Here is a 118,185-nt window from a genome sequence, read left to right as displayed (position 1 = left end):
GGGCAAGAAAAGGCATGTCCATCAGTCCTACGTGTGTACCCAATGAGGCAGTTGCAGCAACAGGGAGCCCCCACCGCCACCCCCAACCTTCTGCTTATGTATCTCCACCACCCAAAGCTGCGGGCAAGCAGCCGAAAACTACACCTGCATGTAACCTGTTTCTGCTCCTCCCTCTTCAATCCTCTTCTGGTCCTGGGAGACAGGGGAGCAGGAGAGGTGGGGGGAGGTGTGGAAACCCTTGACTCCACACCAGTCTGACTTACCGTATTTTTCGCCCTATAGGACGCACTTTTTCCCCTCCAAAAATGAAGGGGAAATGTGTGTGCGTCCTATGGGGTGAATGCAGGCTTCAGGAAGCTATCCGCAAGCCTTGGGAGCCCGGTGCGACTTCCCTCCAGGCTCCCAAGGCTTGTGGACAGCAGCCTGCAGCCCGAAACCCGGGGAGCGCAGCGGAGCGCGCCCTGGGCTTCGGGCAGATATCCGCAAGCCTGGGGAGCCCGGCAGGAGTTCCCACCGGGCTCCTCAGGCTTGCGGATAGCAGCCTGTTCTGGGGGCTGGGGTCAGGGGAAGCTTGGGCTTCCCCCACCCCAGCCCCGCACCTGGGGGGGAAATAATTTTTTTTCTTTATTCCCCCCAAAAAACTAGGTGCGCCCTATGGGCCGATGTGCCCTATAGGGCAAAAAATATGGTATCTCTTCCTCCTCCTGCCCTTGTTCTTCACTATTCAGTCCTGCAGCAGCTTCTGCTGCTTGACTCTCATCTCCTGGCTGTTACAGGCTCCCCCAGTTCACTGATCCCTGCTTCAAAGTCTGTCTCCAACCCCCCCTTCTCCCAATGCCCATTCATCACAATCCAGCCACCAGCCCTCAGTGTCCAGTCAGTCCCTGACAACCACGCCAGGAAGAAAGACTGGGATGGAAATTTAACTAATATATAATGTTAGTAAAAAAACAACAACAGGTAAAGGTAAAGGACCCCTGACAGATTACTCTGGGGTTGCGGTGCTCATCTTGCTTTACAGGCTGAGGGAGCCAGTGTTTTCTGCAGACAGTTTTTCCGGGTCATGTGGTCAGCACAATGGAACACCGAAACCAGAGCAGCGCACGGAAACGCTGTTTACCTTCCTGCCGGAGCAGTACCTATATATCTACTTGCACTTTTTTGGCGTGCTTTCAAACTGCTAGGTTGGCAGGAGCTGGGACCGAGCAACAGGAGCTCACCCTGTCGCAGAGATTCGAACCACCAACCTTCTGATCAGCAAGCCCAAGAGGCTTAGTGATTTAGACCACAGCGCCACCCACGTCAGCTTACTGCAAAGTTGTTGTTACTGCTTCTCTGTGAGAGAGTTTGTGCCCATTGCCCAGCACCAGGATAAGTGGGGTTGGCCTCTTTCGTCACAGGGCTAAGTGTCATTTCACATACAGTGGTACCTCGGGTTACATACGCTTCAGGTTACATACGCTTCAGCTTACAGACTCCGCTAACCCAGGAATAATACCTCAGGTTAAGAACTTTGCTTCAGGATGAGAACAGAAATCGTGCAGCAGTGGTGTGGCAGGAGGCCCCATTAGCTAAAGTGGTGCTTCAAGTTAAGAACAGTTTCAGGTTAAGAACGGACCTCCGGAACGAATTAAGTATGTAACCAGAGGTACTATACATCTTAGTGGGGAGAATTTCACCTGTCGCGCATTCCTTTCTCATGATGATGAGAGAAGTCATGCATGGTTTCCCTTGCTAAGTAACTCTCTAATTTACAGAAGCTACCTGAGGGTCAGGACCCAACAATCTTACAAGCTTCAGTGTCCCTCTCTGCATCTGTTTGGGAGTCTGGGTGCAATGGTTTAATCCACCATGCCTCTGAAGAGTCCATGCTCAGAATACGGAACCAGGAATCAACTTCAGCCACGTTCTGGACCAAGGCATTTTGCTGCCCCTGCCCCTAATCAAGGGCCATAGTACCCAAGGCCAGTACAGAAGTTACTTTTGCACCTAAAGTGAAAATAAAAAAATCTGTAGCCTTTTATGACACCACAAACCAGCTGCCTAAAGCAGATGCCTCCCTCTGCCTAATGATAGGGCCGGTCAAGTGAAGAGGGATGGTTCAGCCCTGAAGTTTTGTCCCTGCACATTCAGTTCATCTTTTCTATTGTGCTTTGGATCTAACCCATTAGTTCCAACCAGAGGCTGCAGAAAGGCCAATTTTCTTCATCTTGTTTGTTTGTTCCTCAGTCTCTGTCTGGCTCTGTTCCTCCTAGTTAGGCTTGACTTGGCCTTTGTTTTCTCTGTTCTCTTCCCCCCACCCCCCACCCCCCACTGCATGAGCTTCTGTCTTCCCCACACCGCCTTTTAAATAGTGTTTGCTGGAATTCAGCTCACTGGGGGCCACGAAGGGGGGTGTTAACTGGCTGTCTACTGGAGCAGGAATAATCCATGCCTAGGCTGCTGGCTTTGCCACCCTCCCTCACCCAGACTGTTCTGCTTCTCCCACACAGACTAGGGCATAGCAACAGCAACCAGCAACAAACTACAGAACCGAATTAATAATTTGGGGGTGTTAAAAATATTTGGCATCTGCTCCTGCATCAGGTAAGCTGTGAGGCTGTTGTCTTTGAGCTGGAATGTCACAAGGTGGGGCAGGTGGGATTGCCAACTTATCCGCTGGCCACTGTAGCTGTCTCTCTGGAAAACAGCTTAGTATCCAGATAGTCAGTGGTGATGTTTATCTCTTTGCTGTGAAAAGCTTCACCTTCTGATTTCTTCATATCAAGCTGTTGTTAACATCACAAGAGCAGGCCAGGCTGTTTTGTGTTTACTTGTGAGTTGGCAACCAATGGGTTGGTCAAATGGCAATCATTGGAAAACCAGAATTTTGCGCGAAACAATGATTTTCTGCCTTTTGAAGAGATGGCGATTGCCAGCAGCTCTCCAGGGTTTCAGACAGGGGACATTACCAGCCTTTTCTGGGGATGCTGGGAATTGAATCTGGAACTTTCTGCATACAAAGCAGAGGCTCTATCACTAAACTACAGCCCTTCCACCACACATTGCTAGAGGCTCTTTGCTCACTATGCAATATTAAATCATATTGACAGCCGACAACTCACCTTGTACTGACTTCTGAAAGTGGACATCTTAGTACATGGATAATAAGTTTTACTTTTTATTTTCAATGTATGCCTCACTTTTTCATCCTTGAGAGGTTTAAACTGGTGTTTACTATGCAAGAAAGAAAAGAAAAGGAAAAGGAAAAGAAAGGAAGAAAGAAAGAAAGAAATTTATTCTGGTTGCGCTAATTACAGAATAGTGGCAACTCAGAAACATAATCAGCACCATTACTTATCTGAATAGACAGTTATGGGATGGGATGGTGGAGAAGCAGTTCATTCAGACAGCATTTTGAAAAGCACCCAAATAGGAACTATGATTTAACAAGCAGGAAATAGGGGGCATTGGAGGACATGCATTTTTGTTGAGATGTTGCAGGTATTTAAAAGATTCTTATGTGGGAGAAAAGCTGAGTGAGGCTAAAGTGAAGCCCATCATCACAAGAGTGGGTGACCAAACAGCGGTCCAGACAGCCAGGGGAAAGAGGAGACAGGCAGGCCTGACTGCAGAAACAACTCAGGTAGAAGCAGCTCCATTGTATGCCACATAGCAGCCAACTCCTAGGGGCCATGGGGGCTTTGACCCCTGCAATAAAATATTTCAGGGGTCTGGGCCCCCACAAAGGTGATGGGCATTGTCATTCAAATGGTGTGTGTGCTCCATGTCATGTGATCGCTTATGCAGGGCGGGGCTTACCTAGGCCCCCACAATACGTTATTCTAGTTGGCGCCCCCGGTATGCCATATCTTCAGTGTAGCCACTGAAGCATCAGCATGCCATTTGAGAGTTGTGCTCCAGCACTTTCTGCAATGGATTGAGGGAGGTGCAGCCTTCAAATTAATGGAAATGCAGCAAAGCATTTCACCCTGGGATTTCTCCATCACCCATTTTCTTAAATGAGGAGGCTTGACCCAACAGTCATTATCTGGAACACACCCACCCACCCACCCCCAAGGCAGGAATATATTCTAAAGGTCTAAGAAGCATGAGCAGAATGAGGAAACTAGATGATGCATTCATTTACTATAATGCAAAAGGATTAAACTAACGCAGTAATGTTTAAATGGCAAAAAATATTCCCCCCACATTCACAATTGATCATTGTAATGTAGTGCTCTGCACTGTGAGTAACAAAGGCCAATTCATAGCTGTAGATGCAATTGCCAGGTTGTTGGCTGATAGGGTTGTCTTCAAGGATAGAGACTGCATCCCTATGGAACCAAGATACTATCTGATGTTTGATGATTCATACTCCTGAGCTATTGCATAATTGTTTTTTTAAAAAATACTGCTAGCAGGAGTTGTAGTAACAGTAATTGCTTAAGAAATATAGTTGGGTTAATTCGGGCCTTGAAGCAGAGGTGGGAAACCTGTGGCCCTTTGGATGGTCTTGCACTCCATTTCCCATTAGCTCCAGGCAGCAATTGAGACCTACGAGATATGTTAATACTCTGTGTTTTATCAACACTCACCTAGAGAAGATGAAGGAAGGGAGCTGGTTAGCTGAGTTAGTCTGAGAGGGTGCCCTGAAGAAATATCTAAACTGGCTAAACTGTCCAAGCAGCCAGAGGTACAACTGGAGAAGATTTGGTACAGAGATATATTGCCCCTAGCAGCCGGACTGAGTTGTGGGAATATTTGGCTGAGGTAGTGGCAGAGGGTAGTGGCAGCAACCGTGCCTCTTGAGTCTTCAGAAACAGTCAACACTTTTAAGACCCCAATGTGAGTATCAGTAGTCCCTCGTGTACACACTGTCCCTTTAATGAGCCAAAAATCTTAGTTCAAATTTTATCCTGTCTCTAGTGTGGGTGTCCTAAGATTACTAGGTAAAGGTAAAGGTACCCCTGCCCGTACGGGCCAGTCTTGACAGACTCTGGGGTTGTGCGCCCATCTCACTTAAGAGGCCAGGGGCCAGCGCTGTCCAGAGACACTTCCGGGTCACGTGGCCAGCGTGACATCGCTGCTCTGGCCAGAGCCAGAGCCAGAGCCAGAGCCAGAGCCAGAGCCGCACACGGAAACGCCGTTTACCTTCCCGCTGGTAAGCGGTCCCTATTTATCTACTTGCACCCGGAGGTGCTTTCGAACTGCTAGGTTGGCAGGCGCTGGGACCGAGCAGCGGGAGCGCATCCCGCCGCAGGGATTCGAACCGCCGACCTTTCGATCGGCAAGCCCTAGGCGCTGAGGCTTTAACCCACAGCGCCACCTGCGTCCCAAGCCTAAGATTACTACACATGCTCTAATTCCTTTATCCTTCCAAGGCACTGCAAAAGATGATAGTCCACAGGCCAGGGCCACGGTCGACATCATAAATGGTTTCTCTTCTCCATACACTGTTTGTTTTCCCTCAAGCGATAAAAGTAATAAAAGTAGGAAATTGCTTGTTAATATTTGAATAAGCTGCTGAGGATCAGCTAGGTAATGGGGAACAGACTTTCTTCCCATCTGAAACCACTGGTATTCTCCTAAATAAGACCACTCCAGCATCTTCCCCTCACCCACAAGTATCCTAGATCCTGGCCTTCCTGTCAGTAACCTTGTCAGTAACCAGATGTGGCAAACCTTCAGCCATCCAGATGTTGCTGAACTACAACTCCCATCAGCCCCAGCAAGCAGGGCCAATGGCCAAGGATGATGGGAGTTGTACTTCAGCACCATCTAGAGGGCCAAAGGTTTCAGTCATAGGATTGCCATATCTTGAAGAGCAAAAAAATCGGACAGCCCATGCCCGAGCCACTGCCCTCCCCCCAAAAAAAACAAAAGAACAAAAATTCCAGACATTCCCTTTTAAAATGTAATAATCCCCCCAGATGGGCATGTTGGCCTCCCCAAAAGAGGATGCGTCCTGGATTTCCCAGAGGTATGGCAAGCCTATTCAGTCACCTGTCCTATAAGATTCTTCCTCTTTGCCCTGCATGGAATCGTGTTCTTACAAATGATGCCTAGATGATGTTTTTGTCTGCGCTAGGCTGATGCAACAGTTCAATAAGCTGGAGTGGTGCCAGGGGTAGAATGTGGGGCTGACCGTGGAGTAAGATATGGGTTGAAATCTGCAGTTGACAACAAGCTCAATGGAAACAAATAAGCAGCCAGTGAAGCACCTTCCAAATGGGCAAGATATGTTCCTTAGGACAGGAGCCAGTTAGCAACATGGCTGCTTTATTTAAACTAACTGAAGTTCCTTAAAATGTATTCAAAGGCATCCCCATATATAACACATTGTGGTAATCAAGGCTGCTGGTTACCAGAGTGTGCTTTTCTGAATGTGCCTCTGCTGTCCGGTGGTGCTGGTGATTTATTTTCAGTGGCTGCTTTGAAGACTGGGACTTTGTGCTCTGGGAGAGGCTGTTTCCTCCTCCCACCCTCTATCTATTAGCACTGCAGATGCACGAATCTCATCTGCTCCTCTCTTTCCCATGCCCCTCCCACTCATAGCAACTTGGGAGGTGAGGGAGGTGGGGAAATTTACACCGAGGAAAGAGTTACATGCCCTGTCCTGGAGCAACAGGATAACAGGCACCACACCCTTGTCCTTGATCTTCAGAACCACTCAGTGGGGTTGCCAGTTAGCAAAACAGTAGCCATGGGAGAGCCTAATTGTAGATTTCCCTTTCAGGGCTGGTTTGGACCGGAGGGGGATGAAATTCTTTTAAGTTACAATGCTGTTCTGAGCATTGCTTAAGAGAGCCCTGATCGTTTCCACCAGTCGATCGCTTATTGCTTGGCATTTCCTTATAAGCAAATACAGAGTCTTGGGCTGGGGTGCTGTTTGGTTCTTTTGATGGTGGGTTATTGTTATTGGTGCTCTTGGGTGTTGTTGGTTTTTTTGTATCTTTATTTTAGATCTTGAGATTTATTTATGACTACTTTTGTTATGGGATGTGTGTGGTTCTGTGGGTAAAACCGCAGAGCCTAGGGCTTGCCTATCAGAAGGTTGGTGGTTCGAATCCCCGCGACAGGGTGAGCTCCCATTGCTTGGTCCCTGCTCCTGCCAACCTAGCATTTTGAAAGCACATCAAAGTGCAAGTAGATAAATAGGTAGTGCTCTGGCGGGAAGGTAAACAGCATTTTCATGCCTCTCTGGATCGCCAGAAGCGGCTTAGCCATGCTGGCCACATGACCCGGAAGCTGTACGCCAGCTCCCTCAGCCAATAAAGTGAGATGAGCACTGCAACCCCAGAGTCGTCCGCGACTGGACCTAATGGTCAGGGCTCCCTTTACCTTTTACTTTTGTTATGTTGTAGTTAACCTTTCTTTTCCATGTCGTAAGCTGCCTTGATCGTGGCTTGAACTGTGGATTGAAAATTGTTAAAACTCCTTCCCTTCTAGTACATTGTCAATTAGGGAGATAGGAATGAGCGGTTGACAGCAGGAGTTGTATTGGAGAGAGATTTATTTCTGCTAGCTCAACAGCAAAGATAAGATAAATCGAGCGTTTCCCCAGAACCATAAAAAGATCACTGCCAGAGTAAGAGAAGGCCTTTGGCCCTTCAAGGGGTCACTGACAGCTGTTAATCGCATGGTTAGAGCGTAGGATGACTGAGGGAGACTTTCGGAGCTAGGTGTGGCTACAAAGGAAGATATTGCTTCTGCCAGGAGTAGAAGGGCACTTCCAGATGGGCTGCTGTGTAATGTGTACAAAGCTGGGGAGCCCATTCCGTGTTTTGTGTGTGTTCCAGTTCACCAGGGTCAGGAGGAGTTAGCCATGTCATACAATCTCCCACGCAAGGATGAATGTTCACCAAACAGGTGGTCTGGAAGTTCCCTAAGTTTTATAAGAGAACTCATCCACACAGAATATCCAATCACATGCCTTCTGATTGGAGATGAAACATGATTAACGAAAATAAATTTAATTATGACTCTTCAGAATGTATATGAATTATAAATGCATCTTAATGTGCAACATTAACTGGCTGAAGGACAATTTAATTTGAAAATTTAAGATGAGCATGCCATACCCTACAGGTTTTTTTATGACTGTGTGCAAGGATCACCCTATGCTCCCCTGCAGAATGGACAGTTGGTGCTGACTGATGTTGAGGGTAAAAGATAGAATGTGTTTAGAAGAAGGGTGCAGTTCAAAAAGTCAACGGATTGCTAGCTCACTGTTGATAATACTTTCCCACTATTCCCCTACCCCCGTCCCCCACATCTAAAAGCCTGGTGCATTGATTGTGATATATTTCCACCTGCATCTTAATTTGTTGCCAAAACTTGCTGTCATTTTTAAGAATCAAAACTGCAAAGGTTTGCCCAGTTCTTTCTTCCAATGTTTCTATTTTTCGACTCTCTTTCCTTGGAGGGTTTTAAGCAGAGGTTAGGTGGTCATCGATGCTTTCGTTGAGATTCCTGCATTGTAGGAGGTTGGGCTAGGGTTGCTATATTTCAAAAAGTGAAAGTGAGCTTTTTAAATGAACTTCGCTGAAATGTACTAAACCGACATGGACTGCCATGCATCTGGACATTTCAGCAATTTCTGCTCAGGTGTGTGCACACATGGGGAGTGAGATGAGGCTCGTGTGCCAATGCTCGTGTGTCAAAGGACCTTGGGCTCACTCTGCCATTCTTCCGTTCTTAGACACGATTGCCCTTATATGGCGAAGGCAGGTGGCGATGGCATTCCGTGCCGAGGGAAGGAGGGTCCAAAGGTCACCCCGCTGCTTGCTCTGTTCAGGCACAGTCCGTCTCCAAGGTGCTGTGTGCCCACCAAACAGACACCGCAGCAAAGGTAAGGAGGTGGTTCTGGGGAGATCCAGGGCCTGCTTTGGACTCCCATCTGTCCTTGCTCTAGCCCTCAGCTTCATGCCAGCATTGTCTTGCCCAAAGCAGCCTTCCCCAGGCTGGTGCCTTCTAGATCTTTGGGGGGTAGTAGAATGTGCAGGCAAAAGTGGATGGCAGCTGTAGTCTAAAAGACGAGGAGAGCACCAGCTTGAAGAAAGCTGTCCTAGGAGAAGATAGCAAGCAGCCTCCTTCCCCCCTCTGCTTAGTCTGGGCGGCTTTTCTTGTCAAATGATTTCAGGTTTCTGAGGGGCGAGAAGAGGTTCTGAGCCTTTATAGTGAAGCTAGGGTCCAGGACCCCAATTTCAAGGTTTCTCCTGAGGCAAAAATGATGCTTATGCCTCCTGCTTGGACTGAACTCATTTTCTATGGACTCTACACTGCGTGAGGTTAGAGGTGTGAAGACCAGGGGGGAAAGTGGAAACATTTATGGGGAAATTAAATTTGGTTCTTCACATTTCTGCAGCAATTTGTGCTTTAAAAAAAAATCCTCATGGAAATTATTCAGCATTTTTGTGTAAATTTCTCCTAAGAAACACATTTTTACATGCAGTTTTCACCAATGTGCACATTGTTTTTGCAACTAATTTCCCCTAACGTAATGCCTTCTTGTATCTTATTTCCACTAATAGATTCATTTTTATGCTCATTTCCCCCTAGCACACATGTTTGGGTAAACGTTGGAGAACAAAATTTGGGAAAGTGCGGATTTTGAAGGGTGGCGGTGTTTCCGTTCTCATATTATTTCAGAAAGTGTGATTCTTATCAATTCAGTTTTAAATGCAAATTGAATTGATTTTCTCCCCTGTTCCTGGTAGAGAGGACCTCTCCTGGTTTTTAAAAGTGTTAATAGGAACCAGGGGGCATTGTAGATCCAGAGCAAATTGCTGCAGAAATGTGAAGAACTGCATGAGAGTGCCCGTTGTTGAGCAGCAAAATGGGAACATAAGACGTTGATCCTAGAAAGGCAGCAATGGCTGCCTGTGAGCTACTGGGCCCAATTCAAGGCTTTGTATTAGCTTGCAAAGCTTTAAATGGATCAAGGCCCAAGTACCCACAGGAGTGCCTCTATATCAGCAGATCTAGTCTTTAAGATAGGCAAGAGAAGCTCTCACTCATGCTCCTTGCTAGGATTAATCTCTGATATGCTTTCCCTTGCCTATCTTAAAGACGCATGGCAGAGCCTTCTTCGCTGTGGCACCCTGACTATGGCACTCCCTCCCCTTAGAGCTGTGGTTCTCCTCCTTGTTTAACATTTAAACATTAGTTAAAGATGCATCTGTTTACTTAAGCCTTAGCAGAATGAAGGCATGCTAATTGTGTCTGGCTGTTAACCAGAAGGTTGGTGGTTCAAGCCCACCCAGGGACTGCTATGGATTCCTGCATTGCGGGGGGTTGGACTAGATGACCCTTGGGGTCCCTTCCAATTCTACAGTTTTATGATCCTAATGCTGGTTTTGTGATTGTGCTATGGTTTTTTAAATGTTGAGGTACTTGTGTTAGTATTTCAATTATTTTGACTGGATTCTGTTGTTTTTAAACTTTTATTATATATCCCTCTCAGCTCCTTTTAATGGAACAGGGATAAAAAATGCAATCAATTAATTGATAAAAACACAAATCTGCCTTATACCTGATCAAACTATTGGCCCATCTAGTCCTGTATTTGCTGTTCCAGCATTGGAAACTTGTGGTCCTTCAGATGTTGCACCTCCCATCACCCTTGGTCATTGGCCGTGCTGACTGGTGCTGATGGGAACTGCAGCTCATCATCATCTACTGTAGAGAGCATAAGGATTCCTGGTCTTTGCAAGTCTTTCTAAGTTTGCTCTTTGAGACTCCAACTGGAGGCTGCCAGGCATTTGGTTCGCAAGCCATGTGTGCTGCCATTGAGCTATGGCCCCTTCCTGCAAACCTGAAATCACGTTTCATGTTCATTGCCCAATTTAACATATTCATCTTAAAACCCATTGCCTGGAAGTGAAATCTGTGGCAGTGATGTAGAGTGAAGGGATAAATGAAAATCCCTTTTCCAAGCCTTCTCAAGTTCTCAAATCCAGAGCTGTCTGCATGCATAGCACTTAAAAAAATAAAAAGGGTTTGAACCAAGATATCCCAAATTCTGATGAAAGCTGAATTATGCAAAATGTTGGGTTTTGTTTTGTTTTACATAATTTATTTTGCTTTTGCTAATCATGAAGAGGAGCAAGGAACCCACACAGAAGTCCTCTTCCGCAATGACCCTTAAAAATCTAATTCAGTCGATTTTCTAACTTCTAATCTTCATAGCATTTTTTCCAACATACTTCCAAGCATAGCTCTGCAATCTTAAGGTTTTGAAAGCTGCTTTCCCCTTAAGCAAATCTTAAGATTCTTTCAGAAGCTGACTTCTGTGACCAATGATATGTCCAATGGCTTTTCTGCATTTCTGCCTGTGTGCGTACAGGCCTGCCTATAAATTGCCAATAAGCATTCAGATTTTAGCACCAGGCAGAAAAATTACAGGTGTGCATCACCTCTATGGACTTTATGATTTACGTGCCTGAGCTAGACTGCACTGCACTCCCTAATATCCTGAGCTGGTCTGTGGAAAGCGACTGCTGCCTTTTTCACCCCTTAAAAGCCAAACTTAGCTGACTAGGGAAACACCTGGAGCTCAAGTGAAGAGGAGCTGGAGAGCTGGGCATGTATTTTGTTATGAGAGGCAGGTTTAGGTTTGAATCGCAGCAAATTGTTTTCCCAGGGCACCAATTTCCCTAAGATTTGCATAGGTTAATTCATGTGCATAGATTCAAATTTAGAAACCATTACTACAATTTAAATTGAAATAAAGTACATCTCACCATATTGGAGAAGACTTTGATCAGGTGACCTGTGTGTGCCTGCTCAGTCTGTCGGTCGTCCAGGTGCTCACTTTGGATGGGCAGCTTCAAGGTCCAATTCTGCTGTCCCTTCTGGAGATTATTTCTCTTTAAACTGGGCTTGGACCAGCCTGTCCTCAGATGATAACTCTTTACTGTGTAAAGTAGGACACGTGGCTCCATCCTACTCACTGTGGGGATGAAGGGGGCTGGGGCCCATGTCCTCTCTCCTTCAACCGTTCTCTCACATACTCTTCGGCTCAGTTTCCACCATCTCCATGTCGCTCAGAGAGCTGCTTCTGGTCAGTGTTGACAATACTGAGCTAGATGGACCAAATATCTTACTCAGTAACTTCCAGTGTTTCTGTTCCTACACCTACACACTTGCTCTCTCACTCTGTCTTCTGGAAATAGGAAATAAACTTAAAGGAAATCAGCTGTGACATCCTTGGCAATGTTGAAAGCATGTGTGTACATACATAATTACTCATTCAGGAGACACAGGTTTAAGGCTGATTTCCCACCAGCTGTAAAAATCTTTACCTTTCATTTGAGTGAACCCAAACAATGTTTTTGGTAATAATAACGTTGTAATAACAAGTCTTTTGGCAAGAGCTGAATTAGTTTGATTTAAGCAAAGCCCTTGGGCTTTTGACACAGACATCACAAGATCTCAGTTCATCTGCATGGTAGTTAAAATGTCTAGTTTCCTTTAAACTAGCTACCAACTGGTTAGTTCTGCTCTAAATTCTTGCAAGGAGAAATTAGATCTAGGAGTTATCTAGCAGCTCAGGTTGAGCAAAGTCCTAAAGCACAGCAGTGTGAACCATTTAGCAAACTTTTAGGAATGCGATCTGAATGAATGCAAGGAGTAATAGTCTGGTTTTCTTAACAACATTAATGTGGAGGTGGGGAGTAGCGATGTGAAGTTTGGGGTCCGAGCATAGACCATTCTTCTGCAATATTTAAACGTTGGTTGGTTGTAACCTGGCTACATTGCTAATGAACTTTCCCATTCCTAAGGGCAGATCCCCCCACAAAACATTGACCATCACCATGTCAGCAGAACTTAGTGCCAAAGTGACCAGGACTCTGAACAAAACCACACCCGGACTCCAGATATGGAGAATTGAGGTGAGTGTTTGTTTAAGTATGTGGTAGTATAAAAGTGAGAAAGAGACCAGCATTTGGAGGCATGTCTCTGTATGTGTTTCTTCTCTTCCCACGATTCCACCTTCTCCTGGGATCTCCTGCCTTTTAAAGGAGAAAGAGGAGAAGCTGAAACACAATTCACTCTAGATCAGGAGTGGGGGGCGGTGTCAGGCCTGGGGGGCCAAATGTAGCCCCCATGGCTTCTCTACCTGGCCTCAGAACTCTCCATGAGCCACACTACTCAGTGGTTCTGCTCTCCACTCTGAGTGTTTTTGCCTGGCTGGAATGTGTTCTTGAACTCGAATAATGCTGCTTCCTTGCCTGTGTGGAGGATACAAAGGGGTGTATGGGTATGTGGTTCTATATGGAGCCTTCAGTCCCTGTCGTGGTGGGGAGGAAAGGCGAGGTGTGTGTCTGTGTGAATGTGTAGAAACTAGCAAAGGAAAAAACAAATTTGTTGCTCCACCTGGTTTTTGTCTCTGGCCCTGCCCACAACTGGCAACAGCTGTGGCCCTCAGGCTGCAAAAGGTTTCCTAGCCCTGCTCTAGACTCCCAGCTCAGTGGTGCAGAGTCCTTGTATTGAATCTCTTATTCTGAGGGCCAAACTAGATTGATATTAATTATATAAATGCAATTGATGTGCACGAAGTAGCAGCTATGGGAGAGGCTGGTCAGCATTAGGATCACATAAGGGGAAAGGGGGTTAATCCTTTCACTTACAGCCATGGTCCCAAACCCAAATACTCCCCGATCCAGAAGCTGCTGTAAGCACTGGGAAGCCTCCACCAGCTGAGCTGGGGCAAAAGAAGGTGTTACAGCTGGCTATCAATGAGGGGATTTCCTCCCAATGCAAATAGCAGCTTTGGATGATGGATTTTCATCAAGACCGCAACAGGGGAGGATAGGGTTAATTCCCCCCCTTCCCCTCCTGTTCTTTGATCCTGATAATTATTGTTTCTCTTCATCTGTGGTTCTACCCTGAGCTATGGCCTTTCCTCAGAAGACTGAGGTGATGGGATTTGGCAAAACTAAAAAAAATTAAGGTGATGGGACTTGGTAAAAAATAGGCTATTGAAGGAAGGAAGGCAGGACAAATGTTTTAAAATGAAGATAAAGGCAGGAAGAATGCTCTTTACACAACACAAGGGTGTGTGATGATCTTTAGTACTGTATATAATTCCAGCTAATTCCACCCCCCTTCCCTTCCAGAATATGGAGATGGTGCCTATTCCACCGAAAACATATGGGAACTTCTACGAAGGAGATGCTTATATAATTCTCTCGGTAAGAGGAATTAAGAATGGTGGAGGCCTTTGTGTCACTACGCTTGATGGGACAAAACAGCTGGAGAAAAGGACGAGGCTCAGCCCAAGAAAAAAGCAGGAACTTGCCTCATGTAAAGTATGGGAGGTGCACCATGGAGCATGATGAGGCCAAAGAAGGATACTTCAAGGGAAGGTTCTATGTGGCTAGGAGTAAATGTACTCCAGTCCTGTCAAACTTACGTATACAGTAGGCTACCACCCTAAAGGCCACACTAAGTTGCTATTACTTAGATTTTAACAACAGCAGCAACAACATTAATATGTAATTTTTGAAGTCAGGAGCGGTTCCCAGAGATGGGCTATCTTCAGCATTAAGACCGCATTATGTGCCTTCAGACCAGGGCTGGCCCTACCATTGGGCAAAGTGACCATCTCAGGCAGCAGATGCTGGGGAACAGCAGCAGCAACCCCCTCTGCCCCCCCACTAACCATTCTCTTCTGTAAGAGGATAGCAATGATTCCTTTCCTGGCCTCCTCTAAACTACCAGTAGTCTGCTGCCTTAGGTGCATTAGAGGACATAGGAAGCTGCTTTATATTGAGTCAGACCAATGGTCCATCTAGCTAAATATTGTTGATGTTGACTGGCAGTGGCTCTCCAGGGTTTCAAGCAAGGGATCTTTCCCATCCCTGCTTGAAGATGGCAGGGATTGAACCTGTGACCTTTTGCAGGCAAAGCAGGTGCTTTATCCCTATGGCCATTCCCCTAACACTCTCCCATGACCAGCGTTAAAGTCATATTCAGTTGCCAGTCCAATTAGGACCTTTACCTAGAATGGGGAGGGGGTGCCTTAGGTACCAAAGGTCTTGAGCTGGCCTTGATTCACGCCACTTTGTGCATCCAAAAATGTCTGGGTTTGCTGTATTCATTTGTTCAGCATCTGTTGCAATGGCTTTGCTTACCTCTCAAATATCACCTATTAGCATAAGCAAGGCAAGTTTGGGGTTTTAAAACAATTACCCACTTTATTGATTTAATAAACAGGACCAGTTATTACCCTAGTTGGAGAGTCAAGTGATTTAGATACCTTTTGAGAGCTGATGTCACATGGTAGGTAAGAGAAGACATGGAGCTCTGAATGAAAACGTTGCCAGTTCAATTCTGCCATGATCTTATAATAAGGTGGGCTTGAGCATCACTCCTTCTCAGCTCAGGGATAACAAGATAAAGTACACTTCATTCTCAAGTGATACATAAAATTCTAAGTATTTTTTATTTTGTTGCTGATCTATTTTAAAGCTTGCTTCATTTCAGAGCTGTTTTTATATTAGCTGCTTTAACACAGTCACTTAATTTCATGTTTTTTTAATTGCTGTTCTTGCATTTCTGTGTATTGGAAGCTGCCTTGAAAGCTGGCTTTGGTCAAAAGGTAGGGTCAATATAAAACAATAAATAATACAGTATTTCACATCCTACCCTTCCATTCCCAACCCTTCTCTGTTCTCATGCTCTGCCTGTTTGTGAACACCTGTATCGTCGTACTGCACGTATTCTGGATAACTGGATAATGGCATACGGTTTGGATATGAGGATAAGGCATGGGTAGATGAATGAGCTGAGTAGGTAGATCAAAGCAGAACTCCTTGCAAGAACCCTGCTCTGTGTGATATATGTTATAGAAGGAGGATAATCATTGCAAGGTTTCTAAGAGAACAGAACAGCTCCATCCTCAAAGATGTCTGCTTGCTTTCTGGCCTTGAAATGTCACAGTGTGACTTTTCTTAATGTTTTTGCTTTTGTTTTAGAATTAGCTACTTTCCCCATTGCTTTTACATTCAGCAAAGATCTGGGGCTAGGATAGTGATACTGATTTGCCCATGCATGAGGAAACCCTTTTGTGTTTGAGAGTAGAGATCTGAGTCAATGTCCCTTACTAGTAGGTGGACTTGGAGAGCTGAGTGTGTGAATCAAAATGCCCATCATTGTGGCATTGACTGAGCACCGTGGGACAGAGAAGTCTCTGCAATTTTGGTGGGCCTGCTAACCAGCTTCAATTTTCCAACTAGACGCATAAGACTGGGAACAACTTCACCTATGATGTCCACTTCTGGCTGGGCAGTTCATCATCTCAGGATGAGCAGGGCTCAGCTGCCATCTACACCACCCAGATGGATGACTACCTGGGAGGAGTAGCCGTACAGCATCGTGAGGTCCAGGGCTACGAAAGTGACGCCTTCCGGAGCTACTTCAAACAGGGGCTAATGTACGTAATGCTCCTTATTGCCTTCTGGTGGCTGATCCAGGCAATTACAGCTTCTTATTCCTTGAGCCACTTTACATTTTTATGTGTTGTGCCTGTGTTAAGAGAAACATGCTAGGTAGTCTCAATTGGCAATAGTTCCTCCGGTACATGTTCACTTTGTGTTTAGAAACACACATCAGCCCTTCCGGTGTTTCCTATAGGTACTTGACAACTCTTAAAAAAAATAAAAAATCTGGATATCTGGGTGGGGACTAGTGGGATGGGGCCATATGGGGTGAGAGGACAGGTAGGGGAAAGGTAAAGGGACCCCTGACCATTAGGTCCAGTCGTGACCGACTCTTGGGTTACAGTGCTCATCTCGCTTTATTGGCCAAGGGAGCCGGTGTACAGCTTCTGGGTCATGTGGCCAGCATGACTAAGCTGCTTCTGGTGAACCAGAGCGGAAATGCCGTTTACCTTCCCGCCGGAGCGGTACCTAATTATCTACTTGCGCTTTGCTGTGCTTTCGAACTGCTAGGTTGGCAAGAGCAGGGACCGAGCAACGGGAGCTCACCCTGCTGAAGGGATTCGTACCGCCGACCTTCTGATTGGCAAGTCCTAGGCTCTGTGGTCTAACCCACAGTGTCACCCACGTCCCGAGAGGACAGGACTTAGAGCCAGTTCAGTGATAGTGCTGGGGAATGAAGCCCAGCAGATTTTGATGAATCCCTGTGGGCAGCCTAACACAAAGCAATCTATTTCCCTAAAGTGAGCAGCTGGAGGAAAAGGGGCAGCTGGGAGGAACTGGAAATAACTGGTCAAAAGCAAAAATCGACAGGGACAGAAACAGTGCTGTCCTTACTACAAAGTAGTTGTTTCAAAGTGGCAGATTCCAGAGAGGGTTCCATTGCACTACCTTTCTTCTCTTTCAGAAGACATGACACTAACCATGGTTTAGCAATCCTGCCTGTTCTTCCTCTGTAAATTGTATGTGACTGTCTACTTGAAAGTGTGGGTGTGATTGCCTGCATGTGTGACCTCCATCTGCTGAGTAAATTTGCCTGCCTGCCTTCCTGAATATATGTGTGTCTCTGTGTCTCTTCCCCTCTGCCAGGCATGTGAGTGCATGTCCCTGCTTGCATGGTGGGTCTCTGTGTGTGTATGTGTGGTAAGTGTGCTTTGACCACACTTCTCACTGGCACATGTCACTGGAGGGGTGGACAACTTCAGACTTCAGCTGAAAGAGATTTGCCGCTCCTTGTTTAGCATTAAAAAAGAACCACAGTGAGACTTGGCCTTGTATGTTGTCCTCTGCTCCTTGTATATAAGAAGTTAATGAAAGCTTCCTTTTTTGGTTTTGAATAAGCCATAGTTTCATGTTATTCTAAACTTGGAAAACTGTTGTTTATTCTAACTGCTAGGGAGCTCAAATGAGGATCTAACTGTAGTTTCTGATCTAGGTTTGTTTGAACTAACCACAGTGCAAATAAACCATCATGTCCCAACTCAGACATAAACTGTGGTTTGTTCAAAACCAACAATTGAAGCTTTCAATCTTTTCCCCCTTGTATATGAAGGAGAGCCAGGGTGGGTGGGGGAGAGGAATGGGACCCTGAATATATGCGAGGCTCGTCATCTTATGTTTGAACCAGGACTACATATAATAAAATTAAAAAATGGGTTCCAAAGCAAAGGGCATCATTTTCACTTTTGCTTTGGGTACAAAAAATGTCTAAAATTGACACCTTATAGGAGCGGTAGGAAACTTGGAAGCCTGTGGTCCAATTTTATGAGGTCCTTGGTCCTAGTTTCATGAGGGGTTAAATGTGTTTGGGGGGGGTTGTCCAAACCCACATTTGGCTTCAGCTATGCCCACTGCTGATATGCAGCCCCCAACAGATTACACTTGGGGGAATGTAACGCTCAGCAGAAGGTTGCCCTCCACCCCACTATATAGAACACAGGTCTGTCCATTTAAGGGCCTGAAATGTGTGTTGTAGCTAACATAATGTTCTTAACATCAGAGGCTCTGGAAAACCTAAAGCAGAGTGGCTGTGGAAGGCAGCAGGTCTTCCCCCACTCCTTTCTGCCCCATGCTTCTATGAGGCATACTGGGTAGAGGTCAACCCTTTCTTCTATGGGAGGTCTGCATACACACTCTATATTTAAAGCACATGGCTTCCCCCTAAGAATCCTGGGAGCTGTAATTTACCCTTCACAGAGCTGCAATGCCCAGCACCCATAACGATCTACACTTCCCAGGATTCCTTGGGGGATGTTGTGTGCTTTATATGTGCCTTAGATGCATGGTTGTGTATGCAGCTGAAGACTTAGCTGTTTGGGAATGTTGGTGCTCTCCTCCACAGTCCAGACCCTGACCCTGCCTCTCCTCTGCAGCTATAAGAAGGGTGGAGTGGCATCTGGCATGAAGCACGTGGAGACCAACACGTACAACGTACGACGCCTGCTGCACGTCAAGGGCAAGAAGAATGTGATGGCAGGAGAGGTGGGTCAAAGATGGGCTGGCAATGTTGGGAAAGGACTGGCCAGGGCTGGTAGCTTAGCTCCTGGTAAAACTGTCAGATCTAGACACTGTGGGTGATCATGAAAACAAGATTCATCACAGTTCTGCAGCTCATGAAGGCACACTCAGATCTTACAAAAATCAAATATTTTGCAGTGCTTTTGTCCTCTTGTTGGAGCAGTACAGTAGATGCACTTTTAATGATGTGCTTGTGGAGGTCATCAGTGGCTACTGAAGCCACAATGGCTATGTTTCTACTTCCACTGTCGGAGGCAGTGTGCTGCTGGCAGGGGCGGCCCATCCTGTTTTTACACCTGTATTACTATAAAAAGGTAAAGGGCCCCTGATCATTAGGTCCAGTCATGACCGATTCTGGGGTTGCGGTGCTCATCTCGCTTTATTGGCCGCGGGAGCCAGCGTACAGCTTCCAGGTCATGTGGCCAGCATGACTAAGCTGCTTCTGGTGAACCAGAGCAGCACACGGAAACGCTGTTTACCTTCCCACCGGAGCGGTACCTATTTATCTACTTGCACTTTGATGTGCTTTCAAACTGCTAGGTTGGCAGGAGCAGAGACCGAGCAACGGGAGCTTACCCCGTCGTGGGGATTTGACCTTCTGATCAGCAAGTCCTAGGCTCTGTGGTTTAACCCACAGCGCCACCCATGCCCCATATGTATTACTATAGGTGTTCTTTTAATAGAAAGGACTTTTATATTTACAAACCAGCAAACTGCAAGCCAACAATCTATCTATGAAATAAATATGTATTTTTTTTAATTTACAGGTCCTTTGCAATCTGAGGCCCTGATCTGTAGCTTCCTTAGCTTGTGCATATATCTTGCACTGCTCCCAGATTTTCCACGGGCATCTGGTTGGCCATAATGAGAACTAGATGTGGTTTTTGGCCTGATCCAACAGGGATCATCTTGTGTGAGGTCCCCAGACTGATAGAATCCAAGTATGACTGTCTTTCAGTAAACTCACATAGGCTTTCCCACCAGCTGTTTTTTTCCCCTCTTGCAAAGGTGGAGCTGAGTTGGAGCAGTTTCAACTTGGGCGATGTGTTTCTGCTAGACCTGGGGAAGCTCATCATCCAATGGAATGGTCCAGAGAGCAACCGCCTGGAGCGACTGAAGGTGCAAAGTCTGCCATGGGTGGTGGAAGTGGGGAAGCAGGGGAGACGGGAGTTGTGCAAGGAAGGAGGATTTTGGTGCCTGCCCTTTCTTGGGTGGGACATCTGACATTTGAAATCCAAATGTAAGAAAAGGAGGGTTGTTTTGCTGACCAAAAAAAATATGGATTGGGAGGAAATGGGAGAATCAGGATCAAGTGAAGCCACCAACTTATCACATAACAACCCAGCGGTGGGACATGCTAAAGACACTGAATGGCCTTCCTAATAGCCTTGGGATTACGGTATATTACATTGATGGATTCACTCTGTGATGATCAACTCATAGTTCCATGTAGTTCAGTAGCCATTCATAAATTCAATGTATTAAAATGGCCACTGGGCATCATTCTTTTTAGTATATCTCCCCTTCCTAGGAAGGGTGGTAGGAATAATTCATGACTACAAGGTGCTTCAAGGTGTTAAGTTCTGTGTCTGAGTTGGCTAAGACAAAAAGGGAAATAAATGAACTGGGTGATAGCTGAAGTGAGACTAGAATGCTGGACTAGAAAAGCCTTAGGCCTGATCCTGCATGGGGTTTCTTGTTCACACCCACCATGCTCCTATTTGTGGGTTTTCTCATTCTTCTAATGCCATTCAGGCTTCCTCCTGCCACCCCTTGACCTTGGCCTGTGGTTGTGACCTGTTTCCTGCAGGGGATGACCCTAGCCAAGGACATTCGTGACCGGGAGCGTGGGGGTCGAGCGCAGGTAGGTGTGGTGGATGGGGAGGATGAAGCTGCATCTCCTATTCTCATGAAGATCATGGAGTATGTGCTGGGGGAGAAGAGGAACATTCAGCCTGCCATCCCAGATGCCGTGGTGGACCAGAAGCTGAAATCTTCTCTCAAGCTCTACCAGTGAGTGACATTGGGTGTGTGGTAGTGGGGACTACGGTGAGGCAAAGAGGTTGTGTGGAAAGATGCACAGCTGCGGGAGAGAGGAGCAAACATCTCTTTGATGGATGCAGGAACAGGGGAATGTGGGAAAGAAAGCCTCTGATGGAAGTACACACGCTGGTCAAGAAAGCAAATGTTCCATTTATTCTGTTCATGGGATCAATACTGCTCCTGAGAGCACTTGTGTGACCTTCCTTAATGAGTACAATTCTGTTTGCCATGTTTGGGTTTTTTCTTGTGGATTCAAAGTGATTTGGAAAGAACTGCGTCAGCAAAAGGCATCCAGAAGGGATGTATGAGGGAGGACAATGGGGAGATCAGGAATAGGGCAGGAGCCTGGAACTATGAAGGAAAGAAAATAAACTAGAGATAAATCTCAAAAGGGAAGGAGACCCTACAGTTGGGCACCTTGGCTTTTGGGCTGTTTTGGCCAACACTGCCCCCATTTTCAAATATTTCATTGTAACCATGAAGGTAAGAAAATATCCTCCTAGTTTCCTGGCTCTTCCTCCCCTTTTTAAAATTAGTGTGTGAATGCGCCAAGGCAATTTGGGGTTCAGTGATGTCACTGCAGGTGAGATGCAGACGTTCTGCTTCAGATATCATAGGGGAAATACAGAAAAAAAGAAGCAGGAGTAATTTATCATTATTTTCCACCCCACTTTTATGTTAACTGAACTGGCTGTGAGGTTCTCTAGAAAACTGAATTCTGCAAGGTTTTATATAGGCCCAGTCCTGATTTTTAGCTTTTAAGACCAATATAGTTTTGCATAATCTTCATCCCAGAGTGTAGACTAGCAACATCACTTTGGAGAGCTGGTCCCATGACTACCCTCTTGTTCCTCTCCCAGAGTCTCTGAGATAGAAGGGAACCTTCTTATCCAAGAAGTTGCCATCCAGCCCCTCACCCAGGACCTTCTCAAGAATGAGGTAAGACTCATCCCTGGGGGATTGGTTGCACCATGACAAGCTTAAAGCGTAGGTTGGGGGTTGGAGAGAAGGGAAGACCAGAGGAGACATTATTCCAATGTCATCTAACACAGTTGTAGCCGTTCTGCCTAGTGAGAGTGTGGCCTTCCAGATGTTGCTGGACTACAGTGCCCATCATCCCTGACCACTGACCATGGTGGCTGAGGTTGATGAGAGCTGGAGTCCATCAACATCTAGAGGATTACTGGCAACCCACCTATGCTGTAAGAGAGAGCCTGGTAATGAAAGAAGGCTATACTGGCCTAAACAGCTTCTTTATAATGAAACAACTGGATCTTGTTTTGTCTCCTGTCAGGATTGCTTCATCTTGGACCAAGGTGGTGTGAAGATCTTTGTGTGGAAGGGTAGGAATTCAAGCAAGGAGGAGAAGCGGCAAGCGATGACACGGGCCCTGGTGAGAGAGAGGATAAGGCAAAGCTGAGCCCATACAGTCTCATATCTGGGCAAGGACCTTTTGCAATGTTCTAGAACTTCTTGGAGATACTGGAACAAAGTGCCTCCACTCTCTCTTCTGCCATTTCAAGGGATCAAAGCCATTTTTGGCTCCATGATTCCAGATCTTGACTAATATGAATGCTACCAACTCTTTTAGATTCCCTGTCTGGATTTTGGACCAGGGCTTGGATATTACCTTCTGCCTACTTGCCTGTCTTCCTTTTAGCCTCATCCATTTCATAGGCTTAAGGAGGGTATCAGGGAAGCAAGTATATAAAACAGAAAAAACTTTACAGGCTTTAAAAAAAATAATTTAATCACAGTCCTTATAATGAAGCAAAGTGAAATCGTGGATAGCAAATTCTGGGAAGGAATTCTTCCACCAGTCCTTTGTTTAATGTTCCGTCAACAGAAAAAAATGACTGTACCAATGCAGACAAATGCCCCAATAAATCATATAAATTACGGTAAATTCTTGGTGGATATTATTCAACAGGACACCATTTGCAAAAAAAAACCCAAGCAAACTCATGCTTTTTTTTTTTTTTTTAGACCTTCCATTTTCCAGTTTGAAGAATATACAGTATTTAAAAATGCAGCAATTCTGTCTCGCATTGCATCTGCTACACTAGAAATCAGGGGTGCAAAAGACTGGAGCTCAAGCTAGTTTGTGTTCTACATTGTTTCCTTTTTAGCCTAAGTTAATGTAAGAGCATAAAGCCTGGATGAACCCAAAGCCATCTTTAGCCCCTCTAATAGCCAAAGCAGGTGGTGAGGGCCAACAGGACTAATGAGAAACAAGAGGAAGCTACCATACAACAAAATAGAGCTTTAAAAACCAACAAAATGTAAGAGGCAACACTCCCCCCCACAAAAAAAACCACATCCTGACCAATGAGGTCCAAGCATGCTCAGTAACCACAGAATGCTGAGTGTTAGTTGAAAAAGAAAACTGGTGGCAGAGGGATGGAATGGAGCGTTCTACCAGGGGCATTGCTGGCTGGCTGGCTGGCTGGCTGGCACCATGTACATGAGCACTGCTGTTATAGTAGGCGAGGAATACACTTATCATTTTTTGTTGCAGGCCCCAGGTGTTAAAGAGATAACACTGGGCCTGTTGAGGGTGATAGTCTAGGATACTTCCAAATATGCTCTGTTTAATGAAGTCTCTGTGGAGTCCTTCTTCACCTTGTTGTGAAAGTTGCTCTGTTCTGGTCTTCTCTTTGTCATCTCAGGGTTACATGAAGGCAAAGAACTACCCACCCAGCACCAGCGTGGAGACTGAAAATGACGGTTCTGAATCTGCTGTCTTTAGGCAGCTCTTTCAGAAATGGACTCTCCCCCATCAAAGCACTGGCTTTGGCAAGACCAACACAGTTGGGAAAATAGGTAAGTGCTGAAGCCTGATCAACTTAGTGGAGCTGATGGTTTAGAGGCTGCTTCTGACAGGTATGGGCCCCACAAGAAGAGGTGGGAAAGAATGTTGTTTTGGCCTGTCTCTTTTGTGAAAAGGCAGATCAGTCTGTTCTGTGTCAGTTTCTGTGTTCATTCCTCAATTCATTCTCTCCTGTTTCTGTATCAATTTGCAAAGAAATTTGAAAACCCACAGTTTCAATTTGCAAAGAAAATTGAAAATCCACAGTTAAATATGTACTTAAGTACAGTGGTACCTCGGGTTACAGACGCTTCAGGTTGCAGACATTTCAGGTTACAAACTCTACTAACCAGGAAGTGGTTGCTCCAGCTTAAGAACTTTGCCCCAGGATAAGAATGGAAATCACACACCAGTGGCGCAGCGGCAGCAGGAGGCCCCATTAGTGAAAGCACGCCTCGGGTTAAGAACCGTTTCAGGTTAAGAATGGACCTCTGGAATGAATTAAGTTCTTAACCTGAGGTACCACTGTACATAGTTAATATGGGCCATATCTGCACAATACCTTAAAAACACTATTATACCACTTTGAGAGTCATGGCTTTTCACCGAGGATCCTGGGAACTGTAGTTCATTAAGGCTGCTTAGAGTTGTTTTTATTCGACCCCTCTTCCCCTCACAGAGGTGCAGTTCCCAGAGTCCTTTGGGAAGAGGAATTGGTTGTGAAACCGTTCTGGGAATTCTGGAGCTAAAGTTCTGCCAGACTCATTCTTGTTTACACACACACACACACACACACAAAAAAAAAAAACCCCACTACGGAGGTCTAGTGCAGTGGTAACCAACATGGTGCCCTCTAGCTGTGGGATTCCAGTTCCTGCCATCCACAAGGTGCACAATGAATGGCCGGTAATGGTTAGGAATGATGGGAGAGCACCACACTGGGTAATTGTGGCCTTGAATGTGGGTTGAAGGAAGCATCCTTGACACGAGCTGCTGAGGGTTTGTGTTGTATATGAACAAACACACCTTTAGAATGAAACGTCGTTGTTGCTGCTGTTGTTAAAATTTGCATACTGCCCTGCATCTGACAAACCCAGGGCAGTTCTCAGCAGAATCCCAAATGTTGGGTTTTATAAGCATGTGGGTTGCTATCCTCTGCTTTCTGCTGTGGAAACCATACATGGTGGTGCCTCCTTCCTGTAGGAGTAACACATGCAGTTTCCATCCATCCCATCAAAGTTTATTCTTTAGCTTGTAATTGCCCATCCTTGGGGCCACACGGTCCCTCAGATGCAGATGTGCTGGTTAAGACCAAACCTACCTTCTTTCTTCCCTGGTTGCCCAACAGCCAAAGTAGAGCAAGTGAAGTTTGATGCCACCACTCTCCATGCCAAGCCGGAGATGGCTGCCCTGCACAAGATGGTGGATGACGGCTCTGGAGAAGTAGAGGTGAGGACAGTGCCATTTTTCTAGGAAAAGAGTTGCCAGAAATCACATGCTTGTTCTCTTGTAATGGCAATGGTGCCCACCTGAGAGGTGCCAGAACTGAGCTCAGGAGAGTTTCGGCTGGGGAGGGGGGGGAAGCCCTGGGTAAGAACCAGGCCCACCCAAGTCCCCACCCCCTTTTGGCTTTGAGTTTAGTGGGATAACCTGTTGTGAGACACAAGAGCACAAGAGAGGTCTATCTCAAAGGCTTCCTCTTGGCCTCAGCTCTGCAAATATGCAAAATGAATTGCCATGCTAGCATTATGAAAGTAGAGCTGGAGTTAAAGGTGAGCAACTGCAATAAATCTGGCAGGACCAGCCCCAAACTAGCCACACCTTTTGAACCTGTGGCAACAAAAGGACTGAAAATCTCTTTGGTTACAGCTGTCCAAATTTGCCTTTCTGAAAGGAGGACAAGCTGTGAAATTATATCCAGTGCCAGTGACTTGGCTAGTTGGGGAACAGCAGCATGAATGCCACATAACATAAGGCCCTGGACACTTTTGAGAGGAAGGGTGGGATATAAATTCAATACCATTCAATTATAACTTTGGTAGGGCTGTGGGGTATGCTTTGGTGCTCCTTAGGTTTGTAGGCTCGGGAAGGTCTTTGCCCTGGGCTCACCACAGGCCCTGTAAGGACAACATCAGCAGGAACGTAAGGGAACTGAGGACCATCTTCTTCATCACTACTTCTTTCTCTGGGACTTCACAAGGCATCACACAGTAAAGTTGAAGCATATCACCATAGCCATAAGGACTTGAAAAGTGATGCTTTGGTGGTGTTTTAAATGAGAATCGAGTTCCTTAGAAGGCTGAATTCTGTATCCAGTGCCACATTTCCTTCCACCATCACCCCAAATGTACATAGTTGAGAAATTCAGATATACACCACCACTCTAGGGGCTTGCTCACACTTCCATTTGCCCTCCTGTTTTCTCCCAGGAAATTTCAGAATCTGCAGTGTCCAGTTATGATGGACCTAACTGCTAACTGAGCTAACTTTGCCAAGCACTGTATTCCTGGCTATACTGAGGAAACCTCCACCCACCAACCCCTGCCTACCCCTTGAATGTCTACTACTACCCTGTTGCTCATGTTCCACTTGCCTTGACAGGTCTGGCGAATTGAGGACTTGGAACTGGTACCAGTGGAGGGTCGCTGGCTTGGTCATTTCTACAGCGGCGACTGCTACCTTATCCTCTACAAGTATCTAGTCTCCAGTAAAATGCACTACATGATCTACATTTGGCAGGTGAGCAGGTGGAGGTGGGCAGGAGGGATTACGGCAAAGGAAGCAGAGTATAGGCCAAGGAGATGGAGAGAGAAGAAAGACCTTCCACATGTCACCAAAGAGCAGTAGAAACCATTTGCATGTTCAGAACAACAACAACAAGTACTAGGAATTTGCCTTTCCAAAGGAGTCTGAAGTTCTCAGGACCCTAAAGATGCCACTGGATTCTGTTGTAAGATGCTGTGTTCCATTGCTCACAACACAGTCATGAGTTTTGAAGTCCTTTCTCCATTGAATTGTAGCTGAGAGACAGTCGGAACTGTACCCCAGCCTTTTAAGTCAGCCTACTCTGTTGCTGCTTTCCAGGGTCGCCACGCCAGCCCCGATGAGATCACTGCCTCTGCTTACCAGGCTGTCATTCTGGACCAACAGTATAATGGTGAACCTGTGCAGGTGCGAGTGACCATGGGCAAGGAGCCTGCTCATCTTATGGCCATCTTCAAGGGACGAATGGTGGTGTATTCGGTGAGCACAAGAGGGACAGACTCGGTGGTTAAAACTGCCTCCCTTTCCATTTCCCAGCTGTACAATGGGGAGCAAAACAGATACGAGACAGGAAATCCAAAGAGAACTTTAGAGTATCTGGTGGTGGCTCTAATTTTGATCAGAACAATAGTTCTAAGGAGGATTTAGGTTTTGCATCCAAGTAGGTATTTTTTTTGGGGGGGGGTAACAGGCACAATACAGGTTCCCTTGTTTCCCCTCCCCCAGTGGAGATAATCATAGTTTTGGGGATTGGGGAGCAATTTAGACTAGGAAAATCACAGAGAAGTGAACACCTGCTCCACCAGCAGCACTTCTCCAATCAAAATCTGAGATCCCAGAGGGGCTTTAAATAATAATATTAAAAGCCCACTGGGAGATCAAAACACATCTTTCCCACTTCACATGTCTTTTGGTCTCAAAGCTTCCTAATCTGGAGTTATACCACTTCAAGGGAGTTTTATGACAGGCTGTATTCTTGTTGCCACTTTGTAAGCTGCTTGTGGTTGAGCACTCCACCGCTTCCTCATCCCTTTTCCTTTGGTGGTGGCGCTTTGTATATTGAGCGGATGTGACCCTCCTGTCAGATTTCAGAAAGGGGAGGGGAAAATATCCCATTCGTTCCATGCCCTGAACAGGACAAGGAGCAGTGGGTTTAAGTTCCAGTGGCAGAAAAGGCTACTGCGGAATGGGAAGCTATCAAGGCAAAGGGGAACCTAGAATGCATCAGTCACAGAGTGACCTGACCTCATCTGTGTCAGGAAAGGGGCCTTTGGGGACCAGTTCCTATAGTTCTGCAGTGGAAGGTGAAATAATGGATGGGACAAAGCTTGTACAAAATAGTTTATGTCTCTGGGGGAGGGTTGAGGCTTAACGAATAGATCTTGCTTTCATGCAGTCCTATGACCTTTATTTGGGATGATATAACCAATGCACTGGGCTTTGGAGTGCAGTGATGCTCATGCTCTATAGAAGCATGGCTGAGAGGCTGTGGAATTCCTCAACACAGCACCCATTCAGAAAGTGTGCATGAATTTTGCATAATTTCTCTTGCTCTTGTAGTATCCAAGCCCTAGAAGCCTGGAGTGATGCCTGGACTCTCATAGCTGTCTAAATTCTTTTTCCCCTTCCTCCTTACACCTAGGGTGGTACCTCCCGAGCTGGCAGCACAGCTCCAGTGCCCACCATCCGCCTTTTCCAGGTGCATGGGACCAACGAGTTCAACACCAAGGCCTTTGAGGTGCCTCCCCGGGCCTCCTCCCTCAATTCCAACGATGTCTTTATCCTCAAGACTCAGAGTTGCTGCTACCTCTGGTATGGGAAGGTAGGCATCCTTTCCGGGAGAAGTGCACAGCTGGTGGGTGATTTGGAGGCTGAGGGCACTAGCAAGTGTGATCCAGAACAAACATCCTCAGCTTTGGAAGAGGGAGTGGAATTTAGTTAATTGAAAGGCTGACCCAACCCCCAACCCCCACACCACAGTCTGGTTTTCCTTCCTGCAGGGTTGCAGTGGGGATGAGAGGGAGATGGCCAGGAGTGTGGCTGATCTGATCTCCAAGACCGAGAAAGCAGTGATCGCAGAAGGACAGGAGCCTGCGGAGTTCTGGATTGCGCTAGGCGGGAAGTCCCAGTACGCCAACAACAAAAGGTAACATCTGGCACCTGGGCAAGTGCTGCTCTGCAGGGGCAGTGCTAGCTGCCTGCATCACATTATCAGAGCAGCAGATGTGTGCACACCATGGCTACCAGAATGCATGGCCTCCACTGACTACCTTACAGCTGATCACGTGGGCAAGGGGCCCTTTCCAGGCATGCTGGTTGCAGAATACTGTGAGGCAAGGAAGCCAACCAGCCCAGGCCACCAACAAGGCAGCCTAGCTGCTACTGAGGCTTCCACTCAGGGGGGCTAGAACTCCACCAGTTTGGCACCGATTTGTGATTCATAGTTAATATAAAGCATGAAGCCTGTGTTTGATGTATCAATTGCTCAGTTTATGGCATGCTGCAAAATGCTGGGATTTTGCTGTAAAAGACGTGCAAACCTTTGGTACAGGTTTGGAACAGGATTCCAAATTTGGGGGTTCATAGTTAAATTTTGTTAGTGTCGTTGCCATCTCTCCCAGCCTCCATTGCCTGAAACGGCTACTTCACACTGGCTAACGGCAGGGCCGGTCCTGCCTAGGCAATGCACTCTTACACGCCAATCCTTACTCTCCTAATGCCAAAGTCTGAATTGGATGGAAGAAGCCACAAAAAAAATCGGAAGACTCTGGTGGCTTTTTAAGGCATGTGCGAGAAAACCTCAAGTGTCAGTTTCCCTCCCTCCAAATCCACTTGCAGAGGGTGGTTATTTTAGAGGCAAGTGGCAAGGAGTTTCAGGGGGAAATGAAACCCTCGCACACCCTTTCTGGCTGCTTCTCTACTCTAGATTGCTCCAATCCAGCCTTTCTTAACCTGTGGGTTCCCAGATGATGTTGAACTACAACTCCCATCACCCCAAAGCCAGAGCTCAAGGATGATGGGAGTTGTAGTCCAACAACATCTGGGGACCCACAGGTTGAGAACGGCTGCATCTGATGTTTCCTGGTAGAAAAGCTGGATATATGGCTTTTTCTCCATGTGCTTGTGTGCAAATAGGGAGCTGACCTGCCACCTGACCTGTCTCTCTCCCTCTTTTTGTGCAGATTACAGGAGGAAACAATTGCCATCACACCTCGGCTCTTTCAGTGCTCCAATAAGACGGGGCGCTTCCTTGCCATGGAGATCACAAATTTTACTCAAGATGACTTGGAAGAAGATGATGTGTTCCTACTGGATGCCTGGGACCAGGTGGGTCTGAGGTGGGGGGTAAAGAATGAATAGGGAGAGGAAGCATTTGCTGCTCAATGAAGCACATTGGCAATGAATGTTCCCCCCCCCCCCAATAATGCTATTGAATTTTACTTTCATGGCTAATATTGCACGCTGGAATTTCTTTACAGCTTTGTTCGCGCACACACACTTCTCATCTGATATAATTACTGTGCTATATTAACACTCCATGCAGCTGATGGTGTGAACTATAGTCCATGAAACCTTGTCTTAACCAACTGGTTAGCCTTTAAAGTGCCACAATTTTGTTGTTTTTGGGGTAAGAAATGAATATGACCACTACCCCTCTAGAAACTGTTAGCTAAGGTTCCCTAAGGTTTAGGGGGTTATGGTCTGCCACAGAAGCTTTAAGTCTACGGTTGAGAGATATACACAGGCAAACACAAACGCAAGGGCAGAATTCCCTGAACCTTTCTCCCTTTTGATCCAGCTACTGGCACATGAGCTGCATGTCTGCTTCCATTCATAAGAGCTTTTTCTCCGGCCAGGTTTACTTCTGGATCGGCAAAGATGCAAATGAGGCAGAGAAGGAGGCAGCAGCCGTAACGGTGCAGGAGTACCTGCGAACTCACCCGGGTGGACGTGACCTTGACACTCCCATTGTGATTGTGAAGCAAGGCTTTGAGCCTCCGACATTCACTGGCTGGTTCCTAGCATGGGACCCCCTCAAAGGGACAGTAAGTGACCTAGTGGCCCTTATTCTTTCAGGTCTAACAAAAGGCAGCTGAGAACACCACGTCGTGCAACAAAGGTTAATCCCAAGTGAATTCAAAGACATGTTTGAAATGTGTAGAAAACATTACTTTCCCTCTAATTGCTCTGCCTTGTTAGAGCTCTCCTCTAACCTTCCAGATGTTGTTCGATTACAGCTGCCATCATTCTTGACCTTTGGCCAATGGGAGACGATGGGAGCTGGAAGCACGTTACCCACCCCACCTACAGATTTTCATCAGAATTAGCTTTCATGAACTTTGAACATGCTGAAGTGTAGCTAACTACCGGTACATCCAGACTGTCTGTATCCACCAATGATGATGAGCACATAGGTTACCAGGCTTAAGATTCAGCAGACTTCTCTTTAAGGAATCCTATTTTAACTCTCTAGCCTTCAGTCAAATCAAAATGTTCATGTGTGTGGGTAGTCTGGTAACTCCCAGGGGTTTTGTGGTCTATCTTCATGCAGGAGAAGAAATCCTATGAAGAGTTAAAAGCTGAACTTGTAGATGAGGACAACCTTGGCCAGATCACTTCTGTAAGTATTACTGAAGAGTGGGATAGAAAGCAGGGAGAACACGTGTTTGATCATATACAAGTGCAGGTGGCACAGTTGCCATTTAATTCATAGGAAACCAGGAACAATAGGACCCAAGTTCATTTTATAGCAGTAACTGCTGTGTAGCTTTTCATGCCTGTACTATCTGATTGGGGGATGTAAGGCCTTCTTTTAAAGTTATTTCAGTATAAAAGGCTGCAATACTTACTCCAGAAAAGCTTCCCTTTAGAGAAATAGTAAGTATGATCACAGCTGAGGAGCAACGGAGTTGCATTCCTCTTTAAGGATGAGGTTAACTGCTTGTAGAGGACATTGCCCACAGCATGCCCTCTCCACCTCCCTCACTGTTCCTCTGATGCTGTAGTGACTGACCTTCTTGCAGCACCTTAAAGACAAGAGCATTATGGCACAAGTGATTGTGTACTAGACTGTTTCTGCCGCAACAGACCAACATGTCCCTTCCAACTCTACAATTCTTATTCCTCTGGATGGCGCTAGAATTTTTATTTTTAAATTCCTTTCTTACAAAGTGCACCAGTACCCACAATACTGCATTTTAGATCAATAAATGCATTTATTGATCTAAAACAGTTCAGCTTACCATGCCAATTTACCTTCCCTCAACTCAGTGCTATTTTTCTAGAAAAAGAGGTGTTGGAACTCACCATGAACACCTCCCTTGTTCTCCCATAATGGCAATGGTGCCCACCTGAGAGGTGCCAGAACTGAGTTCTGTCGAGGCTGAAAAAAAGCCTTGCCTCAACTCTTGTTTATATGGATACAAGACACATTTGAGCTTTGGGGATTCCCCCTTCCAATTTCTCTTTCAGGAAATCCTTGATGCAAAAACAGTTTTCACTGCCAACACAACCTTGGGTAGTATCTCAATGTCAACCTACCCTCTGGAGAAATTGATGAATGTGTCTGCAGAGGAACTACCCAGCGATGTAAACCCCAGCAGGAAGGAGGTGAGATCCCAGGGCTGCATTCACATTTCTGTTTATTTATTGCATTTATATCCTGCCTTTCCTCCAAAAAGCTCAAAGTGGTGGTGTATGCAGATCTTGGCACAGCTTAATCTCACATCACCAAATCCAGATACAGAAATAGGCTAGCGTATGCTAAATCAGGGCTACAAACATCTAATGGGTGTAGGAATAAAAGCTTGCTAGTGTGCTGAAGCATTTGAAGGCTGGACAAGTATTAGATATGCACAGTTCCTTTCCATAGCCATCCCCATCTGCCCCAATTAATATTAGGTTGTATTCAAGATAGTGTTAAGGCTGGGAGACCATCAGCACAAGGATTTGTGTGTGAGCAAGAGATGGAACATTCTCTCCCTCTTTTCCCCATGTGTTCCCCCCTAATCTGTTCTGGTGGTTCCCCTGATCCTCCAGAGCTGATTTGGAGATTGTGTGGGAGAAGGAGGAGGAAGAAAATTTGTGCCAGTGCTGATTTTTGCACTGGCGTAAAAAGTTAGCTGAATACCTCCCACTGTTCATTTATTCTTCTCCAGCATAAAGTGGCAACAACTTGAGAAAAATACAGAACAATCTCCTGTTTCCTTAGACTTGTTCTGAGCATGCCATCTTGTCTAAGTGTTATCAGGCTGTGCCCCCAAATACAGGAAATCTGGACGTAGTGTTTTCACTACAGTGTTACCTTTATGATTGGACTTGCTCTCTCTCTCATCCTTGCCCTTTCCCCCCATCCCATAGGACTACTTATCAGATGAAGATTTTCTTGCTGTCTTTGGAATGTCCCGACAAAATTTTGCTGCCCTTCCTCAATGGAAGCAACAGAATCTCAAGAAGGAAAAAGGACTTTTCTAAAAATGTAAACTTTCTGCTGTCATTGCCTCAAAGTGGATATTTTTACTTAAAATAAAAATAATTCCAAGTTTGTTTGGAGTGTCCCAGAATAAACAATCAAGCATTTTCTGCCACTGGATTATATACAGCAACAAAGGGGATTTTATTCATTAACCCTACAGGTGGTCAAATTCTGAGTTACTAGAAACACAGGGCAGCCCAGGCAGGAAAAAGGAGCCTTTAAAACTTGTGTCTGCCCACTTGAGTCTCATCTTTCTCCACCTATGAAACGAGGTAGTGATTTATTCTAGTGAGCCACCAACACAAGGCTGTCTTGTAGCTGAATCCAGAAGTGCAGAGTGAATTCCAATTTGCCTGCACACAGAAGTGTGGTTTTTGATCACATTTAGTAGGCTAGGGCTAATCATAGGCAATTCAAATAAATTTTACAGAAAATTCAAGACTCCAAATTCCCATTATTCAATAATCACACATAAAAATGCCGACAACAGGACTAGCAACTGCAGTTACTTCCATTTATCAGGCTTTAAGCAATGAGTAGAACAGCAAGCTGAAGTTTCCTCAATGAAAAGTATTCCAGATGGCTTACCATACGCATTTTATAATGCAGATACATAGGTCTTCAAAATGAGGACCTGTCCCCACTTGAGAAGCAACTTACCACACCTTACCTTACAGGACAAAAGCAGAACTAGGATGGATTTTCCACAGGCAGTTGCTGTTGTGTCTCAAGGAGCTAGACTTTGTTCAGAGAATGGTTTATACCTATTCCATACTGGCAGAAGTAGTGCTTCATTTCTCTCAAGGGAAATGCAAGAACACCTGCACAATTTGGTGGCTTGGTGACTTTCTGAGAAAGTCAGCTTTCTAATGCACATTTCTTTCCTCTATGGATCACAATGGCTTTTCGAAACGTATCTTCTCTTAACAGATTTACGCTTAAAATGAAACTAAGCCAAGTACACAAGGGATTGCATCAAAAGCTTTTATGCAAGCAGGCCGCCTCCTTCCTCTCCTCTCCCCATATGCTCTCAAAATCTGCTCTGAAGAGTCCTCCAACCCTCTGGAGCAGATTTTGAGGGTCCGCGGAGAGCTAGAGGGGAGAGGAGGGGAAAAGTCCATTACGCAAGTGGAAGCTGCTGTACTAACGAAACAGCTGTGTTGGATACAAACCCCAAGGAATGGAATACGTTTTGAAGAATCATAAAAATAGAAGGTCATAAATTTAGAGTATCAACTGCAACAACAATAAACAGCAGTGAAATCTGAGAACCATCCAACCGTCTCAAGCATATTCTGAGGGTGTGCAATGCACTGCAGAGGGAGGGGAAGAATGTAACTCTGTGCTAAACAAAGCTGTAAGACACCTGAATCTTTTTTTAAAAAAAAGAAACGAGATTCAGCATTAATGAAGAGTGTTTAATTTCTCTGAAATCAATCTACACATCATTTAAAGAGGAAGAAAAGAAGGCAGAATTTAGTAAAGAATACATAGAAACAAGTCTGCTAAAACACAGAAAAGTGCTGCTCCACATTAAGTGTCAAGGCACACAAAGTGACTCCCAACATTAAAAAAAAATCCCCAAGACAACTGCCTCAAACACACATGACAAGAACTCTCGCCCCAACTCACTCATTCCCCCTAAGTTTTTAGAGAATAACTTATTAAAGAAGCAGGGGAGCAAAGAAGAAGGTTAACACTGGGAAGTAGCATAGGGGCAACAACCCACCCACTTCATTTTCATCCCGAGACTGTTCACTCCCCATGTTACACTGGTTCAAAAAGAACACCAATTCTTATACAGAAACTCAACTCCGTGTCTTACCCCAAACTCCCATCACAGGGATCTGAAAAATTCCATGGATTTCCAATGAAATACTATTTAATTATAATTAATCCAGCCTTTAATTAGCTGCAGGGCAAGCAGGTTTCGTTAACCCATCTAGCACCTGAAAGACCCTGCATGCCTGAAACAAGTAGTACACCTTATGCTGTGGGCTCCCCCATGGTGGAAGGGGGCGGGGAGCCCAGGATAGAGAAATCACTGGAATCCTCTGTATCTTCAAGGTTATTTCAACAGACTCCATTTATAAAACACTGAGCATTCATCTTCCAGTAGTGAGGGTAAAACTGATGGACAGATTTAACTTTAAGTGAAACACTGATGAATAATGCCCTATATTTGCATGCTTAGGTTTTCAATTTCTAGCCTATGGCTAGAAAGAACAAGCTTTTTCTTATATAAGGAAAAATCTTCATTAAAAAATAGGTGCATGGTGATTTCTAAAGTTTTCTTTAGCAAACAACCTGAGCTATTTTATTAATCCAGCTATATACAGGATTTGTTGGGGAGGGGTGGAGGTTATGGAGAGTTTAGTTACTTAGTGCAAACACATATATGGCTATTTTTCTTTATCAAAAAGTAAATATAGCAGAAAAATACAGCAAAAATAGGGCGAATGTAGAAAAGTGAGGTTTAAAATATGTAGGCATGAACCAAACAATAAATTCTATTGGGTGAACTCATGTTTAGTTGCTTCCTTCTTTTGAAACCAAGAATAATGTCTCAGAAAGTTACATATCACACTGCTCTAAAAACAAACCTTCCCTTTAGCAGGCAACAGGATTCTAAACAGCAGCAGTAAGCCACTGCTGTTTAGGTCCCCAAAGTTTCTGTATTTCTCAAGATTACCTATAGTACAAGATGCTATAAACCACATACTTAAAATTTGGTTCTAAATGTAATCCTGAATGGCCGAGAAAACTGTACAAACGTAAACTCTTGCACAGTTTCAGCACTTCATGTTAAAACAGTAGACAATAAAAACTGATTGAGCTTAGAATCTCCCTCGCACAACACATTCTACAGATTTTAATGGACTGCAAATGCCAACAAGGATGTAAATGTAAATTTACATATATAGAGGGAGCACTAGATAGTACCTTCTTTGCCAGCACATTTCACCTTAGGGGGCAAAAAACTGTTTAGAAAGTTGCCATAGCTTGACATAATCACTGGCTTACAGTCACTTCTGGCTAAGTTGCATTCTCAATACTAGATGAAGCAAAAACATATGATTGCTCTAATAATTCCACATTCCTGACAATTTGGATGACTCGAACCTGAACCTGGATGCTCTATACTGTCTTATTATGACACCTACCTATAATATTTTGACTGTAAATATGGGAGTTAATTTATCTTGACCATGCTATCAATATGAACCTATAGGTGTCATGACAACTATTTAATGCATTTATCTGGGAGTTTCAAGGGGGGGGGGGAGAGAGATGGACAGCACTACCTCAGAATCAGTAAGAGATGTACAGCCTTACTCCAGAACTGTATTTCATTTTGAGGCTCCTCTTTTGCACCTCAAGAAAAACCCCTTATTCCTTACTAAAAAGCGCATTGAAATAACTCTGACCGTCAACAGTGCAAAATCACAATGATAGAATAAATTTAAACACTATGCTTTTGGCAGTATGACTTGGGAGAACTTTTGTTTGGTTTGGCAGATTAGCCAAGCAAATAATAAAGTTATCACCCTACTACTACCCTTGACACAGCAAATGTCATTCAGAGTTGCCTAACACAGCCTGTAATTCTATAAGCCCGGCAGGGAAATCCTTCCACAACAGGTAATACCTGTTGCCTACTAATGCCCATGGTTTGTGTCTTCTAGTCAAAGGATTATATTTCTTAGGAAGTTCTAATTGTAATTAAAAACAATTGTCAAGAAGGGGGGACGACAACCCTCTCAACACCTGTTAACCTTTTCAAAAGAAAAGTCTGAGTTAGGGGCAAACCAAGAGGCACCTCAATTATTAGCAATTTTATTGCCACAAAAGTAAAAGTGGAAAAACTGGAATAAATTTCCAGTATTAAAATGAGGAACTGAAACAAATTAATTCTAGATAGTATTTTTCTTGTTCGTCCTTTTTGTCAAACAAGCTACAAAATGAATTTAGTGTTATCCAAATACTATTAAATAACCAAACCCTAACATCTACACCCTGAAATGTTTCGAAAACATCAAATAACCACTTTTGAGAGTTCTGATTTTTTCAACTGATTTAACTGCACTTACCACACAATTAGAATAAATCCAGGTACATTTTAATATTTCATCTGTTGGCATACAACTCTTGCCCAACAGAGTAAAGCTGGGATATCACACACACACACACACACACACACACACACACACACACACACACACACACACACCTTTCAAGCACGTGCAGTTTTTCAGGGCTGAAAGCCAACACAAACACAGGGAAAACAGAACTCTCGTTCGTGCTTCATTTACTGATTAGCACTAGCTGGGCACTGGTAAAAAAAGGCCTGCCAAAAGCCAGGACTTGCACTTCCAGTTAGCTGCCTCTCTCATTGCCAAACCGGGACAGTCTTCAGTGAAACACAGCTAATATATATCTAGATATATATACACAGACTAATACAGATTATACACACAAATGCTCACAGAGAAATAAAACCTTTCTGCAAACGGCAGTACTTAGAAAAGAACACAGTCAAAAAAGAATAAAAACTTTAAAAATTATATATATATATATTTATATAGTATATATTTTAACTTTAAAAACAAGGACGAAAGTGAACTATGTGAAGATGTAATCCATGGGTTCCAAAGCACCGACAGTTTGTTTCCTGGATCTGTGTGATCCTGTATTAAAGACCATGGGTGTCCCAGTTTCAGCAATGCCAGGGTACTCCATTTAGCTGAGTCAGCCTTCAGCACTTTCCAATTCACGTTATGTACACAATATTTACCAGATTCGAGACTATTGCTTATTTTGCTCTCGTGTAGGGAAGGCATAGAAAACCACCCAATATGTAGCATCTTCTCAGTTTCCCTGTGAGAGGTAAATGGGCGAACTTGAAGTCGCTTCTCACACCATCCTTTTATGAGTTTTTGAAGGAGCTATTAAATCCTCTGGCCTGATTAACACCATGGCTGCTGGCACAATTATTTCTTGACTATTTAAAACAAAAGAATTAGAAGGAAACTCCAGGTAAAAGAAGCTTAGCTGCATGGTTGAAATTCAAAAGGAAGGCGTGAAGTGGTCCATTCCTCCTATTCCATGGGGTTGTCTCAACTACGCCCTGAGTTCTCGGGGGTTTGTGGCTCTTGCATGTCAGGCAAAAGTTCAGAAATCACTTGTGCTCAGTTAAAGCGACGTTCTTCAAATGGGCTGCCGAACTGGCTTCCCCACCTCCGTGCAAGGCAGCTGCATATTCTTTTCCGTTTCTAGCAACTCATCAAATATCTCCCTGGGAAACACAAAAGAGGTTCACATTAAAGAAGGAGGAAAGCTTTTAATGGGGAAGCAAAGCTGTAGAGCAGGGGTAGGAAACCTTCTGGGCCTAGTGAGCCAGATGTTTATCTTCCTGTACCCCACGGATGAACTTTAATAGGTGGGTGGGGCCACTCACCTGTCAACCAGCTGACTTCATGATGACATTAGATGAGTGATAGGTGAGAGGTCCCATTTACTAGTCAAAGCTGGCCAGCCAGGGTTAGGTCTGCTTTTCCCACAAGAAACCTGCAAGCAAAGCAGCACCTAGCAGGACTGAACTCTCTGATCACCAGCTGCTGAATGTATGTAGGGTTCAATCATATTCTCTGCAGGGGACTACAGGGAATGTGCTGGTGAAGCAGTATCCAGTAGGATTGAACCCTGTTCCACCAATCCATCAGCTGCCATCACACAGTGATATCAGTTGGCTGATAAGTGGGGATAGCCTCAAGGAAAAAACTGGGCCTCCTGGCAGGTCAAGATTGGCCTGTCGACTGGAGATTCCCCACCCCTGATGTAGAGGGTGAAAAAGACAGGCAAATGCATGCAAGAGAATCTGCTCAGGTTCCAGAGTTACAGCCTCGCTATTTTGCACCTTCCCAGTCAAAGGGCTATTAAACAGGTTCCAATAATTCTTATAAGCTATTCAGGACCATACTATAACTAGCAATTAGGAAAACAGGAATTAGAAACACGAGACCATTTTAGAGAATGCAAATGCAAATAAAAAAGGATTGGACCATTTGGGGAGGACACATAAAGTACATTTACTTGTGCATATAAAAGAAGATATAGCCACTCCGGTCTCTGTCACTCTGCACAGAGGCTTCTTGAGTTCTGGATACTTCCAAGTCATTGTATGTGAACCATACTTGCTTGCGAATGTCATACACATCACTAATATAGTGACCTTCAATATGATGGGGGAGAGAGAGAGAAAGAAAATATTAGAACACCATAGACTGTAGCTTCCAGACTACATTAAGTATCAGAAGTATTTTCAAGCCAATTTGTTTATTAATTAATAAACTGAAAGACAATAACACTCCCTAGTACAAACTGCATTTTGCTATTTTGAAAATGATTGATTTAAACTAGCAAGATGAATTCCACTTAAAATAGCTGGTTTCTCTTGGATAATTATTTCTATGGGCTTCAGTGAGCTTAACTCAATTGCTGAATTTAGGCAACAACCCTGTTGGTTCTGGGAAAACTGATTTTTTTTCCCCAAGCACACAAAATGAAATATTAACAATCTTCTTCTTTTTCCTTTGTGGTTTTGGTTGCTGAAAAAACACAAGAGACACACTTTTCCTGTAGAGAGCAGAGCTATCAAGGAAGTGATGTTTGCCTTACCTGAGGAGGAAGTGTCTCCAATATGGCTGACAACACTAATGAGTCGATAGGAGTTGGGCAGCTCTCCTGTCTGAGGAAAAAAGTCAATTATTAGTTTAAGTTTGCTCTTCTACCAGACTGAGAAAGGTAGGTAGATTATGGTTTAGCTACCATAAAATCTTTATTGCGCCAAACACTGGAGCAAACCTTTTGAGATATTGCTAATTTGCTCAGGTCAAATCTTACGGGTAACTCAGGAGCAGAGAACATACAGCCTTAACTTCCTCTCATTTTTAAACTAGCTCTCATCATTGTTAAAACCCCAGAAACTGGAATGCCGTCAATGTGCCAATGCAGAGCTCCAAAAGGCTCAGTACGGAAACTCTGACCTTACTGGGTGTTACTAGGTCACAGCCTACAATGCACTAACAGGAAGATTTCCTAGAGGGCATGTGTAAACCAGCAGGGAGAGAGACAGCACAAAGAAACTATTCTGAAACATCAACAGAATACAACAGGCACAATAGCCAGAAAATTGTGAGGAAGAAGACTGTCTCAAACATCTCTACAACAATATTCAAGATGTATGAAGGAACAGTGGAAAAATAATTGTTTGCCTGCATTCTCTAAAAGGGAAGGCTAGTTACTGTCACACTTCACTATGTTAAAAATTGGGTTTTAGGAATGCAGGTTGAAGGGCTTGTAAAACCTTTTCCTTTGAGTATAAAAATAACCTTTTCAATTCATACAGCAAACAAACAAAACAAAACTTCAACATAATACTAAACAGGTGCTTATCTTACCAATAATGTAATTACTGTGCTGCATGAAATACCAGCTTAATTAACCCAGGGATGCAGAGCCTGTGGTCCTCCAGACATTGCTACACTACAGCTCCCTTAGTTTCTGACCACTGGTCATGCTGGCTAGAGCTGATAGGAACTGGAGTTCAACAATCTATACAAGGCCACAAGTCCCCCCACCCCTGCTTAGCCAACAAATCAAGATGTGCATTTCCCCCACTCCATCCGTCTCCCTAAAGGGAAATCACTATTTCTCCATCCTCATCTCCAAGAGGAAGAGTAACTCATCCAAATGATGAGGCAGGCATTTGAACCCAAGTCTCAAACACCACCCGCTGAGAGAACTTTACAAACAGTCTCAAAGATAGCTAAGGATATCATACCAAACAACCTGAACCATCAAACAGAAACGCTCCCCATAAGCATTTATATATGCTTTTACTCCACGTATAGTAATAAAATGGGAGCTAGTCCCAATAGCCCAGACCATCACCTCAGCATTTCTTTTCAATTCCTCAGCTTCTGCTTCTGAGTACTCCATGTCCAGAACATCCTCATTCCCAGAGTCCTCATCAGAGCCAAGGCTGTCCAGAAGAGAGCTGTTAAACTCTAAACACCATGAAAATGATACTGTGTAAGACCCTTGATCATAAACATATCACAAAACTGACAATATACCAGCACACCATTTATCCAAAATATTTCCCTCTCCTTTGCTAAATAAAGCACTGTAATAATGGGCATCAAGTAAATATTCTATATACACACAGCAAATAGTTTCTGTATTTTCAATTTTATGCAAGGAAACATCCTTTTAAGGCTTCATTGAGGTACTGCTCTCAAATGTTGCTGCTCCAGTTAAAAGGTGGAATGCAACTAGTGTGTTAGCATCTTGCTTCTTCGCTCATGGCAAGAAGTGATCAAAATATAGAAATTTAATAGTTGCTGGACTGAGCAAAATACATGCAACTTTTTCTAAGTAGCGGGAAATTTTAAGCTTTGAGGTTCTGTAACATTTCCGCTTTAGTTTTCACACAACTATCACCACCACCACCATCATTGCAATAATAATACTCTGAAGCCAACTCTGCTTACTGCTAAATAAAAAAGTTCTGCTTTGAGTTAATTACTTGCATATGAAAGTTATGCCACTTGTCATAGCTTTTGCTGTAGATCACCTAAACCAGGATTAAACCCCATGTTGTTAAGTTTTACAGATTTGGAAATTTGACATTCACATTTTTACCACTGACTCGGTAAGACAGGTCAGGATTGGTGGATCACAGATCAGCCTACATACAAGGCACAGTACAGTTGGTCAGCAGAACAAACTGAAAGGGAGAAGGAACCACAGAAAACAAGCTATGATTGCCTATAGAGCATTCCGCTACGCCCACAAATCCTACCAGCATTGTATCAACCTCTCTCTAGTAGCAAAAGCCTTCAGTAGAAAACCAGTACTTTGCATCTCTTAACTATCTGTGCTTTCATGCAGCAATGATATGAGTCAATTCCTTTATGTCCTGTAACTGTATACCAAACAAACACATTTCCCCCCGTTGTATTCATTGGAAGGCAAAGAAAACTCACTTGGGGGAGAGCTTAAACCATTTACTTTTTACAAAGGCTTTTAAGCAGAGTTGCTGCCAAAAATTTGCAGAAAATGAAATTGGAATGTGAACTTAATGAGGATTCTCTGACAGAAAATGAGGAATTTCAAGGGAAGAAAAAAAGAAAGAATAATAAAACAATTCCACTGATCTGCATGTTGTGTTTCAGAGTTTACCAGCTGAATGTGCTTTTATATTGAACCTAAACTGGAAGGACTAGAGCACAAAGTAATACAAATGAGGCAAAGAACAAAATACCAGCTTCCTTTCAAGTACTGTGAGCAATTGTGGAATGATATGAAAACTCATCCCTATTTTCTCCTGTACATCTCACCTTGCAGACTTAATTCAGTGGCTCGTTTAAGGTCATCATCTTCTTTTTGTTCCCGCGCCTCCTGCTGGGGTAGAGAACCAAACTTAGTTCACTGAGACACTTCCTGTTCTTTTTATAGGTTCTCTTGTTACTGCCACTGAGAACTATGCAACTCTAGTTTCTACAACAAACCTAATTCCCTGTGCAGGCACGTTTGAGACCAGCCAGAGCCCAAATGTTCCACAGGGCCAGCCTTAATTAAAAGGTTGTTCAAGTTGCTCAAGTTTGGTATGCAACACAGCAAGTCCCCAAGTGCCACAACAAGCTCGCTACAGCTTTTCTTTTGAAAAGTCTTGAAATGAATGTGAACTGCTTGCAAAACACAATAGTGCTGAACAAAATTTCCCGCAATGTAGCAAAACGTATGCTACTCTCTGCCTAAAGCTAAATGAGGACACAAGCCATTAATGAAGAATGGAAAAATCTGCTGCATTTAAGAAGAATTCTAAGAGTATCAGTGCTTGCAGCTTAACAAAAAACAGATTTCATTGGTAGGTGGCTCTGTATTCCCCAAAAGCTCTCTCACTTACTTCAATCAGGGCAGTTATAAGACAAACCCTTTTATTTTTAGAGTATTTCCCCTCATAATTCACAATAATTCCCAATGACTATAATAATAGTTTATTATTTATACCCCGTCCATCTGGCTGTGCTTCCCCAGCCACTATGGGCGGCTTCCAACAAAATATTAAAATACAGTAATGCATCAAACATTAAAAGCTTCCCTAAACACTACTATGCCTATTCAGCTCATCGGTTTGAAAGTATTCATGAAAGCTTTCAAATCCAACTTTACAAAAGCTCTTCAATGCCCCCCCCCCAAAAAAAAGATTAGTAATCAAAGGTCTCTTGTACCGTGTTATGGAGCAGGCTAAAATAACCCCTCTTATACGTCTTCTTAAAGGAGACACTAACTGTGCCCTGTGATTTCCTATCACCAGAGAAGGAATCTCTGGTTGGCTGTTTTGATTTCCAAGTGCAGTGGTACCTCGCAAGACAAAATTAATTCGTTCTGCAAGTTTTTTCGTCTTGTGAAGCACGGATTTTGGAAAAGCTTCAAAAATCACCAAAGTCTTCAAAAACCTCAAAAAATGCTACCACACCGCGTGCTATGAGTAGCTCCTCGAAGTCAAGTCGCAACTGCACCCCCTGAATGCACGGTTTTAAGAAAAAGGAAACAAACTTGCAAGACAAAGGAAACAAACTTGCAAGACGTTTTCGTCTTGCGAAGCAAGCCCATAGGGAAATTCGTCGAAAAACTCTTTCGTCTTGCGAGTTTTTCATCTTACGAAGCATTCGTCTTGTGAGGTACCACTGTGCTTGTGAAAGAGCATTGGCTCTTACTTGTTCTTGGAGGCTCTGAGCCAAAGCCTGCTGTAGCTCCTGTTCCTCTCTTTCTCGCTCCATGTCATACTGTTGCAGCCAATCAACCTCCCCTTGAGTGCCTTCCGGAGTTTTATTTTCCTTATTCTCATCAAAATCTTTAGTTATCTCAGGGAAGTTGGCAAAACCTATGGAAACAAAAATACCACGTTGATGCTTTAATTTTGTTTTTAGCAGCGGTTGCAGGGGGGACTTTTCTTGGTGGTCACCAGCTAAGTCCTTTTCATTCTACCCAAGTCTCAGGAGCAGAGTGACATCTACTGGTATTTCAGGATGAATTCTATCAAGGGGGGGGGGGGTGTTTTCTGCAGTGAATAACATTTTCCCACTTGATCAAGGATTTAAAAATGAGTGGTATCAAGTATTTTAGTGTACACCTTTTAAATAAAACCACACTGAGCAAAGATTATTTGCACCTATGTGCCTGAAGTATGCAGCATGAGAAACCAAGCTCACCTAAACTTTGCCCTTCTGGACTTCTGATTTAATTTGGTATTCCCTTTTTTTTTTTTACATTAAGTTTCTAAGAATGAAGAGAAATAGAAGGCAATTTTTGTATGACTCTCCACATGGGTTGTCTTTAAGTAACCTATGCTTATTTTTATAATAAGAGTGGAACTTAAAATGGATAGCCATATTTTTACATGTGAAAAGATCAACATAGGACAGTATCCAAAATGGTTCTGTTAGTGCAAGGATTTGCGTTTGCATAAAAAAACCCTTCTACTTCCTCTCCCTGTGCCCTCCCCAAATCTGCTCCAGAGTGTTGGGAAAACCAACAGAATAGATTTATGGAGCTACAGGTAACTCTCATCATATTAGTAAATAATATTCTCTCAGACAAATGTCAAGTAAGAAAAAGAACCAGACAAAGTTCTCCGTTGTTATTTACCTTGATGTTAGAAATACTGCTTCAGAATATAAGGAGAAATGAAAGGTATTGAAGTGGAATGTAGAGTCTATAAATTAAGGGCATTTGCTGATGATGTGGTGTTAACAATGAAACAACCACTGGAGAGCGTTCCCAAACCGCTAGAAGAAATTAAAAGGTTTGGAGAAGTGGCAGGTTTTAAAATAAATTCAGACAAAACCAAAATGTTGGTCAAAAACATGGATGAGCAGTTTAAAAAAGTTTTAGAAAGGTTGTCTGATTATTTTGGAGTTGTTTGCTGTAAAGAATATATATTATGTGTATAAAATAATAAAGGATTTTATTTAAAGAAAAGTGGAAAATGTTTATTGAATATATGGAAAATAATTGTACACAGCTGAAAACGCTGGCAGCATGAAGATAAATTCAACATACAATATTTGATCAATGTAAAAGTGGAAAATTGATTTGAATGGTTATAGTAAAATATGCAGGAAAGTATTATATATAATATGAACCATGGAAGGAGAAGAAGGGAAGTCATTGGATATTTTAAAGTTTGTAAAATGATTTTGAAATGTAGAAAAATGATATATTATTTTAAAAAACTGTTTGAAATGTTACTTTTACCTGGCTCTGCAAGGGCTTTAGGCTTCTCCACATCCATAGGTTCCATATGATCTGGCAATTCCTGCAGCTCATCATCTCCAAAGCCAGTGTCTGGACTATTTGTGGGCTTGTCTTCATCATGGCTCAGCGACAGTGATGTTTCCCTCTTACTGATTTCCAGGACTGCTGCTAAAAGTTCCTCCTCACTCATTCCATCAAAGCCAGCATTTGTTGGCTCTGAAGCCTTATCACTCTCTGTTTTGATTTTCTTTGAACCCTGCAGGTGATAAAGGCACAATGGTTTGGGTAGGTATGACTACCACAGAGGCTGAGCTAACCACTCACAAAACTAGTGCGGCATTTTCTTGAGAGCCAAAACTGTCTCTGATCACCAGATCTACAAGTGTCAGGTTTTCAGGACTGAAGAGGCACAGTTACGCCCTGAGAAGGGCTTCTCCATTTGTTACCACCTGATGCATTGCTGCATACACTGCAGTGTATCTTTTCAGTGCATGTCTACACCAACTTATGGCTATTTGGAACTACTCTAGTATTTACACCAGTCCACGAGCCACTTCAAATGTTTGAAAATCTCTCCACACAAAGCAGATCAAGATGAAAAGAAGAATGTGTAAAAGAGCCAGAAAGTACCAGCAATGAGATGTCTGGCAATGTGAACCACGTTTTATGGACCTGGATTGTTCATTCCTCTTCAGGCTTTAATGCCATTTGTTCCCAACTGGGCTGGCACCCGCCATAGCTTTTCACAGTTGTGCACACCCACACAGAGACAGGCAGAGCGAGAGCACACTTTTCCCTATTCCTGTCTTCTCAATCATCAGCTTTGCATATGGGCAATAAAGCAGCTTTCCTCAATCTGATGTCCTCTAGTTGTTTTGTATTCCAACTTCTAGCTCCCCCAACTAGGCTATACTGGCTGGAGCCGATGGAAGTTGTGGCCCAAAGTATATGAAGAGCACTAGATTGGGGAAGACAGGTAACAGAGCGTGTTTGCTTCCCCTGCCCCTAACCCTCTCCTTACTTTCTCTAGTTCTTCTCGTTGCTGTTCCCTGCTTTGGAAATCACATTGTTTTTGGCTGTTTGCAACGGGACGTTTCAGCGGTTCATCTTCACTGTCTGAATCCAGGGTGCTTAGATTAGGACATTTAAACTTGAAGGAGTACTTTCTGAAAAGTAAACACAGAACCTTTATTCCTTACCTTTGAAAAAATCTGCCAGGGACAAATAACATCAGGTTAAAAAAGGAGGTTTCACATAACAGCTATACAGTTTTAATACACGAATTCAAATAAATCCACCAACCTACAGCACTTCTACAATTCAGGTAACATCAACCCTTAACAATAAGATATTAAAAATTTCTTAATCCACATTTAGAATGTTCTGCACAAGGTAAGGATTAGTATTCCTGCAGCTCTTGAGCACCAAGATTACAAACTTCCGTCTGGTTCAATGGCATTTTCCAAGTCACTAATGGTTGATGGTGGTCACTCAACAACTTTTAAAAAAATGGTTTGGTAACCAGCTCAGCAATTTTGAACTGGTTCGGATATAATATACACAGGGCAAATCCACATCATACGTGTAAAGCAAATGACGTTCCCCAAAGAATCCACTGTAATTCCTCCCTCACAAACAGAGCTAAAAGTCCAAACAGCCTTAACAAACTACAGTTCCCAGGATTGTTGGGGGAAGCCATGCACAGTAAACATGCTTTAGGTGTACGGTGTGGATCTGCTCATAGAATGTTTCATGCTAAAATTTACTATTTCAGCGTAACCCATATAAAATACACGACACATCCTTTTCAATTGTCATTATGAATATGAAATGAGCTGGGTCAGTCGGCTTGGAAAGCTGTGCATTAAGAAACCAAAATGTTTTGCTGAAGCCAGGTGCGTTTGGGAGGGGCGAAGAGGAACATGGCTCATTCCCACAGAGAGGAGAAACAATTTGTCAGACTGGGATTGTTTCAGACAGGGTCTTAGCTTGAAACAGCTACAGCAGTAAAATATTACTTTTATCTACAATTTAACCAAGTGGAGAAAATATAGCTACCAAATGTCCAACATGCTTCAGCCTGCTCGCTAATCCCCACACAGAATTAATCTGATTATAAAAGCAAGGATGTACAATAAAAAAGTGAGGAGAATCAGGGTTGTTTTTGTATACTTATTCACTGCAGGTTCCATAGCCATGTAAACCTGTTACTTACCGACAGGGTGTGAAAATGCTGGCAGAACAGGAATTCACCATTTGGGATACTTTCAGTGGTCGACAGCTAATTAAAACAAAAGCAGGTGTTTACTGTATGACATTTGAAAGCCAACTATGCATGACCATTCTGACGGTGACCCCAAACTCTAGTCTATATCTTTAAAAAAATGTGACAAGAAACCTTTGCACTGGATTAACAATACAATGCTACAAAATATGTTAAAATACCTTATCCCTTTACACTCTTTGCAATGGTTCTCAGTAGGGCACTGCTGAAGCCTGTTCCTAACTCATTTTTCCAAATGTACACTTTATAGTTATCCCCATTCTTAAGCAATCCCCCACTAGCACCTTCAATTAACTTTATTCAAGTTCCTTGTTATGCCCTGGAAGTCATAGACCAGCGAGAACGACCTGCAGAACAGGACAACTGAGTCAAACCTCTAAGATCAAGTTGGTTAAACGCAATATAAAAAGGAAATGATCACAACCTTTTCCTAAAGAAAAGTATCTATCATGAAGTATTTCAAAGATGTTTGTAGGCTTGTAGGTAAAGGAGGAATAAAAGGCGTAGCTTACATTGCTGACTGTGCACTCCACCCCAGATTAAGTGGGGACCTTGTGCTTTCTGTACAGTGTGACTGCAGGGTTAAAAATCTTGGTATAACCACTTGCTGTCCAACTTTGTGATTGAGGGAGTGTGCCACATTGAAGCTGTACCGTTTCAGGTGAAGAATCAAGACCCTTCAAGACACAAAAACAGTTGGAAACTTCATAAATGTCTTTTTAACAAAGATACAAAGGAGTTGTTTATTCCCAGACAGAATACTTCTCCCACAACACAGAGACCTGGTGCTCTTTCCAGCTTGCTATCAATACGTAATAAAACTGTGTGGGTGGGAAAGGTCATGAGAATATATAGTTTTTCATCTAGGATCAAAGTATGCCACAATTTTTGTTAGAATGAGAATTCTGCAGCTGCAAGTCCCTTCTGTCAAACAGGGATGCTATAAAGCATCCTCAAGGCCATCTACTGAACTCCTATTTTCAGGGCTAACATTATTTTGTTCTACATTTACAATCGAGCAAGGCAGCCACTTTTAAACCAATATTAAACTTTTACCCATCATTCATTTTGTTCATCTTCTATATATCCTGAAAGTTACTAGCATTTTCATACAATTTTGTACCAAGACCATATACCTACCTGGGAAACCGACTGAATTTGTGTGTAACAAGAGCAGATTTTCCATTGCATTTCTCGCAAGAATATTCTATCTCCTCTGCCTAAGAGACATAATACAAACAATGAATGCAATACAAGGATTGTAATCTATCAAACCTTATTTTAGGAACAGGTAACTGTCTATCTCAGAAGTGCAGAGACCCACTTTCTATTTCAGAATGCAATTGGCAAATAAATTGTATGGTTCACATTGATTATAGTGCTCTGCGGGAGGCTGGTGGTGTCTGTCTAGCGCAGAGGCTACCCTGTGGACTCCAGCTTTATGGGAACTATAATCAGCTCAGTATATGACTAAACCCAACAGTATGGCAGCACTGAAAGAAGTGTTTTGTTCTATCAATCAGTACAAACCCATGCATCTTCATTCAGCAGTTGCTCTGCTTTGAAAGGGGTTTACTCCCAGGTAAATGTGCACATGACTGCAGCAAAGGATTCATTAATGTGACTAGATACTGATGAGGTCTGATCAACATATGTGTTAGATATTGTTGGTTAGAATTTTGCTACTGGTCTCTAAATGGTTACATAAGTTGCCTTGAAGGTTCCAACTAGCTATTCTGTGAACCACCCTGAGACTCCCCGGGTATAGGGAGGTATATAAATTCAATAAATAATTAGAACAACAGTGAGACAAAAAAGCTTAGTTTTGGAAAGGTAGCCTTGCCAAGTGTGAGGTCAAAGCTGAGCTGTGTAGAATAATAAAGTTATTTCTTCTTAATATGTGTTCTCTGCGCTATTGTCCAAAGTAAGTACTACAATATACTTGGAGAAGTGTCGCTTATCCGAGATTCAGACACAAAAACTGGACAAACGATTCTAATATTCCTAACCAAAGGCAACTTCTCCTGTACTTGGCCACCCAGTGTCAAAGGTAGATTTATATACCAATTTTCATTGACTCTCTCATTCCACTCCCCATCTCCGTGCATAATTCACAAAGGCCTAAATTACTTAGACTCAAAGTAATTTAAAAACCATCCAGTTCCTCATGCTCTACCTGGATCACTGAGATCCTCTGATGGGCACTTCTGGTGGCTCCCCATGCCCCTGTGATTCAGTTGGCCTTTACTAGGAACCAAGATTTTAATGTGACAGGCCCTATGGATTTCCTTGCTAGACTTGTCAGGAATCATCCCAGCCTACTTTTAGGTGTTTCCTGAAAACTGTGCTATTCAGACAGGCCTTCAAAATGCAGATTTCTTTCACCCTAGCAGTTTTTATTAATGTTTTTACTGATCTTATTGCAACTTTGTATGTGGTATATACTATCATGTTGTACTTTTATGAAAATTGTGGCTTATAAATATTTAAATAAATCATAACATATGGAACAGATTATTGCTGCAGAAGCTTGGGCTTCTGTAATATTTTGAGTCTTGTTCAACTAATGCCAGCACCACACCTGACCAAACAGTGATTCCTACAAAGGACATAGGTCTTCACTTAGAGCTGATGGGGAACCCATGCAAATCTATGCATTCATCCTTAGCTTTGCATGAAGAAAAGAATGGATAGCAAGAAGTATTCAGACACTTCGATGGTGAGATGAGGGGGGAGGATCTGTTAATCAAAGATATGCTGAATGATATTAAAAAGCCTTGTATATTGCATACCCTAAAAAAGAGGTCCAAGGAATCTTGGATAGATCGAGACGGATGAAGTTTTTTTCTTCTTGGAAAGTCAATTGAAAGGTCATTAAACTGCTCCCGTTTGGTGACTGTTTCACTGCACCTGCATTGAAAAAAAAATGTCCTTGTGTATTTTAGTCTACCCACATATTCCCTATTCATTACAAGTTGTATTAGTAACTCATAAATATATCCAAATTTCTGAGTATATGAATCATACTCAGTTATCTTAAGAATAAGCATTACATAAAAGATGTAATACCAGTCTGTAAAAAACCATGTAGAATAAATAAATACATATTTTGGCATATATTTAGTGGAAGAGGTAAGAGAAATAGTCTCACTGAATTAACTACCAAAGATAGAAGAGGATATGTAATTGAAGCAATGAAACATGTAATTTATATTAATAGGAATTCTATATTGCTGTATTTTGTAGTTACCTTATTTAATATTATAAAAACCAAAATAAACATTAAAAAATAGAATAGGATATCAAAAAGAGGTCCAAACTGCAACTTCTTTGACAACAATAGCACTTATTAAAATGAAGTAGTTGTTTCTAACATTAACATTACAAAAGAAGGGTGGGAGAAAAGTAGAGAAGTATTTATCATTTGGGGCAAAAGAGCTAGAATTACAAAGGGAATGCCTAGTAGTAATGTGTATTACATGACAGCAGCATAGATGGTATAGCTCTCTAGGCATGAGATCCAGCACCACCCCAATGGATGTGATGGAATTCATCTTCCCACCCACCCTGACTTCTGGAGCAGATTTTAGGGGGGCAGAGGAAAAGGAAAGGAGGAGACAGAAGCGTAGAACAATGAAACAAGGGGGAAAAAACTGTTAAAATACTTACATTTTACATATGATAGAATGTTGAACTTCAAATTCTAAGTTTGCAATTACTGGGCATGTGTACACTCTGGTGGCTGACAAGTCATCAGATATACGTCCTAGAGAGCTGTCTTCACCAGATATTGGCTCAGTCTTCCAAGTTTTGTTCAGCTTCTCCACATCCTCCTTCAGCTGATCCAAGCACTGACTTAAGAATTCATGAGCATCCTAAAAACATGTATACATTTCCTTAGAATAGTGACTTTCAAGACCCATTCACACATTTATTTAAATGTATCTTATATATAAACCAAATTTACCTCAATTTCTTAAAGAGGGTAAGGTCCCAAACAATACATTCATACCAGAATCCACATATTCAATTCAATTCAATTTGAATTACAAATATCCCAAATAACTAAGTTTTAAAACATAGTTTTAATAAAACCTAAAATTCTCCTCCTTACTAGCTCTGCGTACTTGTGGTTTTCATTTCCCCCAATACGTAATCACAACTTTGTTTATATAAGGTGAAAAACAACAAAACAGAAAAAAGATCTAACTTTAACCAAACAAAAGCAAATTAAGAGAGAGGCTAAAGGAAAAAAAGAATGCAAAAAAGAATAAACTAAACATTTTACTAAACCAAAACACACATCATATGTATACAGACACGGGACCAAATGCATCTCATGCTTAAAGGGTATTTTTCAGTGGGAAATTGTACAATTTTATGCAGTTCTTTTTGCATCAATATTTCCATAGTTGGTCACATCACTCCTTAAAATACTTCAGCTGCTAGAAAGCGAAATACTTACATTTTGCATGTAACCAGAGAATCTCTCTGCAGTAGCTGAAATTGCATTTTTCACCTTCTTAAGTAGGTCTTTCTTTACTTCAGGGCTACAAACATCTTTTTTAGCAAGTAGATGGGTAAAGCGCCTGGACAAATTAATGCAGTGACATTTAAATGTCAAAAAGCAAGTTAGGCATTGTTTAATGCTAAAAATATCTGCAAAATTAACATACCCTTAGAAATTTGTTCACACTCCTTCCCATTATATTGCATGTATTTTAAAATCAACTCACATAAAATATGTTATGCTTATTAGCAGGATCTTGTATGAGCAGTAAAAAAACGACTGGCCCAATACCCTTTTTATAGGAATGTATTATTCAAACTTTGGTATGCCCCTCTCCACATAACCAGGAAACTTATGACTTACTGTTTTTCTAAGCATCCATTTATTGTGCTTGCAAAACTTTTTCAATACAATGCACACATCTATTCATTACCATAGCAAAGAAAGAGGAAAAAGCAGAGGCTCAATAAATGAGGAACTGCAGTAATAAAAGCAGCAACCTTAGAAAATATAGGACTTTATCAAAAATATATGCAAGAACAGTTACAAATAGCATGCCAAATCTGAATACTTCTTTTGAAGCTGTACTAGGAAAAAATGTTTACTTAACTCACAAAGCTGGTGCTTACCTGATAAGTGCATTGTTTGGAACTTTTTTCCATGGGATATTTTGTTTCAAAAGATCATTAGCAAATGATTGAATTGAAAATAGAGATTGTAAAATAGCATTCATGTAACAGGTATTCCCCAAGTTTGTAAACCTGTGAAGAAGCACAAGGTGACACAGTTGTTACATTGGAACATTTCCAACACAGATATTTTACACTGACTACAGAAGGTCAGCAAGCTTTTTCAGCAGGGGGCCGGTCCACTGTCCCTCAGACCTTGTGGGGGACCAGACTTTATTTTGGAGAAAAAATTATGAACGAATTCCTATGCCCCACAAATAACCCAGAGATGCATTTTAAATAAAAGGACACATTCTACTCATGTAAAAACACGCTGATTCCCGGACCATTCTCAGATTTAGAAGGCGATTGGGCCAGATCCGGCCCCTGGGCCTTAGTTTGCCTATCTATGGACTACAGTGTGCACACACATGCATACACACACACACTGATTAGGAGTAGGAGTCTGTCTGCTTGGAGTATGCAATGAATAACAATAATAACATTACACAACAGAGTGTGGAAAGATTTCTAAACAAACCTTTGTATGATGTTTATAGATAAGAGCCAATTAAATCCCAGATTCCATTTAGGCTTCTTAAGTAGTAGGCCTGTACTTGTAAAGTCTATAAGCATGATCTTATAAACTGCCATCCAAACTACCCATAAGATGCTTGTGACAAATCCATCTGAAGATATTATTAATTTTCTTTAAACATAACAAAAAAAAATTTTCTTTTTTACAAAAAGGCTGTTGAAACAAACCATGCAAGGAATGTGGAAGAGGGGGAACTAATAGATTTGTCACACACTGAGAGTCTTTATTATCACAGATCTTTTCTAGAAACCTGATGGGCAATCCTCAATACAAGGAATCATTACTTCACATGTTTAATTTGCAGACGAAGAGGTAAAAAAGGAAATAGAAGAGGAAAAGATTTAGGACGATGGAAATACATTCAAAACCCTACTTGTAAAACAGGCAATGTTGTAAGAATGTAAGTACCATATTTTTCTGTCTATAAAACGCCCCCATGTATAAGATTGGGGAGACTCAGATTTAAGAAAATAGGGGGAGATGTATCCGTGTATATGACGCCCCCTAATTTTTGACATTATTTTAAAGGGAAAAAACCTAGTCTTAAACACGGAAAAATATGGTAACTCTGGTCCGCCCTTGCTCACTGTCTTAATAATCTACAAAGCTATTAAATTGTTAAATACTGAGTTTGCGTGAACATAAGTGGCAGCCCCTGCTCAAAGGGACTCTAACTTAATGTTAAACACACAGCACAAGAAGAATAATAGTTTTTAAAAATGAAGACATGGAGATATGGTGCTGGAAGGATATCTAGTTGTAGAAAAAGCTGACAAGTTGGATTTGTTTCTATGTAACCAATACCTAAACTGAGCACAGAGTGTGCCCACACACAGATACTGAAAATCTAAAAACTTACCCTTGCAGTTGCTGCTGTGAGTGAGTGGAAAGAGGGACTCGTGGCTTGTTCCATCCCATGTAATCCTGGTTAGGTCTCATTTTTTTAACAGAGAGAGGGGCTGGCTGAGAGAGAAACCCCAAGCTTCTTTTCGCAGAAGGAGTCTGATTCAACAGATTAGTCCTACAAGGCGAGATGGATAAATAGCCATCAAATCCATCTCGTGAATAACAATGCCAGCTACTGCCACCAGTGATAAAGCAGCAGTCATATTCCATGAGCACTGAGGATGCTTTGAATGGGGATGCATCAAAAGGAAGTTATCACAAGGTGCTCAGCCTCCCAAAATGTTTGTTAATTCTTCCTCTTCCTCTTCCTCTCACACATGCAGGATGCTTTGCATCCACAGAAGGGCCATATGTGATTATGAATCACATTTATACAGCCTACAAAGACTCCTCTGAGTATTAGTCACAGACCCCACTAAAGAGCAACACATTTCCAGCTCCCTGTTATAGATAAACCTGCTGGAAGTTGAAGTAAAAAGAATTCTAAATTCATTTTTCAACTTGCACGGTTTTTAAGTATGTATAACAAGTTCTCCTTAAAAATACTTTACACTTGAAGATCACACTTTTGGAATAAAGCATTGTGAAATAAAATTATTATTATTATTACTACTACTACTACTACTATTACTACTATTATTTATGTATACTGCCCTTCATCCAAAGATCCCAGGGTGGTTCATAACAGAAGAATACAAAATACATAATGAAACAAAAACAAATACCCCCCCAATAAATAAATGCCATCTGTTCCCCAAACACTTAAAATATGTATACTTCCATCGCTGCTCACAGTGCTAAACATACTCCAGCAGAAGATGAGCAGAAATAAAATTTGGCTAGCATGCTGAATACCCCACAGGCATGGGAGTTTGAAGCATAATACACAGTTGTGGCAGATACTAGATGAAGCAGGCTAGACCAGTCTTAGCAAAAATAATACCTGCTGTCTATCTTTTTAACCCATGGATGTGATTACTGGTCATACTGCATGAGGCTGAAGGGAGATGTAGTCATAGAATCAAAGAATTGTAGAGCTGGAAGGGACCCCAAGGGTCATCTAGTCCAATCCCCTACAATGCAGGAATCTCAACACGCTCCCCCCCCCCACATCCAATCTGAAACTATACTAGACCTTGCTTAGCTTTGCAAATGTACTAGCCGTTTTATTGCTGCACCTTTGGCAGGCCACAGGTTACCACCCCTGCTCTAATCTCCTCCTAGCTACACCAACATGGAGTTTATAAATTATGGCCACCCATTCCAAGTTTTCCTTTGTGCACATTTCTGTAGACTATAATCAGTATTACTCTACCCAAGAAAGCTTAACTTAAAGGTTTTCCCTGACTGTAGTGGCTGATTACTACCTTTTGGACAAGGCATTAAATGGCAGCCATAAGCCATATGCACCATTAGGTACTTTAGTCTTGTACATACTAAACAACCAAGAGGTTTTCTGTCACTGTAGAAAAGGAGCTTCCCTGGCCACAGCTAGTAGATGAGGAAGATGCAACAACCCAAGAGCCACAGGGTTTTTTGCTTGGGTACAAAGGTCTGCCAAAATGTCTTGCTGACTAGTATCAGGCTGATCTGCATGTGTGTATTTACCCATTTATACAGGACAGGGCATGCGCTCTTATATCACCTAGATGTATTCAATTAGTACAGCACCCAGCATTTTATGATTTGCTTACTCCTATGCAGAAAACGTGGCGCTGTGGGTTAAAGCCTCAGCGCCTAGGGCTTGCCGATCGAAAGGTCGGCAGTTCGAATCCCTGTGGCAGGGTGCGCTCCCGCTGCTCGGTCCCAGCGCCTGCCAACCTAGCAGTTCGAAAGCACCTCCGGGTGCAAGTAGATAAATAGGGACCACTTACCAGCGGGAAGGTAAACGGCGTTTCCGTGTGCGGCTCTGACTCTGGCTCTGGCTCTGGCCAGAGCAGCGATGTCACGCTGGCCACGTGACCCGGAAGTGTCTCCGGACAGCGCTGGCCCCTGGCCTCTTAAGTGAGATGGGCGCACAACCCCAGAGTCTGTCAAGACTGGCCCGTACGGGCAGGGGTACCTTTACCTTTACCTTTATGCAGAAAACGTTTGAAATGGTGCTAAGAGTAACATAAGAAGCTGTTTTCATGAACGAACTACACCATTTGATGAATGGAGCACTCCAGTGACCAAGAATTTGAAAGAAAATAGCTAAGGAATGCTGTACTCACCTGTCCAAATTAGAACTGCCAGCTGAATAATCCTTTGAAGATGATCTGCTTCCATAAAATGAAGAGGATTGTAAAGGCAAAACTCCTTAAAAGGCAAAAGAAATCAATTTCTGTAAGAACTGTCTTAGAAAGTAAACTATACAACTGTCCAACAGTCAACATTTCAAAGGAGATACAACAATTAAACTGTGATTAGTTTCTGCCAAAGGCTTCATCCCTGCTATAAAATACTGCAATGGATATATCTTCCAGGCAAAATACAGATATTTCACATCATATGAACCTTGGGAATCTTTTGCCCTTATCACGTCTCAAAACTCTATGCCTTGGCTACAGCAATGAGATTTATAAGCTATGTCATGGCTTCACTTAACCTCCAGAAAGCTTAGTTTAATGCAATATAAGTGGGTGTTTGTGTAACTATATTACACACAAAGTATTTTAAAACCCTCCAAGACAGGACATATGTGCTTTTATATTATATGTAGAGGCACAATGTTAGCTATTAGGGTTGCTTTGCTAATCTGGAAACTTCAGATTCAAAGCCAGAAGAAGAAAGAAGCATGCCTTTCCCCAACATAGTTTCCAGCAAACATTTACTGAGTGATGATATTATAATTACTCCTGGAACAGTCAACTTTAGCATTACTTTTTACTGAAAATACACAGTGCATTGTTTATCAAAATAAATTTAAAATGCTATCTCCTAAATTTCAATGTAAGTACAGAATGTCTAATTTAGTTACTATCTCCAGGGGGAATTAATTTATTGATCACCATGGTGGAATAATAAGGAAAATCAGTGGGAAGTCAGAAAAAAATTGCAGACTCATTTCTGTAATATGCAATCGTAGCACTCTCTCTTCCTTCTAATCCCCCATTTAAACAATTATCAAGATAAAACTCTCATTTGGACTTCCTTACTTTCAGCTAACCTCAAGCATATGGTTTACATTTTAATTTTTGCCCTTCTGTTTCTCAAGTGAGAACAAAGATAATTTCATTATACAGAGACTTTTAGAAGCTCAGTTTTCAAAATAAAAACAAAATGTGTTTAGTTTGAACTAGTTAGCCATTGTACAAGATGGTCAAAAACAGTATCATTTTTTTACCTGATGTCCTATTCTCCTCAGTCTGTTTCAAGCTCATCTGTTTTTCCCTGCTGCTATATAAGAATTTCCGTGCTGGATCAGTCATGGCTTTGTTATTGCTGCGGATAAACCCATATAACTTTAAATAAGTTATGTAAAACATTACAAGTTCCCTAAAATCTCAGGTACAGTGGAACCTCGGGTTACGTACCGTCCACCTTACAAATGCTTCGGGTAACGAGCTCCACTAACCCAGAAGTAGATGCCCCTAGTTGTAAAATTTGCCCCGGAATGCGAGTGGAAGTCGTGCGCCAATGGCGCAGCACCAGTGGGAGGCCCCATTGGCAAAAGAGCGTCTCATGTTAAGAACGGTTTCGGTTTAAGAACAGAGCTCCGGAACAAATTACCGTATTTTTCGCTCCACAAGACACACTTTTTTCCTCCTAAAAAGTAAGGGGAAATGTCTTTGCGTCTAATGGAGCAAATGCGTGGTCCCTGGAGTCGAATTGCCCAGGGGCAAAAAGCAGATCGTGCTTTTTTTTTTTTTTAAGAAAGTGGGAAGGGGGTGTTGAAACAAAGCCGCTGAGCAGCCGATCAGCAAGGGATCGGGAGGGACATAAGGGACTCTAGAGATAAAGGAGGCTGCCTGGGAGCGGGGAGGTAAAAGCACATGGATCCTCACGATTTCTGCATTGAGTCACCACAAATTCACCATCAGATCACATAGCATGTCTGTGAAACAGCCTGCACCAAAAAATCCACGCATCCACTGTTTCATGGCATAAAAACATGGTTACAAAGCACGGATCCACATGGTTCCTCAGGATTTTTGCACTGGGTCACCCCAAACTCACCGTCAAATCACATATCATGTCTGTGGCCACATTTTAGACTTACATTTTAATAGTAAAATTATAAAAGACCATTAGATTCAAATCACTCATTCAGTAATCACCATGAAGGGCAACTATGAAGAACATTTTTAACTGGCATACCAAACTAAAAACATACAACATTCCATATTTCTGAATCCTTACAATTTTCAAGTGCTTCATGTTTGCAAGGCATTATGAAATAAGAGTGAAGAGAGATTAAGGAGTTTTTTTTCTAATAGAATTAATGTGGGGGGAGGGGAATAAATAGTAAGAACCATAACAACATACGTTGATGAATCATTCTCTTTTGGGTAATCTTCATTCATCTCGGAGGTAGGCGGTGTCCTTTTCCTTCTTTCACTGTTTTATTAAGGGGGAGAAATCCTTTAGTCAACAGGCAAACAATGTGAGCCCAACTCACATTCTCATGAAACCTCCATAAGCCTTATCATAAAATGTAAAAATGGTTAACTGCCTTCCAGCTAGTTTAGAGTTAAAGCTTTTAGTACATTTTCCAAAGAGTGTTAATAAAGACATGGAAAAGCAGTTTACTAATACTATGTTCAAAGCTATTCATGTTTTAATGAATGTATATCAAAGGCTGCAGTGCCTTAAAAGTTTATTTTCATACCGGTTTTCCAACAGCCCTGTTCTGTGAGGTGTTGAAGCAGCAGAAGGACTAGAAATGGTAACTCGGTAGCCAGGCGTTCCAGTTACTGAAGAATTCTTAATGGATGCCCTTCCTGGGTTGCCCAGCACCTTACGAAGTTGAGTTTCATCTTTATTTTCTACAATCCCTTTTTTTGAAGGAGTCTATGAGAATCATAAACACTGTAATCAGTACAGCATACTGTATTTCAAATCATGGACCCATTTCAGAGAGTCAGTGGCACATATGCTATCAGCAGGCCACCTAGCAACCCAGCAAACACTGCATATGGATCACATCTGTAGTAACTGGCGCACTCATACAGAACTTATAAGCAGCTGCCATAATTTTACTGCAGTAGCCATATTTCAAGTTGCCATGATGACAGACTTCACTGCAGTCACTGATTCACGCATAGGATCCCAAATGGACTGTGAACCTGCTAGATTACCTGTGTAGGCTAACTAGATGCCTGGCTGTATGTAACCACCTCACATCAGAAATCCTCTTTGGCCGGGTTGCATATTGTAAATGAAAAGCAAAAAGAATAGTAGAACAGTTTGAAGAACAAGATCTTAGGAGGTACCTCCTTACCGTTCAAATAAAGGTAAGATACAGGTGTGGTATTCAGATTTAGACTCAATCAGCCTCTAACTACTATTCCTTTATTTGGCAGACTAGACTACAAGTGCTACAGAGTCAGAAGCAATATATATTCTTTAAGAACAGTGGCCTGAAACGGAACCTTGAACTTATCGCGAGTGTTCCTTCTCCTTGGAGATGGGAGGGCATCCTGCAAGTGACTCCACCCATCAGTCTCCAGACGAAGGGCTACATTAAACTTCCTATCTCCACTCTTGGTGGCAGGGGGGCTGTCTCCTCCCAGTTCGAAGACAAAATTTAGAAACAATTGCCCCAAATGTGTCCCGTGTGACATTCTAAATTGATCTGAAACTTTGGGAAAAGGAAAGCATATGTGTCAGAGGCCACCAATGTGGTTGCTCCCCACATTGAGCAGGACAAGAGACCTTCTGGGATTGGAAGAACTGTAAACTGGTAGCCAAGGCTGACAGAACCACCTACTGAAGGTGAACTTAGAAATGTCTTCCCTGAATAGATGAATGAAATAATAAAGTCTTTTGTTCTTCCCTACAGACACCAAGAAGGTTCTGCCTAATCTCTCTTAGGTGCAACATTTTGGGGCAGAAGGACGGGAAGCAAAGTTATTGTATTCTGTATAAGATAGTTTTAACCTTTGAGATCAGTGAAATCATCAACCTGTGGGAATAAAGGGACTTTTTCCATATCTGGTGGGAATGCCCACAGGCTGTTTTATTCTGGAATGAAATTTATCAGGAGATATTAATTATTATTATATACACAAATTCAAATTTTTCCCATTTATCACTACTAAATATGTGGACAGATAATATTTATTGTATACAGCAGATATAGAAATAGGAGCATAAGAAAAGAAGGAAACAGATTAAAATACCTGGTTTTCAATATATGGGAATTGCCTATTAGAATCCTTCTGTGTGGTTCTACTGCCCAGAACACCAAAACTGCCAGACCCTTGGGATGATTTCACAGCTGCAACAAAAATACACCATTTTACGATTTATAAATGTATATACAAGAAGTTTTACTAGCATTTTATTTTTTCACTAACAGTAGACTTTGTTTATAAAAGTTGATTTTAGTCTAAACAAGTAGTGAAGTCATTTCCTCACACTCCAAATCTATAATTAACACTAACCTGTATGAACTCCATTTTGAACAGCTTCCAGAAACTGCTTCATTTCCTCTGCATCCTTAGGTGATATTTTATCCACTGTCAGGAAACTAGTATCCTTTAATGATATAATCAAGGAACACAGTTTCCCTCTACTTGGTCGCACAGTCACATTTTTTATATTATGGTTTAGCTGTAAAACAGTAAGTATCATATGGATAGTTTAAAAGATACATATTTCCATACTAAGAAAGATGCATTTAAATATGCTTCACACTGACAAAACTATGTATGTTCATATGCTATCCCACACCAGTAAACAATTCCTACTCAGTACACTTTTAAAAACAATTCCCTCAGCTCCTATCTTTGCAATTTTGCAACACTTATGTGTACACATTAAGGATAGTGAATATAACAAAAAACACTTGCTAAGGAAAAATTTAGTTTCCATTTATGAAGGACTTTTAAACCATAATAAATTTGTTTTAGTCTCTAGAATTTCTTCCCCCCAAAAGCAATAGCAGCAATGCTGGTTATCTTTCCAGACTAGACTACATATAAACGTAGTAAATAGAAGAAAAGAGATGAGCTGTGCACCAGCAGCCAGCTAGACATGAAGAGAAATCTTATGCAGGAGCTACTGTGGCCATTGGGGCTTACTCCCAGATTAGTGTGATAAGACTGTAGCCTTGGATACAAAATCCCCATGAATCTAAAATGCCACTATGACTCACAGCTAATTATGGGAAGAGTGTATACAGAGGAATAATCTAACAATGAATCTACATTAAGAATTTTCAATACTATAACCAGCAGAAAATGAAACAGACAACAAATAAACTTTTCTTTATTACCAGTGCCAGTAGTATCCTAATACCTAAAATGTTTTATCTCATTGAAAATCTTTTGTAAGCCAGTTTGAGGGCCTCTTGGAGTCACAAAAATAGGATTAAAATATTCTAAATAACTAAATAATGAAACATCTAGGTATTATTTTCTCCCAAGGTTTAGTTGTTGTTTTTTAAAATCATCCTTGCTCTGCGAGTACAGTGGTACCTCAGGTTAAGTACTTAATTCGTTCCGGAGGTCCGTTCTTAACCTGAAACTGTTCTTAACCTGAAGCACTGCTTTAGCTAATGGGGCCTCCTGTTGCCGCCGCTCCGCCAGAGCACGATTTCTGTTCTCATCCTGAAGCAAAGTTCTTAACCCAAGGTACTATTTCTGGGTTAGTGGAGTCTGTAACATGAAGCGTATGTAACCTGAAGCGTATGTAACCCGAGGTACCACTGTACATTGAACAGTACACCTCAATAATTCACAGTGCAATACAGTAGGATCAGTGTTCTAGAAAGCAGAAAAAAGAATAAGTCTCTAAGGAAAGTTCAAGTGACAGCTAAATGGACTTTAAAAGGACAGTTGTTCAGAGGCATACAGCTTCTGTACAACTTCAAAACAAAAGGCCTTTGAGATTCTGAGGTACCTGAAATATCTTTGGCATTCCTCCAGCATTGTAGTGAACCGCCAGAGTCACTTTGCTATCCTTATCAACTATTTCGAATGTCCCTTCTTTCCATTTTGTAGTCCCAGTCTGTATGCTGCGCAAGCGAATAGTCCCACGTAATTTCAGTGGAGCCATGTTTTCATACAACTAGTCTATGAAAATAATGAAGTTTGCTTTTAAACACAAATCCTGTTTTAGAAAGAAAGGAACGAAGTTAGAAGCTCCTCAATAACCATCTTCAAAACTAAGCAACTGTTTTAAATCAAAGAGCTATATTATTTTTACAGATAGTTATCCCATCTTTCAGGGTATGTACTCAGTGTGCATGGACTCTTTTTGAAATATGAGTATTGGTCTCCCAAAGATTATTAAATCTGCTCCACATTACTTAATTCTTTTTTTAAAAAAATCAAAGTAGGTAATTGAGAACAGGTATCACAAAAAAAGACACAACAGAGTATGGAATTAAACTTGATAACACTTGTCAGTTTACTAGCACCACCCACATTTTAGCCACTGCTGAAGTTAATGCGACAGGCATACGGACCAACATGTTTCTAGGGAAACTTGGGAACTCTGTTTCCATGTACAGCTGGTCACACTGCTACCGTAATCACTGTGGCCAAGCTGTCCTTTGGTTGTATTTGCTGCATCAACTGCAGCTGAGCAAAGGCACTCTGTGCCATTGAAGATACCTCTGCCTCCAGTGAGATTTGTATCCAGGGTACACCCAGTCAATGCACCAGCTCCTTCAAGGGCAGTATAAACCCCATCAAGAGGTAATTCCCCTACTTCCTGGAACCAACAAGCCACAGCATCTCATGTCTTAGCAGGATTCAACTTCAATTCAGTTTGCCCTCACCTAGCCCATTACAGGCAATGGGTCCAGAACTTGCAACCTCAACTGACTAATGTAAGTAAAGCTCAAAGTCATCCACATATTGGTGGCACTCAATTCCCTGAAGAACTCCATGGATTAACTTCCATGCGGATGAGCAACATATTGCAATACCACCCCTCCAGTGTTCGAAACTCCCATTGTTCTAGGCGCATTTTGCAACAGGAAATTTCATTGGCGTGAGCAGTTTCTGAGCTCTGGGCACAGCACTGCGCCTAAGATTTCAGATTAAAACTGCAGAGTGGAAGGAAAGGAGGAACTTTTTCTGCCTCCCCACTTCCAGCTACTCTCTGAAGACTGGAGAAGAGACACGCTAATAATTAGTGGGTGGGCAGGGGAAGGACAAGACCATGTGAAAAATGAACATAATATTTTAGCTGCAGTTCGTTCATTCTCAGCTTTGTTTTCTTGTTTTTAAAAAAGCTTGCCTGACATTCTGTTGTTGCGCCCATAACCTAGGTTTAAGGTGCCATTTAGCTCCTGGCTTTCATATCTTAGTTTCTAACACTGCACCTCTCTAGTACTGTCCCATAAGTTGAAGTACAACCAGTGCAAAATCATATCCTTCACTAAACCAAAGCCACTGAGAAATCCAGCAGACTCAACATGGTCACACTTCTCTGCCTCACTTCCAGAGGTAATCTATCAGGGTGATCAAAGCAATTTTAGTCCCAAACAAGGTCTGAAACCAGACTAAAAGTGATCTAGATAACCAGTCCCTTTCATGAGCATTTGCAGCTGAGCGACCACCCCCCTCTCAGGCATCTTGCCTAGAAAGGTTTGTGACTGACAAGGAGTCCAGGGAGGGCTTTTACAGGGGTCATGCCATTGCATCCTTCAAGGCAGTGGGAAATTTCTCCTGATGCAATGATGCATTCACCACTCCCTACTAGCTCTTGTTAGCCATACACCATGGTGGTTAAAACCACTGCATGCTCTCAAGCTGCAAAAACTGAGCTGATTCCTTGTTGCACAAATGTGACTGCCCTATAAATACTATTAATGTTTTAAAATTCAATGATGACAGTTCCCTAAAAGTTAGGGGTGTATCCCCAATTTGGGGGGGGGCATCTTCCAGATGTTTAGTCATCCAAGTTGAAACCCAACTACATGAAGTTCAGTGAAAATATGTTAAGGGAACAGTAGACATGTGCCAAGTCCTGTCTTCTTGCTTGTCTGGTTCATTAGTATAATTTGAGTATATCAGCATGTACTATAAACAGTTGTTTCTTTAGCATTTTATTTTATTGCAAATTCTGCAAGTTACTTTGAGAGCCTTCTGGGACCATAAAACCTGATATGTATATTTAACAAATAAAAATGAAAAATTAACTCTGCAATCCTTACTTAGGAGTAAGCATCACTGAATTCAGAGGGACTGGGACTGCTTCAGAGCAGGCATGTACAAAATTGCACAATAAGTGAGCACATACCGAAAAAAATGGAGTGTAAATCCTTAACTGCACTAGAACTATCCACAAAAAGTGCCTACACTCCACAGCATTCAAAAAGACAATCAGGAGCCTTAATGTTCTAAATATAACAACATTACAATCCAATATTTTAACAGGTACAAGAGACATTGAAGTTTTCAGCCCAGCCTATTTCCACAAAATAGGAACCACTTGTTCCATACAGATCATAATCTACAACTGTTTAGGGCAAACAGTGTACTTGCAAGGGCAACAGTAAAGAATGTTGGGTGGATTTTCAACACATATATCACCTCAGCAAAGAGTTCAAGGCAAACAAAGAAACGGTGGTGAAAGACATGGTGGAGCCCTAATGGAGATCTCTAACCAAACTCTGTTGAAGTACATTTCCTAACCAAACTCTGTTGCATTTGTGAATGCTTTCACTGAAAAGCAAGCAGGAACCCAGTCACCTGAATACAGTACAGCACCTGGTACATTGACTTGGAAAGTGGGTGCTGGACCTTTGCAAGTAAATTTCTGATCAGCGGGACAAAGCTAAAACCAGCCAAGTCTACATTTCAGAAGGGAGACGTGAACAATCCCAGGAGGAACAGAGCAGGAGCCGGAAAGCAACCGAAGAAGAGGACGGCGCTAGTTGCCGACGCTGCGTTGTTTTTAACCTTTGTCGTGTTTGCGAACAGCCCGGCAGGCAGAAATTCCCCACGAGGAGAAGCAGCAGCTTCTCTCGTTCTATCTCTACGTGCTGCCTGGGGCAAGGCTAGTAATCTGGCTAGCTGGCTACCCGACCGGCTGCTACGTCTTGGGGCCTGGGGTACGCCTGGGAGAGGCAGCTAAACCAGCGGGGGGAAGGCAACAGAGGGAGGAGGGCCGAGGGTCAGCTTTGGAGCAGCCGCACCGTAGTCGGAGAGCGGCCAGCCGGCTGGGCCTGAGGAAGCGAAAGGGGCCAGGCTAAGGTCAAGGGCGCGGGGGGAGAGAGGGAGGGAGGGAGAGAGAGAGAGAGAGAGAGAGACGCTGAGGCGCGGCGACCCCCCCCCCTCACAGCGGCTACGGAGACCCCACCTCCGCCTCCACGGCCGACCGGCCGCCGCCCACGCACAGCCGCCCCCTACCCTTCCCTGCTCCGCGAGTACCAATGGGGCTCCCTCGTGCCCTCGCCCGCAGTCAGCAGCTCCGAGGAAGCCCCAAGACCCACCGCCACTGCCCGGGCGCACTCACCGGCGATGGCGGGCGGGCGGGCGGCGGCTTTCCCTTCCACCTCCCGCTTCCTCACAGACCAGTCCCGGCCTGGACGTTGTCTCCCTGCTGCTGCTGCCGCCTCCTTCCTTCCTTCCTACTTCGGGGTTATTCTCCACTTTAGCCCCGGCGCCGGCCTGTCCTGGCTCGACCCACCGCGGCCCGGCCTCCTCTTAGCTTAGTGGAAAGGGCAGATGGCGGGAACCAGATCAGCCGCGCCACGGTCCGCCTGACGCAAGCACGCAGCACGCAAAAAGAAAAAACAACAACTGCGCGACGGGAGGAGGGGGGAGGAAGAGGAGCGACGAGGGGGGAATCCCTACGTCATCACGGCGACGGCTGGCTGGCTTTCTCCGTCGTCGACAAGTCTTAGCGAAAGAAGCAACTTTTACTCGAGAAGTGACGACGACGCTCGTAACTTCTGCGCACGCGCAAACTCGTGCTTTTTTTTTTAAGTTCGCTTAAAGATAGCATGGCGCATGCGCCCGGCCAGTCTCCTTGGGCCTACCGCTGAGGCCCAGAGAGAGGTCAGAGGTCGCGGCGGTAGCAGCAGCAGCAGCGTCGGCGGCAGAGCCAGGAGGAGGAGGAAGAGGCGGCGACCTCTGCTTCGATCCATGATGGCGGCGGCTGAAGTAGAAGAGGCCTCCTGAGCTCTACTTCGCGCAGAAGTTCCGACCATGCACAGTTTGGCAACGGCCGCGGTAAGTCGCTTGCCGTATCCACGCAGGGCGACGAGGGCCTTGGCTGAGAAGCGTGAGAGGCACCCTCCCCCTTCTCTCTCCCTCTCTCTCTCCTCATTGGTCGGAGAGATGTGGGGAGGGGGGCACAGAACGGAGCGGGGCTCTATTTTCCCGCCAAATTGCCCTCCTAAGGAACGGGCGTCTCCTAACGGCCTTTCCTCCTGCGCGAGGCGGCGGCCTTTGCTGTCCTCTGAGGGGAGGCAAAGGGAGCTTCTCCGCAGGCTTCTCCCTTCAGGTGCTCTTGCATGAGCCAGGCGTCGCTTGTGTGCGTTTTCCATATGCTAATCTATGCGGGTTCCTAATTGCCCATGGCTCAATGCTGCTGGATAAAAAGGTGGCTCGAGAGGCTGGATGCAGATGCATATAGACAGACACGTATCCTGACAGGCGCACCCCGACCACTCTCATTCAAGCGCCTCTCAACAAGGCTTGCCGGGCTTCTCTCTTCTAGAGCTCAACAAGGCTTGCCGGGCTTCTCTCTTCTAGAGTTTCACGTCTGCAATAATGTGCCGCCACAAAACAGGGTTTACTTCTCTTTCATCTGTTGTCTGGGAAGTCGTTTTATAACCGCGCTTGCATGAAAGTAAGCCCCACACTGAGTTGAATTCGGTTTTTCTCTCGGTGTTTACGATCGCAGCCTTAAAATGCAAAAATTCCACGTGGGACATTCATTCATGTTTTAATTTAACAGTGGCGTGGCTCATGTGCGTTGCTTGTAATGAGACAAGTGGTGATGATAGCGGGAAGTAAAATAACTTGTTTAGTAGCGTACCTCTTGGGAATTATATTGACTGACATTCCTGCCGTTAGGAAAAATGTTTTCTTACATGCAACCGCGGCAGCCAGAATGATTATAGCAAAAAATTGAAAGGGAGAAAAACTCCCTCAATAAGAGAATGGCAAATAAGATTTTGTGAATATATAGAATCAGCAAGACTTACAGTAGTGGTAAGAAACCAATCAGACCAAAAACGAATAGAGGAGTGGACTTGCGTGAAGGAATATATCCAAAAACATTGCTCTGGTATATGCAATGGGTGAAATTTAGAGTAAAAAATTAAGAAGAAATGGGTATAAGATGATAGTCAAAAATAATACTGATAACAGCGAAAAGAAGAAAAGAAACAAAGGAAGCAACATATAGGTGGAAGTCAAGATTTATGTCTGTATGTTTAGTTTGTATGTTGTTTTTTTGTAAACTAAGTTGAGAGGTGAATGTATCTATGTATAATAAGTTTAGTGTTCTGGTTTGTGTTTGTAAATATTGCAATTATCAATAAAAGTAACCCCATATTAGAGAACTAGGTACCCCTTTGCAGCATCTTCACAGAACTTGCCATGCAACATTTCCTTTCTAGACACTAGTAGGGGAATGAATCCAGAATGATTCAGTTTGAGCACTTGCTTGTATGCTTTGAGTTTAATACACTTAAGGCTGCTTGCTAAGTAGAGACATGTAAATAGCTTGATTTATTTTGCTAGGCTGACTTAGGTGGTTTGTCTCTTCTGGCTCAGTAGGTATTTATGGGTTTTGCCCAGTAAAAATCACCTTTAGTAGTAGTAATAATAATACCAATTTAATTACCGTATTTTTCGTCCTATAGGGCGCACCGGCCCATAGGACGCACCTAGTTTTTTTTGGGGGGGGGGGAATTAAAAAAAAAATTCCAGAACAGGCTGCCGCCCCAAGCCTTGCGTGCCCGGCGGGACCTCCCGCCGGGCACGCGAGGCTTGCGGACATTGCCCGAAGCACGGGGCGTGCTTCGCAGCGTGCTTCGGGCTGCAGGCTGCTGCCCGCAAGCCTTGAGAGCCCGACGCCTCTCGCTCTCCAGGCTTCAGTGAAAGCCTGCATTCGCCCCATAGGACGCACACACATTCCCCTTCATTTTTGGAGGGGAAAAAGTGCGTCCTATAGGGTGAAAAATATGGTGGTTGTACCCTGCCCATCTGATTGGGCTGTCCCAGCCACTCTGGGCAGCTTTCAATATATATAGTAAACACTATATCAACTTTGGGTGAAACTGTACATAACGAAGAACATGGAATTGCTTCTAAAAACTGCAGTTTCATCCTAAAACCCTCATTATCTTTTCTATATTTAACAGAAATTGAAATACGGTATAGAAATTACATAAATAAAATTAATAAAATAATAAACATGTAATGAATTGTATCCAGCTACGTTCTACTCAGTATACCCACTGAAAATTATGAGCCTAAGTTAGCCATGTCCACTAACCTTAATGTGTCTGCCCTGAGTGTGACTACCTTTGGATAGAAAAATATTGCAATACATATCTCTGATCATCTTACATAGGAGGGTAGAGAGAACTTCACACAGGTTTGCTGATTTTTGTGGCAGCTCTGTCTCACCTAGTTCTGGTCTTTGACAGTTCACTCAGGTGAAACAGAATTTGTGCTAGCTTCACTAACAAGCAGTACTTCTGTCTGACATAATATTTAGGCATTTTCTTACTTGTATTATACTTACTGTAGTTTTAAGTGAATCTGCTACTTCAGATGGTGAACACTTGACTTTTTCAGGTCTTGACAGTCTTAATAGCAGACTTTAGTCTAATTAGTGTGTTTATTTTTATCAAGTTCATGCCGACGTTCTGGAACTGTGGATATTTAATGGATAGGGTAGGCACACCACTACAGCATCTGTCACTGGAAAAATGATTTTAAAGATCTTTCCATTTACCATGAAGGTAATTATGAAATGAGGCCTCTTGAAGGGCTATAAAAATAATTTCCTTTGCAAAGTACCTTCATATGCTTTAATGCAAGTGAAATAGTAAGTGACTAGAAATGTCTAGGTTACAAAAGCAATACTTTAGCAATTATCCTGAAAAAGGTCGCTTATATTCAATTTTTTATTACTGTGGTTGCCTGAATTTCTGTAAGTAATGGAAAGTTAAGCTCATCTCTTGTGATGCTGCTCGGATAAAGCATATTTACAGGCTCTGATCTTCGTGTTGAACTGCCACAGTTGGATCATGAGGTGTTATCAGCCTTTCTTTCCTGCAACTTTCCACTCCTGTATTTGTCCCTGAATCTATTGTTCTGTGACTGGAGCCAACTGTTCAACATGGTGACACTATGAGCCATTTTAAACACAATTATTTCACTAATAGTTTTCTGGGTAAGAGATGTTGGGCCTTTAATAAAGTCCCAAAAGAAAGCAGAGTCCCATAATAGAAGGAATGTGTTAACAAAGCAGACATAAAGCACTGAGGATTCATTTGCTGTGGAGCAGCCCTAGAGTTTTGAACAAGGGATTTTTTGCACAGCTGATGAAAAAGTGTGCAATGCTTTGGACTACTACTACTCATTGGATGCAGTAGTAGAGGAATATTTTATTTATTAACTTTAATCATCACTTTGCACCCCCCTGAAGCAGGAGTGGGCAACCTTTTTTCTGTCAGGTATTGAGGGAGGGAGAAGTATCAGCAGCAATAGTCATTGATAGTCATTTTTAAAGTGCTATATTATTTTTGTTTGGTGCCCAAACGACTTTGTTTACTTATTTATTTTTATATTTAACAATGATGATTTTAATAACTCAGCTGCTACAGTATGGTAAAATGATTGCACAGCTGCAGTGAGTACACACAAACCAATGGAACTATCATCCGGCAACCCCCCCCCCCCCCCCCCGCTGTGACATATTCCTTCCCCTGTGCTGTTATTGTGCCTTGACTAGAAGCAAGTCCCACTAAAATATGTGGGACTTAATCTCAACTATGTTTACTTGGAAGTGTCTACTAATCACTCCTGGTCACCCTTGAAGTTTTGTACAAGGTATTAATGTTTATACTGATTTGACTTGGGACCAAAGGCCTTGACTTGAACCTTTTGTCTTCCTTTAAAGCCTGTGCCAACGGCACTGGCTCAGGTTGATCGAGAGAAGATTTATCAGTGGATCAATGAGCTTTCCAGCCCAGAGACTCGTGAGAATGCACTGTTGGAGCTGAGTAAAAAGCGAGAGTCTGTCCCTGATCTCGCACCAATGTTGTGGCACTCTTTTGGTACAATTGCAGCTCTCTTACAGGTGGGTAGCATATTACTTTTAACTGAAATAGCTTGCTAGACTCTTGCAAGCAATCTGCTAGATGTCTTTCTGAAAGTCTTGAGATACTGAGAGTTTTGAAATTCTGTCTCTTGACCTAATAAAAGTTTGGGACAATAGAAGATGGCAATGAAGAACTTGAGCCACCCAAGTAAGGACATCTTATTGGGTCATATGTATTTTAGTTCCTGTCTAATATGTTACAGCTTTTGTAGCTAGTTGTTAGTGTGGGGGCAGAAATTCTATCAAACAGACATTAATCAATCACAAGTAATTAGTGGGAGGATTTTGACTCTGAATATTGGAGTGCTTAAATGTGTGGAAGAATTTTCACACAAATATTTCCTGTTTTCTTTCTCTCATAGGAAATTGTAAATATCTATCCATCTATAAATCCACCAACTTTGACAGCTCATCAGTCCAACAGAGTCTGCAATGCTCTGGCACTTCTGCAGTGTGTTGCATCACATCCAGAAACAAGGTTAATATACTTGGGTGTATTGGATCTCTGGAAAAAATAACTTTTGGTTAGTGTGGTATATGTCCAGACTAGAGAAAATATGCTTCCGCCAAGCCTCTTTATCTGCAGGGCTCTGTACGTCAACAGAACTATATTCTCAGTCACATCCACACCATACATTAGAAGCACATGGTAACTGTAACTTGCTGGTTTTTACACTGTTTTTAGAATGCATTAGTGACTTGAGCCAACTCAGTGAATAAAACAGTCAAGCTGCCTGTCTTACTGGTCAGTTTGTCAGTAAAAAAACTAGTTTTACAGGTGTATTTCCTCATATTTCTTCTCTTTCTAAAGGTGAGGTCCTAATTCAGTTCTCTAGCCTTCACAAAGTAACTCTGTGTAAACAAATATCCAAAAGATACATTCTAAATGCTTTTTTCTTCCTTTGTCTAGGTCAGCCTTCCTTGCTGCTCACATCCCTCTCTTCTTATATCCCTTCTTGCACACTGTCAGCAAGACTCGACCCTTCGAGTACCTACGACTCACAAGTCTTGGAGTAATTGGTAAGTGACTGTGATGCTGGGAATGGCAAGTCCTCATCAGTTTGTAGGTCAAAAAAGGGTTTCAATCTGATTTGAACTCTTCTGAGACTTAGCCATGCATTGTAAAAGAGGGAATTCTAACATTCCAGAGAAACAGACAATCACATAGCAGACTCTCATTTCTAGAAATAATTTCCATGTTGTTCCTCTTTACTGTTGTTAGCACCTGGGATTCTGGGAAGTACACCAGTCCTGGGCCCAATTCAAAGTTATGTATATTTTTGTTTTTATATTGTAAATCACCCTGTGATCCTCGGGTGAATGACAAATTTCCAGTCTCATTCTCCCAAATTACCTTAGGGAAAGATGGAAATAGCAGGGCTGGGAATTCTAGAACACTGAAGGGATCATTACTGATGTGCATCCTATCTATCCAATCAAATACTGTACACAACTTCAGTGTGCTCATAGATGTAATGGTTAGTACTTGCAACTGTGTATTGTAACCTCATTGACCACACCAGAAATTTTTCAGGAAGCTTTATTTGGTGCACCATGCAACAAGGTGCCTTTTTATTGGCATTGAGAAGCCACATAGCCAGCCAGTGCAGAAGCTGCACGGGCTCCTAGCTAGCTGACAGGGCTAGCAGCTCTATAAAGATCATAGCAGCATCTCTTTGGGTGATTGAACCCAATGAGTTAAAAAAGTTGAATGTATTATGTTCACTGGTCTTCATGATTAACTTTGCTGGACAATCCAAAACTTGTAGTTGCCAACCTCGCCTCACACCCATCCTACCCTGGTAAACACAGTGCAAGGAGAGTATTCTGGCTTGAGTACCACTGCTTAAAAGCATCCTAGCACCATTGCAGAACAGTGCCCCCCATCTGTCTTTTGTGAGTGGAGGACCAGTAAGAAGAGCAGCCAGTTGGATACCACAGTTGTAAGATGCGCAGAGCATCTTGCAGCGGTAACATTCAGCCATGCCACTGTCCAACAACTTGCACCTTTCCTCTGAACCTTGGAGCTGGAGAGAAGGCAGAGATCACAGCACAACTGTCAGAGCAATCTCTACCCGCCGCTGCAGCTTCACAATGGAAAGCATGACTGGCTGCTTGTCATACTTGTCACAAGGTAGTGCTGTACTTGCCTTGGCAAGCATGACAGATGGAATTGCTGTTCTATAGGTAAGAGTGTAAAAGGCTTTAGATATTTCATTGGCTAAAAGGAATTTGTGATTGGTGGAGGAAAGGTTAAAAGGCTGATGCTTCAATAAAATAATAATCCTTAGTATTTGCTCCTGGGTTCTTGGGAGCTCAACCATGTGCTTATCCAGTAATTTCCCACTTCTTCTCTAGACTGCACTGATTTTCTGTTAGCCCTGGTTGTTTCCTATATGCATGTTTCTCTTAGGCCTTTGCAAAGTTATATGAAGCAGTTTGGTTTTTTTGCTTATATTTCAAAGGGGCCCTGGTGAAGACAGATGAGCAAGAAGTAATCAACTTCTTACTGACAACGGAAATTATCCCTTTGTGCTTACGCATCATGGAGTCTGGCAGCGAACTTTCCAAAACGGTATTGCTTTTAGTGTAATGAAGTGGTTCTAGTTTCTTGACTGTTTTCTCTTTACTTTCCAATGCATCATGTTCCTGCATGCAGCAGACTTCTCCATCTGAGGTTAGCTGGCTGTTTCTCTCTGAGGAGTGATTGCAGATGTACCCACTTCAAATTGTCGTGACTGGCTGCCTCTTTCAAAACACTATTATGAGAGGAAAGCTGGATAGGACATTTATTCTCTTTTTGTGCAGTTTCTCACCCAAGGTGCTTTTGTACTCATTTCTTGCTGCAACTCTGCAGTACTTTTTCCAGCAACTGTATGAAAAGGATCTATTATTGTGTAATAATAGATAACACCGGTCTTGAAAGACCTACATTGGCTCCCAGTACGTTTCCGAGCACAATTCAAAGTGTTGGTGCTGACCTTTAAAGCCCTAAACGGCCTCGGTCCAGTATACCTGAAGGAGCGTCTCCACCCCCATCATTCTGCCCGGACGCTAAGGTCCAGCGCCGAAGGCCTTCTGGCGGTTCCCTCATTGCGAGAAGCAAAGCTACAGAGAACCAGGCAGAGGGCCATCTCGGTAGTGGCACCCGCCCTGTGGAACGCCCTTCCAGCAGATGTCAAAGCGATAAACAACTACCTGACATTCAGAAGACATCTTAAGGCAGCCCTGTTCAGGGAAGTTTTTAACGTGTGATATTTTACTGTATTTTTGGTTTCTATGGAAGCCGCCCAGAGTGGCTGGGGAGGCCCAGCCAGATGGGCGGGGTGGGTATGTATGTATGTATGTATGAATAAATATATATATATATATATATATATATATATATATATATATATATATATATATAAAGTGCTGTCCCAGTATCAGTTATTTGAGAAGCCTGCAGGTGGTGCCTGTGTGCTTCTCAAGATCCTTAGCATCTTTTATGTCACACTCATGAGTCAGTTTATTCCTAGTCACACCTTTATGCATCTGTCACTCTTCATTAGGTTATTAATTTTAGCTAGCCACCAACCTGTCACCATTTGTCTGCAAAATGTAAGCAGGTTTCTTCCTCTGGTCAACAGGATCAATAAAATTTTAGTTGCTAGCACCAAGATAGATAATTGCAGTACCTGCTTCTCCTCTTGTCAGTGCTATATAAGGTTTTTATTTGGTTTCATAGTGGGCAAAATCTCTTCTCATAGGTCTTCTCCCAACAAGCTCTTTGTCCTCCAGCTTCGCTGAGTTTTTAGTAATATGACATCCCACCCTAATCCTGCACAGTCTGCAATTCAAGCGTTTGTTCAACCCTATTCTTTTCTGTCTTTCAGGTTGCTACTTTTATTCTACAAAAGATCTTATTGGATGATACGGGGTTGGCTTATATCTGTCAGACTTACGAACGATTTTCTCACGTTGCAATGATATTGGTATGTGGCTTTGATTGTAAAGGGCTTGGTAACTCAGCATTGCTCCTGCATTTAGGGAAGCTAAATGCTCTTTGGTGGAAAGTGTAGTGAATGTAGTTTGGATCTTTGTAGTAGTCACGTCTAATCATAACAACAGGGCCACCTCTTCATACTCCTAATCTCAAGGAAGAAATATGCCAGAGCATTACATAGCAACACAATTCATGGTGTTATGGCTGTGAGAAAGCACTCCCAATTTTGAGGAGATTGGTTTTCCAACACCTGAGGAGCAAGTCACTGCTAATGCTTGACAGTGTTTCTTGGGGTGAGGCATATTAGAGACAGAATTAGCTTTCCAGACATTTGCCTTGCTTTTGAGGAGCTTATACTTTACAATCTAAATTAAACTAGCGTGGGGATGGGAGTAGCAAAAGGTAACAAGGGATAAACGTGAACAAATGCTGTTACACATACTTAACCAGCAAATGTCCTTGTTCTAAATTCTCTGTTTTTAAACCAGGGTAAAATGGTCCTGCAGCTTTCCAAGGAGCCTTCTGCCAGGCTGCTGAAACATGTGGTCCGTTGTTACCTCCGCCTTTCTGATAATCCAAGGTAGACACCTTAGAAGTTTCTTGGGATCTCTTGATAGGGGTGGGGTGCAGGTTGGTGTTGTGCTGCAGAACCAGGGACAGTTGCACTTTGCAGTGCCAGGATGGGGATCCAGCTCCTTCTGTATCTCCAGAGCAAATCAAGCATAACCTGGCAATTCGTACAATAAATGCCAGGAGCTTAAAGTCCAAATAGTTTCTTCTGACCGCCTCATCAAGATTCTGAAGACTGAAGCAAGATCATGTAAGATTATACTTATTTAAGCAAACTTATTTTAGCAGCAGAGTCTTCTCACTGTTCAGGAACATGTATTGACAGTAATTATGAGAGAGTTTATAATCTTTTCCCCTTCAATCTCTAACTGCAAAAATGTCTGTGTTTATTAAGCCAGCCAGCAGTCATCATGTGCTTGACTGCTCTGGATGCCTAACATTAGACAAGTCATTAATCTTCCTTCATAAGTCACATTCTGACTCCATTGATTAGGATGGAGAAGATGCAGGATAGCGTATGGAGTTGAAATGACTATCCTGTGGCCTCCAAATGTCATTGGACTCCAACCTCCATCAGTGCCAGTTAGCATAGCCAGTGGTCAGGGATGCTGTGAGTTGTAGTCCAGCAAATGTCTGTGGTGCCGCAGTTTAGCCATCCCTGGTGTAAAGAATATGTTTGTACCCTGCAGGTATGTGTAGATGCTTCTGATACAGAAACTGTAGCCTTAATTATTCAAGAGGGGGGCATGCTCCCCTCTTGTCCATGTGAGTTTATTTGTTGGCCCCCCTCTTTCTTGTCTCCTGATGTAGGGCACGGGAAGCCCTCAGGCAGTGCCTTCCTGACCAGCTGAAAGACACCACCTTTGCCCAGGTTCTGAAAGACGATACTACCACCAAGCGTTGGCTGGCACAGCTGGTCAAGAATCTGCAGGAAGGCCAAGTCACCGACCCCAGGGGCATCCCCCTTCCTCCGCAGTGACAGCCAAGGAGGTGGCAGAACCCAGGAGGAAACAGCTCAGGTTTACAGAGAGCCAGGAACCAATGACCTCTTCCAGATCCTGTCAGGCATGGTTGGGCAGCTCCTTGGACTGTCAGTAGCTACCTGGACTGCAGGCCCTTTCTATAGCAACGTCTCGCCATGCCTCTGAGGATTATGACACCAGCAAACACAGTTGGGACAGAGAAGCCCTCTTTTAGGGTGTGGGCTTTGTTGCGATGATCAGTTGAGTACCAAGCTGGGCAGTGCTGCTACCAATGGTGTATCTACCTTTCTGGTTCAGTGCGGCAGGCTTGGGAAGTATTCCTCAGTTTCTTTGTTATTCAGTGTTTACATGTAAGTTCAATAAAGGTTGGTCTGATCATTTGACCCTCTTAGGCGTACCTTTTGAGCTGAATCTAGCTCTAAGCAGAGGAGGCCTGTTTCCCTTTTCCGAACTGGGAATTGCGCTTTCATAAGAGGAGCCCCACTGATCCTTTAAAAAAAAAAAATTCAGCCTTTGGGGGCTGAAGCCCAATCTCGGGGGGATTGGGAGAGGGATGATAACATAGTATATCCACAGGTTCTTAAAGGATTGTTCCTGGTATGTCAGAAGGCAGAGACTTCCTGGACTCCATTCCTTTGGCCACACATTAGAACAGTCCCTACCTCTGTGACTGTATTTGAACCAGTGTCAAATGTTCTATGGATGATCCTCCACCACCTAGTCAGTAAGATCCAGAATGCCACCAAAACATTCCTTCAGCTTTCAAACTGTGCCAGAGGAGAAAGTTGTTGCATGGATGCCATGGCCGGCAAGCCATGTGGCCTTCCACTTTGTAGCAGCCCATGCCTCTGGTTAGGGTAGGGTTAACTCTAAGTGTGAACAAATAGACAGGGACCAAGAGCTATTTCAGACAGTCTGTAAAGGCTGCAGGTATTTCAGCCTTGCTGGCTAGTGCTGGAAAGCATAATGGCTGCAAAACGCAAGGGCTCTCATGCTCTTTATCTTATCCTTCCCCTGCTACCAGGCTAAGTGCATCCAATTTATCACCTTGAACCTGCTCCTGATTGTTGGCGTCTGCGATGGATGAGGAGCTATTAAGCAGTCAGCAGAGACATCTTCTCCCCTGCCCTCTAAATGAGTGAAGCAAACAAAAAGAAGGGGAGGGAGGGGGAAATCATCCAAGCTGTTTGTCAGTTGCACAACAAGGCTGGGAGCAGGTGGCTTCTGGTCCCTTGCCAGATCCCTTGGCCTCAGCACCTGCTGCTGTTTTGGGTAGGAACCTATCTTCCATTTCCTCTCTTTTCTTTGCTGATGGCTGGCCATGCCATGACAAGGGTGTCTTAACTTTTCCCTCTCCATGGACTGCTTTTGCTCTTACAGCGGCTCCGTTTTATAACAGCCTTGTTTTATCCATCCCTGCCTTGAGTGGACTTTACCAACTGCTTTCTGTTTTGTAACTTGAATAAAAAATAAGCCAAATGAATCTGGATCCTCTTTGACTTAAAATAATGGCTTGGAAGAATGGCAGGGAGGGTTGTAGACATTACCAAAAATGTCCTCTCAAAGCCTTTCATCACTGGGCAATATAGCATTTCCCTCTGGTTGAGAGAGCTGTGCTTTTTGCCCAGAGAGCCCTCAGCTGTTGAGTTGGAGTGAGTGTCACTATGCTGGGTAGCAGTTCACAACCTGTGTGTGTGTGTGTGTGTGTGTGTGTGTGTGGCACATATAGCCTATATTATTAAACCAAGGTGGAGTCACATGCTTCTGCTTAGCAACTCTGCTTTATTTTGAGAACCATGGTTCAAGAGCATAGTGTCATTTTTTAAACAAAATATATATACCATTTGAGTGCAATAAAACCCCTAAGCGGTTTTCAGGAAATATTAAAATTATCAATAAATTAAAAACCATTGAAAACATTTTAAAATGATTAAAATGAACAGTAAAAGAGATCAAAACAGCTACATGTCTGGATAGGTTTGCCTTAAAAATGTTTTAAGCAGGTGACAAAAAGAGTACAATAAAATATTCTTCACTGCATCACAGACATAAAGGGAGTATGGCATACTTTTAGCAAGATCTTTAAATAATTTGAATGTTCTGGTTTGCAGAAGATGGACCAGTGTGATCTGAGAAAGAGATAAAAGTGAATAGCTGGGAAGGTATGAAGTGCCATTGTTAAAGTTGAGCAGATATTGGCCAGTGTAATAATGTCTGCTTGAGAGCTACTTCTGGCTTCCCATGTGATCTGTTCTCAGCATCCTTAATGTTCAGAACAAGATATATAGATTAGGAAGGGTGTAAGAGAAACAACAAGTGTACTCTTAAATACATCTCTTACAATGTGGCCTTTTTGGTATGTTAATTTATGACTAGGCAACTCAAAGAAGATTGATGATCTATATAAAAATGTTACCTGAATCTTCAATATGCTAAAATAAATAGGATTCAGCATAATAAAAGAATAATTTCATGATTATTGCATTTATATCCCACCTTTCCTCCAAGAAGCTTGCGGGTAGCATACATTTCCCTCCCCCATCTCCATTATATCCTCGCAACAACCCTGCAAGGTAGGTTAGGCTGAGAGACTGTGATTGGCCCAGGTCAGCCAGTAAGCATCATGGCTGGGTGGGAATTTGAACCCTGGTCTCCTGGGTCCTAATCTGGTTCTAACACTGTATCACCACATTATGCCCTTGCCTTGCAGAATTATGGAATACAATACCCATGGGCTTGTAGATTGTATCCTGGCCAGCGAGCTGCATTTGTTCCAATCAGAATGGCATTTCACGGATCATCTGTTCTGTTCTGGGTTCTGTCTTGCCACTGAATTGCTTCTGCAGGCACCTGGCCAAGACCTAGGAAACTTGTCCACTTTGTTACCAAGAATAGCAATGAAATGTTCAGTTAATACATACATCAGCAGTGGGTGCTGCTGAAAGCTTAATCCTTCTCATAGCGTAAAGCACTACGAGAATTGGGATTCCAGTGCTTAAGGGGACAGCAGGCTGGAATGAAATATGTTTCCAAAGTAATGGTACAGTCACATCCCACTCTAGCCACTGGCAAAATGTCCATTGATGTTAAGGTTCTGGATTGTCACCTTAACCGTATAACATAAACTGGGTGCATACATGTGTTCACAGCATGTGCTCTGTTTATCACAGCTGACTGCAAAGATTTCTCATAACATTGGCTAATTAATTTTCAATGGATTGTATCCAACGCTGCCCATGTACAAGCCAAACAGCCTTCTGCTCACACAAGTATTTACTTTGGCCCAGTATTTACTTTGTTCTTTTTTAATAGATACATGGGTAATCTGTTGCGGCAACCACTGTGTATTTGTTTCTTAATGCATTAATAGCACATGAATGTAGAAAGCTCTTAATGACCTTTATTTTGCTTTTCCTTTCACTCCCAAAAATAGTACTACAATTTTATGAATGCATTATCCAAGTGACACTACATCCTGAATTGAGCAAAGGTATTGCAAGTCTTAAAATTTGCCCACTAGCATCCAAAAGCAAGTACAGTGGTACCTCAGGTTACATACGCTTCAGGTTACAGACTCTGCTAACCCAGAAATAGTGCTTCAGGTTAAGAACTTTGCTTCAGGATGAGAACAGAAATCATGCTCTGGCGGCGCGGCGGCAGCAGGAGGCCCCATTAAATAAAGTGGTGCTTCAGGTTAAGAACAGTTTCAGGTTAAGAACGGACCTCCGGAACGAATTAAGTACTTAACCCAAGGTACCACTGTATGGAACTTTGGGGGAAAGGCCACATCTTGGTGATAAGGTCATATATTACATATACATATACAAAACTGCCTAGTTACAGTGCCTTCCTAGTTGCCTTCTTGAATAGGTCATGCTTCCAAAGCTACAGTGGATGTGACCAGTGCTTAATTTCTAAGATATGCTCAAAGCACATCTCATCTCTTAGCTGGAATCCACCTTTTCTAATATGGGACTAATCTTCATGCTCGGAGGCAGTCCAATTATTTCTCTTTAAAAAACCCTTAGGTAGAAAACTGATTCTAGAGGTGAATCCTGACTCCGATTAAGCTCCGTGTCAGAGATTAGGGAAAGAGAAGATCCTAAGTGTGCAAGTAACCAGGTTGGCTGTGTTACCTTCCCCTTCTGTTCCCTGGCACTAAGCTTTCCCCCTCTTGAGTTACAGACTCGCCTTTTATAATTAATGGATGGTATTTGATCAAGTAGCTTTCCAATTGGTCTAAAAGCAGCTGCCATGGGCAGCAGAGGGTGTTCCCATGCCCCTTGGGAGTTGCATATCTGTAGTGAGCTTTGTCATGAGGCTCATGAAACTCCCTGGAAAGCTGCTTGTGAGTTTCTGTTCCCAGCTAGCTTTTCAAAGTACAACAAGTAACAAAGCAGTCATCAGGACACTCAGATTTCAGACCAGAGCAGTGTGGTGTGTATAATGTCTCAAGCTATTCAGAATCATTGTACCTGTCTGTCACCTATCTCTTGAACTTCAACTGAACAGTAAAAAAGACACTGGCGTTTGATTTGAGGCAGTTGTTTCATACTCACAAAAATGGACCCTTAATTCTTGGCTGCTGCAAAAAAATGCCTTCTAAAGCCCTAAGATTGCCCTGACTCACAGCACAAGGCTATCTCCTTATCAAAGGCAGAGACGCAGACTTCAGATGGCATAGATAAAACTGGGACACCTTTATAACATGCAGACTTCAGATGGCATAGATAAAACTGGGACACCTTTATAACATGCAGACTTCAGATGGCATAGATAAAACTGGGATACCTTTATACAGAGGGTTGTGTTGCAGAGAAAGACAATAGGCATTTCCCCATGTTCCCAGTACCAGATTACTGTATATACTTGGATTGTACTCAAGTCATCTTCCAACATGCATATTAAAACTACATGCATGAGCTTTGCAGCAAACAAATATCTTGGAGAATGAGGATTCACACACACTCTTAATGGGCTTGTACAGTCTTGAGCAATAAATCTTACATCCCATGCTGACAAATCTTTAAATCAAAGCCACAATTCAAATGCTGAGAGAGGCATCTTTCCTCATAGTCCTAAATAATAATCTGAGTAGCAACGGTGGGGAGGAGAGGTGGGGAAGCCCCATTGTACTAGCAATGGCCCAGTAAGGTTACTCTGCGTGGATCAGATCCTTCTGTGTGGTACAATCATTTATACATTGCAAAGCACACACACACACACTCATTAAAATTAGTACTAATAAACTGAATATTAATATTTAGTTTTCAAAAAATTATACTGCTTAAAATAATAAAACTTAAGAGGTTTTCACAAAAACAATAAGAACAAGCATGTTTCCACTAACTAATATTTATTTAAGAATTATATTAAATGGTACAGTACTCAGTTGTCAGATTGCAAGAGATCTTTTAGATCTCACATACCTGAGGCATGCGCTTTCCATAAATGTTTTTATAGGGAGACGTTACAACTTTATAACAAGTAATAGACCACTTAAAGCAAACTTACCACAAAGGTGTCACTACTGTCACAAGCTGAATAAAGGTGATTATGGATATGAGGGCTGAGCGTATGATTATTAGCTCAGAGGTCTCTCAGAGACATTTGAGCTGCATCATTATATCTGACACATTATATCTGAAAATGCATCCTGTGGCTGTAGAAGTTGGATACAATCCTCCAGAGAGCAGCTGTTATGTGAGGCTCACTTTAAAAGAGAAATGCAGTAGGGGGAAAAGTCACTTTCAATTTTTGAAGGAAAAAAGTGACCAATTAATACAATGCAATGCAATAAATATATCACAAGATGGGGTTGCCTTTCCTCTCTTTTCCCTGAGCAGCAACGCCTCCCAATCTCCCATCATCTTTGCCTCTTTGCCATACTTGCCACTGATGGCATTGTAGTTCAGCAACAGATGGGGGGGGGGCAAGGCTTCCCACACCTGGTCTACTGGGGAAAGGAAGCATAACAATGTTTGCCTCTCAATCAATATGTTGCCTCAGAGAGCCTAGCCCCATCTTCAGGTGGTGCAAAATCCTATTCCTCCAGTTTAGGATACCACCGCCAAACAGCTCAGAACCCTCCAGCTATTCAGTAAAGCAAGTTTCTCTTTACGTATTGCTGTTTTCTACATAGCAAGGAACCTGTGTGGTTTGCCTAAGGATGTAGACAAATTTACAAAACAGCTGGGTTTTTTCTGTTTACAGATAATAGAAAAACTCCTTTGGTTACCCTAATAAAGGTATCACCCTAATGTGGTCTTGGAGCTTGTCCTATGGTCCAACAGGCCTACCTATACTTTGCCGGTGGATAGGGCAGGGATTTAGAAATCCACTACAACTACCACAGGTGAGTGTGGTGTAGAGTGTTCTCTCTCACGTGTGTGTGTGTGTGTGTGTGTGTGTGTTGGACTTGGGCAACACTGTAGAAAGCTGAGTCAGGCTTGGGCAAGTAATTCATCATCTTACCTTCTATATGAGGCAGGCAGAAGGTAGAGTGGTAGATGGTTGGGTTATTTGCCGTAGGTCACCAATATTTTGGGGGTGGAATGCAATATAGCACTAAGCCAACATTTCATTAGCCTAAGGATTTATGCTTCGGGGGCCAATTATCCTCCTCTCCTCCCTCCCCCTACACTCCCCAATAGTTGACTCCAATTCCCATCTGCCCCTGCCAGCATGGTCAGTGGTCAAGAAGTCTGCTTGATGCTACAGAGAGAGTCTGAAGCTGCAGCAATGGAAGAAACAGGACCCTCTTGAGATGTAAATACTCTGCACTCCCTCCATCTGTGCTCAGATTGTATAAATGTATAAATAAACCATATATCATATAGACACCAAGGCTCTTCTGTGCCTCGTTTCGAAAGGAAACACAGACCCTGGGTAAACGCCTGGACCCCTGGAATCTAACACCACTGAGAGGCTGGGGTGGCATATAACAATACTGAAATTCAACATGTGAACAGGGATACTCACAGTTCTGTTATTCGTGAAGGAAAGCACTGGAGGTGAGCATTAATCTTCACGTTGGAGGCCTTTGGTGTAGGCTTCCTCAAGGAACATTCCCAATAATTTGATGGTCTAGAAATCTTCAGTACGAAAGACTGGTGGCCTATTGGTCATTTAATGCATTTACAAATATCTATGCATCTTAATATATGCAACTCTAAAATGACATCGCTCAGGGCAGAACTAAATTGCTTAGTCCATGTATTCTTAAATGCCCTCTGGATTTGCTAATTCACTGCCCCTCGGTAATTCTAAAGTGGTGGCAGAGCTAACGAAAATAGGGTAATATGGGCAGGAATGCTTCACAAGATGAAAAAGATGTTGAAATATACATTTGTTAAGAAACCAGAAGCATTTTTACTTGGCATTGTAGGTGATGAGATTAACAGACAGGATTGTAAATTGTTTTTCTATGAAATGACGGCAGCAAGAATATTATTGGCACAAAAATGGAAGCAAGAAGAATTGCCGACGAAAGAAGAATGGAGGATGAAATTGATGGACTATGCAGAACTTGATAAATTAACTGGAAGGATTAGAAACCTGCGGGATCAGAGATTCTTAGAAGAAGAGTAAATATACGAACTATTTGGAAAGTAATTGTACTGAACAGATTACACTAGTAGGACTGCAAGAAGTTTTGTAAGGAGGATTATTCGAAATATTGCAAGGAAGACTATGAGGAGAATTATTAGTTAATGACAATTAAGAGTAATGGTGAAATTAAGAAATGCAGAATAAGGGATAAAGAACAAAAATTCATCAGAGGTGTTGATGGAAGTCTAAAATATTGTATAAGATGAAAAGATATGTTATATGACTGTTGGAAATTATATGTTAAAAAAAACCAATAAAAGTGTGTGTGTGTGTGTGTATGAATGCTTCACAAGAACTAAGAACTCCACCAGATGACTTGCTTGTTCAGCCTCCATCCTGATTCACTTGCATAAAGCTTGCATGGAGGTTAGATGACATTTGGTCTTTACTGAATATTTGTTCTGATTTGTTTGCTGGGAGTCTATATAACAATGAGCATCCATCCTAATTTGCTTGCCGCATGTTTATACGTCTTCCAGCTAGTCATTCATTCATCCCACCCTTTTCAATACCTTTCCCTGGTCACGTTCCTAACCTCAGAAGAAAGTCAGTGTTAAGTCACGCTGGAGCGGCACAACACATTAACCCGCTTTAACTATGTGCACTTAAATTTCCCAGATGCATGTGAATCTCTCCCATAAAACAGTGGCACTCTGGAGGTGCCCCAAACTGGACTGAACACCTGCCTGATTAGATGCATCCATATGTATAGATATTTATACATAGGTATGGATATTTATGCATAGTTATAGGTATTCATCCAAATGCTGTAACTGTCAGAGCGGCTATTTTTGTCTCCTCCAACTCTGAGCAAAGGCTGATCAGCTTTGCCAGGTGGCGGGGTGACAAGTAAGCCTCTAGCTCTGTGCCTTTAAGTGAAGAGGCAAAGCACTGGGCAGGGCTGAACTGCTGTGAGATCATTTTTCCTTTTCCTTCGTGCAAGCTCAGCTGCTGCGTCAGTAGCAGTCCTGTGTGCCAACAGCATGAGGTGGTAAGGCAGAGTAGTTGGGGAACCCGGAGCAGGATCTGCCTCCGCCGCCGCCACCACCATGCCACTCCAAGACCTGGAGACACTTTGAAACAGGGCTCTTGTTCCAACCCAGGGATCTTCTGTCTACTGGTAAGAGAGCTGTATTGCAAGGACTTGGTGCAACTAGGGGAAATTGGGACATTTTGCTGCAGTGCTCACTGGAAACAGAGAGGCAGCGAGGGAAGGAGGAACATGCACTCAAAGACAAGCCACGATTGTGTGCTATATTTTTAAAATGAGAAACGACGTTACTCTGGTGTGCACAGAAATGACACCATCTACCATGGACAGCTTCAAGCCTAATTCAGGATGCACAGGATTTTGTTGTGGTTACTTGGTGGCAAGGAAAAAGCACTCTGTGTGGGTTCAGAGGTATGGCTGTTTTCTCCCATTCCCTGGCTGAGGCACAGATAGTTCAGAAAATGGGTTCTGATAAATGAAAGCCTTGAGTGGAGTGAGTTATTGATCAGATGTGAGCTCAGAAGCACGCATGCAGATATGATATGAGCTCTAAAGCTCGCATGGAGAAATGTGTGCATGTTTACTTGGAGCATGTGTGGGTGATGCTCAGTGTTTGATGTGAGGCAGGATGTCATGCATCTGTGCTCAAATGTAGTAGTTAGAATTAACTTACTTTCTTTCTTGGATTCTTGACTGTTTAAGGCAAAACTGAACAGAACAAAGCCGAAGCTATTTTGCATCAGGCAGGGGTGGGTTGTTTATTATAAGAAACATCTGGGTACCAGGACATGAACATCTGGGTGAAGCACTGAAGCAAGCCACAAGGGGACAGAGCAAATTAAATTAATTGCTGATTACGGCACTTGACAGCCACAAGGCACATATGGTAGCAAAGCCTTTGAGGAAGGCATTTGCTGCCTCAACTCTGCTTTTGTTCTGATGTGCATTTTTGATTCTGGGGGTTCATGCATGCATTTGTATGGCATTTCACTAAATTCAGAAACGAGCCTGAGTCCCCATCCCTGGAAAGCTGCCTTGGAAAGGGAAAATGTTTCAGGGGGGAGATTAAATCCCTGAGAGTTTTATAAAGGAAAGCTGGCATTTTTTAAATGCTGCAGTTTGCTCTGCTTGCTGCTGCTTAAGGGTCAGTAAATCTTCCTCCTGGCTTTTGTCATATCTGTGAAAGATAAATAAAAGCAGGACGGAATTAGGATGGGGAAATATAATGAGTCTGAGGGATGGGAGCTGTGAGAAATGAAATGAGAATGGCTAGATTTTCCTCAAGAAGAAAAATGTGAGGGGATAAGAAGAAGGAGCCTGAAAAAGCTTTAAAAAGAGGCAAGAAAATACTTTGGGAAAGAGGGGTGGGGTGTGGAGACCAATGAGGCCAAGGGTACTTTTGCTTTCTTTTAATGTACAAAGTGCTTTACAGTCTTTCGGATTTCAAGATGACTTTTTCTATGCTTACTCAGAAGTAAGCCTCATTGATTTAAGTAGGATTTACTTCCTAGTAAGTTTGCATCCTAGCAGCAACTCTGAGAGATAGGGTCATTGTCCCCCCCCCCCATTTTAAGGACACAGGACTAAGATTGTGTAATGACATGCCAATGAGTTGTCAAGAGGTGAGATCTGAACCCTGATCCAAAAGCAGATTATTATTTTTTTGCATCTGTTTAGAAACAGAGATTTATGGTCAGAGTGACTGCTGAGCAGCAGAATAAGGTTGTAAGAAACACCAAAACACCCCTGAGCACTTTTCCATCTCTTTCTGTCTCTGGTACTAAAAGTTCTTGTTTTGGGTGTACCGGAGTTCCACTATGGATCAGGCACAGCTATAGCTGTTAAGGCAAAGGAACAATTTCATCACTACTTGGAGATCTTGCAAAACTGGGCATGAGGTTATTGCGAGGCTGTTCTATTAGGCAAGCTCCTAGATCCCCTCTTGCAAAGAGTCTCCAGGTGACATGTATTCATCTATCCCGCAAGCTGTTCTTCATTTATACTCCTATTGGCATACACATAACATTGAAATGTTGGTTGTTGCTTTTAAATGACAATATTACTATGCATTCACCCAATGTCCATCTTTGCTTCCTGCTAGTGTCACTTGAAACCAACTAAAACATCACAAAAAACAACAGCAACAATCTTGCTGTACCTGAAAAGCTAGTCAGTTTATTGTGACTTAAGCAAATGTGTTGTATCTAGTCCACAAGTGCTTCTGTCAGAATAAATGCATTAGTCTTTCAGATGCTACAAGACTGTTGCTTTTGCTGCATCAAACTATTAATCCTCAGATGGATCCCTTGAAAATATACAATCCTGACAGACTCTGCCTTTGGAAGCTGTTAACAAAATAACTAGCAGGCCTTGGGGTTCATCACAAGTCTTCATCAGATAGGACGTTAAGCAAAACAGCAAAAAGGCAGAAGATAGGAGATGTTGGAACCGGCGCTACCATTAGGTAGAGTGAGGCTGCCATTTCAGATGGCAAAAGCTGGTGTGCAGTGAGGTGCTGGAGGACTGGTCTATCTGTGCACCCTTTAGGCAAGCCTGATGCCCTTAGATGCCGTGGAGGACCAGTGCTGACATGAGATTCAACTCCCAGTCTGGTCAGCTTCTGTAAATGGAATGGAAGAGGCTGCCATCTCACCCTTTGCCTCAGGCAGTGGAATGTCTTGACCCAGCCCTGGGAGAAGCTGTTCTCTCTCCATAAAAAGATCAAGAAGCACAGCCTGCTTTTTTGCATTATACTGAGGCAGTAGTACATGCTGTTGATATGCCTGTGTGTCTAGGCACCCTGGGCCTCCTGCTTTCACAATCCATGCAGCCCAGCATGTGAAATCAAATGATGAGTCCCCCTTCCTTTCTTGTGTATGCAAAGGGGAGGAGGTGTGTTGCTTGCTCCTGCGGGATTGAGACAGGAGATTGCATTACTGTGCCAGACCTCAGAGGAATTAAATATAAGCCCTGGAGTTCAATCCAGGATAAGTTGCTTTCAGCTTCTGGGAAAGCCTGAAGCAAGGCACATTTGAGACAAGGCAAACTTGGTGTCCCAAAGTGAATCCTGCAAGGCAGCTCAATTTGTTTTGGGACTCTGTATTTAATAATTTTGTTGTCTCTTTCATCACAAAAAAATAGATAATTCCTTCCTTCCTTCCTTCCTTCCTTCCTTCCTTCCTTCCTTCCTTCCTTCCTTCCTTCCCACCCCTCTCTTGCCTGGCATGTACAGATAATTCTACTATTTCACTGCAGTACACCTTACTGCCCTCTCAAACCACTCTGGGGAAATGTCAAAATGGCTTGCCACATTTTGACGTGGCTCACCACATTTGACATCTAAAAGTGCCCTTCAGCTATGAGGTCCAGAGTTATTGTGCAATTTCAGCACAGTAAAGGGTCACTGGATTCTGTTTCTAACAGTCAATCCTTCTTACCAGGGAACTCTGGGAATTGTTGCTCTGTGAGTGGAATAAATGTCTCCTAACTGCTCTCAGCATCCTTAATAAACTACAGCTCCCAAGGTTCTTTGGGGGAAGCTGTGACTGTTTAAAGTGGTATCATAGTACTTCATATGTATGGTGTGACTGTGACCTAGGTGAAGCTTGGATCAGGTCCAGCGTGGGTTTCCTTATGTTTTAAACAAGAGAATGATAACCTGTTGAAGATGATGAACCTTATAGTCCAGTAGTAGGGAATCTCTAGTCTATGGTTCTAAGTTGTTCCAGCACAAGTCCCAATTTGGTCCACAAGGCTGTTTTCCCCAAACCACAACCACCTGCTCCACAACCACCTGATGTCGTGTGTGATGTTGTCATAAGGATGTGGCTACAAAGGAACAGTTGGGGAGTTTAAAGTGAGCTCCTAATTCTTCCTTTGCAGGTGTGGCTCGTAGACCAGCTGGGATCAGTGTCACAAACAAAATCAGTATACTCCAACAACATCCTCGGGGCCACAGGTTACTCATTCCTGTTCTAGATACTTGCACATTTATTACACCCCATGCTATTTTTCTAGAAAAACAGGTACCGGAACTCACCATTAACATGTCCCTTGTACTCTTATAACAGCAATGGAGCCCACCTGAGAGGTGCCAGCAAGTTCCGGCTGAAAAAAAGCACTGATTACAGCTACTTATATGACCGTATCAGCCTAACAATTCCCTGCACTCCATTCATTATGTATTGCTGTTAAATCTTGTATTTGTTTATTCCACAATAGCTGCTATTTTTGTCCTGCAATAAATTCTGAAGCAGAGCATGTTAGTATACTGATCACCCCCTTAGGAATGTTTAATAGTTTGCTCTTACAATGGTTGCGTTGATTACACTGTAATCGCTGCAAAATGGCCACTATAATAATACTTAGACACATTCAGAAACATTTTTGAGCTTTGGTTATTGGGAGAGAGAGGAAATGGAAGCATTTTCCTTGTTTATGCCCATGTACATGCACGAGAACTGGTGTGGGGAACCTTTGGCCCTCCAATTGTTTCTGAAATACAGTTCCCACCATCCCTGGCCATTAGCCATGCTTGCTAGGGCGGATGGGAGTCCTAGATCAGCAACAATTGGAGAGCCAAAGGTCCCCCCCCCCAACCTTCACTAGAGATGGGCTCCCCTGCTTCCCATTTGATTTGCAGAGAACAGGGAGAGGGCGGCAAGATCACTCTAGTGCCTATGGGTACAAACTAACAACATCTAAAAAGTATCTCCAACATCTCCCCAAATGTAAAGTTAGACAAAATAGTCTCACTGTTGTACCAGGAACAGGTACCAGATAACAGGGAGCATCCCTGGCAAGCTGACCCAACCCAAGGCATTTTGCTGCCTGAGGCAAGAACAAGGTACAGTGGTACCTCAGGTTACATCTGCTAACCCAGAAATAGTACCTCGGGTTAAGAACTTTGCTTCAGGATGAGAACAGAAATTGCGTGGCGGCGGCAGCAGGAGGCCCCATTAGCTAAAGTGGTACCTCAGGTTAAGAATAGTTTCAGGTTAAGAACAGACATCCAGAACGAATAAAGTTCTTAACCCGAGGTACCACTGTAGCACCTCCTGTTTCATGTACAGAAGCTGATGAGAGTGGCATTTGAATCTCAGTTCAACACCAGCAATGGGGCACCACACTAGGAAACCTCCTTAGTGCCTTTCACTGAATCAGACCATTGTTTCATCTAACTCAGTATTGTCTACACTGTCAAAAATGTACACGTGCCAGATCCCTGACCAGGGTAAAAAACTGAAACCTTACTTACATAAAGCTGTCTTGTTCAGAAATCACACTATGTTGGCCTCAGGGCAAAAGCTGGGATTCACCATCTTTTCAGCGTTAATCTCTTTGGACTTCTTCCATCTTCACAAAGGTTTTCATCCCCCACTAGCTATTTTGGATCCTTTTCACAGCACTATGCCCTAAGGCCCGCTACTGTGTGTGTGTCAGCTTCTGTCTCACAGCAAAGCAGCCCATTCCTGATAGCAAGTGTCAGTGTGCAAGAGAACATTCTTGGGGAAAACCCACATGCAAATGGCACAGAGAAGCCTTAGGCAACATAACCACATGCTTAGTAACATGAATGATGCATCAATAAACTGCACAAGGGAGGTGATTAGATTGAGAAGAGCTAGAGAGAGAGCTCAGGATTTTGAAAAGGGACTGAACGGTGCAAAACTAAGAGCATCAGAACTTCCAAGAACCAGACTTGGACATGTAATTGGTGAGCTTGCTGCTAATGCATGAAAAAACTGAGTCAACTGTCTAGTCCGATTCCCTCCGTCTTGCCTAGGCAAGACGGACTGCTTTGCCTGGATCGCCTTCGTGATGTGGAATGCCGCTAGGCTGATGAGATGCAAAAGGAGCGCAGGGCTTCTGTACCTTCACGCGTTGCATTTTAGAAGGAATTTTTGGCAAGTGCAGTCCTCCTTGCTCATGCAGCACTGTGAAATGATAGTAAAATCCATTTATCCAAACAACTGTTAAAGGCACGGGAGCCCTATTACTCCAGTAAACACAGTAGCAGTGGGTCTGGTGGTGGATCTTAATAACCATACATTTTTATATATGGCTGATATTCAGAGAGAGTTTATTCATTCATTTCATAAAATATATACACTGCTTGATTGTAAAAACAAACAAACAAACCTCAAAGCAGTTTACAAAGCAAATAAAACATTAAAATTATCAATGAAAAGCATAAAACTATTTAAAACAAAATAAAAATAAAAACCAGTAATAATCTGAAAACAGATGGAAGCACACAGCAACATTCTACAGATCTGTTGTGGAGCGAGAGTGCCGTTATGCTTAAATCCCAAATGTCTTACAGGATTGTGGTGTGAGAGAGTTGCAAATGTATCCACTTAAAAAACAACATGATAATGAAATGTAGCTTAAATGAATGTGCTTTTCATGGATTTAACACATTCATTTCACAATTAAACAAATACAAGTGTAAGCCTGAGAAACATTTGGTGGTGGAAGGAAGCACTCACTCACTTGCTGGATCAGATTTTTTGTTTTTAAAAGGGACAACACATCCCTTTGATTTTTAAAAAGCCCATAGGATTTCCCTGAATATTCTTCCATCTCTAGCAACCTTGTTCCTTTACAAATGGTGTGGTGCATGATGATAAGATGCAGGGTTTAAGCAACTAAAACATTTGTCCTTAGAAGCCTCTTAACAGTTGTTGTAATGACATTTACAGTAATGGCAAAGTCCATTGGTGATTGCAAGGTTAAATCCCCCCAGACCAGATGAATGTAAAGAACATACGGTTATCAAATGGCTACTAGCCAAGAAGTTCAGCATATACATAGTCTTGCCAGGAGCATTACGGTTTTGGAATCCTCTCATGGCTATTATTCTGAGTACTGCAGATGAAATGTTTATCAGCTCTGGGCTGAATAGAATTCCATTTTCATCAATCACTTCCAGATCACAGGCAACTGAGGTCCAGATCCTAGGAATATCCATTACTGATAACAGTGTGAAATAAACTGTGGTATAAACCTGGATTGTTACTGCATGTCCTCGTCCACACATGTCTGTGATTACATGTGCGCAGCCGGAACACATGTTTGGGTTTTTAGCTAGTTTGAGTCACAGCATGCCATGGGACAACTTATACAAGGGTGAGTTAGCAATAAACCTGATGTTGGATTTGAAGAATATGTGGTTTATTATAAAGAGAGGAGGATGTTGACATAAATAGCATGGAGCAACCTGAATCTAGACACTGACAGCTTAGAGGAGAAAACTCTTAAAGGTTTGATCATCTAAGGAAGAGCATTTATTGGGATAGAGGGAAGGGGGAGAGGAAGGTATTTTGAGCTTTTGCTGAATCAAAGTTTGCTTGCCATGGATAGTAGGGTGCAAAGGCATTTTCCGATGCATAATTTGGGTGGAGGTTTCTATCCTTGAACACTGATGACTGACTATGCATATACCTGTAGACATCCCAGTATTCCAGGTACAGAGCTAGGCTTAACTTATTTCATTGACTCCAACAAGATTTGGTCAGGGCTAACCTTTGCTGCACAGAAGTCATTATTTCCAAATAAGGTAACTTGTATTCAACCCAATAGGTTTTTCAAGCAAGGCTATTTCTTCTGGAGGAAAACAACACCACAGTGTGACAATTTCCAGAGGTCACAATTGAAGAATGAATATAGCAAAAGTGGGGCTCCTTTGCACTTTTATGCAGAGTGCTGAATCCTGGAACCCACCTTAGACACAGACTTATGCAGTGGCTTTGGAGGAAATACTTGTTCCTCAAGATCTTCTGCACAATCATTTTTATGCAGTATAAGATATGAGCTTCCCAAATCTAGCACACAATCTACATATCTGCCGTAAAGGTAGTGCTTGTGTTGTGGTGTTACATTGTTTTTCTGAGCATCTGAAGTGTGCTGCTTTGTGCCTGTGAAAATGCAGTGCATTTATTATTACATTTATACCTCTTCTCCAAGGAGCTCAATGCGGTGTGTACACGGTTATCCCTCTCAAACTCTGATAGCATGTCTGATGCTATTGCTGCGTGGAATGTTGCTATGTGAGTGTGATGGACATCCCTGCGCCATTGTCTGTGATGTCATTTGCAACAGAACTCTCTCCCTTCCATCTGGACCTGTAACCCTTTGTGTGCCTGTTCTTAAGTTTTATTTTATTTGCTTTCCAAAAGAGAGAGAGAGAGGGTGAACAATCTACTGTATGAGTCTTCTGCATGAGGCTACATCTAGCCAGATTGGTAAGAAAAGCTGAATAGTGGCACAGATATCCTGGTTCCTTAAAAATATCATCCTGTCTGTTACGTGTTACTAATGGAAGCCTTTAGAACAGTGGTATGCTCTGCAGATGTTGATGCTGTTAGGTGTGGTGCTTTCTAGGTGTTGGGGACTACAGTTTCTATAAGCCTCAGCCAGTCTGGCCGAAGGATAAAGATAGTGGGAGTTGTGGTTCGATAACACCTGGAGGGGTATCACATTGGCTACCCTGGCTTAGCACATGGTGGGAAACCTTTTCCCTATCAAAGAGATGTGATTTTGAAAAAGGAGTGTGTGTAAATGGGTTCTACGTATCAGATTTTAAACATTATTTCCTTCCTTCAAAGAGCTAAGAGGCAGTATACATTGCTCTCTCTCCCCTCACCCCAAACCACATTTATTCTCACAACAACCTTGTGAGTTTAGGCTAGGCTGAGAGACAGATTAGCCCGAGGTCACCCGGTAAGCTTTATGGCTGAGCACTGATTTCGACTCATGTTTCTGCCACATAAATCTGAGACTGTAACCACTATAACCCACTAGTTCTCAGTGCTATATATATATAGCACTGGTCCCAGTCAATAGGTGGGATGCTCTTTCAGATAATACCTCTTATTATCATTATCATTATTATCAGGTTCAAATTACGGGGGGAGGAGAGAACCAATAAATTTAAAATACTGTGGCACCCTTTTGTACATGAAAAATGCTATGTAAATTATTAAGAGTGATGATTACAAAGCACCTTGGATAAGGCATGGGAAAATAACAAGAGAAACTAACATTAATTTAACCTACTTTTGCTGGCCAGTGTGCTCCTAGGGTGCTACTTGCAATTCCTGACGTGGTCTATAATTTGTTGCTTGAGCTGTTTCAAGGTCAGCGTCAGCTCACAGCTGTCACATTGCACAAAGATCGCATGTTCAGGGGCTTTCTTCAAGGTTCATATCCTTTTCTGTCCTTTCTCTCTGGATAGCCATCTCCTTGGGGAAGACAGATTGGCTTTGCAATGGGAAAGAATGAGCTTATGCATGGAGATGATGATTTCTCATGGCAAAGCATTGCACTTGCCTTTCACCGTCATGCAGGGGAAAGGACTGCATGTTCTACAGACTTTTACCTCTTCCCAGAAGTCAGCTGCTTCGTTCCATTAAACGCACACCCATAATTTTGATACCCCAGTGCACCTTGTTTGCCTAAGAGCCCATTTTTGAGAGGACACAAAAAACCCCTCCTAGGTACATTAGGAGGAGAAAGGTTCAGCATTTAAAGAGGGGTCACCACCAAGGGTCAAATTTATTTCCAGAGACGCAGTCCCCTGCCCACTTCTCATCCTTTCCTGAAATGCCAATAACAAGCAAAAGTGGCATCAAGCTGGGATAAAGTATGAACATGGACTTCAAAACGAAATTCTGCCAGGAAACTGCTGAATTACAATTTATCATGCAATTAATTCAAGCCACGTGCGGCTTGAATCCAGATTGTAGGCCTGATTTTGTTTTGACATCACACTACATGGGTTCATTAGCTTATCAATGACAAAACATTAGTCTTACTGCCAGTACTGCCTTGTTAATTGGACACTAACTATCTTGCTTTCAGGTAAACATTACTGCCTGTTCTTTTTGCATTTCACTTCTGTCTGAACTCACTCCTGTACATCTCTTCGTCCCAGAGTACGCTTGCTAATTCAGGATGATGATGATGATGATTTATTGAATTTATATACCGCCCTATACCAAGCTGCGGGGGCAGTGGAGGACAGGAGTGCCTGGCGTTCTCTGGTCCATGGGGTCACGAAGAGTCGGACACGACTAAACGACTAAACAACAACAACATACCTAGAGGTCTCAGGGCAGTTCCAGAGGTCTCAGGGTGGTCTTACGTCTCAGGATTACCCTTCAGGCTTCTGACAAAAACAGACTCTGGTGCACAAAAGCTAGTAAATGTGTTGGCCTTGAAGGAGCCAAAAAACACTTTGCTGTTTGTGCTCTACCAAACTAACACAGCTAGTCTTTTTGATGCTGCAGTTCCTTGATTACCTTAATGAAAGATACTGCAGGAAGCCTGTTCCTCAGTCTAATTTAATGAAGTGGTACATTATTGGAATGATTGGACATGCACTTTGCCAAATTATATAGGAAAAGCAAATAACCAGAGCTTTCTGCCATGATTGAGATCCTTTCCAATTGCTCTCTGTTGTCTATTCAGCAGCTGAAGAATTTTATTTTCTTTCCATCCCCAACTCCAGGGTAAAGCATTTGGTTTTCCCAGATCACTGTTTTGATGGAAAATTTGCTTTCGTGTATTCCTTGGATCATCTCCTTCCCTACATCCCAGGCAACTGTTAAGATTGGTCAAATGTGTGTCCTTTCTAGACACTATCCTTTGTTTGAAGTACCTTTCAGCTTCTCAAATGAACTCTTTACATATGCATAACTGGTGTTTTTTTTCCACTCCAGGCTGTTGTAGTGCTTGATGGCGGAAAGCACTTACTTCAATGGCCCTTGATGGCTGGTGACTACTTCCAGCTACAGGGATTTGGGTTATGTTTTGCTCTGTAGGGCCTGGGGGAAAAAATCAGCTTTGTATTTAGCAAGAGAAAAAGGATTTTGCCGCTGGCTGTTATGGAGTAATTTTGGGCAGATGCTGTTGCTTTGGTGGACTGGTGCTGTTTTGGGAATTAGTATTCCTTGCATGTTTGCCAATTGTCTGGCTGTACTTTTAAATTAGCATTTTGGGTTTTTTGTGCCTCCAGTTATTCACTCCTCACAAGGAAACAGACCCCATGAAAGACTGTCCTGGAACATTCTGTCGCTTGGGGGACTGAGAAGTGCATTTTTTGAGACAGAGACAGAGGAAAGAAAGAAAGAAAGAAAGAAAGAAAGAAAGAAAGAAAGAAAGAAGAGTTATGGCATGAGCTTTCATGGATGCATGTGATGGAAGTAGACTGTGGTCCACAAGAGCTTATGCCATTATAAATGTGTTAGTTTTTAAGCTGCCGCAAGACTCTTATTTTGCTGCCCTCATACTAGCATAGCCACTTGTTTGGAATTTGCAAAAAAGAAAGCCTTTGTAAAAAGAATAGCCTTCTCCTTCTCTACATTGCTTTGGAGTTTGAAGGGGGTTAAATAGGTAAATGTGCTGCCCATTTTTAAAATGACAGATGTTAAAAGCAGGCTATTCATCTAGTGGCCAGTGGCAAGTAAAAATCTCTATCTGATAGGGTTGGGAAGGTTTTCTGCATTGAAAGAGAGTTGGTTTTGTTTCCCAGCTGAGATCCAGACAGAAGTTGCCCAGTGGAACAAATCCCCCCCCCCCCCCAAAAAAAGCAAATTGCTGTGGTTGGGGGCTATTTTAATTAAAATTGTAGCTGTGGAGGAAAAGGTTAAACCTTCTCTCTTTGTGTGCTGCAGTCCTAATAAAAACTTGGTGGGTGGAGGGGAAGTTCCTGCTTGTGGGCTTCCAATATAGGCATCTGGTTGGTCACTGGTGGTGCTTTGGCCTGTCACTCTCTCTCCCTCTCCCAGTATTTTGAAACCAGGCACTTTTTGTATTAATGGGTTATCAAAGTAAAGAAACCTTTGATCACTGATCCAGTTAGAACAAGTCTTAGTGGACAAACCTAAGAAATCATTATCCCAGATTTTTTTGTATTACATTGAGCATTAAGACGGATCAACCAGGATGTACCATGAAATTTAATGGAAATTTTCTAAAAGATACATCATTGCAAGTATGAAAACATATGTGGAACCACACAGATAAGTATGCAGCGGCTCCATGTCTGAGAGAAAACTGCGTCAAAATGAGGGTGCTTATTCTGATATTTTCCTGAAGTGCTATGAAGAGAGAATATATATTTTTATCACTGCTAATGGTAATGCTAAGAGGTTGTGGAAATAAATCCTAGCAGCAGCAACAAATATCCCACCCCCTTTTTTTACCAGATATAATTTCTTAACATTAAGATCTTTTTGTGACTTCTATCAAAGGACTGATAAGGCGATTAAGGATAAAAAGGCACTTCTGTATGATTATGGGACTAGAATTGCTTATGCAAAACATCAGAAAATAAATCAGATACTGAGTCTTCAGAAAGTGCTAGGTCAAATTACGGGATATGGCAATTCTGAAACCAATTGACCCTCTTGTGTTCTAGGTGATTGTTGTGCCAACCCACGGGAAGAAGAACCATGACTTCAGTTCTCTACAGTGTCCGTGAGTATTCTCCTGAGTCTCCAGGGAACCTCTAGATTGCTACCTCCAGGTTTTGGGTGGCCTTCGGCAAGAGACCACCTGCAGATCTTCCCCCAGTGACAGCCCTTGCAGCCATCAGTGGTGCTTGCTCACTTGCTCATCCTCTCCCTGTGGGAATGTTAAGGAAGGTAGGAGAGAATATATATATTGTTTTGATATTATCCCTCCTCACTCACGCTAGTGAGTAAACAGCAGAGCAACATTCCTTGATGATTCGTTAGAATCCTTTAATTAAGCAATCCAATCTGGCTTGTTCAGTCTGGATTGTTCCTGGTAAGTTTCCCCTTTATTTCCCTCTTAAAATAATAATAACACAACAGAGTCTTCATTAAAAGTAAGAATAAAGTTTTACTCACATTCAGTTCACAGCAGTAATCTGAAGGCAGGCTTTATCCTGTGGTTACAGTGAAAAGAAGTCTGAGCTACATCTTAGACTTTCTGCTTGTAGGCTCCAACCTATGTGGGTTGAGCCATGTGCTGGCTAAGAGCCAGCAAGAGTAAGAGGGTAAGAGTGAGATGGTTCCACGACCAGCCCTTTGATCTGGTCAGCTAGGGTCACTCACGCCCATCTACCTGGTCACACACAGGGGGAGGAAGCTCCAGAGCAGGTATGACAGGAAGTCCTCCCTGTCTGGAGCCACATCCCTCAGTGTGTCCATTCTAGACAAAAGGAAAATGTTGTACTTCACTGCTCTAGTAATAATACATCCCACACACCCTCTAGGTCCAAGGGAGAAATATAGGGGACCTGGCAGGTTGTGACTACTGTTGCTGGAAGCAAAAAGGAGATCTGAATGTAGGATCAATATGTTTGCCCTGCAGCAGCCTTTCCCAGTCTGGTGCCTTCCAGATCTTGTTGGACTCCATCTCCAATGGACAGGGATGATGGGAGTTGTAGTCCAACAACAACCAAAGGGAACCAGGTTGGGGTAGGCTGCTTAGAAGGATGTTATGGAATGGCTGTTTCATTCAGGGCATAATGTTTCCTCCAGAAGCTGGGTCTTTCTGATCTTGAAGTTGACATCCCATCTCAATAGGGTCAGTTTCTGTTCCTTATCTGTATGCTTAAACACAAACAAATATTCCTTGTGTTCCCCATCCTGGGTGGGCGGTAGCCCTCACTCGCTTTTTGATGTGAAATGCAGTCCCCTCAATCTCCTGTTCAGGCCTTCAGCTGGATGAAAACCTGGAGCAGATGCAACAGGGGACAATGATGCGCAAGGTGAAGTCCAAGAACTGGAAGAAACCCCGGTACTTCATGCTGCAGGATGACTGCATGACCGTCTGGTACAAATCCAAGATGTCTGGCAAAGCCAAGTCTGCCTGTGAGTTCCACTCCCTGCTCTGAATGGCAGTTAGCAAGGCTGGTTTCCATGTCACCTTGTCTTTGAGTTTGCACTTTCAGGGAAGCATATAGCACAATGTGGGGATCCTTTCATAAGGGTTGGAGCATGTCCAGATTGCAGAAGCCCCCACATGAAACTGTTTAATGACAGTCTGGCAACACCAGTCATTGGAAGAGATCAGAATGCAAAAATCACACAATTCCAAGCCAAAAGACTACTTAGCTTGATTTTTAAAAAGTGCTGGGCTGCAGCAGACTTCCACCGGGGAACAGGAGTACTGCTAGGTATTTAAGAGATTCAGGGAACAGGCCCATAACATAAATGCTAATTTAGATGCAAATTTAGATTGAATTTCAGACTGGGGTGTAAAAACTCTGACTCTTGATGTCATGGGGTGCCAACAGGATGTTCTGGGAACAATACAATTGGATCTGACCCTCAGGCCCACCTTCAATCTATTGGCAAGAACTGCTCGTCCTGATCCACCAGCCAAAAGAAAAGCTTGTGGGAGTGGTTGGTTGCAGGGATACCAAAGAAGGATGTCAAAAAATGCCAGAGTGATCAATTCTAGTGCTTTATTAAAAGAAGGTGTAGACTTACAGCAAATCAGCCTGCCAGGTCCCCCAGCCTTTACAGATGCAGGATGGACACTGCAGCAAGGCGATGGCTTGTCCGCAGCCAAGCAAACATGTAGACATCCTTTATGTACAAAACAAAATACATCAGTTTACTCAGAAGCTCCCATCACACCTGGCCAGTGAGGCCATGGGTGGCAGCTATCCAAGGCTTCTCCCCTCTCAGGGGCTAGAGCCCAGCGTCCCAAGATTCACAGATAAGCATAGCATCGACGCAAGCCACTTAGTATACATCAGAGCAAGTGGATGTAAACACACATGAGCTCATTCTTGCAACAACTACCAATTAGTTTAGGGTTATCTCAACTACCAAGATGGTGTTTGCATGCCTTCCAGAACATTTTACCTTTGGTTCAACATACTGCTGCTTATGTACTTATTAAAACTGCAAGTCATGTCTGACATCTAATATGACTTCTCTTTGTTTTGTGTGTGTGTGTGTGTGTGCGCGCGAGCACACACACACACACACACACACACAAAAGCACACACACTTCTTCTCCATCCAGCTGTTGCCAATACTTACTTGCAAATCCCTGTCATCATCTGATATCCAGCAACAGATCATCACAATGTGTACTACAAAGGGAAATGTTTGTGTGCATCTGCATCTGCATATGTGCATGTTATGTTCTGAATGTCTTGCAAGGGGCATTTTAGATGTGCCTATCTAAAAATTAAAAGAGCACTGGGCATGGTGTACTGAGCCTGACTTTCATATATGGTGACACTTGAAGCGGGACTGATCCTGTCACAAAGATAAGTGAGGTGATGACCTCAGGCAGCAGGTATTGAACATCAAATTGCCAGCTAATTTAATTTAAGTTTTTATGCATGTGGTGCAATTTAGATTTGCCACCTTGGTCACTAAAATATGTTTGGCTGGAAGAGAATATACTATATTTGGATTCATCTTGAGTGCTGGAAGTTGTGCATCTTCCCTCTGTCTATTGCATAATCTGTTCTAGTACTGGATGTTTTCATTCTGTCATTCACAGAGATGTTTAATTTTCTCTTGGAGATTCTGTGAACACTCACCCTGCTGCTGGAACTTCTCCAGGCTAATGGTCCACTGGGTGAAACTATCTTGCCCACAACTGCCTTTGAGATGTCTTCCGCCATCAGTTTATGCTGGATGTACATTATGTCCCAACATTAATTGATCCAATAAAATGCTTTTTCATCTCTTCCTCTGTGATCTGCGGAGGTCAAAACTCTGTGACAGCACAGTAGCTCAGGACAGGATAGGAAGGGCTTGTAGTTCAGAAAAATCTGCCTTTGACACCCCCAGCATCTCTAAACTGGACTGGGAAAGACTCCGTCTGAAATCCTGGCGAGCCAATATAGGCAATACAGGCCTAAATGGATCAATGATCTGACTCAGTATAAGGCAGAATTCTATGCTCTTATGGGGTTGTTCAACTAAGGTAAAGGTAAAGGACCCCTGGACGGTTAAGCCCATTACCGTATCTCATCAGTGCTAGGATTTCCACTTGTACATCAGGATACACCCCATTGCTCCCCCAATGTGGGTCCTGCGCCCCACAAAATAAGTTCTAGAGGGTTGGGGGAAACCCCTAGAACGTATTTAGGGAGCATGCACAGGGGGAGAAGAAGTGGAGAGGGTTCCACTGCACAAGCTGAAATCCTTGTGCTGATGGCATCTTCACGTAGTGCTGCTTTGGATAGAACCTCTAGTAAAGAGTTGGGTGAATAGACAGACAGATTAAAGAAGCTGAATATGTGAATAGATAAATGCTAGGTAATGATGCCGATGCTGTTTCGTGTGGGGCCCAACCTAAGAAGCAAGGGTCTAATTTTGTACCTTAAGCTCTAATCTTTGCATGAAGGCTGATGTTTCTTGGCTGTTATCCCTCTCTCCCAAGTCTCAGTGAGTGATGTGGAGACTGTGCGTGAGGGACACCAGTCGGAGGTCCTGCAAAGTCTAGCAGAGGAATTCCCAGCCGAATGCTGCTTCACGGTCGTCTTCCACGGGCGCCGTAACAATCTAGACCTAATTGCCAGCTCAGCGGAGGAAGCTCAGTGCTGGATCCAAGGCCTGCGGCGCCTTGTGGAGATTGTCACTAACATGGACCAGAAGGAGAAGATGGATCAATATCCTTATGTTGAATTATTCACTGTCCATTTCCATGCCTGTAAAAGCTAACCTCAAGAGATCAACTTTGTATTTGTTCTCCAGTGCTGGAGATACGACCCAGGATTCATATCAAATATGAGGTTGATATCAACTGTAGCTTGGTAGCAGAGCACAAGCTTTGCACACAGAAATACTGGGTTCAATTTCTGGTGTCTCCAGCAAATACTCCTGTCTTAAATCCTGGACAGCTGCTGTCAGCCCATGTAAATGATCCTCAATTAGAGGGCCAGTGGGTCTGACCTGAGATAAGGTAATTTCCTGTCTTCAATTGCTGACACTTAGATCTCTTTCTCTCCTTTCCTTCACAGCTTCAGCTGTCTCCACTATCTCTTCTGTGGTGCTTCCCTATCAATTCATTACTTCTGCAGTCACACCATGTCCCTCCCCCTGCAATGAACCAACCTTTCTTCACTACTACCCAGCCATGTCTTGCCTGAACTGCCCATTGTTCCAGTCTGCTTTGGTTCTGGCTCTTCCTCTTTTTATAAGCACTACTTGAAGCCATGCAAAACTGCAGATAACAGATTCCGAATAGAATGTATAGGAGGGGGAAGGTGGTGCCAGTTGTTGTATTTTATTGATTTCTGCTGTGAACTACTCTGTGATTTTAAATGGAGAATAATACATAAATGAACTGGCCAATAAATAGGTAACATTTTGAATGAAGGGCTTAGTCTTATGAAAATTAAACCCGTGTTGGTGCATTTCAACAAGATGCAATTGTTAATAGTTGCCAAATTCTAGGAATTAGGCTGATGAGGAGTCCACACACACATGTTTCTCGAAGCATCTTGGCTGAGCAACACTAGAGTGTTCTTTTATGCTATGGCTAGTTTTGAAGATTTAGCTTTGCTTGACCACTATGAGACTGTTTTCCTTGACCCATGTCTTGGGCTGCACATGGATCTGTGACTGGTTCATGAAAGCTGATAAGGACAAGGATGGACGTATGAATTTCAAGGAGGTGCAGCACTTGCTCAGGATGATGAACGTGGCTATGAACGAAGACCATGCCTTCCGGCTCTTCCAAGTAAATTTGGGTGCTGTGGTGGGGAAGTTACGGTACTGGGTTGCATAGGGAAATCCCTGAGCTTGCTCTTCAAAAGACTACAGCACCTCATTTCCACCCATGATACACCCTAGTGCACATATATTCACTTCTGTTTTTCTTTGCTTACACGCTGTGCCCCCAAACCTGGCTATTCTGTTGTCCAGTGTCATTATATCTCTCCGTCAAAGCATCATCCACGTGGCTGTGGCTCCTTGCCCATCTCTGTGTGTTGTCTAGTCAAACTCAGTGATATAGCACAGAAATCACTGCAGGTCACCTGCACAGACATCTCATGGCATCCCCAAGTCTCTCTATCATGTTGTTTTTCCCAGTGGGGGCTGACAATAGACACTGGCAAGAGCAGTGGTGGATCATCCCAGATCCAGAAGCTGCCCCCCATCCTACCCACACTCTTCATTTAATCCCTGGCCCTTTACTACTCCTGCCTCCATCTAGTCATTTTATGGTAGTTTAAAGCTCCTTGGGCAAGGACCATATAGCTATGATGTACTGTGCATCAGCTAGGGCACATTTAGTGTTGTAGTAGCAGCAGCAGCAGCAGCAGCGGTATGTCTCAAGAATCCTCATGAGTAAACCTCTGATCCTGTATGCCCTGTGTAGCCAATGTGGTACCCTCCAGATGTTGCAGACTACAAACTCCCATCACCACCCTTCAACCACTGGCCAAGCTGACAGGTTGGAGTTGTAGTCCAAGCCATCTAGAGGGCCTCACACTGGCTGGCTCTGCCTCACCCCATTGCTTTTATCGCAATGTTCTCCTTTCTGCACAAAGGACCCCCTCGGTCAGAGACCCTTCCATTCCTTGCAGATGGCCGACAAATCAGAGACAGGTACACTGGAGGGGGAGGAGTTTGTGCTCTTCTACAAAGCACTGACTCAGCGGGACGAGGTGCTCGAGTTGTTCCAGGAGTACTCCGAGGATGGCAAAAAGCTGACACTGTTGGAGTTTGTGGACTTCTTGCAACAGGAGCAGATGGAGGGGGCTGGCATTGATGAGCTCGCCATGGAGATGATTGACAGATATGAGCCGTCTGAGACAGGTTGGCGGGGTGGGGGTGGAGGAGGGGGGAGAGCTGGCGGGCCCACAACCTGGACAAGTGCCCACGGTTAGTACAGGTTGGCCCTCAAATAGTGCCAAATCCTCTCTCAGAATAGGAGCTCCCAGGCATTGAGGGGGAGAGGGTATCTGTGTGTCTCTCTTGTCCCACTAGATCTCCACAAAGCACTTATCACCACCTGTATCAGTTTCATGACACCTATTGCCATAGAAACTGATGCTTTCCCCCAGCACTCCAAAGGCTCCTCTTTCACGGGCTTTGTCCAGTTCAGTGTCTTTTGTTTTTTTCAGAGGCTAATTCCTCCTCAGTACTGTTCTCTCTCCAACTGGCTCTCTCTTCCCACAGCCAAGGCTCGCCACATCCTGAGCATTGATGGGTTCCTCATGTACCTCTGCTCTCCCGATGGCTCCATCTTCAACCCTGAGCACAGGACGGTCTTTCAGGATATGTCTCAGCCCCTCTGCCATTACTTTATCTCCTCCTCCCACAACACATACCTGATGGAGGACCAGCTGAGAGGACAAAGCAGTGTGGAGGGATATATCAGGTAATCGCAATCGAAAGGCAGTTGACTCACTTTCATAACAAAGCCACTCACAAGATACCTTTCACAATTGACCTCTGTAAGATGTGCTCTTTACACAAAGCTTGGTGACCAAACCACTTGATATAGAGCAAACTCAAATACATGTTAAGCAAGAGAAAAGCCTACCAGAAATCTGCATCTCAAGGCCTAGCCCCCAGATCTCCTCAGCTTTTTATAAAACATTGACTGGAATTGCTTCACACACTGATGAACCTCATGCATAGATTGGATCCCCTCAACATTACAACCTCTTCCCCCCAAAAAACTTTCCTCACTTATTGCATACTGCTCACAAACCGAGAGGCTAGGAAGGGCTCATGAATTGTCCTCTTTTCCTCTGCAGGGCTCTGAAGCGCGGCTGCCGATGCCTAGAGGTGGACTGTTGGGACGGACCTAATGGGGAGCCCATTGTCTACCACGGCCATACCTTCACCTCTAAGATCCCCTTCCGGGAAGTTGTGACAACCCTCGATAAATATGCCTTCCGGGTAGGTTGGACTTTTCTGCCACAAGGGATGGGGTCAGTAGGGTGGAATTGTGAAGGCTGCTGAGTGGTTATCCAGCCAAATTCAAGGTGTTGCTTTTGATTAAATTCCCCCATCCTCCAGACAGCACATCAAAGTTGTGAGAGCCTAATTTTAGTTCCAGTTGTCCCCAAACCCCTCCCATTTTTAGATTTAAATAGGGCACACCATCTTTCCTTCTTGTTGTTTCAAATGGCTGTGGTTCCACATCTCAGCAGTGGCTTCATTTCCCTCTATCCTACTTGTCTGGTCTCTAGGAATCCTGAGTTTAAGGTGGCTCGTTATCCCTCAAACAGCTCCATTCTCCTCTTTATGTCACCAGACTCCACTTTCAACCTTCCACACTTTAGGGCTATCACCACCTCTAACTTCTTATGTCTCCATTCTCCCAGGCTTCTAAATACCCCATTATCCTGTCTCTTGAGAACCACTGCAGCATAGAGCAGCAGGACATCATGGCCCAGCAGCTGAAGGGGATTCTGGGAGAGCAGCTCCTCACCACCACCATTGATGGACGTGTCCCAGTGCAGTTGCCTTCACCGGAGGTGGGGACATGGTGTTGTCAATTGTCTTTCCTTAACCTGGGCTTACAGAGCTTGATTGCAATCCTAGGACTGTTATGTTAACACTCAGGTGACCCAAATTCTTTTACGTATTAGTCTGAAGTATTAAAATGGTGGCCATAGGAAGGGGAGGAGCCAGAGGTGAGGGGTGAAGGTTAAGGCAGATGAAGGGACTGGAGGGGGTTCCAAAGTAGCTATTGTGGGAATTAAAGCATTTTTGTCAGAACCACTAAGGGGAACTTCAAGAACAGTATTAAAGGCAGAAAGGAGCAGTTGCACTGGAGGAGCAGAGGTACTGGAGGGAGAAGTATTGGGGACACTTTGTTAAAATCATGGTGAAAGATTGAGTAAAAGGACATTGGGGGACCTTTAATTGAGCAGGATGTTTGCTGTGAGCATATTTAAGAGGCTGTCATACTTGTGGAGCAAGGCAGAGTTTTACAGGACAGCCTGGCTGAGCTGGTGTTGCTAGAGGCCCTTCCCCATTGCCTGAACTCAAAGCACCATCATGTCTGCCCTGATATGACCCACCCTGTGTCCTCATGCAGGAGCTGAAGGGCAAGATCATCCTGAAAGGGAAGAAGATTGGACACCTGGAGGATTATTTGAATGGGCATCTGGATGAGCCGCCTGAGCGGGAAGAGGAGGAGGAGGAGGAAGAGGGACCAGAGGCAGAGGAAGAAGTCCTGCGCAATGAAGACAAGAAGAAAGAGAAGGTACATGGAAACTCTGGTTAGTTGGCTCTTTAGAGGTAGTGGCAGCTATGTTTTGAAGATCCATCCTGGAGTTGCCTGCACAAAGTTCACATAGCAGTTAAGGTACGTCCAGTCTTTATGAGCATTCATTATAATGTGTTTGTGGGGAGGTTATGCAACAATTTGCCAGCCAAGTGTTGATACATCTTCCCATTAATCATTTGCTCATCCCTCAATTTCAATGCATTTCCCCATCATTTCCCCAACTGCTAAAAGTCCGGGGTTTGTTTGCTTTAAAAAATTGTTGCACTAGTGTGGTAGAGCGATATGCACTTGAACCTCACTTGCCAGATACCGACAGGTGGGAGATAGCTGCCCGCAAAAGCAGGAGTGACTGATGACAATACACACATACAGGTTATGTGAGCTACATTTATTCTACTGGGAAACCCTAAAACCCTGATGTGGAGAGAAAGCAAACTTTCTTACACTGCACTACAGCCTTTGAACCATTTGGAGTTGGTGGCTCTCTCTCAGGAGCAAAAGGGGGCTCATCTCCTATTGCAGGAATATGTGAAGCTGCCTTTGTATGTGAGTCAAACCACTGGTCCGTTGGGTTCTCTGACTAGCAGCTTTCTCCAAGCTCCCAGGCAGGGTTTTAAATTAGTCTTTTTTAAATTTGGAAATGCCAGGGATGCAAAGCGCATAGGCTCCCTGCTGAGGTATGACTCCTCCTCCCAAACATTCTAACAAAAGACAGGTAAAGTTCCCAGGGCCAAAACTCTACCTGCCCCTCACCAGTTAAAGGCAAAAGGAGCCTTCCCCCCCACAAAGCCTGATATTTTGATTCTATTTTTAGCAGGTGTGGAACTCAATCTTACTCCCGTGTCTGCAGTACACATGGTCATCATTTACAAGTTGGTCTCACGTTCTTTGCAGAAGGCCAAACAGTCCCTCTCCCAGGAGCTTTCTGACTGCATTGTCTACTGCAAGAGCGTGCCCTTTCACAGCTTCCAGCACTCCCGCAGCCACTACAAGTCTTACGAGATGTCCTCCTTTGCTGAATCCAAGGCCCGCAAGCTCATCCGAGAGGCTGGTGAGAAACCGGGGATGGAGGCAACCAGCAGGCAAGACATTAGGAACACACATTGATGGACCCATGACTCCTCTGACTCCTCCCCAACATACACTAAGATGTTAATGATTTGCCCCATATTGCCAAGCAGTCAGAAAGTCAGAGGCAAAACTCCCTGATTCAGTTTCCTTTGGGTCAGAGAACATACCAGCACAGCATAGTGGAAGCAAACAACCTCTTGTAAGCAGGCAACAAAACCACTCTAATTCTGCATCAAATTCCCAGAAAGCAGTTTGTGAAGACCTACACATGCATTGGGGTAGGGTGTGCACCCTAATTCCAACTAACCAGCTAGAAATTCCACGTTCTCTGTCTACATTTTAGGTAAACTGGATGCAAACTGTTTCTCTGACACACACACACCCCACTTAGTTGCAGATGGTCACATTCTCCAAACACTAATAACTGGAGAGCGGGTTCCCCAAATACCAGATTTCTTAACTTTTGGTGTGCTAACTACCTCCTGCAGGAAATGACTTCATCCGCCATAATGCCTGGCAGCTGACACGCATCTTCCCCAGCGGTCTGCGGACGGACTCCTCCAATTACAACCCCCAGGCGATGTGGAATGTGGGGTGCCAGCTGGGTATGCCAGCCCCAGAAGGATTGAAGGGGTGGGTGGGTGAGGAAGTCACCCTTGTGTGTTTTTTCAGAGCTGCAGCTCCCAGAGTGATCTAACCATCAGACCCTCTTCCCTGGGAACTCTGGGGATTGTGAGGGGAATAAAGTCTCCTAGCATCTCTTGGGACCTTGAACAGACTGCAGGATTGTGTGTGTGTGGAGGAAGCCAGGACTAAAGTGGTTTGATACTGCTTTAAGTGCAGATGGGGCTTTAGATGGCTTTTAAAAGGAAGATTAGACAAACTGCTGGGGTATAAGACTATTGATGGCTATGAGTCATAATGTCTGACTGCTACCTGAGAATCAGCAGCAGCTTTCCTCTGACTAGCAGTCACTGGGGAACGAGAGGGAGACGCAGACACAGAGACAGAGAGACAGAGAGCGCACACTTGCACATCTGATTGACCATTGTGGGAAACAGGAGGCTGACTAAACAGGCTTTTGGTTTGAGCCAGCAGGGCTCTATTTATTCACTTATTCCCACAAATGCTGCCTCCCCTTCATTTGCCTAGTCTCAGAATCCTGCTTTCTGGGAGGGGGACAAGTTGTCATATGCCAGGGAGTATTTTTGGCAAGATGGCAATCTAGGGAAGGGTTAACTACTCCTACTACACTGATCCTTTCCTGGAAATTCCCTCCTGCATTTGTGTCTCAGCGAACTTTGCTGAAGTAGCAAGCTGTTCCAACCTTGGATATTGTAAGTAAGTAAGTAAACCTGATCCCAGCATCTGAAGGCACATAAGATTACAACATTGCAGGTCTGGGGGTGACTGTCTGGGAGCCATATGTATGCCACACTGGGTTCTATGATGGCAGAAAGGCAAGATGTAAAATAAATATGCAGTGTGCTTCAGAGTGTTCAAAGTGGTGCTTTATATAAATAATTGTTGCTATTTCTTCTGCTATTGCCAAGCTTTAGCGGTCAAAACTGGGCTTTACAGCATGGCTGTTCTTATATGGGGGAAGGGTTTCCCCCCCCCCCCAACTCTTCTGAATGTTGGTTTCCTCAGCTTTCTTCAAGCTTGCAAATGCAGATTTGAAAGGCAGGAACTGAGGGAAGATAGAGATCCAGAAATGGGATAAGCAGCAGCCAGTGAAAGTGGGTGTAGGGAGGGAAACACTAAGACAATGATATGTCATATGTTTCCCCCCCCCCCCCATTATTAGGGAGATGTGGGATGATGGTCCTCTCTCCACAATATGCAGTTTGGGCTTTAATTTGTATTTCTAAGATGCCTTGCATGGAAGAAGCTAGCAAGAGCTAGAAGACTGCTCTCTCGTTTGCCTCCAATTGCTGCTGGTCTGAAAGATTCCTGTCTCCTCCTCCTCCTCCTCCTCCCAGTGGCCTTGAATTTTCAAACGGCTGGTACAGAGATGGACTTGTGCGATGGGCTCTTCAGTAAAAATGGCCGCTGTGGCTACGTGTTAAAGCCGAGCTTCATGAAAGACCCAGAGACAGCCTTCAGTCCTGAGAACCCCCAAAGCAGGGAGAATGGTAGCCCACTTAACATAGCCATTAAGGTACTGTGTGAGTTTGTTGCCCATACCTTAACCTAACAGGGCTTTTAGGATTTTAGAGAATAACTTATTAGAATAAGAAGCTTCCAGATGTCTATGAGAGAATGTGGCCCCCATCTTGGAAAATTTCTGTCCGACCTAGAGAGAGGCTTTATCTATCCTGCTATCTTTTAATAGCTACTCAGTGCTACTATCCTCCTGCAGATGTGGGGAATATTGACGCTCATGTTGCTGAACTAACATGGCCACTGGCCATGCTTCTGGGGCTGATGAGAGTTGTAGGTCAGCCATATCTGGAGGGCCAAAGTTTCCCCATACCTGGTTGAGTCAAAGATCTACTTCTGTTGGGAAAGCTGAGTTTGGGATAAAGTGGTACCTTGGTTTTCGAACGTCTCCTTGATGAACGTTTTGGTTTTCAAACGCCGTAAACCCGGAAGTAAATGCTTCGGTTTTTGAGCACTTTTTGGAAGTCGAACATGCCACACAACTTCCGTTTTGAGTTTTCCCAATTGAGTTTTCCATTTTGAGGCTTCCGTTTTGAGTTTTTGGTTTTTGAACATTTCGGAACTTGAACAGTCTTCCGGAGCAGATTACATTCAAAAACCGAGGTACCACTGTATCAAGCAGGCAGAGTGTTGTTCCAAGTCCTTTGTGTCTTTGGGCTTATACGCCATAGTGACCAACTTCCTTTGTCACTGTTTTGAGCTGCGTGAGTTGCAGGGTGCAGCTGCTGACACATTGCTGTTTGCACATGTGGACTTGACTGCCCTTCTATGCTCACCATAATCTTCTCTTCCAGATCATTAGTGGGCAGCAACTCCCCAAGATGCCCAACAGCAAAGAAGGCTCCATCATCGATCCACTAGTGCGAGTGGAGATTCATGGGATCCCTGCTGATAGTGCCAAGCAGGAGACCAAATATATTGATGATAACGGTGAGGCAATTCTCTTGGTCATTGTAAAGAACTGCTGAGATGGGGTTTTATGTGGACCTCATGCATGTGTCAACATGAATGCCCCTCATTCTTAATTACTTAAGGATGAATGAATGAATATCCTGGTGTTATCTGTGCCAAGGGAACTCAGATTCTACATTTAAAAAAACCAAACTCTTCCATAGGAATGAATGTCCTTAAAATGCTAGGCATGTCAGGCATGATTTTAAATTGTGATATTTTTGTTTTTTGTTTTTGGTAAGACCTGGGGTGGTGAAGTACAAGGAAGCAGCAGAGGTGGAAACAGATAACAGGGGAAGGATTTATTAGGGGGACTTGGAACCCCAAGGAAGCAAATAACTCATGTGTAGGGCATATGAGCCACCTTTGGAAGCCTTGAGTTTCCATGTCTGTGGCCTACCACACTGGGCACAATCCAGCAAATGTTAGTTGTATGACTAAGCCTCTTTGAAAACAGTGGATTGGTATGTGCTGATGTTCTTATGCTGTTCTTATGTATTGTATTTATTATTTTAGCCAGTTTGAAATGTCTTACCTAAAGAGCAGTCCATAAATACATTAAAATAAAACAAATAAAATGAGTTGCAGCCGATTTGTCCCATTGACATAAGTGAAGCTTCACCTCATGACTAACATGTGTCCATTCTCCATTACATTTTCATATTTTCCTCTGCACCCTGGCAGGCTAGAAATTTTCATAGTCATTTTGAAAAGGAAGTTGAACTTTGCAGAAAGGTAAATTCTCCACCAAGGTCCCACAATAGTATATGCATATCGTCTTCTTTGGCGACGACTTGTAGCCGAATAAGATTGTCTTCCATAAACACAGTTTTAACAATGAGTCCATTAAGTGACTGTGGAGACCAATTCTGGATCCACACGTCCTTCCACAGTGGGACATTGGTTTCCCACTTAAAGGCATCTTCTCTCTCTTTTCCTGGGGCATTGAAAACGATAATAGCCCAGTTGGACCATTGGTAGAAAAGTGATGCAAAGAGGCCAGATGTTTTTGAGGTTAGATGATAAACTGACCAGAGCAGCTGAGGAATCTCAGAAGCAGCAATGCAGAGGGAAGTTGTGTGAGATTTTATGGAGGTGAAGATGGAGAGAGGCTAGGGGACACATACAGATTATGTGCTGTGACAACACCCTCTTTTCACTTTAATATCCCTGGATAGGTTTTAACCCACAATGGAATGAGGCCTTTCAGTTCCAGGTTTGGGTACCAGAGCTGGCACTTCTGCGCTTTGTGGTGGAGGATTATGACAAGGCATCTCGGAATGACTTTGTGGGACAGTACACTCTACCTCTTACTAGTGTCAAAGCAGGTGAGCATCTCTCTCTTAGCCCTGTGGGGTATGACTATCTTGTGCCAGTTTGCTGCCAAGATCAAGAGACGAATGCATCTCTGGCAGGTCAGTCAAGGTTAGCCAGAGACAGTTATTTGTGTATATAAGGAAGGCAGACTAAGTTACCCCCTTCAACAGAGACTGTAACAACTCAGTAAATCAGCACATGGATATTATGACCACAGCACAACACAAAAGTACATAGGATTAGATCCAGACTCTGGGCTCATCCACACCTCCGTTTACCCTGCCACTTTCCCCTGCAGAAACCTGTGGTTTATTGCTAAATGGAACCAAACAGCAATCAGGTTTTCGTTGAATTGCCATTTGTTCCAATTCAGCAGTAAAGAGCAGGTTTTCCAGGGGAGAGCAGTGCGGCAAAGGAATAGCCGCTTGGACCCATTTTCCAGGCACAAGACAAGTGGAAGTGTGGAGGAGCCAAGGCCCTTCTAACCATGTCTTCTCAGAAGTGAATCCCACTGAGTTCAGTGAGGCTTACCCAGGTAAGTGGAATTAGGAGTGCATTGTAAGTCTGGATTCAATCAATCAGTTTGATTGAGATGCAGTTAAAACTGCTGCCCTTTTAAACCTATACAGCCGCTCCCTGGATTCTTTTTTTTTTACTTTTAATTCCAAAGCAGGCCTGACGTTTATCACAACCCATAGATTAACTCTCCCCCATGAGAAGTACCACTCACTTTGCAGGATGGCGGGGGACGGGGGGACGGGACTATGTATGATTCCATCCTCAGAATCAATGGATTTGCTTCCTTAGTATTTGGATTAGTTATTACCATACTTGTAGCTGCTCCTAGATCACACTGCAGAGTTTTGCATTCCCATCCTGTGTACATATATTTATTTTTATTTTTTGTAGGGGGAGGGAGGGAGCTCATGTTGCCTCCATCTAGTGGAGAAGAGAAATACTGTGCCCTGTATTGGTGCTAGAATATACACTTCTACAGGCTGTAGCTGTGATCAACCAAATAAATGCATCTGCTGCAGGGCAAGCAAAATATATAAAACCTCAAATCTACTCAAAGGAATGGGAGAAACCCAGAATTTGTAACCATTCGAGAGACAGCCAGGAAAAGCTGACACTAGAGACAAATGTGCTCTCTGCCCATGGGTGTAGCCAGGAACCTCAATCAACTAAGTACTTTCAATGCTTTTCAATATTTTTTGTGGATTGGGGGGGCAGTGGCTGCCCCCCCATCCCCCCTTGGCTACGCCCATATCTCTGCCTGTATCATTATCTAGAGCTCAGCAGGAGAGCACAGGCTATGCATGCAGATGAGCCCTGGTTTGTGTGTGTTTTTAGGATCCCACCAGGGCTCTGCTGGTTATAGTAGGCAGAGTTGGGCTGGATGGACCAGTAGTTTAACTCAGGGATAGCAAGCATGGGACTCTCCAGGTGTTGTTGAAGTATAGCTCCCACAATCCTTGGCCATTGGCCATGCTGGCTGGGGCTGATGGCAGCTGGAGCCCAACAACATGGTTGGTTATCCTTGGCCTAACTTAACACAAGGCAGCTTCAAACACTGTGCGTGGCTCTTTATTTTTTTGTCTCCCATGCAGGATACCGCCACATCCACCTTCTTTCCAAGGATGGGACGGGGATCCCACCAGCCTCCCTATTTGTCCATATCCGAATCAGAGAGTTGTCAACAGAGAGTGACTAAAGCAACTGTGTCTCCAAATACAGCTCTTCCCTCTCTGCCCCATTTAGGTTGGAGAATGTGGGGGGAGGGGGAGGGAAGGGGACAAGAGTTGTCTTAAGAATGGATGCCATATCCCACTCCATCTGCCTGCCTCCCTTGTTCCTACACAGCACTGGACTGAAAAGTTACTTTGCACTACTATATATATTATTATTATTATTTTTTCAAAACGAAAACCCAACCCAACAGTTTTATATCATTTTGCTGCTATTTTTTTAAAGAAAGAATTTAAACTATTGTGATTTGCACAGTTCCCAGACCCACCAACTATATCCGTCCACTCGTATGGTTCAGTTTTAAAATCTACCTCCGTTGTGCAAAAAGGGCAGGACAGGCTACTGCAGCCACGAATGGGACCTACCCCAAAGCAGACTTAACGATATTCAAAAGGAAGGGTGAATTTCTTTCAATAACATCAGCCAACCATCAAGTCTTTCCAAAGGGCTTTGTTTTTCCACCTGTCTTCAAGGGCAACTCTTCTGACCTGGGCCCAGAAGTAGGTCCAGTCTGCTAGCAACCTTTAAAGTAGCATCAGGTGGTGGCTGATCAAGCTTTTCCCGGATGCTCCTGACAAGATTTGGCAATAACTGAGAGAAGAGAGAAAGGATTCCGGGGTTGACTCTTGTGGCAACATCTCTTTCTAACTGAGCAAGAGAGAGAGGAAGAAGCTAAGCTGTTGGACCACCTGCTCTTTTTCCTTGCAGATTGCATGAGAAAGGGGAAACCCTGCTCTATTTATTCACCTTGCCCAATCTGAATGGTACTGAGATACTGCAAGATTTTTCCTTCCTCATCTCCTAGCTGTAGCCCTCCCGTTACCACCACCCAGTTAGCAGCTAATAGGGTGCTTGTATATTTGGATGTTGCCTCGCTTTGCAAACATTTGACAACATGCATCTGGGAAACTGACATCGCACATGGAAAGCCTTCCACAGAGCCGCTGACAATACTTTCCAATGGAAGCAGTTTGCACAGCTAGGTAGAAGCCATCAAATGATGTACAGTGTGTGCCTATGATTATCAGCCCTCAGGGAAAGAGTAGAAAGGACTTATCCCACTGATTCCTTGAAGATGGCCATAAAGGTAGAAGGAATGCCAACAACTCCTTTTCTCAGCTCAATAACCATTGGCTTCCTGTCAAGTATGTGTTGGCCAAGGAGCTCTGACAGTCTAATTCTGCCTTTATATAGAAAGATGTTGGCTAGACTCGAATCATCCTCTAAATCAACTCCAAGTAGAAAGGGATAAGATTCTTCTAGATGAGCTTGTCTTTTTCTGCATCAGCACTAACAATATTCATACAACTGACTCCTCAGTAAGAATTCTTCCACAGGAGGAATGCCATGGCATTCTCAAAGCCTCCATAAACATAACGCCTTTTTTCTGATGCAATTAAGATGCTAGCTCCACAAAAATGTGATGAGAACAATGGTCACCAACACAGAACCCACAGGTGACAGTGCATTAACTAGTTCCTATGGTGCTCAAAAAAGGTCTCGGCAAACATCTCAAAAATCCATAATGTGCAAGAGACTGTTTGAGCTTCTTGTTCAACCCTTTTTCTTTAGATACCAGGATTGTACACGCTTTTGGTGTCCTCCTCCACCTAATGATGGGGGGGGGACTGGGCTATCTGTACCATTTGTGGTCCTCCTTGTCTGTTCTCTTAGTCATGTGGTAGTCATTTTCTGTTATGCCACATTCCTACAGCAGCCATTTTGTGACTGGTACCCGCAGCACTTCCTCAAAAAAATGTACCCAGTGGCACAATTCTTATTACTGTTATTATTAATTAGTTTTGTATCCCGCCCTTCATCCAAAAATCCCAGGGCAGTTCACAATAGAAAAATACAAAATGAGAATACAAACTGCATAATAAGACGTAAACAAAAGCAAACCATTAATTCCCCTCCCACAAATACATTTAAAAGGCTACAGAATGTTAATCACTTGAATGCCTGGTTGAAGAGAAATGTTTTCACCTGGCACCTAGGTTCCAGGTGGCCTTCCCTGTGGAGAGCATTTCACAAGCAGGGAGCCACCACAGAAAACACCTGTTCTTATGTTGACACCCTATTGACCTCTTGTGGAGGCACACAAAGAAAGGCCTCAGATTATGATCACATTGTTTGGGTAGGTTCGTGTGGGGAGGGGCAGTCCTTGAGGTACTGCAGTCTTCAGCCGTTTAGGGCTTTATAGGTCAAAACCAGCACTTAGAATTGGGCCTGGAAACTAATTGACAGCTAGTGCAGTCAGGCCAGGATTGATGTAATATGCTCAACCTGTTTCGCCCCAGTGAGCAACCTGACTGCCAAATTCTGCACCAGCTAAAGTTTCCAAACCATCTTCAGAGGCAGCCCTACATATAATGCGTTGCAATAAACTAACCTATAGGTTATCAGAGCATAGATGACAGAAGTTAGGCTATCCCTGCCCAGATAGGGGCATAGGGCTAGGGCCATCAGCCAAAGCTGATGGAAGGCATTCTGGGTTGCTCAGGCCACCTGAGCCTCAAGCGACAGCAAAGGAACCTGAAGTACCCTCAAGCTATGTATCTGCTCCTCCAGAGGGAGTGTAACCCCATCAAGAACCTCCCATCCATCCGGTCTAGGGAATCACCCACTAACAGTGCTTCAGTCTTAGGTGGATTAAGCTTCAGTTTGTTTGCTCTCATCCAGTCCATTACCAAGGCAAAACAACAAGGTTGCTTGCCCCTATAACCATGGCTCAGCTCCTTACCATTTCGTCTGGTCTCGCAGTAGGTATACTCCAGTGCTTTTGTGCTCTAGCAATTTCAGTTGTTAAATTATCCAGTCACACAAAATAGTGCATGTACAACTTCCACATAGCAGCCAAAGGCTTCTGCCTCTGAGAGGCAACCCTTTTGTGTGGAATGATTTTTGCTGGGAAGCAGAAATAGCAGATAGAACTACAGAGGCCTGCTGGTTGAAAAATCAAAAGACAGGATAACTCACCGCAACTCTAAGGTAGCCAAGAGAAGAGGAATTTGATACTGTAAAAGCTGCCTCCATCTTAAGTCTAAATGGGCTAGAGCAGTGAGGCAGCCAATGTGGTGGCTGCTGAACTACAACTCCCATTATCCTTTACCATTAGCCAGGTTGACCAGGGATGATGGGAGTTGTAGTCTCTCATCATTTGAAGTACACCCTGTATGCACTCCACTGGAGGCCAGTTGGACTTTGCCAGTCCTAGATCAGGGATAGTCAGCATGATGCCCTCAATGCATGACTCCAACTCCTAGCATACCTAGTCACTGAATATGCTATCTGCTGATGATGATGGGAGATGTTGTTCAACTATATCTGGAAAGTGCCATGTTGGCTGCCCTTGGGCTAGAGTCTCACAGAACAGAAACCTAATTCATGTGGAAACAGCACTTTGGCTGTGATGGATGTGACACAGTTACCTGCAAGCTAGCTTGCCTGTTAACAGCATGCCTATGCATCCAGTCAGCTTGTCTTGTTCCCTAGCCACAACCCTCCTACTTGTACATCTTTGTTTAACTCAGGTATGTTTACAGATGCAATATATGTCTAAAAATATTTATAGCAATGCATGGAATGTCATTTACTTCCCAAATACTGCCTCCTTTGTAAAGGGCTGAGACCCTACATATGCAAATTGGTTTTATCAAAATAATAAAAAGACAAGTTAAAAATGGTCTGAAATTCCCTGTTGCAAAATGTGCCTAGAATGCTGGGAGTTTCAAACACTGCAAAGTGGGGAGCTGAGGAGACATACAATTCTGCCATGGGGTAATTTATGCACATTTTCATGGCTTCGTTTCATTGCACAATTTAGATTTTGGCTAATTGAAGGTTGGGAATAAAGATTAAAACACAGGGAAAATGAAGAGCTATAGAAAAGAAGCAAAGAAGTCCTATGTTGTCCAGCATCCCATTTCCCATGAGAAATCCACAAGCAAAACATGAGCATAAAGGAACAAAAAGGCAATGTTTAAGACTACCACAGCAGTAGAAATCAACCTTAAATTTGCAATTCTTAAGAAATGGCAGTACCTACTCAATTTTCTGTTAGAAGACATCCATTCCATGACATAATCAAAGCTGCAAAGCCTTTCGTAAATGTTGTGGGCTACAGAAAAAGAGGAAACACAAACCCCTGGAGTTTACCATAAAAAGAGGAAGACTGAGCTTAGCTGAGTTTCCAAAGAAGAGGACATTTTTCATTCACAGCAACCATATGCATATACAGGGACAAGAGGGAGCCTCTCTTTTTGTGCATCACACACTCACACTCAAAACACAGCTCTTGGAGTAGCAGCTCAAACTAGGAGGCAAAGGATGACTCCAGGTTCTGGTGCCAGTTCTGTTGCCCAGAATGAATATTTCTGGTCTCAAACACATCATTTATGGGGAAATAAAGGATGGGCGAGTGTCTGATCTGTGCATATCACAGTGGACACTAGAGTTAGTAAACACACATGAAATTTAAAAAGTGGACAAGTATGCCATGACCTTATTGCTCAAAATTTTTACAACTCTCAGTGTTATGCAGCATCAGCACCTAACTTGCCTTTCAGCAAAAGCGAACGCACACGTCATGAACAATCTTCATAGGAAACACTGCAGGGGTAGAAAGTACGTGAACCTGAAAGGCAAGGCTTAGTGTAGTAAAGCTGCCCAGAAAGGCTTGCGGCACAGTACTACGATGTCAAAAATCAATTAAGTGCAGCTATAAACTCACTTTGTCATAAGGGTTTCCAAGACAGCAACCTGCTAAGTGCTCCTGGCCCGTCATAAAGAGGCTTTATCAAATGCTCTCATCA

General features: G+C 43.3%; 4 protein-coding genes across 9 annotated transcripts; 3 read left to right on the top strand and 1 right to left on the bottom strand.

Moving 5' to 3' along the window:
* The first annotated feature begins 2,456 nt into the window (after positions 1-2,456).
* On the top strand, positions 2,457-33,103 carry VIL1 (villin 1). 2 transcript variants are annotated; one of them, XM_079968795.1, is made up of 21 exons: positions 2,457-2,586; positions 8,684-8,833; positions 12,773-12,878; positions 14,106-14,180; positions 16,227-16,423; positions 18,800-18,908; positions 19,953-20,063; positions 20,755-20,957; positions 21,848-21,926; positions 22,282-22,380; positions 23,657-23,810; positions 25,145-25,245; positions 26,398-26,535; positions 26,881-27,039; positions 28,202-28,381; positions 28,560-28,705; positions 29,742-29,886; positions 30,417-30,605; positions 31,112-31,180; positions 32,032-32,169; positions 32,920-33,103. In XM_079968795.1, the coding sequence occupies exons 2-21, from the start codon at positions 8,700-8,702 to the stop codon at positions 33,031-33,033; spliced, it is 2,646 nt and encodes an 881-aa protein (XP_079824921.1). In that variant the 5' UTR covers positions 2,457-2,586; positions 8,684-8,699; the 3' UTR covers positions 33,034-33,103. The 2 variants fall into 2 exon arrangements, with proteins under 2 accessions (XP_079824921.1, XP_079824922.1); XM_079968796.1 differs by lacking the exon at positions 2,457-2,586 and having other exon boundaries at positions 8,736-8,833; positions 12,768-12,878.
* Positions 33,104-34,431: 1,328 nt separating this feature from the next.
* Positions 34,432-66,298, bottom strand: USP37 (ubiquitin specific peptidase 37). Of its 3 annotated transcripts, none has more exons than XM_079968675.1 (25): positions 65,944-66,298; positions 62,374-62,583; positions 60,915-61,083; positions 60,651-60,748; positions 59,138-59,319; positions 58,795-58,866; positions 57,653-57,750; positions 56,541-56,625; positions 54,281-54,442; positions 52,785-52,916; positions 52,111-52,234; positions 51,315-51,520; positions 50,438-50,555; positions 48,786-48,865; positions 48,158-48,322; positions 47,577-47,642; positions 46,383-46,527; positions 45,362-45,617; positions 43,822-43,988; positions 42,439-42,502; positions 40,988-41,103; positions 39,713-39,782; positions 39,128-39,266; positions 37,238-38,330; positions 34,432-37,201 (listed from the first exon to the last, which is right to left on the bottom strand). In XM_079968675.1, exons 2-24 carry the CDS (start codon positions 62,527-62,529, stop codon positions 38,243-38,245), a joined length of 2,958 nt encoding a protein of 985 aa, XP_079824801.1. In that variant the 5' UTR covers positions 62,530-62,583; positions 65,944-66,298; the 3' UTR covers positions 34,432-37,201; positions 37,238-38,242. The 3 variants fall into 3 exon arrangements, with proteins under 3 accessions (XP_079824801.1, XP_079824803.1, XP_079824802.1); XM_079968677.1 differs by having other exon boundaries at positions 42,439-42,499; XM_079968676.1 differs by having other exon boundaries at positions 62,374-62,546.
* A 195-nt stretch (positions 66,299-66,493) lies between these two features.
* CNOT9 (CCR4-NOT transcription complex subunit 9) lies at positions 66,494-77,797 on the top strand. Of its 3 annotated transcripts, XM_079969407.1 has the most exons (9): positions 66,984-67,128; positions 67,164-67,284; positions 70,576-70,755; positions 71,139-71,254; positions 71,687-71,796; positions 73,242-73,351; positions 74,652-74,750; positions 75,250-75,341; positions 76,136-77,797. In XM_079969407.1, exons 2-9 carry the CDS (start codon positions 67,279-67,281, stop codon positions 76,308-76,310), a joined length of 888 nt encoding a protein of 295 aa, XP_079825533.1. In that variant the 5' UTR covers positions 66,984-67,128; positions 67,164-67,278; the 3' UTR covers positions 76,311-77,797. The 3 variants fall into 3 exon arrangements, with proteins under 3 accessions (XP_079825532.1, XP_079825531.1, XP_079825533.1); XM_079969406.1 differs by lacking the exons at positions 66,984-67,128; positions 67,164-67,284 and adding an exon at positions 66,494-66,662 and having other exon boundaries at positions 76,142-77,797; XM_079969405.1 differs by lacking the exons at positions 66,984-67,128; positions 67,164-67,284 and adding an exon at positions 66,494-66,662.
* A 7,066-nt stretch (positions 77,798-84,863) lies between these two features.
* On the top strand, positions 84,864-117,054 carry PLCD4 (phospholipase C delta 4). The gene is made up of 16 exons (XM_079968824.1): positions 84,864-85,045; positions 97,341-97,399; positions 98,605-98,763; positions 101,306-101,536; positions 102,480-102,607; positions 103,458-103,689; positions 104,053-104,254; positions 104,637-104,781; positions 105,210-105,362; positions 105,929-106,096; positions 107,015-107,171; positions 107,680-107,796; positions 109,174-109,352; positions 110,149-110,284; positions 111,484-111,633; positions 113,233-117,054. Exons 2-16 carry the CDS (start codon positions 97,375-97,377, stop codon positions 113,334-113,336), a joined length of 2,286 nt encoding a protein of 761 aa, XP_079824950.1. The 5' UTR covers positions 84,864-85,045; positions 97,341-97,374; the 3' UTR covers positions 113,337-117,054.
* The last annotated feature ends 1,131 nt before the right edge of the window (positions 117,055-118,185 follow it).

Source organism: Podarcis cretensis (genome assembly GCF_951804945.1).
Source record: "Podarcis cretensis genome assembly, chromosome: 1".
Classification (NCBI taxonomy): Eukaryota; Metazoa; Chordata; class Lepidosauria; order Squamata; family Lacertidae; genus Podarcis; species Podarcis cretensis.
Note: the sequence above shows the minus strand (reverse complement) of the source record. Positions and strands in the feature narration are given on the sequence as shown.

Coding starts and splice junctions, on each gene's coding strand:
- VIL1 (XM_079968795.1), top strand. CDS start 8,700: ATGGCGAAGGCAGGTGGCGATGGCATTCCGTGCCGAGGGAAGGAGGGT. Junction 8,834..12,772: donor AAACAGACACCGCAGCAAAG/GTAAGGAGGTGG, acceptor TCCTAAGGGCAG/ATCCCCCCACAAAACATTGA. Junction 14,181..16,226: donor ATGCTTATATAATTCTCTCG/GTAAGAGGAATT, acceptor TTTTCCAACTAG/ACGCATAAGACTGGGAACAA.
- USP37 (XM_079968675.1), bottom strand. CDS start 62,529: ATGGCTCCACTGAAATTACGTGGGACTATTCGCTTGCGCAGCATACAG. Junction 57,751..58,794: donor AAAGAGAATGATTCATCAAC/GTATGTTGTTAT, acceptor GTTTATCCGCAG/CAATAACAAAGCCATGACTG. Junction 56,626..57,652: donor TGAGGAGAATAGGACATCAG/GTAAAAAAATGA, acceptor TTGCCTTTTAAG/GAGTTTTGCCTTTACAATCC.
- CNOT9 (XM_079969405.1), top strand. CDS start 66,639: ATGCACAGTTTGGCAACGGCCGCG. Junction 71,797..73,241: donor CACAAGTCTTGGAGTAATTG/GTAAGTGACTGT, acceptor TATATTTCAAAG/GGGCCCTGGTGAAGACAGAT. Junction 75,342..76,135: donor CGCCTTTCTGATAATCCAAG/GTAGACACCTTA, acceptor TCTTGTCTCCTG/ATGTAGGGCACGGGAAGCCC.
- PLCD4 (XM_079968824.1), top strand. CDS start 97,375: ATGACTTCAGTTCTCTACAGTGTCC. Junction 105,363..105,928: donor TGCAGTTGCCTTCACCGGAG/GTGGGGACATGG, acceptor GTCCTCATGCAG/GAGCTGAAGGGCAAGATCAT. Junction 111,634..113,232: donor TCTTACTAGTGTCAAAGCAG/GTGAGCATCTCT, acceptor TCTCCCATGCAG/GATACCGCCACATCCACCTT.